We start from the raw sequence: 144,179 nt of genomic DNA on the forward strand, positions 1-144,179 counted from the left end.
GAGCAACTGGGCTTGTATTCACTGGAATTTAGAAGGGTGAGAGGGGATCTTATAGAAACATATAAAATTATTAAGGGATTGGACACGCTAGATGCAGGAAACATGTTGCCGATGTTGGGGGAGTCCAGAACCAGGGGCCACAGTTTAAGAATAAGGGGTAGGCCATTTAGAACTGAGATGAGGAAAAACGTTTTCACACAGAGTTGTGAATTTGTGGAATTCTCTGCCTCAGAAGGCAGTGGAGGCTAATTCACTGGATGCATTCAAAAGAGAGTTAGATAGAGCTCTTAGGGCTAGCGGAATCAAGGAGTATGGGGAGAAGGCAGGAACAGGGTACTGATTGTGGATGATCAGCCATGATCACAATGAATGGCGGTTCTGGCTCGAAGGGCCGAATGGCCAACTCCTGCACCTATTGATATTTATTTTAGTTGTTTATCTTTTTAAATATTTTACCTTGTATGTATCGTTAGCTTTTAGAAATGTTTGAATGGTGCACTGACTGGCTGACATTTTACAATTTCGTTGTACATGGTTCATGTTACAATGACAATAAAGAAACTATTCTATTGTCCATGTATCTATGTATCTAATTAATCTACAATCCTGCATGTCTTTGGAGTGTGGGCGGATTTTACTAATCATGGAGAATGTACAAACTCCATACAGACAGCACCCGTGGTCAGGGTTGAACCCAGGTCTCTGGCTGCGAGAGACAGCATGTAAGGCACTTGCGGAAGGACGGTACACATTCACTCAGCACTCTGAGAAGTTGGTCTTTGCTGAGACCCACTCCTAAAGCCATGACTGAGATTCGATCTTCTCAAGCAGGGAACGAGACGCGGTTACTGGTATCCTGGCCACTCTTTGAATCCTTTGCTTGAAATTGCACTTTAAAGTGCACCAGTTTCCATCAGTGTCACCGTTATTGCATCTGCTCAACTCAGTTGGAGAATATTAGCTCAATTCTGCTCATAGTTCTCGTGGCCGCACCGCTGATAAACTGCCCAGGCCACCACTAGACTGTTCTGTTTACATTTTATTTACATTTAACAGTTTATTGCTAGTGAGCAAGCAAGAAACTGTAGCAAAATCCAATTTCACAGCAATGCTTCAGCACATTTGAAGTGTTATCGTCAGCCGTATTAATTCAAGCAATAACAAACTGATTTTCTGTATCTTTTACTGCCTAATGCATCAGTTTGAAAAACACTTTTTTGCCCCTTTTTACCAATCATGGTTACCGCTGCAAGACACAAACAAGAAGAAACTGACTGCATTAATGGCGTAATTGCCAGACCTGATTTAACTGATAGGCTGTTAATCTATACCACATTTAAGTTCCTATCACTCCAGATTTAAAAACTATTACCGTCCCTTTTCCGCTTTACTTTTCAAGTTCTCTCACCTTCATTATGTTACTAGTTTTTAGTTCTGATGGTTGACAAAGTTTTTCACTGTACCTGGGTACATGTGACCATCAACTAAACCAAACTCAGAGCTTATCCAGTAATTTATCTCCCACCCGAGCTCCATGCTGCCTGCAAGTTCTAGTCACCTGCAGCGGCACGGAACGGTGGAGCAGCGGTGGAGGACGCCTGCAGCTTCGCTTGGCCAGGCCGACCCGGCAACGTCGCCAGGACAACGGGCTTTTATGGCCAGTTGCACATAAGCATCATGCACTTTGAAAATGGTGCCAACACCTGGCGACTCTTGTATATGGTCTCAGTGGATTATTTCTATACCATTTGTACTTAATCTAGGATTGTGTTTATGTATAGTAATACCTTGCTGAACTGCATGCAAAAAAAAAGGTATTTCACTGCACCTTGGGTGTGTAGGATAATGCTAGTGTATGGGTCGACCCGGACTCAGTGGGCCGAAGGCACTGTTTCTGTGCTGTATCTCTAAAGTCTAAAGTAAAGCAAAGGAAAGGTCAGGCAGTATCTGTGGAGGAATTGGCAGATGGATGAACGAAGTAGGTGGGTCCGTTAGTCACCAAAACGAATAAACATGAAGGTAGATAAAAATGCTGGAGAAACTCAGCGGGTGAGGCAGCATCTATGGTGCGAAGGAAAAGGTGACGTTTTGGGTCGAGACCCTTCTTCAGACCCTTCTGCAGTTCCTTCTTAAACATTAAAAACGAATAAACATGATTGGTTGATTGATTGAAAGATACAGCATGGAAACAGGTCTTTCGACCCAGTGATCCACACCAACCATCGATCGCCCGCCCGTTCATGCTAGTTCTTTTTCATCCACTCCCTATGTATTTGGGGTAATTTCACAGAGGCCATTGACCTACAAGGTCGCATGTTTTCGAAATGTGGGAGGAAACCGGAGCACCTGGAGAAAACCCACGAGGCCATGGGGAGATTTTACATTAGACTTTAGACTTTCGGGATCCAGCGTGGAAACGGGCCCTTTGGCGACCAGCGATCACACCATACACTAGCACTATCCTACACACTAGAGACAATTTTACTAACTTACTGAACTAACTAACTTAACTAACCTCTCATGCTGTGAAGCAGCAGCTGTGCCACTCAGCCACCATTTCTCTGGGTTATGTCCAGTCTTTATACTTCGTACTTTGTAACTTTGTGAAGTTTATAGTACTCGTTGTAGAATGTACGTTCCAGACACATCCTGATGTTAATGTCATAGTCATAGAGTCATACAGCCTAGAAACAGGCCCATCAGACCAACTTGCCCACACCAACCAACATGTCTCATTTACACTCGTCTCACCTGCCTGCTTTTGGCCCATATCCCTCTAAACTTATCCTTTCCATGTAACTGTCTAAATGTTTTTTAAATGACGTGATAGGACCTGACTCAACTTCCTCGTCAAACAGCTCGTTCCATACACCCACCACCCTTTGTGTAAAAATGTTACTCTTCAGGTTCCTATTAAATCTTTACCACCTCACCTTAAACCTATGCCTTCTGGTTCTCGAATCTGGGCAGATGACCATGTATTAAACCCGACCTATTCTTGTCATGATTTTGTACACCACGATAAGGTCACCCCTCATTCTCCTGCGCTCCAAGGAATAAAATCCTAGTCTGCTCAACCTCCCCCTATAACCTTCCCAGGATCTTCTTTGCCATGTTTGAAATTTTATTTCTCAGAGCATTGTAGGAATTATAGAGCTATTGTTTTCTAACTTTGGAAGATTTCCAACATTTTGTGTTGCATTTATCATTGACAGCAACATACATATAAAGAAACATACTGTGTCAATTAGGAGCAGGAGAAAGTCACTTGGGCCCTCAAACTTGATTCACTGTTGAATAATATCACAGTTGCTGTTTCATCGCCTCAGCTCCATCTTTATCCCCGTTGCTTATCATGAATCTGTTTATCTCTGTCTTAAAGCTATTCAACAACTTTGCTTTCACTTGCCTTTTGATGGAGGGGATTGCAAAGACTATTGACCCTCTGAGACAACAAATTTTGATTCTATGTGCAAGATCACATTGGCGCAGCAGTAGAGTTGCTGCCTTACAGCGCCAGAGACTTGAGTTCGATCCTGCCTACGGGTGCTGTCTGTACAGAGCTTGTACGGTCTCCCCATGACCACGAGGGTTTTCTCTGGGTGCTCCAGTTCCCTACCACATTCCAAAAACGTACAGGTTTGTGGGATGATTGGATTCGGTAAAGATTATAAATTGTCCCTAGCGTGTAGGATAGTGCTGGTGTGCGGGGATCGCTGGTCGATGGGCCGAATGGCCTGTTTCCGCACTGTGCGTGTCTAAATTCTAAACTACACTAGACATTAATGGGCGGCCAGAGGCGCAGCTGGTGGTGCTGATGGGAGAGAGGAGAAGAGGGAGTGACCAGGGTGCGTTATGCTAGCGGCCTTGCTGAGGCAGCATGATCTTGCTTTTCTTTGGCTTAGAGTATGATAGTGGTCTCCCTGAAGTAGGTGGGTCCGTTAGAAAGTAGAGAGAGACTGAAAGATGTCGTCTCCAGCCTTCGTTCATCCATCTGCCAATTAAACCCCCTCTCATCTGTACCTGCCTATCACATGATAGGCTTAGCCCCACCACCAACTAACTCTCTTACACAGCTTCCCTCACCTCTCACAACAAAATAAAGAAGGGTCGCGATCTGAAAAATCACCTATCCATGTTCTCTAGCGATGCTGCCCGATCCACTGAGTTACTCAAGTACTCAAGTACTATGCAAGGCTCCAGCATCTGCAGTTCCTCATGTCTCCATTGATAGAGACATGTAATTCACGTGCGGTAACCTTTAATCTTTCGTGCTGCCAGATGTAATTTCAGACCGACATTTTGAATCAATCCAAACAGTTTGCTTTCTTTCAAAAACAATTCTACGCAGCAATCATCGAAACAAACTATCATGCACCTCAACATGGCTTGCAGGAATGAGAGTTAGATTTTTTACTTTCGGGCAGACCTGATTGCTTATTGATTATTATAGTCATCCATCCCATTTCACCATTGATTTGGACTGCTCTAATGTGGCTTGTTTTAGGTTTATTCCCAATTGCCTCCAGGGCAGTCCTCTAGGGTTATGTGTAGGAGATTCTAGACATTAGAGATATAGCACAGAAACAGGCCCTGCGGCCCACCGAGTCCACGCAAACCAGCGATCACCCCGTGCACTCACACTATCCTACACACTGGGGACAATTTTGCAACTTGCCGAAGCTAATTAACCTACAAGCTAATACGTCTTTGGAGTGTGGGATGAAACCGGATCACCCGGAGAAAACCTACATGGTCACAGGGAGAATGTACAAATTCCGTACAGCCAGCACCCGTAGTCAGGATCGAACCCGGGTCATAGAGTGATACAGTGTGGAGACAGGCCCTTCGGCTTAACCTGCCCACAACGGCCAACATGTCCCAGATACACTAGGCCCACCTGCATGTGTTTAGTCCATATCCCTCCAAACCTGTCCTATCCATGTAACTGTCTAACTGTTTCTTAAATGTTGGGATTGTCCCTGCCTCAACTACCTCCTCTGGCAGCTTGTTCCATACACCCACCACCCTTTGTGTGAAAAAGGTGCCCCTCAAATTCCTATTAAATCTTTTCCCCTTGACCTTAAACCTATGTCCTGTGGTCCTCAGTTCCCCTACCCCAAGAGACTCTACCCCAATCTATTCCTCTCATCATTTTATACAACTCCATAAGATCACCCCTCATCCTCCTGCACTCCAAGTAATAGAGTCCCAACCTACTCAACTTCTCTCTGTAGCTCAGACCCTCTAGCCCTGGCAACATCCTTGTAAATCTTCTTTGTCCGCTCTCCAGCTTGACACCATATTTCCTTTTGCATGGTGCCCAGAACTGAACACAATACTTGAAATGCGGCCTCACCAATGTCTTATACTTTTGCAACATAACATCCCAACTACAATATTCAATTTTCTGACTGACGGCCAATGTGTTAAACACCTTTTTGACCACCCGGCCTACCTGTGACTCCACATTCAAGGAACCATGCACCTGCACGCTTAGATCCCTCTGCTCTACAACACTCCCCATGTGTGGGTCCTCCTGCCCATGTTAGACTTCCCAAAATGCAACACCTCACATTTCTCTGCACACCTCACGAGTCTCTGGTGTTGTGAAGCAGCAACGCTACCTGTGCTGCCCATCTTAAAGTAAATCTCTATCTTGAAATAAAATCAAAATTCATACGTATTGTATCCTGCTTGTTCCTGACTATAATTTATTTTTGCATTGGAGTGGAAAGATGTGTTCAAAGGGATAGCAATAGTTTTATCAAGCAAGTACATTAATACATTTAGCAAAATACAAAGTGCTGGAGGAACTCAGCGAGTCAGGTGGCATTTCTGGAGGGAATGGGCAGGCGACATTTCTTGCCAAAGCTAATTAGACAAGCTCAAAGAGATGCACTGCGTTGTGGGTTCTGTGCAAATAAATCAAATATAATACAACTGAGTCAGAAGAAGGCTTTCTACCCCAAATGCTGTATTTTTATTCCCCCCACAGTTGCTACCTGACCCGCTGAGTTTAGTTTTGTATTAGTTTAGTTTAGAGATACAGTACCGAAACAGGCCCTTCGGCCCACCGTGTCCGTCCGACCACAGACTGTGCATCTACCCGATCTATGTCTCTCATGATTTTATACACCTCTATAAGATCACTCCTCATCCTCCTGTGCTCCAAGGAATAAAGCCTCAGCCTGCTCAACCTTTCCCTATAGCTCTGGCCCTGGAGTTCTGAACTTGTTCTTTAAAACAAAGGGAATAAGGATGCTCACAGAACAAAGCCAGATGAGGCAGATAAAACAATGTCACAGCCCATAGTCTTTTCCAACGAACACAATGAGGGTCAGTTGTTCCATTAAATAGAATGGCGCCTATTCATTTTGAGAATAGCATTGGTCTTTAATCCCACATTGCAATATGGGGAGGAGAGCTGGCTTGCTTCATTGATAAACTAATGACTCTTCACTGACAAGGGGGAAAGTTAATGTCACAGCTTTCACTCCGAATGAAGTTAGCTGGAATGAAAGCTAATGACATAAACAGGTAAAATTCAGCCTGCAAAACCTCGCAAGCACTATTCGTGTGCAGGAAACAACTGCAGATGTTGGTTTATGCCGAAGACAAACACAAAGTGCTGGAGTAACTCATCGAGTCAGCCAGCATCTCTAGAGAAAAGCGATGGGTGACATTTCGGGTTGGGACCCTTCCTCAGTCTGATATCGGTATGAAGCAGCATCTGCAGTTCCTTTCTACACATAAAGACAGGATTTAGATTGCCAGACTTGAGGGCCTGAGCTACAGGAAAATTGGGTAGGCTGGGACTTTATTCCTTGGAGCGCAGGAGGCTGATCATATAGAGGTGTGTAGAATCATGAGGGGGGTTAGATTGAATGAATGCAGAGTCTTTTGCCAAGTCTGAAGAAGAGTTCCAACCCGAAACATCACCCATCTTTTTTTCTCCAGAGATGCTGCCTGACCCGTTGAGTTGCTCCAGCACTTTGTGTCTATCTTAAGCAGGATTCATTGTCATTTTGTACTTTGAATTTCTGCACCAATCTATCATTGTCTGCGTCAGTTCTTCAAGAGACCTATAATTTTTGAGATACAGCGTGGAAACAGGCCCTCAGCCCACCGAGCCTGTGTCCACCATCAATCTCCCGTTCACGCTGGTTCTATGTTATCCCACTTTCTCATGCACTCCCTACACACTAGGGAGCAATTTTACAGAGGGCCGATTAACCTACAAACCCGCACATCTTTGGGATGTGGGAGGGAAACCGGAGCACCTGGAGAAAACCCACATGGTCACAGGGAGAAAGTGCAGACTCCACACAGTCAGCACCTTAGGTCAGGATCGAACCCGGATCTCTGGCGCTGTGAGGTAGCGGCTCTACCAGCTGCGCCACCCTGTCGTCCTTGATATTGAGATTAAACACAGTGGAATTTGCATTGATGATGAATTTTTTAAAGTTCTGAACTAAGCTTTAGCTGATGTTTACAAAGAGCTTCATTTCACTGTTTCAACATGTATGTAATTATGTATGAAAAGATCATCTCATCTCAAGTCAAGTCAAGTCAAGTTTATTTGTCACATACACATACGAGATGTGCAGTGAAATGAAAGTGGCAATGCTCGCGGACTTTGTGCAAAAAGACAAACAACCAAACAACCAAACAAACTATAAACACAATCATAACACACATATTCTTTTACATAATAAATAATGGAAGGAAAAACGTTCAGTAGAGTTAGCCCCTGGTGAGATAGGCGTTTACAGTCCGAATGGCCTCTGGGAAGAAACTCCTTCTCAACCTCTCCGTTCTCACCGCATGGCAACGGAGGCGTTTGCCTGACCGTAGCAGCTGGAACAGTCCGTTGCAGGGGTGGAAGGGGTCTCTCATGATATTGTTGGCTCTGGAGTTGCACCTCCTGATGTATAGTTCCTGCAGGGGGGCAAGTGAAGTTCCCATAGTGCGTTCGGCCGAACGCACTACTCTCTGCAGAGCCTTCTTGTCCTTGGCAGAGCAATTCCCAAACCAGATGGTAATGTTCCCGGACAAGATGCTTTCCACCGCCGCTGCGTAGAAGCACTGGAGGATCCTCGGAGACACTCTGAATTTCCTCAATTGCCTGAGGTGGTAAAGGCGCTGCCTTGCCTTACTCACGAGTGCTGAGGCGTGTGATGCCCATGTCATATCCTCGGAGATGTGGACTCCCAGATATTTAAAACAGTTCACCCTATCCACAGGATCCCCATTTATCCTCAATGGAGTGTACGTCCTCGGATGATGTGCCCTCCTAAAGTCCATGATCAGCTCCTTCGTTTTTTTGATGTTCAAGAGGAGGCTGTTATCCTGGCACCAGAGTGCTAGATCAGCCACCTCCTCCCGGTAGGCCTTCTCGTCGTTGTCTGAGATCAGGCCCACCACCACAGTGTCATCAGCAAACTTAATTAATGAGTTGGAGCTGAACCTAGCCACACAGTCATGTGTGTGTACAGGGAGTACAATAGGGGGCTGAGGACGCAACCCTGGGGCGATCCTGTGCTCAGGGTGAGGGACTTCGATGTATTTCCTCCCATCTTGACTACCTGGGGCCTGGCGGTGAGAAAGTCCAGGACCCAGGCACACAGGGAGGTGTTGAGCCCCAATTCCATTAGCTTCCCGGCCAGTCTGGTGGGGACTATCGTGTTGAAGGCTGAACTGTAGTCTATGAACAGCATCCTCACGCAGCATCTTTGATCACAAGAATGTCCTGTTTTGAAGGATCGCCTCTTCCTTATGTATAATTAGGCCTGGATCACGCAGGTTCCAGTCAGTAATTACAGGCGGCACAGTGGCGCAGCAGGTAGAGCTGCTGCCTCACAGCGCTAGAGACCCGAGTTCGATCCTGACCTCGGATGTTGGCTGTGTGGAGTTTGCACATTCTGACTGCCCCATTACAGGAAGAATGTGCAAACTTCTGTGAGGGTGCAGAGGATGTTTACCAGAAAGATGCCTGGACTAGAGGGTATTAGCTACAAGGTGATAGACACAAAATGCTGGAGTCACTCAGCGGGTCAGACAGCATCTCTGGAGAAAAAGAATGGGTGATCTTTCGGGTCGGTCCCCTTCTTCAGACTGAAAGTGGAGGTGGGGGGGGGGGGGGGTGGGAGGCAAGCTACAAGAAGACATTGGAGACTTGGATTATTTTCAACTAGAACGTTGGAAGTTGATGGAAGTCCTGATAGAAACATATAAAATTATGAGAAGCATATATATGGTTGACGGTCAGAACCTTTTTCCCAGGATGGAAATGTCAGATATTAGAGGGCGTACGTTTAGGATGAGAGGGGGAAAGTTTAAAGGAGATGTGCGGGACAGGTTTACACTGAAGGTGGTGAGTGCCTGGAACCCGCTGCCAGTAGTGGTAGTGAGCGGTTAGTGATGTTTAGAGACTTTTAGACAGGTGCATGGATATGCAGGCAATAGAAACATAGAAAATCAGTGCAGAAGTAGGCCATTCGGCCCTTCGAGTCATTCAATATGATCATGGCTGATCATCCAGAATCAGTACCCAGTTCCTGCTTTCTCCCCATATCCCTTGATTCCGTAAGCCCTAAGAGCTATATCCAACTCTCTCTTGAATACAGAGAGATGAGATTACTGTGACATGAGATTAGTGTAACTTTGCATCATGTTCAGCACAGACATTGCGGGCCGAAGGGCCTGTTCCTGTGCTGTAGTTCAATGCTCCTTGTAGGTCGTACGTATTATTTCAAACATAATCATAATTCTCTTTACTTTCAATTTAGGGACTTTTTTGCATCTTTGTTGATTTTCTTTTTTAATATAAGTGAAGATCACTTTTCCCCATTACACCCTTTCTTGAATTAATTTATGTGCACTGTTCAAAGATTGTTATTTTATTTAATTAATTCCTTAGGCACTTATATCATTACCGAGTTTATTTAATTACTGTCTCATTGCCAATTTCCTTAACCGCTTATGTGGGGCTTGCTTTTTAATCGATTGTCTTAAACAATGCCTCTGTTTATTTAATTTATTCTACCTGATACTCTCTTACCCTTGTCTCAAGTCATGATGCTTATATTTATGTCATTAATTTATTGTTGCAGTCCACTTATAAGACAAAAAGGCAACAAACCTAATCTTATTCAAATAATTACCATTCACGGTCATTTAAAATCTTCCTTCAGGCCAAACGCCTGTGTTTATATTTAATTAATTTCAACCGAAGTTCAATGGCTTCCACTCTGACGAAACAAGATAGAAACTTAAGTTACTATAACTTAATTCACCAATTCAGTAAATTTCCACTATCTATAAACATGCAGTCAGTTGAATTTCTGAATTTCTGAATTTCTTTAGTCAGAGGGTGGTGAATCTGTGGAATTCATTGTCACAGACGGCTGTGGAGGCCAAGTCATTGGGTACTTTTAAGACAGAGATTGACAGGTTCTTGATTAGTACAGATGTTAGGGGTTATGGGGTGAAGGCAGGAGAATGGGGTTGAGAGGGAGAGATAGATCAGCCATGATTGAATGACATGGTAGACTTTTGATGGGCCGAATGGCCTAATTCTGCTCCTAGAACTTATGAACATGAACTTTGTGCAATTCCATACCAAGGTTTTAAACTAGATCCCATTGTTGTGGAGAGGAGATTTGTGCAGAGTTTGTAAGTTCACCCTGTGACTGCGTGGGCTTTCTCCGGGTGTGCCAGTGTCCTCTCTCAACCCAAAGACGTGCAGGTTTGTTGGTCAATCGCCGTTCTGTAAAATTGGCCCTAGTGTAATTAGGAGCAGACGAGGGCATTCGATCCAATTTGTGATCCCAGCTACAAAGACAGATGTATACAGCAATTCGTTCTTCCCCCGCACAATTAAAGCATGGAATAATCTCCACCCAACTATAGTTACCCAACCAGATGCAACTAAATTTAAAGTAGCTCTTTCTTCCCAATAACCCTTTCTGGCTTAAGCCCTCCCTTCACCACCTCGTTTAAATTCCATTTGGAATATTTTGGAGGACCAAGAAACCAAGAACCAAGAAACCAAGTGTAGAGGGAGCGGATGAGAAAGTGCAATAACAATAACAGTGTTTAAAAAAACATTAGAACAGATACATGGATAAGAAAGGTTTAGAGAGGTATGGGCCAAAGACAGGAAAATGGAACTAACTTCGATGCAGTATTTTGGTTAGCATGGACGAGTTAGACTGAAGGGCCTGCTTCCATGCTGTATGGCTCTATGACTCTAACGGAACTAGTGTGACACAAAATGCTGCGGTAACTCAGCGGGTCAGGCAGCATCTCAGGAGAAGAGGAATAGGTGATATCTCGGTTCAATATTCTTCATCAGTCTGACTTACTCAAGCATTTTGTGTCTATCTTCAGTGTAAAGCAGCATCTGCTGTTCCTGCTTACACATAGAACAAGTGTGAATGAGTGATGGACGGTCGGCAGGGACTTGGTGCCAAAGGGCCTGTTTCCACGCTGTATCTCAACACGAAACTAAACTAAAAGTACTGGGGTAACTCAGCGGGTCAGGCAGCATCTGCGGAAGGAAATGGACAAACGAATTTACAGGTCGGGACCCCTCTTCAGACTTCAGTCAATATTTGGGGCAGATTTAGGAAAAGGCATTGAAAACTGGATTCCGATCACAGATCTTTATCCAAACGGTTAAAGGTAATCTAAAAATAACATTAAACAAAATCCTAAACCAGGCATCTGACATCACAGACAGCGATCAATACAGTGACAGAATCACACAGCAACCATGGAAACATTCATCAAGCATGGGTTTGTGACATCACATGAACTGATAGAATAATCAGAAATATGTTTTCCCACTAATATTCATTTTGACTCTAAGCTGGCGATAATGTCAATTATATATCAGTTTTCCACAAAACAATCATGAATGCAGTTCCTACTTTGGATCAGGTAAAGCAGATTGATCATTTTGAGACCTGAATCTTCATGTGATGTGTTCTTATGTATTTTGAATTCTAATGGAGAAAAGTTGTTTTTATTTCATAGAAATTTTAATCTTGTCTCTGGTGTTGGTTAACATATTTTGACAGTATGCTTTGCTATCTGAGTTACGTGGAGTACAGGTCCACCACCGAACTGATGGTCTGGGCCTCCTTTAAACTGGATAGGACCCCCGACCCCTGGAAGTCCCCCCAAAATTGTGGAGCCTAGGTCGGGTGAGGAAGCCGATCTCGACCTCATCGGGACTTTTGCAGCCAATCGGCAGCTCAAATTAGTCCCCTGTGGAGCTCTGGCCCAGGCAGATCCGTTCCCATCAAAGCTCCTCTAGTATCTTTGGTTCCCATAGCCGACCTGCAGCCAACGTTGTGAGCTGGTATCTCGGCCCCCCGAGGCTGTGACCTCTGTTGTTCCGGCAAAATGGATAATCCAGAAGGCTCTGGAACCAAGGGTGCCGGAAAACCGGTAGTGGGCCTGTAGATGTTGGCATATCCACCATGTTTTACTCGATAACAATTAGATAGGGATCTGTTTGGAGTATTGTGTGCAGTTCTGGTCACCCCATTACAGGAAGGAGATCTTGGAGATAGTGTATATGAGGTATACCAGAATGCTGCCTGGATTAGAACGGTTTAGCTACAAGAAGATGTTGGACAAAACGTAATCTCTGGAACACTGAAGGTTTAGGGGAGACCTGATAAAAGTATGTACAATTATGAGAGAAACGGATAGGTTAGAACCTTTTTCCTGAGCAGAAATATCAAAGACTAGAGGATATAGCTTTAAGGCGAGAGGTGGAAATTTAAAAGACAATTTGACCAAGTGGGAGCCATTGGTTGCGGGGGGGGGGGGCCCTGTGGCATCACACACACACACTAACCACCCACCACACACACATGGAGAGGGGGGGGGGAAGAGAGAGGGGGGAGGAGAGATTAAGGGGGAAGAGAGATAAGGGGATAGAGAGAGGGGAGAGAGAGGGGGGAGGGGGGGGAGAAGAGGGGAGAGAGAAGGGGGGAGGGGGGAGAGAGAGAGGGGGGAGAGAGGGGGGGAGAGAGGGGGGGAGAGGAGGGGGGGAGGGGGGGGGAGAGGGGGGGGAGAGAGGGGGGGGGGAGAGAGAGGGTGGGGGGGGGAGAGAGGGGGGAGAGAGGGGGGAGAGAGGTGGGGGGGGAGAGAGGGGGGGAGGAGAGGGGGGGGGAGAGGAGGGGGAGGGAGAGGAGGGGGGAGAGGGGGGAGGGAGAGGGGGGGGAGAGGAGGAGGGGGAGAGGAGGAGGGGAGAGAGGAGGGGGGAGGGGGGGGGGGAGAGGGGGGGGAGAGGAGGAGGAGGGGGAGAGGAGGAGGGAGGAGAGGAGGAGGTGGGAGAGGAGGTGGGGGAGAGGAGGAGGGGAGCAGGTCGGGCAGCGAGTGGCCGTCGGGCAGCGAGCGGCGGCCGGGTGACATCACTCGCAGCGCGTGGAACACAGGGTGCATAGCCATTGTGACGTCATCACGTCATCAGCCAAAGCCAGCCGGTTTTATTTTTTACGTTATTTCAGATTTTTGAACATTTTGATAAATAACTCGAGAAATAAGGCATGAAAATTTTCAGATAAGGCAATTCTGGACTCCACGGGATAAATCTCTATCGAAAAATGTAACATTTTTACCGTGACCGCGTCGTTTTTTCGAGAAGATGTGAACACACACACACACACACACACACACACACACACACACACACACACACACACACACACACACACACACACACACACACACACACACACACACACACAAATACAAAAATAAATAAACATCCACGATCAGAGATTTTTAGTCATATAAGGATAAGGATGTGCGGGGCAAGCTTTTTTTACACAGATGTATGTGTTTGAAAGTGCTGCCAAGGATGGTGGCAGATAGAATGGGGTGTTTAAAGGGCTTTTTATTTAAGCACATGCATATGCAGGGAATAGAGAGATATGGATCATGTACAGGCAGACAAGATTAGTTTATTTTGGCATCATGTTTGGCACAGACATTGTGGGCCGGGAGGCCTGTTTCTGTTCTATGTTTTTTCATGTAAGGTCATGGCGTTACTATAACTGTTAGGTCACACCAACTGGGGCGGCACAGGTAGAGCTGCTGCCTCACAGCATCAGAGAACCGGGTTCGATCCTGACCTCGGGTGCTGTCTGTGTGGAGTTTGCATATTCTCCCTTTGACCACATGGGTTTCCTCCCACATCACAAAGACGTGTGGGTTTGTAGGTTAGTTGGCCACCTTAAATTGCTCCTAGTGTATAGAGAATGGACGAGAATGCTGGATAAAATAGAACTAGTGCGAACAGGTGGTCGGCGTGGACTCGTGGGTCGAAGGGCCTGTTTCTATGCTGTATCGCTAAAATAATTTAAACACTCAAAACCTCCAAGTTCTGCATTTCCCCCGGTGTGTGGGTGAGTAATAGAATTTGGTGATATTGTTGTGAATATGCGTTTAATATAAGATTAGTGTAAAAGGGTGGTTGATATTTGGTACAGACTCGGTGGGCAGAAGGGCCTGTTTCATCCAGGCTGTTTCTCTCAATGACTCTTTGGTAAGATAGTACATCTGCTGAAGTTTTACACCTGTGGACTGGCAGCTGAACAATTAGATATTGTAACTATTTGTTTGTTAACATTCAAGAACCAAGTGTACCGTATGTAACTAATTTTGAAGCATTTGAAAAAGCTATTGGTGTACGGCAAGCCAATTTATAAGGGCTGGAACCTTGAGCAAAACACAAAGTGCTGGAGGAACAGATCAGTCAGGAAGCATCTGTGGAGGGAATGGTCGCTTCTCGGCCTTTTGGCTAAGATCAAGTGTAGTATCTGTTCTTATCAGTCAGTAAAAGAGCTATATAAAGAGCATCTGTTCTTATTAGAACAGGGAAAGAGATCTGTTCTTATTAGAACAGTCCTGGCGGTCCTTTAAGGACAGGAGCTGCAGATTACGACTTAAAAAATCGTAGCAATGGCAGCTGCAATGGGAACCAGAGGACAGGGTATCCGCAATACCCTCAGGATTAGTGTCAAGGATCTCAGTGAGGGGATGCCCTTCAGTCGAGACACCTTTGTAAAGAAGGTATTGCTGGAGACCTGCAAGTTCGAGCCCAGGGATATCTACTGCCTCCAGGACTTCCCGGGTAACGGTTATTTTGACGTTACATTTGTGCTTCCGACAGGATGGCAAAAACTGCTAAAGGATTTCAAGGAGAAGGGGAATGAAGCTCCGCTGTCGTTGCTGAAGGTGCAGCCACTCTTCACCCTCCCAAACCAAAAGGAAAGGACGATCACGGTCCATATGTTTAACCCACATGTGCCCGTAGTGGATGTCCTCACCTTCCTTGCTCGCTATGTCGACGGAGCAGTGAACAGCGTGGACGTGAAGGATCTGCATGGGATTTGGACGAGCAAGCGGCAGGTCAAGGTAAAACTGAGGGTGGACAAGGAAGGAACTCTCCTCCACCCTCCATCAGTTTTCGCAATTGGAGGAAACCGAGGATATTTAATTTACGTGGGGCAGCCCAGAGTTTGCAGAAAATGTAATAAGCCTGGACATGTGATGGCCCAATGCAATGCAGTGGTCTGCAAAAACTGCAAAACGGAGGGCCACGAGACAAAGGACTGTCAAGCCAGCAAGAACTGTAACCTGTGTGGGGAGGGAGGCCACCTTTACAGGGCCTGCCCAAAAAGAGCATGCACATATGCACAGGCAACAAGAGGGGCGGCTTCCAGCACCCCCAGGGTAGGTGAGACACCCACTACCACTGCCAAGTCCCCAGCAGAAAGGGGAAACAGGGATGAGGACAGCCCAACCACCTCAGCCACCTCAACCACCTCGAGCCCCCAAGTGCCAGGAGAACTCCAGCACCAAGCCCAGGAGGGAGAGTCGATGGAGGAGGGGGGAGAGCAAATTTGGACTACTGTAAAATCCAAAAAACACCAGAAAGGTCAGCACACGGAGCAGAGGCCAGAAAGGGATGGCAAGCCCAAAAAAACCACCAAAAAACGGTCTCTCTCCCTGACAGAAGGGAGAAACCTCTCCTCGTCGGAGGATGAGGCGAACGGGAAACCCCACAAGAAAAAAATCGGGGCGGAAAGGAGAAGGTGCAGGACGATTGTACACCTGCACCAGGAGACCGAGAGCAGTGCAGCGGTCGAGGGGCTCCAGCCCCAGGACATCGGGAGCAGTGCAGCGATCGAGGGGCTCCGGCCCCAGGACAACGGGAGTAGTGCAGCGGTCGAGGGGCTCCGGCCCCAGGACAACGGGAGCAGTGCAGCGATCGAGGAGCTCCAGCCCCAGGGCATCGGGAGCAGTGCAGCGGTCGAGGGGCTCCAGCCCCAGGGCATCGGGAGCAGTGCAGTGGCCATTGGGCCCCAGCTCCGGGCAACCGGGAGCTTTGTAGCGGCCGATGGGCCCCAGCTCCGGGCAACCGGGAGTATCGTAGAGGCCGATGGGCCCCAGCTCCGGGCAACCGGGAGCAGTGCAGCGGCCATTGGGCCTCAGCTCCGAGTTTCCGGGAGCAGTAAGCCTGTCACTGAGCCCCAGCCACGAGAGACGGGGGAAGCGGCGCACCCAGAAGGGGGTAAAACGAGCAGCCCCCCCCCAACGACACCTCGGGTTACCACAGGGGAAACCCAACCCGTTGAGGAGGCCGGGTATCTGAGCCCAGGAAAGGTGAGGCAATTCACCGAAGCGGTGGGCATGAGGGAGCAGGAAAACGGACTCTAAAGGACAATGGAGCTCAAACTAGCATCCTTAAACGTGCGCAGTGTGAAGAGCACTGCGCGATGTGTTAATGCCTTGCAGTACCTGGCCAAGGTCAAGGCAGATGTGACTTTTCTACAGGAGTGCGGGTTGCCACACCTCCGCTGTTATCGGAGGTGGTCGCGATGGTGGCCCCACGGACTGTCTGTGTGGTCGGGGGGCAATGATTGTCGTGCTTCTGGCCTGGGGATCTTGCTGCGGGGAGGGAACTTCGCCATCACTGAGGTCAGGGAGGTGGTTGCGGGGCGTCTCCTCGTGGTGGATGTAATGTACCGTGGTTCTCCGCTCCGGCTGATTAATGTGTATGCCCCACCCGTGCGGAGCGAGCGGCAGGCCGTTCTCCAGCAGCTCCCAGTGCTGTTGGCCACGTCCCGGCAGCTCGTTCTGGCCGGTGACTTCAACTGCATCATTGATGCGGCTGGACGATCCGGCAGTGCCGACAACAGACTGGACAGCACGTCCAAGTTCCTGATGGAAACGGTAAAAGACGCAAAGCTGCACGACGCCTTCAGCGACCCTGCAGGCGGGTCCCAGCCGCGGTTCACCTGGTCGAGATCGGACGGTTTGGCCCGATCCCGGATAGACTTCGTCTTCACCACGAAGGCCGTCACGGTGAGACACACCGACCTCACGCCGGTGTTCTTCTCTGACCACTGCCTCCTTCAGGCTTCCTGTCACCTACAGGAGGACCGGAAGGCAGGCAGAGGGACGTGGAAGTTAAATGTGAAGCTGTTGACCCCGGAGAACGTGGAGGAGCTAAAGAGGGACTACGCACGTTGGAGAACGGTGAGGCCCCTCTTTGACTCCCCGACACTCTGGTGGGAAGCAACCAAGGAGAACATTAAGAGGTTCTTCATAGCCAAAGGGGTTCAGAGAGCAAGACAGAGTCAGAGGGAATTGTGCCAACTCCAGACAGAATTGCAACAACTGCTCCTTCTGCAGTCGAGGGGGGTGGATGTGAGGGAGGAACTTAGAGAGGTGAAGGACCGGCAAGCTCGGCTCTTTACCTCTGAATCCTCCAAGATCATCTTCCGATCCAGGGTCCGCCATGTGGAGCAGGATGAGACGTGCTCACGTTTCTTCTTCCATAAGGTTCACAGGGGGAGCTCTGTGATCAACAGCCTTAGGGAGGAGGACGGCTCGGTAGCATCCTCGCAGACAGACATGATGAGGGTCTGCAAATCCTTTTACTCGGAATTGTATGACCAAAAGGCCACAGACAGCACCGCCTCCCAGAACTTCCTGTTCTCTATCACGGAGGTCTTGGAGGACAGCAAGCAGGAGAGTCTGGACCAACCACTGACCCTAGAGGAGCTGACTGGCTCCATCCGATCCTTTGACTCGAGTAAAACTCCCGGAAGCGATGGCTTACCGGCCGAGTTGTATTCGGCTCTGTGGGACTGGGTGGGCCCGGACCTGCTGGAAGTGTACAACGACATGCTTCTAGCCGGCAGCATGTCAGACTCCATGAGGAAGGGCAGCATCACCCTAATCTACAAGCAGAAGGGGGAGATGAAAGATATAAAGAATTGGAGACCCATAACATTGTTGAATGTAGACTACAAGATCCTGTCTAAGGCCATCGCCAACCGGGTCAAGTCTGCTCTGGGACGGGTGATCCACCCGGACCAAACCTGTGCTGTACCTGGCAGGAAAATCTCAGACAGCCTAGCGCTGCTGAGAGATACCATCGCCTACGTGCAGGACAGACGGGTGGATGCCTGCCTAGTCAGCTTGGACCAGGAGAAGGCCTTCGACAGGATATCGCACACGTACATGAGGGACGTGCTCTCCAAAATGGGTTTTGGGGAGGGAATCCGAAATTGGATCAAACTGCTCTACACCGACATCCGTAGTGCAGTCCAAATCAATGGGTGGGAATCAGACAGTTTCCCTGTAAGGTCTGGAGTCAGGCAGGGTTGCCCTCTCTCTCCTGTCTTGTTTGTCTGCTGTATTGAACCTTTTGCCGAGTCCATCAGGAAGGATGCGAGCATAAGAGGAGTGACATTGCCAGGCAGTGGGGGCATTCAGGTCAAGACCTCCCTGTACATGGACGATGTCGCCGTCTTCTGCTCGGATCCAAGGTCGGTCCGCAGATTGATCAGCATCTGTGACCAGTTTGAGTCGGCCACGGGAGCCAGGGTGAACCGCAGGAAGAGCGAGGCCATGCTCTTTGGCAACTGGCCCGACCGATCTTCCATCCCCTTCACCATCAAGCCTGACTTCTTGAAGGTGCTGGGAATCTGGTTCGGGGGGGCTGAGTCGAGTAACAAGAATTGGCTGGAGCGGATAGCCAGGGTGGGGAGGAAGCTGGAGCTGTGGAAGCAACGCTCCCTCTCCATAACCGGGAAAAATTTGGTCATCAGGTGTGAGGTGCTCTCGGGTCTGCTGTACTTGGCACAGGTGTGGCCTGTCCCTCCCTCCTATGCCACGGGGATCACCCGGGCCGTCTTCCAGTTCATCTGGGGGTCGAGGATGGACCGGGTACGACGGGTCACCATGTACAAGTCGGCAGACAACGGGGGCAAAAGCGTGCCCAACGTCGCCCTCATCCTGATGGCCACCTTTGTGTGTGGCTGCATCAGGCGGAGTGTAGAGCCAAGGCACGTGGGCACTAAGTGCCACTACCTGCTGAGGTTCTACCTGTCCCCGGTGTTGCGAAGGATGGGCCTGGCGCAGATGCCACGCAATGTACCAGTCAGCTGGACATTGCCGCCCCATCTGACGTCTGTTGACAGGTTCTTCCGGACCAACACCTTTGACCACAAGTCCATCGGGCAGTGGTCAGCACGTAATGTCCTGCAGGCACTGCAGGGAAAGGACTCGATGGATCCGGTGGCGTGGTTCCCAGAGCAGACTGCCCAGCTTGTCTGGCAAAATGCCTCATCGCCAGAACTGACCAACAAGCACCAAGACCTGGCTTGGCTGGCGGTGAGGGGAGCCCTCTCAGTTAGATCCTTCCTGCACCGTCGGAACCTCACTACCAGCGCACGCTGCCCCCGGGACGGTTGCTATGGAGAGGAGACGGTTGCCCACCTCTTTGCAGAGTGTGGATTTGCAAAACGAGTCTGGAGAGGTATGAAAGGGTCCCTGGAACGATTTATCCCGAACAGCTCCGTCACAGAGGACTCTGTGATTTACGGACTGTTCCCAGGGACACATTCAGAGACTGACATCGAGTGCTGCTGGAGGGTCATCAACTCGGTGAAAGACGCTCTTTGGTCTGCCCGAGCGTTGCTCACCACCCAGCAGAGCGAGATGTCCGTCAGGGAATGTTGCCGACTGGCCCACTGCAGACTGCAGGAGTACGTGCTAAGGGACTCGCTGAAGCTTGGTGCAGCCAACGCCAAGGCTCGGTGGGGGAGGGCCACAGTCTAGGGTCCTTCCGCTGCTGGACATGGGGGGCACAGTATGGTGGAGACGCCCCTCAAATTAAATTAAATTAAGGGAAGGTATCCCACACCAGAGGGCCACATGAGTGGCACGGGTGGGGGACATTTTTTGTGGAACTTGAAATGTCAGATGGAAATTTTCGCACTTTGTACACATTGTATATATTTATTACTTGAACAGGGGCCACAGAGTGGCACTGGTGGGGGACTGTTTGGTGAAATTTGACAAATGTAAAAAAATTGTACTGGAAAAAGTTTGTATAGTCTCCGAAAATGTCGGATGAAATTTGTTTTGAATGGTTCAGAAATTGTATATATTTACCAATTGAATAAAGTATATTTTGAAATAAAAAAAAAAAAAAATAAAAAAATCTGTGGAGGGAATGGACAGACAACGTTTCGGGTCAGGACCCTTCTTCAGACTGGAAGCTCTGTCATGCACTCTCGTTTCCAGCTTCCACCCCTCGTGTTATAATCAGTCTGGTTCCTGACCCAAGCGTTATCTGTCCATTTCCACATTCCCACATTTCCTTCCGTGCTGTGTCTTTTAAGTCTAAAGTCTAAAGGTTTGTAGGTAGACTGGCTTCTGTAAATTGTAAATTCTCCCTAGTACGTAGGATAGTGTTAGCTAGGTGATTATTGGTCAGCAGGGACTGGGTGGGCTGAAGGGCCTCTTTCCATGCTGTAGTTCTAAACTAAACACACCAAAGCTCCTTGTTCTGCTCGGAAACACCGGCATTTACCAACTAAACCAGGTGGAAAATTTGCTCAGCTGATCACCAAATTACAAAGCAAAAACACGTCTACAGATTGCACAGCCTTGCACTGTGAAATTTATTAACGAGTGCAGGTCAGATTAACCTGAGACATGCTCATTGATTTCACTTTATAAAGCTCTGCGACAGAATTTACTTTTCATGTGACCTAATTGAGTTGATTAAATGTTTCAATTAATACTTTAATACCTCTAGTGCTTTAATTTTTAAACACATTTTAATAATTCAAATTTTCTCAATTGTTTTATTAATTTTTAACAGTTTTGGAGTGTTATTTCTATGTCAAATGCAGCTTTAGTCATAGAGTTATACAGCGTGGAAACAGGCCTTTCAGCCCAACGTCCACGCCGACCAACATGTCCCATCTATACTAAACCCACCTGCCTGCGTTTGGCCCACATCCCTCTAAACTTGTCCTATCCATGTACCTGTCCAAATGCTTCTTAATCAATGGTATCTGCCTCAACTACCTCATCTGGCAGCTTGTTCCACATACTTACCATCCTTTGTGTAAAAAAGGTTGCCCCTCAGGTTCCTATTAAATCTTTCCCCCCTCACCTAAAACCTATATCCTCTGGTTCACGATTCCTGTTGTGTTTGACGGATAATAACTCAATATCGACTCATGTTGTACCGTGTCAGTAAGTGGGTTTATTCAAGCCAAGATGGCTGCCTGCCTGATTATAGGGGCAAGCCCTCATGTGGTGACTGTAAGGACAGTCTTACATAGATACAACATATTTTCCCCTCCTTGTAAATGAAGGTGATCATTTAAGTCCAGTTATCAAATCAAATAAAAGTCCATATGAAATCAGTCCAAAGTCCTTTCAAATTTCATGTCCTCTATTAGTAAACGGAAGTCCAAAAAATAACTGCTCAGTGAATACAACGGCTTATTATTCACAGCTGAAAATCTTGCAGATACTGAGGTCTCCTCTTCTGTCGCTGAGAGCGTGGAGAGGGATTTGGCTGCTCTGCTGTATGCTGACCGCAATCGCTGTCTTGACTGGATATCGGGAAAGGAAAAGCATCCGGTTCGTTTTCTTCCTGTCTCTGTCTGCTTGTGATAAGTCGCCTCGCTATCCATCTGGTGTCATCTTGGAGGAGGTACGCATTCTCCGTTTTATCTGGATCGGCTTTGAGAGTGCGAGCTTATGCTGCCTGTTTGGGCAGCTGGTTCGTACCCAGTCGCCAACCTTGAACCGCGACGCTCATACTCTGCGTTTGGCATCACAGTACATTTTCCCTTTCGCTTGTCTGTGTGCTATCATTTCCGCCCTCGCCTTTGTGTCTGGATTTGGGCGCGATAATGGTTGAAGAGCATTCAGTTTCGTTCGCAGGTTTCACACTATCATCAGCCCTGCTGGCGTTTTCCCAGTCAGTGTGTGCGGTGTGGATCTGTATGATCGGAGGAGGATATGGATTGACTGTTCGAATGTTTCCTCTCCGACATGTTCGCTTTTACGCTTTCTTTGATCACTCGATTGAATCGTTCAACCCCGCCGTTCGATTGGGGGTTGTATCGTGACGTCCGCTGATGTTGAATGTCGTAGGTCGCGAGGATGGTAGAGAACTGTTCAGATATGAACTGTGGGCTGTTGTCTGTCGTTATGACCTCCGGCAGTCCCACTTGGTGAGCAGCTTTTCGAGAATCGCGATGATCGAGCTTGTCGTGACTGAAGAAGTAGTAGCGATCTCAGGCCACTTGCTGTGGAGATCATGTACTTCTTCGTGCAGCTTGCACCTCTCCGAAGATGTCGAAGATGCAAGTACTTCCATGGTTTGTCCAGCCATGGGATTAGCTGAAGAGGGGCAGGACGTGGTTTTGTTGACTTCTCGCTAATTGTGCATGTTTCACAAATGTTGCCGAAATCTTCTACGCGACGATCTATTGCTGGCCACCACACTGCCTTGTGACACCGTTGTTTCATCTTAACAACGCCCGGGTATCCTTCGTGTGCCAATTGTAACACGCGGTGTTGCAGTGATTTGGGTATAACCATTCGAGTTCCGCGTGTGACACATGTATCGTCAAACACTGCCAGTTCGCGGCGTACCCGGTGGTACGGAACCAAGTCGTCTGCTATCTCCTTGGGCCAGTCCGTCTTAAGATACTGGCAGACGGTTGCAATGTGCCGTCAGCTGTCGACTCTGCTTTCAGGTCTTCCCGCGTTACTAGATTCGCGGTCCCGTTCGAAATCACCACGAGAACGTAGTCGTCGATGCCGCTTGAAGCGACGCTATCGCGTGTGCGTGCGGATGCCACCGTTGGGACTCGACTGAGCATGTCTGTGATGCGATTGCGTGAACCTGCGAGGTATTCGACTTCGAAGTTGTACTGATGAAGACGATCGGACCATCTGTAGATCCGGAGCGGTCAATGTCGTGAGCAGTGTCCAGTAACGTAGTTAGCGCTTGGTGATCCGTACGGAGAGTGAATAGTCTCCCGTATAGGCATACGTGCCAGTGTAGATGCATCACACGCGTAGATGCACGCTAATGCTTCGTGTTCCCCGGTGGAGTACTTGCGTTCAGTTGCAGTAAAGGGACGGGACGCGAATGTGATCGGTCGTTCGCTTCCATCGATACCCTGCGAGAACACTACTCCGAGCGCGATACTGGAAGCGTTTGTTGTGACGTACGTTTCAGCACTTGTGTCGAAGTGCGCGAGAACAGGCGGAGATGCTATTTTGTCTTTCAGCGTGTTGAACACAATGTCCTGCTCACTTGTCCATTCCCACTGTGTGTCTTTCCGTAGCAGCTTCTGTCGCGGTTCTGCGATCTGCGCGTAATGCGGCACAAACTTGCGGTAGATGTTGGTGGTGCCCAGAAATGAAGCTAACTATTTCGTGTTAGTTGGGGTGGGAAGAGCGTTGATGGCTTGGACATTGTCCTGAGTAGGCTCAACTCCAGTCGCTGTCACTCTGTACCGGAGAAAATCGATCTCGGATGCTGCAAATGTGCACTTTGCTGCGTTGAGCGTCAAGTTGTGTTGCGAGAGACGAGCTAACACTGCATCCGGTCGTCGATCGTGTTCCTCCTTGTCCCTGCCATGGACCACGACATCGTTGATGAGGTTGAGTGTTCCGTCAATGTCTGGCAGAACCGACGCCACGAGTTTTTGAGATGCGATAGGCTCTGAGCACAGTCCATACGGCATCCTACGGTACTGAAATACTCCTTCATGTGTGATAAATGCTGTCAAATGGTAGCTTCGGAGCATGTCCAGTTTTGTGAACACTGTTGAACCGTGGAACGACGCAGCTAGCTCTTGTATTGTTGGCAGAGGATATTTGTCCGGAATGATGGCTTTGTTGACCGATTTGAGATCGATGCAAAGTCTGAGTTCACCGTTCTTACATCGCTATCGATTCGATATCCAAGGGGATGAATCGATGCGTTCAATGATACCATCATTTTCGAGTCGCTTCAGTTCAGTTGAGACTTCCGAGCGAATGGAAAATGGTAGACGCCGTAGGCGTTGTGAAACAGGCGGGACTGATGTGTCTACACTAGGTGCGTGGCAGTACCCTTTAACTACCCCAAAACCCAAGAAAAGGGAAGGATACTCATGCCCATAGTCCGCGTCGCTGATCACATTGATGTTCGTGCCGGTTGAGTCCCGAAGCTTGAAACCTAATCGATCTGAAAACAGCCACCATAGTGCCGGTGCCGAAAAAGTCCAAAATCACCAACCTCAACGACTACCGCCCGGTTGCCCTGACTCCAATCCCTATGAAGTGCTTCGAAAGGCTGGTCCTCTCCCACATCAAATCCAGCATCCCTGCCTCACTGGACTCCCATCAATTTGCATACAGGGCAAATAGATCGACAGAGGATGCCATCTCTCTGGCCCTTCACACTGTCCTGACTCACCTGGACAGACAGGGCACGTATGTGAGGATGCTCTTCATTGACTATAGCTCTGCATTCAATACGGTCATCCCCACCAAGCTCACCACCAAACTCCACCAGCTAGGCCTCAGCTCGCCAATATGCGATTGGATCCTGAACTTTCTGACGGAGCGACCGCAGGCAGTGAGACTGGGCCCGCACCTGTCCTCCACTATCACCCTGAGCACCGGCACACCACAGGGCTGTGTACTAAGCCCCATGCTCTACTCCCTCTTCACTCACGACTGTGTCCCTGCATTCGACACCAACACCATCGTGAAGTTTGCAGACGACACAACAGTGATTGGGCTGATCACCGACGGTGATGAAACAAACTACAGAGCGGAGGTGCAGAACCTGGCGGACTGGTGCGCCAATAACAACTTGGCACTAAACACCTCCAAGACCAAGGAGCTGATTATTGACTTCAGGAGGTCCCATACTGGAGAACACGCCCCAATCTCCATTTACGGGGAAAGTGTGGAGAGAGTGTCCAGCTTTAAGTTTCTGGGCACTCACATTTCAGAAGACCTCACATGGTCCACAAACACCGCTGCGCTGGTCAAGAAGGCACAGCAACGACTGTTCATCCTGAGGACATTAAAAAAGACTGGTCTGCCCCAACAGCTGCTGACAACATTCTACCGCTGCACCACAGAGAGCATATTAACGTATGGCATCTCTGTGTGGTATCTCAGCTGCACGGAGACGGAGAGGAGAGCTCTTCAGCGCGTCGTCAACAGAGCGCAGCGGATCATCGGGATAGAGCTACCAGCCTTGGAGGGCATCTACCACACGCGGTGCCTCAGGAAGGCCCTCAGCATCCATAAGGACTCATCACACCCCTGTCACGGTCTGTTTCAACTACTTCCCTCCGGCAGACGTTACAAGGCCTTCTACGCCCGAACCTCCAGACTCAGGAACAGTTTTATCCCAAGAGCTATAGCGGCTCTGAACCGGCCCTAATGAGTGCCCCCCCACCCACTCCCTTTGGACAGTCTCCCTCAGATGGTCACGTCAATCAATTCAGCTTGCTTATTTATGTATTGTATTTATTTACCTTTCTTGTACATCAGTGGAGCTGCACACTAAATCTCGTTGCACTGACGTGCAATGACAATAAAATATATTATTATTATTATTATTATTATTATTGTTATTATCAAACAAATTGACTCCCATCAGACTCTTTCCTTCTGCGACGTAGAATGTGAAGCTATCGAGCTTAACTCCTTTGTAGCAGACAGGAACTGTCACTAGCCCTCCCGTGGGTACGGTTGAACCATCATAAATGTGAAGAGTGTCCCTCGGGGGAGCAAGTGGGTAGTCTGAAAAGTAGGTTTTGTAGAGGTCGACGCTCAAAATTGAAACCTTCGCCCCCACATCTATGAGAAGCGATACCGAGGTCCCAGCGATCTCAACCCTGCAGTCTTTGAAAGCACCTGTTGACCGAACATCCTGGTCAGCCCTGTCCTTCATGGAGTATACGTTGTGTACACCCGGAGATTCATCGTCTACATGGCAGACAGATGACGCTTTCTTCTTCGACGACCGGCAGACTTTCGCGAAGTGATTCAGCTTTGAACACGTGTTGCACCGTCTACCGTAAGCTGGACATCCCTTAGGAGCGTGTGTCCAGCCATCAATTCGGACACTGCTTGGTTGAGTGATTGTTTTTTGACTGTTTCTGAATGCCCTGCACTGGTGCTGTGTTCTTCTGATGAGATGAATGACCAGATGCTCCCTCAGTGCTTGCCATTGAATGTTGTTTGAGCACCTTGGCATCATGCATCGCACTTTCAATTTGCACGGCTAATTCTTGTGCCATTTTGAGTTTGAGATCATCATCCTCCATTAGAAGGAGCTCTCTGATCCGCAGGATAGAAGTCTTTTCTATCAGCTGGTCTCTCACCAACTCATCAGTCAGTTCCCCAAAATTGCACTTTGCAGCTAGTTCTATCAATGAAGAAACAAATTGCTTCACTGGTTCGCCATGTCCCTGTGAACGTTGACGAAAACGGTATCTCTCTATCATCACACTTGTCTTTGGGCCAAAATATTTGCCAAGTGCAGTAACAGCATTACTGTACTTACTCGTTGCAGCACTGCCCAACTGCGCTGTTCCTCCGTTCCGAGGCAATGCAGCAGGATCGCTCGGCGGCGAGCGTCCGATATGGCCTTGCTATCCAGGCCACTTGCGATCAAGCATGTGGTGAAACTTTCGAACCATCGTGTCCATGGTACAGGAGGCTCTCCTGGACTTTCCAAGCATGGAGATGGGGCAGCGAGAGTTAAACTCGCCATCCTTGTCGCCAGATGTTGTGTTTGACGGATAATAACTCAATATCGACTCTTGTTGGTTCTACCGTGTCAGTAAGTGGGTTTATTCAAGCCAAGATGGCTGCCTGCCTGATTCCGAGAAAAACATAGATATAGGGGCAGAGCCCCCTTGTGGTGACTGTAAGGACAGTCTTACATAGATACAAACATTCCCCTACTCGGGGTAAGAGACTCTATGCATTTACCCTATCTATTCCTCTCATGATTTTATACGCCTCTATAAGATCACCCCCTCATCCTCCAGCGTTCCAATGAAGAGTCCTAGCCTGCTCAATCTCTCCCAATAACTTAGGCCCTCAGGTCCTGACAACATTCTCGTAAACCTTTTCCCACCATTTCCAGCTAAACAGCATCTTTCCTATGATATACACAAAATGCTGGAGTGACTCAGTGGGTCAGGCAGCATCTCTGGAGAAAAGAATAGGTTTTGGCAGTCGCAAGAACGACAACTGAGTTTTCAAACGAATTTTATTCACAAAATCACTTCTCAGTTCACAGGCCCTCACGACACGTCTGGCCACATCGGTGGTCAGCACTGAACTAACACGCGAAAGCAAAACCGCGCGAAAACAAGCAGCCCCTCCCGAGTCACGTGACCACGGCTTCCGAACGCCGGGTTCGATACCTGCGTGCGCCAGCAGGCGCCGCTTCATGGTGACATTTAGGTGACAATAGGAGACTATTAACACAGAGAGTGGTGGGTACCTGGAACATGCTGCCAAGGGTAGTGGTGGAGGCAGATACAATAGTGGCGTTTAAGAGGCTTTTAAATAGGCACATGGAAGTGCAGGGAATAGAGTGATATGGATCATGCAACAAAATGGGATCACCTTAACTTGTGGCATCATGTTTAGCACAAACATTATGGGCAGAAAGGCCTATTCCTGTGCTGTACTGTTCTCTGTAGAATCAAAGAACGGCAGGTGCTGGTTTACGAAAAAGGACACAAAATGCCGGAGTAACTGATTAGGTCAGGCAGCATCTCTGGAGAATATGGATAGGTGACGTTTCGAGTCGGGTCGGGTTTTGGTCTGAAGATGCATCTCGGTCGGAAACATCACCTATCCATGATCTCCAGAGATGCTGCCTGACCCGCTGAGTTACTCCAGCATTTTTTGTCCTGTGCTGTCCTATGTTCTATGTTCTGTGTGCTAAAATGCATTTGAAATGCCAGAGTACAAGCTCCAGTTGTACAGGGGTTCTGATGAAGAAAGAAGAAAGGATATTAACCACTTTCCCAATCTGTATATCATTAGGTGTAAATATAATTGATCAGGTTCCATTGTATCCATTATATCTATTGCCTGTTAATACTTGTGTCGGAAGGAACTGCAGATGCTGGTGTAAAGCGAAGATAGACACAAAATCCTGGAGTAACTGGAGGCAGCATCTCTGGAGAGAAGGAATGGCCCTTCAGAAGAAGAATCTCGACCCAAAACGTCACCTATTCCAGCAGCTCTACCAGGCTCTATCCAAAGACACAAAGTGCAGAGTAATTCACCAGGTCAGGCAGCATCTCTGATGTTTTGGGTCAGGACTCTTCTTAAGACTTTCAAGCTGAGTTACTCCACTACTTTGTATCTTTTTATGCAAAACTAGCATCTGCACTTCCTATTTTTCCCAGAGAGGCTGTATGAACCGTCCAATTACTCCAGCACTTTGGGTCTTTTTATGTAAACCAGAATCTGCAGTTCCTTATTTCCCCAGAGATATTGCTGACCCGTTGAGTTACTCCAACTCCTTGTGCCTCCGTCTGTTGTGTAGAGCATATTAATAAATATAAAAGTATAGTAGCATCTTTAGTTTAGTTTGTCAGGTGTACCGAGGTACTGTGAAAATGATTTTCTTTTGGTTGCGTGCTATCTTGTCAGCGAAAACACTATACATGATTACAATAAAGCCGCCCACAGTGTACAGGTCACTCCTCTCCTGTCCCATCAGGCAAGAGGTACAGAAGTGTGAATATGCACATCTCCTGATTCAGGGACAGTTTCTTCCCAGATGTCATCAGGCAACTGAATCGTCCTCTCACCTGCTAGAGAGCGGTCCTGACCTCCCATCTACCTCATTGGAGGCCCTCGGACTATCCATAACTGGATTTTACTGGACTATATCTTGCAGTAAACGTTATTCCCTTTATCCTGTATCTGCACACTGTGGATGATTCGATTGTAATCACGTATCTTTCTGCGGACTGGATAGCACGCAACAAAAAAATGTTTTTCACTGTACCTCGGTACACGTGACATTAAATTAAAGATGCTCTTTAGTTCTACTATACTTTTATAATTATTCCAACGTTTTTAAACTTCTGTACCTCTTGCCTAATTGGGAGAGGGAAGAGCTGAACACTGTGGACGGCTTGATTGTAATCAAGGTCGAAGGGGGCGCTGCATTGGCAGCAGCCTGTCGGCAGCGTGTCCGTTTTTTTTCAACTTTTTAAATTTTTTTAGTATGTTTAAAAGTCTGTTTTTAATGTTTCTTTGTGTGTTAAGTGTGGGGGGTGGTGTGGGGGGGTAAGGGGGAAACCGTTTCGGCCGCCTCTTCCATGGAGAGGCGACTTTTTCAGGTCGCCTCCCCCGTGGCCTAACAGCAAGGATCGGCGCGGACTTTCCCGGAGACGCGCCTGGAGCTTCAGCGGCGGGCGCAGCGTGGACTCTCGGCGCGGAGTGGGTGAGACCTCGCTGGAGGGGAGCGCTCCGTTACGCTGGCCCGCGGCAGCCGGCAGCCGGCAGTCTGAAGCCGCAGTCTGCAGAACTCCAGCTGGTGCGGCGTCTACAGCCCGGGATCCCTCGTGGAGGACCCGGGGGGAAGAAGAAGCTTCCACCGCCGGCCCGCGGCCGTCTTCCACCGCGGGTGCGGCATGGACTTACCATCTCCCCTGGAGGGGAGCTTCGACCGCCGGCCCTGCAGACTGCGGTGCTTCCGGCTGCAGCACGGCAGGTACTTTAAAACTTTGACCACCGGCCTGCGGCCTGCGGCCTACACCAGCCTGAAGCCGCGGTCTCTGGTTGGGAAGAGCCGATCCTGGACTCACCTTGACTTTGACTTTGTCCCTTACCATCTGGATGCCCGCAGCAACGGCTGTGGAGGGTGGTGGTCCCGACCACGGGGGGAAATGGATGAGGACTGGCCAAGCTCTGTGCCTTCCACCACAGTGATGAATGCTGTGGTGGATGTTTGTGTAACATTTTTATTGTAGTTGTGTTCTTTATTACTGTACCGCTGCTGGCAACCCAAATTCCACCGACCTTGGTTGTGTGGCAATTAAATTATATCTATCTATCACGTCTTGTCTTTCTGCTGACGAGATCATGCAACTAAATAGCTTTTAGTCACTGTACCTTGGTACACATGACAATAAACCACACTAAACTAAAGATAGACACAAAATGCTGGAGTGACTCAGCGGGACAGTCAGCATCATTAGAAAGGTTGAGACCAGAAACGTCACCCATTCCTTCTCTCCAGAGATGCTGCCTGTCCCGCTGAGTTACTCCAGCAATTTTGTGTCTATCTTCAGTGTAAACCAGCATCTGCAGTTCCTTTCTAAACTGAACTAAGGGTGCTGCAGTTAGTTTCTCCAGCACTGTGTGTCTATAATTGTAATATTCAGCATAGTAATAATTATAAAACTATAGTCAAACTTGGGCAATTCGAAGCTGTAAACAATGATTTGGCAGTTAAGAGGAGTGCACTTTAGGATGAATCATTGGGGAAGGACAGGATTAAGAATGGTTTGATCTTCGCTGCTGGAAGTGATTGGTGTTACAAGCACAAAAGCCAAGCCCACTTCGACTGCAGCGTTGAATCCCGTTGGGCTGCAAGAACTGTCAATCTCTTAGGGCACCACCATCTCACACGCAAGCAAGAACCAGGAAAGTGAGTGGGAGCTGCCTTGCGGGAGAGGAGCTGGGGGTGGATGCAAACCCTTGTTTTTCTTTTTAAATTGCAAAGTGTGGACGGGGAGGAGGGGGATCGATGCGGTGAGTGGGAATTAAGAGAGAGAGAGAGAGAGAGAGAGAGAGAGAGAGAGAGAGAGAGAGAGGGAGAGGGAGAGGGAGAGGGAGAGAGGGAGAGACAGACAGGCATTGCAGTGCAGAAGGAAGGGGATGCAATGACAACCTGCGTCCCTGGCGCGGCGGCTGGGCTGACATCTATCAGCAGGTAAGTCCATCCATTCCCCTCCCTCCCTCCCTCCCTCATCCAACCTGCTACCTGCCGGTGCATTGCTCCCCCCTGCAGTGGTCATTATGGCCCCGGCGCGCCTTCCTCTGCAGACGCAGAAGTCATCTACCACTTCCTCTTCCATGTCCTGGCCAGCTTGGGTTGCAACATTTCCCTGGATCGGAATCCACCCATAGTCCTTGGTCTGACATGGACCCTATTAGGGTGCAGGCAACCCAAATAGGGTCCACGACCACTAAGGTACATGGGACCTGCTCATAGAGTCATGCAGCATCGAAACAGGCCCTTCGACCCAACTTGCCCACACCGACCAACATGTCCCATCCACACCAGTCCCACCTGCCCACGTTTGGCCATAGCCCTCTAAACCTATCCTATCCATATACCTGTGCAAATGTTTCCTAAACGTTGTGATACTGCCTCAACTGCCTCCTCCGGCAGTTTGTTCCATACACCCACCACCCTTTGTGTGAAAATGTTACCCTACAGGTTCTTATTAAGGGAGGCATGGTGGTGCAATGGTACAGTTGCTGCCTTACAGCGCCAGAGACCCACGTTCAATCATGACCATGGATGCTCTCTGTATGGAGTTTGTACGTTCTCCCTGTGACCACATAGGTTTTCTCTGCGTGCTCTTTCCTCCCACACGCCAAAGACGTACATGTTTGTAGGTTAATTGGCTTTTGTAAATTGTCCCTAATTTGTAGGATAATGTCAGTGTACGGGGTGATCGCTGGTCGACTGACTCGATGGGTCGAAGGGCCTGTTTCCACGCTGTATCTCTAAAGTCTAAATCTTTCCCCCCTCACCTTAAACCTCTGTCCTCTGGTTTTCAATTCCCGTACTCTGGGCAAGATACTCTGTACGTATACCCGTTCTAGTTCTCTCACGTCCTGGGCAGCTTGGGTTTCAATGTTCCCTGGATAGGGATCCACCCTCACCCCTTGGTCTGAGTTGGACCCTGTTTGGGTGCAGTCAACCCACACTGATTCCACAACCACTCAGAGGGTGGTGGGTACATGGAACCAACTGCCAATGGAGGTAATACAAATGAACAATGGATACTACTTTATTCCAAAGGTAGTTCTGGAGTAACTCAGCGAGTCGGGCAGCTTCTCTGGAGAAAAAGGATGTTTGACTCCAGAGTTCTCCAGAGATGCTGCCTGACTCGCTGGGTTTACCTCAGCACTTTGTGTCTATCTTTGTCAAAGGGGAGTAGTTGAGTCAGGGACCTTAGCAGCTTTTCAATGACATTATACTGGTGCATGGATAGGACAGGTTTAGAGGGATGTGGGCCTAACACAGGCAGATGGGACTCGTGTACATGGGGCATCTTCATTGGTATGGGCAAGTTTGGCTGAAGGGGCCTGTTTCTATGCTGTGTCACTGCGATTCTAGAGGGTGGCACAGTGGCACAGCTGATAGAGTTGCTGCCTTACAGGGCGGATAATGGATAGGGTGAATGCCCAGACACTTTTACCCAATGTAGGGGAATCAAGAACCAGAGGACACAGGTTCATGGTTAGAGAGGATTGATTTAAGAGGAAGCTGAGGTGCGGTGGGTGTATGGAGTGAGCTGCCAGAGCAGGTAGTTGAGGCAGGTACTATAGCAGTATTTAAAAGACACGGACGGGTACTTGGGAATTTTCTTGACCGAGGAGCAGAATTAGGCCATTCGGCCCATCAGGATACTCTGCCATTTTTGATTATGGCTTATCTAGAGGGATATGGGCCAAATGTGGGCAGGTGGAGGCCGGTTTTCTCTGGATGCTTTCAAGAGAGAGCTAGATAGGGCTCTTTAAGATAGTGGAATCAGGGGATATGGGGAAGGCAGGAACTGGGTACCGATTGGGGATGATCAGCCTTGCTGGGGTGGGAGATTGCAACCTTCACGTGGCCCGCCCAGTTTCGACGAATGCAATCAATCTGGCGTGCACAATCAAGTAAGATCAAATGGAACAAGTTGTCCTACAACTTTAGGCTGTGCATGCCATACGCAAGAAGAAGAAGATCAGCCATGATCACATTGAATGGCAGTGCTGGCTCGAAGGGCCGAATGGCCTACTCCTGCACCTATTATCTATTAATTGGCTTCTGTAAATTGCCCCTAGTTTGTAGGGAGTGCATGAGAGAGTGGGATAACAGAACTAGTGTGAAGTGGTGATCATTGGCCAGCGTGGACTAGGAGGGCTGTTGTTTCCATGCTGTATCTCTAAACTAAGTGTAAATGGGTATCTTTGTTGGTATGGGCTAGATGGGCCGAAGGGCCTGTTTGCGTGCTGTATGACTTGATGACTATGTCAATAACTCTGTGACCACATCTGGTATGGTGCAAAGAGGTCGGTGTCACCGGGAGGATTATGAACAGAGACACTGAGCAGGTGTGGAAGGAGAGGTGGCATTGCAGATTAGAGATCTCACTGGGGAATGTTAGAGAGAAGCACGAGTGGGTGAATGGAGAGAACGAGAGTCCTGCAGAACAGAGGAAAGCTAGAGAGAAAAGCCCAGCGGGTCAGGCAGCTTCTCTGGAGAACATGGGTCAAAGGTTCAAAGGTTCAAAGGTTGATGTTTCGGTCGGTGATGTTTCGGGTGGGTCCTTTTTCAGGCTGATTATAACTCCTGTGTTTTTCTTCAAGGATTCTTCAGATCCCGGTGAAAAACTGATGGGGGTTTGATGTGGAAGATGGGATCAACACCATTGCAAAACTACCCGAGGAATCTACTGGGCTGTTAACCTCAATTCTGAAGTAAGACTTAATCTACAACCTTCTACTTTACCAAAGTCATGATTTAAAACCAATAAAGGAATTTCAAATGGAGAAGGAAATTAGCTCCATGTGGCGACTCTCAAATGCTCCAGAAGTCTTATCACCGTGAAGTTCTTTGAGATGTAGCTTTGTATTCATGTTCATATCATAGCAGCAGAAGTAGGCCATTCAGCCCACTGAGTTTACTCCACCATTCAATCATGGCTGATTGAAGGATGTTGCCAGCACTCAAGGGCCTGAGCTATAGGGAGAGGTTGAGCAGGATAGGACTCTATTCCTTGGAGCACAGGAGGATGAAGGGTGATGTTATAGAGGTGTACAATATAATGAGAGGAATAGATCGGGTAAACGCACAACGTATTTTGCCCAGAGTATGCGAATCGAGAACCAGAGGACATAGATTTAAGCTGATGGGAGAAAGATTTAATAGGAATCTGAAGTAAACTTTTTTACGCAAAGAGTGATGAGTGTATGGATGAGTTTCCAGAGGAGGTAGTTGAAACGGGGATTATTGCACCATTTCACCAGGTACATGGATAGGACAGGTTTCGAGGGATATGGGCCAAACATAGGCAGGTGGGACATGTTGGTTGGCGTGGGCAGATTTGGCTGAGGGGTCTGTTTTTCCCATTGTATGATCTACCTTTCCGTCTCAACCCAATTCTCCTGCCTTGTCCCCATAACTCTTAACACCCTTCAAGTACCAATCAAGTATTTGTCAATCTCCACCTTAGAAATACCCATATTTTCATTTCATTTAGCCTTATGACGTAGAAAACAGCCAGTTTTCAGATCCGTAGAACTAGTGTGAACAGGTGATCAATGGTTCTTGCCTACACAGGCTCACAGAGACATTTGACTCTCAGTACATTTCACCATGACCCAACCCACTGCCATTTCCATCAGTTTTCCCCACATTCTACCTATGGGGGTGGGGGGGCAATTCACAGTGGCCAATAAGCCTACACCACCCACATGTCTTTGAGATGCGCGGGGAAATGGAAACAACTAGAAGGAACCAACGCAGACACAGGCACAACGTACAAACTCTGCACGGACAGCACCTGAAGTCAAGATTGAATCCATGTTGTTGGGGCTGTGAACCAGCAACTCTAAGTTGCATCAATGGTTTAATGGTGCTTTATCCTCACGTGTGCACTGTGCACTGAAATTCCTTTTGCATAGCGCACACATGCACGAGTCGCCATATTCTGGCACCATTTACAAAAAGTCCAAAGTCCTGTCTACACGCTCGATGTACTAGAACAGCTCATAAGAAACATGGAAAATAGGTGCAGGAGAAGGCCATTCGGCCCTGTGAGCCAGCACCACCATTCAATATGATCATAGCTGATCCTCCAAAATCAGTACCCCGTTCCTTTAGCCCTAAGAGCTAAATCTAACTCTCTTTTGAAAACATTGGCCGCCACTGCCTTCTGTGGCAGAGAATTCCACAGATTCATAACTCTCTGGGTGAAGACATTTTTCCTCATCTCAGTTCTAAATGTCCTACCCCTATTCTTAAACTGTGACCCCTGATTCTGGACTCCCCTAACATCGGGAACATTTTCCCTATATCTAGCCTGTCCAATCCCTTAAGAATTGTATATGTTTCTATAAGATCCCCTCTCATTCTAAACCAAGTCGACCCATTCTTTCAGAATATGTCAGTCCCACCATTCTGGGAATTAACCTGGTGAACCTACGCTGTACTCCCTCACTAACAAGAATGTCCTTCCTCAAATTAGGAGACCAAAACTGCACACAATACTCCTGGTGTAGTCTCACCAGGGCTCTGTACAACTGCAGTATGACCTCCTTGATCCTATACTCAAATCCTCTTGCTACGAAGGCCAACATGCCTTTAGCTTTCTTCACTGCCTGCTGTATCTGCATGCTTACTTTCAGTGACTGATATACAAAGGCACCCGGGTCTCGTTGCACCTCCCCTTTTCCTAATCTGACACCATTCAGATAATAATCTTCCGCCTTGTCCTTAACACCAAAGTGGATAACCTTGCATTTATTTACATTATACTGCATCTGCCATGCATCTGCCCACTCACCCAACCTATACAAGTCACCCTGCAGCCTCATAGCATCCTCATCGCAGCTCACACTGCCACCCAGCTTTGTGTCATCTGCAAACTTGGAGATGTTACATTTAATTCCCTCGTCTAAATCGGTAATATATATTGTAAACAACTGGGGTCCCAGCACTGAGCCTTGCGGCACCCCACTCGTCACTGCCTGCCATTCTGAAAAGGACCAGTTAATTCCTACTCTTTGCTTCCTGTCTGCCAACCAGTTCTCTATCCATGTCAGTACCCTAACCGCAATACCATGTGCTCTAATTCTGCACACTAATCTCTTGTGTGGAACCTTGTCAAAGGCTTTTTGAAAGTTCAGATACACCACATCCACTGGCTCTCCCTCATCCATTATACTTGTTACATCCTCAAAGTTTTCCAACTTTTCAGGCTCCTGAATGTAAGTGCTGTGATCATCTACTATACCGAAAGGCAATACCAAAGAAATACACGTGAATGTCTGACCGGTAGACTTTAGAGATACAGCGTGGAAACAGGCCCTTCGGCCCACCGAGTCCGCGTCGACCAGCGATCACCCCGTACACTTAACACTATCCTACACAGTGGGGGCAATTTTACAATTTACAAAGCCAATTAGCCTACAAAGCTGCACATCTTTGGTGTATGGGATGAAATCGGAGCACCCGGAGAAAACGTACATAGTCACGGTGAGAGCGTACAAACTCCGTGCAGACAGCACCCATAGTCAGGATCGAACCCGGGTCTCTGGCGGTGTGAGGCAGCAACTCTACTGGAGCGCCACAGTGCTGCCCTGTTGAGTTACTCCAGCACTTTGTGTCTATCTTTCGTATAAACCAGCGTCTGCAGTTCCTTGTTATTGCAGACTTGTTCATGGCCTCACGCCCACTATGTGGTGAGAACCAGTAGCCTCGGTGAACTCGAGAGAGAGAGCACTCTACAATTAGTTACGGCAATCTGCCAGAAAGAACAGCCTGAAGGGTGTTCCCGAGCGGATTATGTCACTGAGTGAGGTTTGTTACGCACTGAACATGTTCAGCCATATGAGCCTTTGGGAGGGTGTGGAGCTCAGTTTTAGTTTTAGAGATACAGTGCGGAGGAAACAGGCCCTTCGGCCCACAGAGTCCGCACTGACCAGCGATCCCTGCACACTAACACTATTCTACACACATTAAGGACAATTTACACTTGCACTTACACCAAGCCAATGAACCTACATACCAGTACGTCTTTGGAGTATGCGAGGAAACCGAAGATCTCGGAGACAACCCAAGCAGGTCACGGGGAGAATGTAAAATTCCCTACAGACAGCACCCATGGTCTGGATCGTACCAGGGTCTCCGCCGTTGTAAGACAGCAACTCTGCCGCTGCGCCACTGTTCTGCCCATTATAATATCAGATTTCTGCACTCCGTATCTTCCCCTTCGCTCTACCTATTATACTTATGGATATGTGAAAAGAAAGAGATTAGTTAAAACAAATGTAGGTCCCTTGCAGTCAGAAACAGGTGAGTTGATCATGGGGAACAAGGATATGGCGGACCAATTGAATAACTACTTTGGTTCCGTCTTCACTAAGGAAGACATAAATAATCTGCCGGAAATAGCAGAGGACCGCGGGTCAAAGGAGTTGGAGGAATTGAGTGAAATCCAGGTTAGCCGGGAAGTGGTGTTGGGTAAATTAAATGGATTAAAGGCCGATAAATCCCCAGGGCCAGATAGGCTGCATCCCAGAGTACTTAAGGAAGTAGCTCCAGAAATAGTAGATGCATTAGTAATAATCTTTCAAAACTCTTTAGATTCTGGAGTAGTTCCTGAGGATTGGCGGGTAGCAAACGTAACCCCACTTTTTAAGAAGGGAGGGAGAGAGAAAACGGGGAATTACAGACCAGTTAGTCTAACATCGGTAGTGGGGAAACTGCTAGAGTCAGTTATTAAAGATGGGATAGCAGCACATTTGGAAAGTGGTGAAATCATTGGACAAAGTCAGCATGGATTTACAAAAGGTAAATCATGTCTGACGAATCTTATAGAATTTTTCGAGGATGTAACTAGTAGCGTGGATAGGGGAGAACCAGTCGATGTGGTGTATCTGGACTTCCAGAAGGCTTTCGACAAGGTCCCACATAAGAGATTAGTTTACAAACTTAAAGCACACGGCATTGGGGGTTCAGTATTGATGTGGATAGAGAACTGGCTGGCAAACAGGAAGCAAAAAGTAGGAGTAAACGGGTCCTTTTCACAATGGCAGGCAGTGACTAGTGGGGTACCGCAAGGCTCAGTGCTGGGACCCCAGCTATTTACAATATATATTAATGATCTGGATGAGGGAATTGAAGGCAATATCTCCAAGTTTGCGGATGACACTAAGCTGGGGGGCAGTGTTAGCTGTGAGGAGGATGCTAGGAGACTGCAAGGTGACTTGGATAGGCTGGGTGAGTGGGCAAATGTTTGGCAGATGCAGTATAATGTGGATAAATGTGAGGTTATCCATTTTGGTGGCAAAAACAGGAAAGCAGACTATTATCTAAATGGTGGCCGACTAGGAAAAGGGGAGATGCAGCGAGACCTGGGTGTCATGGTACACCAGTCATTGAAAGTGGGCATGCAGGTGCAGCAGGCAGTGAAGAAAGCGAATGGTATGTTAGCTTTCATAGCAAAAGGATTTGAGTATAGGAGCAGGGAGGTTGTACTGCAGTTGTACAGGGTCTTGGTGAGACCACACCTGGAGTATTGCGTACAGTTTTGGTCTCCAAATCTGAGGAAGGACATTATTGCCATAGAGGGAGTGCAGAGAAGGTTCACCAGACTGATTCCTGGGATGTCAGGACTGTCTTATGAAGAAAGACTGGATAGACTTGGTTTATACCCTCTAGAATTTAGGAGATTGAGAGGGGATCTTATAGAAACTTACAAAATTCTTAAGGGGTTGGACAGGCTAGATGCAGGAAGATTGCTCCCGATGTTGGGGAAGTCCAGGACAAGGGGTCACAGCTTAAGGATAAGGGGGAAATCCTTTAAAACCGAGATGAGAAGAACTTTTTTCACACAGAGAGTGGTGAATCTCTGGAACTCCCTGCCACAGAGGGTAGTCGAGGCCAGTTCATTGGCTATATTTAAGAGGGAGTTAAATGTGGCCCTTGTGGCTAAGGGAATCAGAGAGTGGAGAGAAGGCAGGTACGGGATACTGAGTTGGATGATCAGCCATGATCATATTGAATGGCGGTGCAGGCTCGAAGGGCCGAATGGCCTACTCCTGCACCTGATTTCTATGTATCTATGTTTCTATACTTGAATGTGGCTTGATTGTACACTGTGGACGGCTTGATTGTAATCAGGTACATCCTTTGACTGGATAGCATGCAAAGAAAAGATTTTTACTGTACCTCGGTACACGTAACAATAAACTAAACTAAACTAAAAGTGCTACAGAGGTTGGTTTTGGAACTATGGGCGGTACAGTGGCGCAGCTAGAAGGACTACTGCCTCACAGCACCAGGGACCCATGTTTGATCCTGACCTTGAGTGCTGTCTGTGTGGAATTTGCACGTTTTTCCTGTGGCCGCGTGGGTGCTCTGGTCTCCACACACATCCCAATGACGTGTGGCTTTGTAGGTTAATTGACGTCTGTAACAAAAATTGGCCATAGAGTGTAAGGAGTGAGAAAGTGGGATAACGTAGAACTAGTGTGAACAGGTGATCAATGGATGGTGTGGACTGAGTGTGTAGAAGGGCCTGTTTCCCTGCTGTACCTCGAAACTAAAATCTAAACTCAATCACTACTTCTCATTACTGTGAGGCACACAAATTGAACCAGTGATTTAAAAACATTAAACATAGAACATAGACCAGCACAGCACCAAATCAAGCCCATAATGTCCATGTCAAACATGATGCCAACTTAAACTAATCTCTTCTGACTGAACGGGATCCATATCCCTCCATTCCCTGCATATCCATACGCCTGCTAAAATCTTAAAACACCACTATCGTATCTATCTCCCCCACCACCCCTGGCAATGAGTTCCAGGCACCCAAACACCCTATGTGTAAAAATAATCTTGCCCCGCACATCCCCTTTAAACTTTACCTTTCTCACCTTAAAGTTATGGCCTCCAGTCTTGGACATTTCCACCATGGGGCAAAAAGTTCTGACTGTCTACCCTATCTATGCCTCCCATAATTTTATAATCTTCCACCTTCTGTCTTCCTAAAGAAAATACATTCTGCACTGTGTGAGCTCCAGCGTTGAATTGTCTACTTTGGTTCCAACAATTAATTATCATCTTGCAGCTTTTTCATGCTTACACCTATCTGCCTTTTCAATTCTGTTCCTCGCATTTCTCCGTACTGCTCCCGCAGAAAGGAGGAATGTGAACATTTCTGCATGCCATTTGGGATTCTATCCTGGTACATTATTTAAGAGGCTTCTAGATGGGCATATGGATATGTCATAAGTGATAGGAGTAGAATTAGGCCATTCGGCCAATCAAGTCCACTCCGCCATTCAATCATGGCTGATCTATCTTCCCCTCTTAACCCCATTCTCTTGCCTTCTCCCCGAAACCTCTGACACCTGTGCTAATCAAATATGCAGGGAGTGGAGGGACATGGATCATGTACAAGCAGAGGAGATTTAGTTTAACTTGGCACCATGTTCACCACAGACATTGTGGTCCGAAGGGCCCGTTCCTGCGCTGTACTGTTCCATGTAAGTGAGAACAAGGAATAAATAAGCTCTTGTGAGTGAGACACAAGGAACTGCAGGTGCTTGTTTACAAAATAGGCACAAAGTGCTGGACAAACTTAACGGGTCAGGCACCATCTCTGGAGAAATATAATAGGTTTTGGGTCGATACCCTGAAGAAGGTGTTTGTACGTTCTCCCTGTGACTGCGTAGGTTTTCTCCAGGTGCTCCGGTTTCCTCCCACATTCCAAATACTTGAAGGTTAAATGGCTTCTGCAAATTGTCCCTAAAGCTGTAGGATAGAACTATTGTACGGCTGATCAATGGTTGGCATGGACTCGGTGGGCTGAAGGTCCTGTTTCCATGCTGTATCTCTAAACTAAACTAAACATATTATCTATCTTTTCTTAGAGATACAGCGCGGAAACAGGCCCTTCAGCCCACCGAGTCCGCGCCGCCCCGCGATCCCTGTACACTGGCACTGTCCTACACGCTAGGGACAATTTACAATGTTTACTGAAGCCAATTAGCCTACAGAACTCTACGTCTTTGGAGTGTGGGAAGAAACCGGTGCATCTGGGGGAAGCCCACGTGGTCACAGGATGAATGTACAAACTCCGTACAGACAGTTCCCGTAGTCCGGATCGAACTCGGGTCTCTGGCGCTATAAGGCAGCAGTTCTACCGCTGCGCCATCGTGCAGCTCTATGTGTACTGTGTTTACAGGCTTGTTTTTCTGCTGCCAATAAGGATTTAATTGTTCCGTTGTCGGTACACATGACAATTAAACACTCTTGACTTTGAGTAGTCTATTTTCCCTTGAACAATTGGTCGGTGTGGACTTGTTATCCCAAGGGGCCTGTTTCCACGCTGTATCCCTAAACGAAATGAAACTAAATATTGTGGTGGATGGGGCAAAATAGAGATATCGGGAAAACTGAGGGAGCCTGTAATATTTCCCCTGTTAGATACAAAATTCTGGAGTAACTCAGCGGGTCAGGCAGCACCTCTAGAGAAAAAGGATGGGTGACGTTTCGGATTGGAACCCGTCTCAGATTCAGATTCAGATTCAATTTTAATTGCCATTGTCAGTGTACAGTACAGAGACAACGAAATGCATTGGGGTTCTTCACTAACCAGTGGAAGAAGGGGGTGGAAACATACTCTGATTTTAAGCTTCGAGCCAGCTGGAAATGAATCACTGTGTCGTGGGGAAGGATTACAGGGGAATTGAACTATATTTCATGTTGTAGGAGCAGAATTAAGCCCATCAAGTCTACTCCCCCATTCGATCATGGTTGATCTATCTTTCCTTCTCAACCCCATTCTCGTGCCTTCTCCATAACCCCTGACACCCTTGCTAATCAAATCTAAACCAATCAACATGGATTACTCAAGCACACATTTTTGTTGAACCATTTTACAGGATAATTTGGAAAGATATCAAGATGGCTTGATATCTAGGTCAGAGGGAAGGTCCCCACCCGAAACGTCACCTTTCCTTTTTCTCCAGGGATGCTGCCTGACCCACTGAGTTACTCTAGCACCTTGGGTCTATCTTTGGTATAAACCAACATCTGGAGTTCTACACATCTACACATAGCTCCTTAATGGGAGGTCATGTTGCAGTTGTATAAGACATTGGTGAGGCCGCATTTAGAATATTGTGTTCAGTTCTGGGCACCATGTTATAGGAAAGATATTGTCAAGCTTGAAAGGGTTCAGAGAAGATTTACGAGGATGTTGTCGGGACTAGAGGGTCTGAGCTATAGGGAGAGGTTGAGTAGGATGAGTCTCTATTCCTTGGAGCGCAGTAGGATGAGGGGTGATCTTATAGAGATGTATTAAATCATGAGAGGAATAGATCGGGTAGTCTCTTGCCCAGAGTCTCTTGCCCAGAGTAGGTGAATCGAGGACCAGAGGACATAGGTTCAAGGTGAAGGGGAAAAGATTTAATAAGAATCTGAGGGGTAACCTTTTCACACAAAGGGTGGTGGGTGTATGGAACAAGCTGCCAGAAGAGTTAGTTGAGGCTGGGACTATCCCAATGTTTAAGAAAGTTAGGCAGGTACATGGAGAGGACAAGTTTAGAAGGATATGGACCAAACGCAGGCAGGTGGGACTAGTGTAGTTGGGACATTTTGGCCGTTGTGGGCAAGTTGGGCTGAAGGGCCTGCTTCCACACTGTATCACTCTATGACTCTAATTGCTGGGGGTGAGGAGAGGAGGGAGGGGGGTTAGGTGGTAGCAACAGGGCTTGTGTAGAAGACTAAATCAGGGGACAGAGTATCAATTAATCTACACCAGTCAAAAACACCTTGTGATCAGTCAATCTCTGCTGAGATATCTAAAAATCAAAGCTGTATATTCCAAGGGTTCGAGGCAAGGGTGGGGAAGAAATTTGTCCTAAAAAAATATTATATGTCATGTATAAATATTTCATTTTTAATTCTAAAATCACTAACCAGTGGACTGAGTGGGAAAACGATGTGAAATCTGTAATAAAATATGAATCTTTAAGCAAGGTCATATTCCATGAACAAATTAAATATGCTTTGAGCTTAAAGTCAGTGGCATCTTTGTGCAGTTTTACTGTTATCTTGAGGATGATTTGAAGCCATCGTTTTTACCTTCGTTGGCTTCAATATCATCCTCCTTATTCCCTTTATCCTGTGGAGGTAAGAACTGCAGATGCTGGTTTAGACTGAAGAACGGTCTCGACCCGAACGTCACCCATTCCTTCTCTCCAGGGATGCTGCCTGTCCCGCTGAATTACTCCAGCTTTTTGTGTCTATCTTCCCTTTATCCTGTACCTGCACACTGTGGACGGCTTGATTGTAACCATGTATTGTCTTTCTCCTGACTGGTTAGCACGCAGCAAAAGCTTTTCACTCGATCCACGAGACAATAAACTAAACTCAAACTAGCATGCAGTCCAGGATTGCAGCTAAAAATCACATACGTGGATCCGACCATGTTAGCCAGAACTCATTTGTGTTTAGTTTTCTTTTATTGCATCAGTTTGCATTACAGATATCACTTCAGTGCAAAACGATTTTGATCTGACATCTCCAAAAAGCTGAGTGGGGCTCCCTGGAGGAACCTTGCTTGACTTGAGTCAACTGTCAGCTTGGATCTGTTCTGCAGACACGTCAAGGCTTTGAATTGGGCTTGCACTGAGAGTTTAGTGTTAACACGCAAATCGTTCTGGCTTTTCACCTCTCAAGCTTGTCGAGTGTGAATGCTTGGTCAGTGTCGGCGTGTGGGGAAGCTTCTCCTCTTTGTTCATCATGGGTATGGAGAAAGAGTAGTTGTGTAACAGGATTACTTCCAGCACCGGTGCTTACCAGCATCTGTGTCTCTGTGTGTGTGTGTGTGTGTGTCTCTGCGTGTCTCTCTCTGTGTCTCTCTGCGTGTGTCTCTGCGTGTGTCTCTGTGTGTGTCTGTCTCTCTGCGCATGTAGCTCTGTGTGTGTGTCTGTCTCTCTGTGTGTCTCTCTGCATGTGTCTCTGTGTGTGTGTGTGTGTCTCTGTGTGTCTCTCTCTGTGTGTCTCCCTGTGTGTCTCAGTGTCTGTCTCTTCGGTTTAATATCAGGGTCAACTGCTATTCTTACACTTTTGTACTTAAGTATGATTGGGCGTGTATAGTAAGGTTTTACTGAACTGTAGGCAAAAATAATTTCACAGTTGCGAGGTACATGTAACAATGAAGCATTCCCTGCATGTCCATACCCCGTGCGTCTCCTGTAAACTTTGCCCCTCTCACTTTAAAGGAATCACCTCTCCACCAATTCCAATACACACACTCACACTCACACTCACACACACACATACACATACACTCACATACACACTCACACACACTGGCTCACATCCCATATATATGACAGTAAACGTTCTTGAATCTACTCACACAGCTGAGCGCGGCCTCTCCACTTTGGGGCTTCCGCAGTCAGCGGCACTTCCGCAATCAGCGTGACCTCTGCACTTACCGGAAATGACGCAATCAGCGCGACCTCTGCGCTCGCCGGAAATGACGCAATCAGCGCGACCTGTCCACTAAGCGCAAGTCACGAAATGAGCGGGACTTTTGGACTAAACACAGTCGGACCTAATAAAGCATTTATTCCTTCCAAACACAGTTGGACCTGATAAAGCATTTATTCCTTCCAAACACAGTCGGACCTAATAAAGTATTGCAGTTTCAAGCACAGGCAGGGCAGCAGGCCAAACAACTCATGGCATTGTCATTAAGGGCTAACAAATCATTTATTGCAAGTACATTGCAGACTCACAGTTCAGTTGATTCACAGCTTAGAATGACCGCCGTGGCCTCTCCCTCGTGATCTTGCTGAGTGACTGACTCGCGTCCAGGCATCCGGGGTTTTGTAGTCCTGCCCCCCCCCCCCTCCCCGGAAGGGGCGTTACCTTCACCTCGGTGATTGACAGGCGAGAGGACCAATCAGCTGATCTCAAGGTTTTTTAAACACTCATAACTTTTTTATTTTTCATCAATGGGAAAACTCCTCGGGGCTGGATCAGCAGAGGAGGACTTTGAGTAAGATGGCCAAAAATCACAGCGATACAGGGTAGCGTTTTTTCTAAAATCAATAGACAGCGCAGCAGGAAGTGGTCAAGATGAGACTTTTAATTATATAGATATTCAGGTCTCTCAGCCTCTAGAGTCACAGTCATTCATCACGGAAGCAGGCCCTTTGACACCATTTGTCTCCATGCCGACCAAGATTGCCTGGGTTTGGCCCTTCTCCCTCTAAACATTTCCTATCTATGTATATGTCCAAATGTTTTACAATTCTTTTCGTTTAGTTTAGAGATACAACATGGAAACGACCTTCAGCCAACTGAGTGAGCACTGACCAGTGATCACCCCATACACTAGTTATATCATACACACTCGGGGGCAATTTACAGAAGCCAATTAACCTAAAAACCTGCATATCTTTGGAGTGTGGGAGGAAACCGGAGCTCCCAGGGGAAACCCACGCAGTCACGGGAAGAACGTGCAAATTCCGTACAGACAGCAGCCATAGTCAGGACTGAACATGGGTCTCTGGCGTTGTAAGGCAGCAGCTGTGCCACCGTGCCGCCTCATATGATGTCATTATTCCTGTCCCAACTGAGTATGGTTTCCTTGCTTTGTTAAATGGTTACTCACAATGATTGCTCGATTCAAATGAGTAATTTCTAAGAATCCTATTGCACCATAGGTGGGTGCCTGGAACATGCTGCCAGGGGTGGGAGTGGAAGTGGAAGCAGTCACAACAGTGGCATATAAGAAGTTTTTGGATAGGCACTTAGATATGGAGAGGAATGGAGAGATATGCAGGCAGAGGAGATTAGTTTTACGACACAGACAATGTGGGCTGAAGGACCTGTTCCTGTGTGGTACTGTTCTATGTTCTATGTTCTATGTAAAGCAAGCCATCCCTGATCCCAAAAATCTGCCTAAGAAGAAGAGTATTTAAAAAAAAATTGGGGGTTTCTCTGGGTGCTCTGGTTTCCTCCCACATACGTACAGGTTTGTAGGTAATTGGCTTTGATAAAATTGTCCCGTGTGTGTAGGATAGCGTTACTGTGCGGGGTGATTGCCGGTCTGCGTGGACTTGGTGGGCTGAAGGTCCTGTTTCTGCACTGTTTCTCTAAAATCTAAATTTATTTTCAGTTACATTAATAACATTGCATTAGTTTAAAATTCTTAAACAAGGCATATTTTTAAAGCAATCAAAAATAAATAATTGCATTCAATTAATCTGCCTGATTGCACTGATTCAAAGAAGATGGTTTGTGGTCATGCAAATGAATTTATAAACGGAGTTGTAAACTCATTTTGGAAAATGAGAGCAACTGTCAAAGATAATTTAGAAACAGAGAAAAATAGGTTCAGGAGTACGCCACTCGGCTCTTCGAGCCAGCACCACCATTCAATATGATCATGGCTGATCATCTAAAATCAGTACCCCGTTCCTGCTTTTTCCCCATATCCCTTGAATCCTTTAGCCCTAAGAATTAAATCTAACTCTCTCTTGAAAGTTTCTGCCCAAAGTTTGGATTGCCCTCAAAATGGAAGTTCTACCTTGTTCATTATTTGAATCATTCTTTGTTCTTGTAAAATGTTGATGACTAGAGCTCACAGCTATAAATGAGAGGGACAATTTTCTTACAGGGGGGAGGGGGGGGGGGGGGGGGGGGGGGGGGGGGGGGGGGGGGGGTTGAAGCCTGGAACATGCTGCCAGGGTTGGTGGTGGAGGCAGATACCACAATGGTGTTTAAAAGGCTTTTAGATAGACCCATGCATACTCAAGGGATGGAGGGATATGGATCATGTGCATGCTCAAAAAATTAGTTTATCTTGGCATCATGTTCGGCACAGACATTGTGCACTGTTCCTGTCCTGTTCTATGTTCCAAAAGGAACAAAGTTATGTTTTCTCAATTTGTTTGCATCTTCAGCAATTCTTCTGCATGACAATCCATAATTGCATTGGATAGGTCCACCACTGATTTTCTGGCAATTGGTAGTCTGGCACCTCCTTTAATCCGGACAATATTACAAGAGCACACTTGAAGCCCCCCCCCCCCCCCCCCCCCCCCCCCCCACCGCCATGATGTCCCCCTCGAAAATGTGGCACCTATGCCGGGTGAGGCGGCCGATCTCAACTAAATATCTGCAGCCTCCTTATGCTCTGGTATTTTATTTAATTCACATGTTTAATTGATAGTGTTTTATTATTTGTTTTATGTGTTATTCCTAACTGTCACTGTATGTCATGTCACTTGCGGGCGGAGCACCAAGGCGAATTCCTTGTATGTGAATACTTGGCCAATAAACGTATTGATTCATTCATCTGGACTACTATGCCGATCTGCGGGTCGAATTTGGCCCCTGCAGCCGGGGCTCTGGAACTCTGGCCTGGCCGGAGCCAGCAGATCCGTTCCCATAGTCGCCTAGGCGGATCATTCCAGTACCTTAATATGTTGCAGGAGGTGGAGATGGGAGGGTTTGCATTGATTGAATCAAACTCAACTAGGATTTCTGTTCTTTCTTGACCGGTTACTTCAGCTGAAAACATGAAGCAGAAGAAGATGACTACCTTAGATCTCAGAGCTGGTTGCCTCTGGGGGAATATGTCAATGCATTTACTCTGTGTAAACAATAATGCACTGAGAGTTTGTGTCCATTTGCGTGCATGCAAACAGCAATTGGTATTTTTCCTCCCTTTGCAAAATGAGTTTTGCTGCACTTGTTTCACTTAAAGTTAATTGAGACGTTTCCCTTGTGAGTTAAATGCACAAAACTTACCAATGATTATCGCCTGACGTTTATTTGCGTGAAATTTTAGGTTTAGTTCAATAAACAACCAATTATGCACACTGATTTCTTTAATTATGGAATTCCCAGATGATCTTAATCACCAGGCAAATTAAAATTCTTGCGTAATTTAAAACACGATTATCATTGATTCACTGTATTATTGCCTTTCTCAACACTTTTCCATAGTCCGACTGTTATAATTTCATTTATAATGATACCAATTCGCCACTGAGGCTATCTTTTTAATCAGTGAAGAATGTAAGAAATCAGTAAAGTCTAGAATATTTATATCGTTGTACATAAAATTATGTACATAGAATGATGAGGGAAATTTCTATTTAACAGCGTAGGTTATGTTTAAAGAGCTCATCCTTTTATGGTGCACCTAACATGTTCACTCTTTTTTTACACGAGGGATAATACAATATTAATCGCTTCAAAGTATTCTAAATATATTTCACATAGATAACAACGTATCAGAGACCATGTATGCCATAATTTGAATTAAGCTGTTGTATAAGTGAAGTAAAGAGTTAGTCACTAAATGGAAAGGGTCTTCATAAGTCCATAACTTCTCGGAGCGGAATTAGACCATTCAGCCCATCGAGTCTACTCCGCCATTCAATCATGGCTGCTCTATTTCCCTCTCAACCCCATTCTCCTGCCTTCTCCCCATAACTAATCAGGAATCTGTCAAATCTCTTAAAGCTTGTCATAACAGCTGGTTAGGTTAAATACTTATTGAAATGAAAGTTATGTTTAACAGATCTGCTTACTGTTCCTACTGTTGTTGTGAAAGTTATGTCTATAGAACAGCCATGCTTTTCACTCAGAAGGTGGTGGGTAAATGAAATGAGTTGCCAGGGGAGATAGACACAAAATGCTGGAGTAACTCAGCGGGTCAGTTGAGGCAGGTACTATAACAGCAGTTAAATGACATTTGGACAGGTACATGGACAGGCAAGGTTTAGAAGGAGATGGGCCAAACATGGGCAAATGGGACTCGCTTAGTTGGGGCATCTTGGATGAGTTGGGCCGAAGAGCCTTTTTCCATGCTGTATGACTCTTTGACTAATTTATTGAATCTGTTGAAAGCAATGCCTTTGCTACTAGGATGATCACCAGCTACATTTATATCACAACTTTAATATAGGAACTACTCTACAGCAGCGCAGCGGCTGAGCTACTGCCTCACAGAGCTAGAGACACATGTCCACACCGACCATCAATCACCCGTTCACACAAGTTCTATGTTATCTCAATTTCACATTCACTCCATACACACTAGGGGTAATTTACAGAGGCTAATTAACCTTCAAACTCGCACTTCTTTGGGGATGTGGGAGGAAAGCGGAGTACCCGGAGGAAACCCACGCGGTCACAGGGGGAACGTGCAAACTCCACACAGACAGCACCCGAGGTCAGGATCAAACCCTACCGCTGCGCCACTGTGCCGCCATTTTAGGGACAAGCTTGAGGAATTTAATTTCTAATGAATGGAGTAGGAGCAGTTTGTTTTGCTTCTTGGAGATGAGGAATTGCTCTAGTCAGGGTTGTGAATCTGTGGAATTCCTTGCCACAGATGACTGGAGACCAATTCAATTAATATTTTTAAGGATGAGATTGACATATTCTTGATTAGTAAGTAGTCAGGGGTTATGAGGAGAAGGCAGGAGAATGGGGTTGAGAGGGAAAGATAGATCAGCCATGATTGAATGTTGGAGTAGACTTGATGGGCCGAATGGCCTAATTCATGAAACATGAATTGGAGAGTGCTTTATTGTTATTTTAGTCTTTTTATATTTTGCATTCGGCTATGTAAATTATGATGGATACGACAATTAATTATATTTTAATCTTATTACACTTCAAGAATCTATGGTTAGTAAAGGTATTTTAAGCATGATATAGAAGTGCATTAAACATACATAGTGCCCTAGTCCTTAAAATGCAACTTTACAAATATCACAAGTCAATGTAATTGTATAAATATACAGTGCCCTCCATAATGTTTGGGACAAAGACCCATCATTTATTTATTTGCCTCTGTTCTCCATAATTTGAGATTTGTAATAGAAAAAAATCACATGTGGTTAAAGTGCACATTGTCAGATTTTAATAAAGGCCATTTTTATATATTTTGGTTTCACCATGTAGAAATTACAGCTGTGTTTATACATAGTTCCCCAAATTTCAGGGCACCATAATGTTTGGGACACAGCAATGTCATGTAACTGAAAGTAGTCATGTTTAGTATTGTGTTGCATATCCTTTGCATGCAATGACTCCTTGAAGTCTGAGATTCATGGACATCACCAGTTGCTGGGTTTCATCTCTGGTGATGCTCTGCCAGGCCTCTATTGCAGCCATCTTTAGTTTATCCATTAAATCTTTCTCTTTTCACCTTAAACCTATGTACTCTGGTTCTTGATTCCCCTACTCTGGCTAAAAGACTGCATTTACCCCATCCCCCTCGTGATTCTTTACACCTCAATAACATCACCCCACATCCTCTTGCACGCCAGTCCTAACCTGATCAACCTCTCCCAGGGAAGGGTTTCGGCCCGAAACGTCACCTATTTCCTTCGCTCCATAGATGCTGCTGCACCCGCTGAGTTTCTCCAGCATTTTTGTATAACCTCTCCCAATAGTTCAAGCCCTCGAATCCTGGCAACTTACTTGTAAATCTTCTCTGTACTTTGCAGAAATGTTTCTCATTAAATATATCCAATGACTTGGCTTCCACAGCCATCTGTGGCAATGGCCTCTGGTACTAGATGCGACTTCCAAATTAACGTTCCTACTCCCTACTACCGATGCGACTTGCAAATTAACGTTCTGGGAATCTTGCACCAGCGCTCCAAAGTCCCTTTGACTCCACACTTTGCTACTTTGTCTTCATCTGCCACTTCTGTAACAAAAATATTGTCCGTAAAAGAGTTTGAGCTAAACTTGTGATTTTGTATTTCAGAAAACACGATGGCATTTCAAAAGATTGTTGGAGGAGCATTTCTTCTCGGGGGTAGTACGCTGACAACAGTTTTAGGTCTTTCTCAGATAATAGACTACAGGGCAAAGAAGGTAAGCTTTATTTCATACTTCAGTGAAAAAATATAAGCATGTAAAAAACATGTATTCAGTTTTGCTCACCGTGCTTTAGGAAGGATGTCGTTAAGCTGGAAAGAGTGCTGAGGAGATTTACAAGGATGTTGCCAAGGCTCAAGGGCGTGGGTGGATAGACACAAAATGCTGGAGTAACTCAGCAGGACAGGCAGGATCTCTGGAGAGAAGGAATGGGTGACGTTTCAGGTCGAGACCCTTCTTCAGACTGATTCGACTATAGGGAGGGGTTGAGCAGACAAAGACTTTATGCCCTGGAGCACAGGAGGATGAGGGGTGACCTTATGGAGGTGTACAAAATCATGAGGGGAATACATAGGGTGAATGCAGAATCTTTTACCCAGAGTAAAGGAATCAAGAACCAGAGGACATCGGTTTAAGGTGAGAGGGGAAAGATTTAATTGGAACCTGAGGGGCAACTTTTTTCATACAGAGGGTGGTGGGTTTATGGAAAGAGCTGCCAGAGAGAGTAGTTGAGACAGGTACTATAACAGTATTTAAAAGACGTTTCGACAGGTACATGGACAGGTAAGGTTTAGATTGATATGGGACAAACACGGGCAGGTGGGCCTAGCATAGATGGGGCATCTTGGTCGGCATGGGCAAGTTGGGCTGAAGGGCCTGTTTCCGTTCTGTGTTACTCTGAAAATTGATGAGGCCAGCTTTTCCTGTGTCTGATTCTGCCACTTGGGCAGTGTGAGGCCTGGTATGTTTTCACGTTGCTTCTTGTCCAAGTATGATTACGCAGCTTGAGCAGCTTATTTATAATAGAGAGCCTCCGGGACTGATCCAGGCAGTGCAAGCTTGTTGCGAGTCAGGGCCAGGGCCAGTACAGGCAGGATTGAGTTGAGATGTATGCATGGAATGTTTGTGAGGAAATATACATGAGTAGGTGGGACGGTGGCGCAGAGGTAGAGTTTACAACGCCAAAGACCTGGGTTCGATCCTGACTATGGGTGCTGCATGTATGGAGTTTGTACATTCTCTCTGTGACCATGTGGGTTTTCTCCGGATGCTCTGGTTTCCTCCCACATTCCAAAGACGTACAGGTTTGTTGGTTAATTGGCTTTGTTTAGAAGGATGAGGGGAGATCTCATTGAAAACTAGTGGATATGAAAGGCTAAGATAGAATGGATTAGGAGAGGATATTTCCAATAGTGGGAGAGAGCAGGATTGGAGGGTACAGCCTCATAATGAAAGGACGTAGTTTTAGAAAGGAGATCGAAAGGAATTCCCTTAGTTAGAGGTTGGTGAATCTGTGGAATTTATTGCCACAGACAGCGGTGTGGGGGTAAGGCAATGGGTATTTAAAAATGGAGATTATTAGGTTCTCGATTAGTAAGGGTGTCAAAGGTTATGGGGTGAAGGCAGGAGACTGGGGTTGAGAAGGAAAGATAGGTCAGCCTCGATTGAATGGCGGAGTAGAGTAGATGGGCCGAATGGTCTAATTCTGCTCCTATGACATGAGATGGTGAAAATGTGATCACATCAAACCACTTATTATGGCAACTGGTGAATTATTCAAGTCAAGAGAGTCAAGAATCAAGAGGAGAAAAAAGGAACTGCAGATGCCAGATTACAAAAAAGGACACAAAGTGCTGGCTTTGTCCCACCTCCACCTGTCTTTTCCAACTTTCTCCCTCACTACTACAATCAGTCCCGATCCTAAATGTGGAAACAAAGAACTGCAGATGCTGGTTTACAATAAATAAAAGGACACAAAGTGCTGGAGTAACACAGCGGGTCAGGCAGCATCTAGAGAACATGGATAGGTGATATTTTGTTCAGACTTGAGAAAGGTGTCGAACTGAAACGTCGCCTATCCATGTTCTCCAGAGATGCTGCCTGACCCGCTGAGTTACTCCAGCGCTTTGCGTCTAAGAATCAAGAGAGTTTAATTGTCATGTGTTCCGACAAACAGAAAAATGACATTCTTCTTTGCAGCAGCATAACCAGTCTATAAACAAAATACACATAAATAACATATAATAAACAAAAATTCAATAGATTAATAACCCTTAAATACTAGTGCAAAAGATGCCCAAAATCCTCAGTGCAACCAAAGACAGTTTATATTTGTAGCTGAGGTTAGACTCGAGAGAGAGCTAGATAGCTTTCAAAGATAGTGGAGTCAGGGTGAAAGGGCAGGAATGGAGTACTGAATGTAGATGATCAGCCATGATCACAGTGAATGGCGGGGCTGGCTCGAATGGCCTACTCCTGCACCTATTGTCTATTGTCTATTGTTAGTGTGGAGTGTTCAATAGCCTGATGGTTGTTGGGAAGAAGATATTCTTGAACCTGGAGGTCACGGTTCTCAGGCTCCTGTACTTTCTTACGCATGGTAGGAGTGAAATGAGAGCGTGGACAGGGTGGCATGGGTCCTTGATGATGCTGGCTGCCTTTTTGAGGCAATGTCTCGTACATCTCTTCGATGGTAGAGAGGTCAGTACACATGATGGACCAGTGGTGTCCACCACTCTCTGAAATCTCCTTTGTTTCCAGGATGCTTTGGTTTATAACAATTGGGATGATCAGTAGCTGAGGCTTCATAAAGAATTCATTGCCACAGGCGCTGTGGAGGCCAAGTCATTGGGTATTTTTACAGCGGAGATTGATAGGTTCTTGATTAATAAGGGCATCAAAGGTTATGGGGAGAAGACAGGAGAATGGGGTTGAGACGGAAAATATATCAGTCATGATTGAATGGTGGAGCTGATTCGATGGGCCGAATGGCCAAATTCTGCTCCTGTGTTGTATGATCTTATAGTCTTACAGTGTTGAAAATTGGAAAAAGGCCAGAGAAGAACAGAATGGCGTGAATTGCAAGTAGGTTAATATAAAGAAAAGGCCTCACATTAGTGAGTATTTACCACTCATCAGCAGTTAATTAAAACTCAGATCACCATTACCAGCTGTACAAACTAATCACAGCAAACAATAAATATTTGAACAGCTCCTCTCTCAATCTCGGATTCTTCTCATTCCCTTCTTTCGCCCACTCAGCAATTAATTTGAACCTTTGTTGAAAATTACCCCAAATCAAATTTACCCATAATCAAATGTTTTTAAGAGATAGAGCATGAAGCAGACCCCTCAGTCCACAGTCCACGCTGATAATACTAATGTAGGGAGGCGCGGTAGAGCTCGCCAGAGACCAGGGTTCGATTCTGACAAACGGGCTGTCTAAATGGAGTTTGTACGGGTTCTCCCTGTGGATTTTCCCTGAGTGCTCCGGTTTCCTCCCACACTCCAAAGGCGTACAGATTTGAAGGCTAATAGCATTCAGTAAAATTTTCCTTATGGGGAGGATAGTATTAGTATACAGGGTGATCGCTGGTCCGCACAGACTCAATGGGTCGAAGGGCCTGTTTCCGCGATGTATCACCGGTCCAAAGACCTTCGACCACATTAGTTCAATGTTATCCCACTCTATCAACCAAACCCTACTCACAAGGGACAATTTATAGAGGCCAATTGATCTACAAACCCGCACGTCTTTGGGATGTGGGCAGAAACCGGAGCACCCAGAGAAAACCCACGCGGTCACACCTATTTTCTCCAGCAGTTCTGCCAGACCCTCTGAGTTACTCCAGCATTTTCTATCTATCTTTGCATATAGACCAGCATCTTCAGTTCCTTCTGATACATTTTTTCTAGAATGGAACTTGACATCTTGTCAGAACCTGTGGGCGTTGCATAGAGCAGCTGCTTACAACAGCGGAGACCTTGGTTCGATCCTGACTACGGGTGCTGTTTGTATGGAGTTTGTATGTTCTCCCCTTGACCAGGTGGGTTTTCTCTGGATGCTCCGGTTTCCTCCCATACTCCAAAGACGTGTAGGTTTGTAGGTTTAATTGGATTCTTTAAATTGTAAATTGTTCCTAGTGTGTAGGATGATGCTAGTGTACAGGGTGATCACTGGTCGGTGCGGACCTGGTGTGTTGAAGGGCCTGTTTCCACGCTGGAACTCTAAACTACACTAATTATTCCTCAATCTTCTGATTATAGGCCCAGTATCTGGGCCCCAGCTGACACTTATTGTCTTCATGAGACCCAAGAGTGAATGAAGTGGGAACAGTGCCAGAAACAACAGGTTAAGTATAGAGCAAAGCTTCCTCTCCACTGTTGCATTACACACTCCCATGGCAGAGGCAAGCAGAAGGGTTGCTCGATCACGGTACACCTGTGCTCAAACAGAGTGCAAGGTTGCTGCAGAGAAGCAGACGTAATCCTCAAAGATTCAGGATATTCATGTGTGGTGGAAATAATTTACAATAATTGGTGTGCGTGCAAAAGATCACAGGCAGCCAACAATGGGCCATTATGGACTCCACCCTTCCTGAGGCCATCTGTTGCCGGACTTGATTTGTTCTGGCCTTTTCTTGACGCCTGTTTATCCCCCCCACCCCCCACTCCCCCTAGCTCAAGGGTTCCCAACCTGGGGCAAACTTATCCCCGGGGGTAAATTTCGCCTACCCAGGGGGTGAATTTGTTGTTTCTGGATTTGTACATATTTTTTCTCATTGACTGACTGTGTTTGGTTCTGGATCTGTTCATCATTAGTTGTTCATAAATAAGTGAAATAACATTGTTATGTGCTATTAAAGATGCCAGGGGTAAACGGGATGAAAATGGTTGGGAACCCCTGCCCTAGTAGTCCTACCAGTTCTACTGTTCGCATCCTTGTATCCCTCTCGTTAGCACATCTTCCCCAGCCAACAATGGACCAGTATGTACTTCACAAGGTCACCTGTTGCTGGCCCTGTTTTATTGTTGCCTTTTCTCACCAACCCTGATCTTTCAGTCTGAAGAAGGGTTCTGACCCGAAACGTCACCGATTCGTTTTCTCCAAAGATGCTGCCTGCCTCGCTAAGTTACTGCAACATTTTGGGTCTGTCTTCAGTATAAACCAATAAACCAGCATCTGCGGTGCCTCCAAACACAAAAGATTACAGTGTCCTACTTAAAATTCTGAAATGCAGACAAACATGTTCTGCAGGGGTTATTATCTTGATTATTCTTTTCAAACTTAATAGGTTTCAAATTGGCACATGAACTGACTTTAGACATTAGAGATACAATGTGGAAACAGGCCCTTCAGCTCAGCCACGCCGACCAGCGATCATTCCATACACTAGCACTATCCTACGCACTAGGGACAACTTACAGTTTTACCAAAGGCAATTAACGTACAAACATGCACGTCTTTGGATCCGGAGCACACGGAGAAAACCCACGCAGTCACAGATGGAGCGTACAAACTCTGTACAGACAGCACCCACAGTCAGGATCGAGCCCGGGTCTCTGGCGCTGTGAGGCAGCAACTCTACCGCTGCGCCACTGTGCCGCATTTTATTGTTTCATTGAACTTCCACATGTCAATAAATATACACGAAAGCCAACCCCTTATTTAGTCAATTCATACTTTGAAAGCTTGTACACAACTGTATGATTATTATCAAATCATCAGAGGTTGCTGTGCAGAAGTGCACTTTGTATTGTTAATTACATTTTTTAAAGTATTGAAGGTTTTAATAAATGAATATGATCTGAAAATAACTCCAGTGAGAAAATGAATGAAATCGCCGTCTCTAAGTAATTTGCATGAAGTCCAGCATGAGACTAAAACAGTGATTACAGTGAAACTTGGACGTTAATTGTCTGGTCTTGAAAAATGCACTTTTGTTTGGTAGTAGATGATAATTAATGGGTCTCGTTTGCTGTTAAGCTCCAAATTGCAAATGTCTTGATACTGTATGTTCAAGAATTTGCAAGTCTAATCATGTTCCTGTAGGGGTAAAATTGATATAATCATTCCTTATGAGTTTGTATATAAATTTGAATAAAACATTTAGTCTTCATTAAACTTCTCTACCTCCCCTTGGAGTGAGAAATTGTGTTAGAAATTAACCAAAGTGAACCCATCAATATTTCTTTTCAACTCTTTTATTTTCAACAATTTGTAACAATAAATATGTGAAAAAGATTCACAAGCCTCCTGCAGGAAACACAAATGATTCTGGAATTTTCATTTCGCCTACTTTAAAAAAAAAAAAATGTAAGCAAAAAATTGTGGCAATAATGGAACTTATTGTAATGTAAGGCATCTTTGGTCTGTTGGGCTGAAGGGCCTGTTTCCATGCTGGATGACTATTACTGTCGAAAGGAAAGATCTGATAACTGAAAGTTGGCAGTGTTTACCTTTAATTACATGTGCAGTGGACTTGGTTATGTGGTGAATGCTGACAGGGGGAAAAATGTCTAAAGAGCAGAGGGTGGTGGGTATAGGGAACGAGTTGCCAGAGGAGGTGGTTGAGGCAGATGGTCTAATAACATTTAAAAGGCACTTGGACGGGTACATGAAAACGTTTAGAGGGATACTAGACTAGACCAAGTGCAGACCCGTTGAGTCTGCTCCCCCAATGCACCTTTTCCCTACCCCTAGCCCCTACGGGAGGCGCTGTCATCCAACTCCCAAATGTAAGATTCCAGCACTCCCCTTGCCTCCCTCAGCAGTGATCTTTAAAACAAATTCCAATTGCACTTGCCCTGCGTGTTGCAATAGCAAATCGCCCTCCCCCTGCTAGAAAATCCATTGTGACATCATCAGTTGAAGCTGCCATTGTGACGTCAACAGTTGAAGCTGGTTGGTTTGAAATTCAAGGTAATTAATCAGTAATGATGAGAAATAAAGCATAAAATGTTCAATGAAAGTGATCTCTGCCTCGAGGGGAAAAATGTGAATCAGAATATGTAAAAATCTTGTGAAAGTTGGCATTTTTAAAGCTTTCATCGCGAATAACGTGTCAAATATAGGATGAAATCTTCATTGAGGCTTGTCTCTGCTAGCTGAGCCATTGTGACATCATCAGTTGAAACTCGTGGTTTTAATTTCAAAGTCTTTTGGCTTAATCAGTAATGAGTCGAGAATAAGTCGAGAAATAAAGCATGAAATGTTCAGATAAGGTGCTCCCAGCTTCGACGGGAAAAATGTCAATATGTAAAAATGTTATTGTTACCGTGTAGCTTTTTCACGAAGATGTAAAGAACCACATATACACACACATATACACACTAACAAGATAAAAGTTTTAATAAATACTAGACCAAGTGGGAGCCGTTGTGTCCCATCCACTCGACGTGCAGTTGCGGGGGGGAGGTGGCCTGCGGCATCACATGCACACTAACGACCCCCCCACACACACGCACACACACACTAACCACCCCTTTTGATATTATATTAATATTATTAATTCGCTCCTTTTACCCCATCCCCGCCCTATCCACACGCATAGCCCCCAGCTCGCAGGCGCGCCTAGAGAGGGTGAGGGAGAGGGGTTAAATGGGGTAAATCTCTACCGGAATAAGTAAAAATGTTACAGTTGAATGTTACAGGTGGAAATGTCCCACACTGGAGGGCTATATGGTGAGAGGGGGAAATTATAGAAACCTGGGTTTGATCCTGACTACAAGTGATGTCTGTGCGGAGTTTGTATGTTCTCCTGTGACCAGATGGGTTTTCTCCTGGTGCTCCGGTTTCCTCCCACATTCCAAACACGTGCTTGTTTGTAGGTTAATTGGCTTTGGTAAATTGTCCCTAGCGTGTCGGATAGAACAAGTGTACAGGGGGTGATCATGTTCGGCGCGAAGTCGGTTTGCCAAAGGGCCAGTTTCCACACTGTATCTAAACTAAACAGTTTGCAACATCCACCATCCCACTCCCCAAACTGACGTCCCACAATGACCAGTTACTGCTGCAGGAGACTTCATTGGTGCTTGGGAGGATGACTAAATGGCATCTCGGATTCAAGAACAAAAGCAAAATACTGCCGGTAGAATCATACGTGGAAACAAGTCCTTTGTCCCAACTCCTCCATGTCGACCAAGGTGCCCCATCTAAACTAGTCCCATTTGTCTGCGTTTTGTCCCATTTCCCTCTAAAACATTTCCTATCCATGTACCTGTCCAAGTGTCTTTTGAATGTTATTATAGTACCTGCTTTGACTACCTCTTCTGGCAGCTCGTTCCATATACCCACCCACCCACCCTCTCAGTGAAGTATCAAAGGTGACTAGACAATGATAGTTTTAAGAACACTACCAAATTCAACACTAATTAATATGTATAGCTGCTGAGAATGTCCGAAGAATTTTTCCACAGTTCTTGTTTTATACATATTTTTTTTTTCTGAATAAAATTCATTTTTGGGGGAAAAAAACATTCTCTGAGTGAAAGGCCGACTGGAGCTTATGCTGTGACTGCCTGTAGATCAGGCTCATGGTAATCGCTTCAGAAATTTGCCTTGATTGCAGTAAATGAAACAAAATTTCAGAAATAAGATCGAACGCATCAAAACGTACGCACATTTATCAGAGGTGACTGAGGAAAAATTCCTAGCACAAAGAGTCTTTGGATATTACTGAATATTGAACATAAGACTGTATTTTAGTTAATGAAGTCTGAAGAAGGGTCACCCATTCCTTCTATCCAGAGATGCTGCCTGTCCCGCTGTGTTACTCCAGCATTTTATGTCTAACTTTTAGTTAATGAACTTGTTTCGAAACTGGTGGGAGATTATTGTCATAAAATGTCAGGCACTTTTGATGTGTGGTCTCACTATTATTAATTGGACACGTGGAAAACTGTGTGTTTGAAGTCTTGTTTCATTGTCCTGCCATTTGAATTGCCCAGGTCCGCCTTTCCTATGTAGAAGCATCGGGAGTGTTGAACAGGGAATATCCGGAGAATGAACTCCCGCCCAGAGAAACTCAGCTGTTCACCCTGCAGACCACTAAGGAATTCGATGTCCTTATTGTTGGGGGAGGGGCAACTGGATGTGGCTGCGCTCTCGATGCTGTTACTAGGGGTAAGTAGCGGCTAATTTTCAAAAGTATTCAAGACATGCGTTTCAATGTCGCTCTTTTGTAAACACAGGAAACTGCAGATGTTGGAAACTGGACTAAAAAAACTGCAGATGTTGGAATCATGATAGGCGGCAGAGTGGCAGAGCGGTAGAGTTGTTGCCTTACAGCGCCAGAGATCTGGGTTCGATCCTGACCACGGGTGCTGTCTGTGCGGAGTTTGTACGTTCTCCCTGTGACCGTGTGGGTTTTCTCCAGGTGCTCTGTTTTCCTCCCACACACCAGGCGTGCAGGTTTGTAGGTTAATTGGCTTTGGTAAAGATTATAAATTGACCCTAGTGTGTAGGATAGTGTTAGTGTACAGGGATCGCTGGTCGGCGTGGACTTTCTGGACCGAAAGGCCTGTTTCTGCGTTGTATCTCTAAACTAAACTAAAACTAAGTTAAAGAAACTGCAGATGTTGGAACCTTGACTCAAGGAACTGCAGATGTTGGAATCTTAATACAGGAAACTGTTTCAGGTCTCCCAGCTACAGAAAGGATGTCATTAAGTTGGAAAGGGTGCAGAAGAAATTCATTAGGATGTCACGGGCTTGTACGCTTGAGTTATAAGGAGAGGTTGGATAGGCTGGGACTGTAATTATGCTCCTGAAGCTTACCCCGTTAGTCCAGTTCAGTAAAATACTGTCAAGCACTGGATCAACTAAATTCTTTATTCTCACTCACAAACAAATTTCAGCCTCGTGCGAATAGACACCTCCAGACAGTCAACACAGTCCCAAGTGCATCTCCAGAAGATCAACCTCAATCCACGTGGTGTCTTAGGGTTTTTGGTACAGTAGATATTCATACTCTGTTGCAAAATGCTGTATCAACCTATCACTTGCCGGGCTTTGCCCCGCCCCCCCACAGCCATCTGTCCCCGCCTACTATGATCAGTCAGAAGAAGGATCCCGACCCAAAACGTCACCTATCCATGTTCACACAGATGCTGCCTGACCCGCTGAGTTACTCCAGCACTTTGTATTTTTTCGATTGGGCTCCGCTCATAATACTTAGAGCATGGACTGGACTTTCAAAATGGCGCCAAAACATGGCTCTTCTTGCATTGGGGGACTGTTTCTGTACAATTTGCTAATTGGGGATTGTGCTTAGGTATACCACTACTTTACTACATCATATCTAAGGAAAGAATTTCATTGTCCGTATAGATATGTGACTATAAAAGCACCATTAATGATTTAAAACGATAAATTTCTTTGTTCTGCGTCTTTATGAAAACTTCCAGCCTGCTGAAAGATATTCGAAAGATGTACCTTCACATAGTTGCTCTCCCAACCCCCATCCCTCCACCTTCCTCACTTTAACACCATCAATTTCCCGCGGTGTCGCACGGCAGAGGACATCCCGAGATGCTGTGGCTGCAGTGCCCGCTCGGAGGACCCGGAGGCTCGGCAGATCACGGTACCGTGAGGGAGACATCAGACGAGAGGAGCAAGGGCCGGTAGGAGGGTGATCCGGGGTAATGCTGCACGATTGGCTGCAGGAGGCTCCCCGGGACACAAAGATGGCCGGGCCAGGAGGGGGACGTTGGTTAGCGGGCTGATCCGGTCGAAGCCGACGGAGGAAGGCCCTGCAGGAACCTGGGCTTTCCTGGATCAGGAACTGCTCCAGTAGACCGAGTGCGCGGACAGAATTTTGAAAATAGAAACATAGAAAAATAGGTGCAAGAGTAGGCCATTGGGCCCTTCGAGCCAGCACCGCCATTCAATATGATCATGGCTGATCATCTAAAATCAGTACCCTGTTCCTGCTTTTTCCCCACATCCTTTGATTCCTTTAGCCCAAGAGCAAAATCTAGCTCTCTCTTGAAAACATCCAGTGAAGAAGCCAGTTCGGTATTCCGAAAAACACAAGGAATCATGGGATTTGGCAAAGGTCATTTGAGAATCAAAAAAGGGAACGGGGTGCCTGGTAGCGGGGAAGAGCGGGGTGTAACAGCGAGAGAGAGGGGGTAGATGCGAATGGGAGACTGGGAGAGACGGTGAGAGGTGGGGGAAGAGAGGTTTCAGTCAGACAGACGACCACTGGTAAAGCCATGGCTCGTTGCTTCCAGGAGAGTCAAGAAAATGTCCTCAATCGAGAGAATGCAACTTCAGAACCCCCTCGTCTCGACCGTGCTGGAGATTTCCGCGGGCGCAAGGAACAAATGACCTAAAGTTTGCGTTGAGTGAACTGAGTGTTCTTACCGTCATCGTCGTTCACCGGCGTTTTGTGAGAGTGGTTGGATCCTGGGATCGAGGAGTCAGCACCCGACAGGTGAGCGGCCCGCGGTAGACGGTGCCTTTCCGCTCGCTGCTAGATGAACTGACACCTCTACTCCCTGGGTCGGGCGCTGTCTCCTCGACCCCGCTGCTCAGCGGCGGCCGACTAGGATTCCAGAGCATCGCCGGTGCCTCACATCAGCTCCTGATCCCCCACCGCCTGTCCGGATAATGTGACTGACGTTGGTTGAGCTGAAGCTGGGATTCAACAACTCTCACAAAACGCCCGTGTACGACGAGGACGTTAAGAAGACATAGTTAACGCAAACTTTAGGTCATTTGTTCCTTGAGCACGTGGAAATCCCCGCTCCCATCCATCCCAACCACGGCACAAAAGTCTAATGTGTAGGAAGTCGTAAGGAGGGTCTTCTATCCAGAGGTCCGCGGACAGGTGCGACGGCCCAGGCCCACAGATAGCGCGGCGGGGAGGCGCGGCCCCAGATCGACCCTGCTTGTGCGGCGACGGGACGGGCGGGGTTGAGCTGGAGTTTGCTGCTTCCTCTGGCCAATTTGCATGCCTTTTCCTTGGGTTTAACACTCCTTGATTTCACTCGTTAAATAACCACGGTTGAGCCACCTTCCCCGTTTTATTTTTTCGCTAGACAGGGATGAACAATTTTTGGAGTTCATCCATGCGGTCTTTAAATCTTTGCCATTGCATCTCCACTCTCAACCCTTTAAGTATAATTTGCCAGTCTATCCCAGCCAATTCCCGTCTCATACCTTCAAAGTCTCCTTTCTTTAAATTCAGGACCCTAGTCTCTGAATTAACCTTTCCCACTCTAACCTCTCACTTTCCATCCTAATGCAGAATTCCATCATATTATGGTCACTGTTGCCCAAGGGGCTCTACACAACAAGATCGCTAAGTAATCCTTCCTCATTAAACAATACCCAGTCTACAATGGGCTGGCCTCTAGTCGGTTCCATATTGGTTTAAAAAACCATTCCGTATACATCCCAGGAAATCCTCCTTCTCAGCGCTGCTACCAATTTGGTTGGCCCATTCTATATGCAGATTAAAGTCACCCGTGATAACTGGCACCAAAACATGGCGGCGCCCGGTTTGTGTAAATATGCGAAAATAATGTCACTGTGCAGTTGCACATGTGACTATAAAGCACCATTGAACCATTAAAATTGGTAATTGAGCCAATTTTAGAGTTCATATTCATTACAGACCTGTTGGCTAATGGCTTTGAGGCTATTAGTGAACAGTATCACAACTTTTGCAAATGAATGCCTTTTCCTTCCACTACTCTTTGAACTGGAAAGCTTCCCAACTGGAGAATGTTGCCACCTGCCGTGTGCTAATGAATATTTAATTGAACCACCAAACGCCCTAAATTTGCTTAGTATGCAAAACTACTGCTTTAGTTCACGTTGAAATTGATTAAACCCAAACCACCAGAAAACAAAATTCTTCTGAGTTTTATATTTATTTAAGGCTGCAATGAGCGGATTTTTCTTTGGAAGAAAGGGTTTTGAGCAGTCAGAAACACATGCACAAAATTACATTAGTCGCTGTTTTCCCCCTAGTAGTTCTGCAATGTATTGTCCATGTTGTGTTCACTGTTTTTAAGCCGATAACGCTTGCTATTCATAAAGTCACGGAACCAGACCCTTCAGCCCATCTCGTCCAAGATGCTGCATCTAGGCTACATAGTGTGGAAACAGTCCCTTTGGCCCAACTTGTCCACTACGACCAACATGCCCCATCTAAACTAGTCCCACTTGCCCGCTTTTGGCCCATAACCCTCTAAGTCTATCCTATCCATGTACCTGTCCAAATATCTCTTAAACGTTGTGATAGTACCTGCCTCAACTACCTCCTCCAGCAATTCTTTCCACATATACATCACACTTTGTGTAAAAAAATTACCCCGCAATTAAGAATTGTTTCTCATTAACAACAAGGGATCAGGTCGGTGTCGGGATGTGTGGTGTCAGAGTAAGCATGGAGTTCATATCAAACAAGCAATTAGTTTCAAAAGACACAAAGTGCTGGAGTAACTCAGTAGGTCAGGCAACATCTCTGGAGGACATGGATATGTGATTTTTCGGGTCAGGACCCTTCTTCTTATTAAACAATTAAGGTTGTATCTTGTATCCACCTATCACTTGCCAGGTTTTATCCCGCCTCCACATCTCTTCCAGCTTTCTCCCCACACCCACTACAATCAATCTGAAGAAGCATTCCGACCCAAAACGTCGTCTGTCCATCTCCCTCCACAGATGCTGCCTGACCCGCTGAGTTCCTCCAGCACTTTGTGCTTTGCTCAAGGTTCCAGCATCTGCAGTTCCTTGTGTTTCAGACAGGGTAAGAGTCTCTGGTTGGTGAACCGTGCAGTGTACTGCCATGGTGTGGGAGAAAGAATGGAGCACGTTTTGAGGTTTTCACGAAATTCCTTGTGCTAGCGGCTGGAAGGACGGACCGGCGATCCGCGGCCCGTAGATGACAGATGCCCCGCCCCCCCACAGCCATCTGTCCCCGCCTACTATGATCAGTCAGAAGAAGGATCCCGACCCAAAACGTCACCTATCCATGTTCACACAGATGCTGCCTGACCCGCTGAGTTACTCCAGCACTTTGTATTTTTTCGATTGGGCTCCGCTCATAATACTTAGAGCATGGACTGGACTTTCAAAATGGCGCCAAAACATGGCTCTTCTTGCATTGGGGGACTGTTTCTGTACAATTTGCTAATTGGGGATTGTGCTTAGGTATACCACTACTTTACTACATCATATCTAAGGAAAGAATTTCATTGTCCGTATAGATATGTGACTATAAAAGCACCATTAATGATTTAAAACGATAAATTTCTTTGTTCTGCGTCTTTATGAAAACTTCCAGCCTGCTGAAAGATATTCGAAAGATGTACCTTCACATAGTTGCTCTCCCAACCCCCATCCCTCCACCTTCCTCACTTTAACACCATCAATTTCCCGCGGTGTCGCACGGCAGAGGACATCCCGAGATGCTGTGGCTGCAGTGCCCGCTCGGAGGACCCGGAGGCTCGGCAGATCACGGTACCGTGAGGGAGACATCAGACGAGAGGAGCAAGGGCCGGTAGGAGGGTGATCCGGGGTAATGCTGCACGATTGGCTGCAGGAGGCTCCCCGGGACACAAAGATGGCCGGGCCAGGAGGGGGACGTTGGTTAGCGGGCTGATCCGGTCGAAGCCGACGGAGGAAGGCCCTGCAGGAACCTGGGCTTTCCTGGATCAGGAACTGCTCCAGTAGACCGAGTGCGCGGACAGAATTTTGAAAATAGAAACATAGAAAAATAGGTGCAAGAGTAGGCCATTGGGCCCTTCGAGCCAGCACCGCCATTCAATATGATCATGGCTGATCATCTAAAATCAGTACCCTGTTCCTGCTTTTTCCCCACATCCTTTGATTCCTTTAGCCCAAGAGCAAAATCTAGCTCTCTCTTGAAAACATCCAGTGAAGAAGCCAGTTCGGTATTCCGAAAAACACAAGGAATCATGGGATTTGGCAAAGGTCATTTGAGAATCAAAAAAGGGAACGGGGTGCCTGGTAGCGGGGAAGAGCGGGGTGTAACAGCGAGAGAGAGGGGGTAGATGCGAATGGGAGACTGGGAGAGACGGTGAGAGGTGGGGGAAGAGAGGTTTCAGTCAGACAGACGACCACTGGTAAAGCCATGGCTCGTTGCTTCCAGGAGAGTCAAGAAAATGTCCTCAATCGAGAGAATGCAACTTCAGAACCCCCTCGTCTCGACCGTGCTGGAGATTTCCGCGGGCGCAAGGAACAAATGACCTAAAGTTTGCGTTGAGTGAACTGAGTGTTCTTACCGTCATCGTCGTTCACCGGCGTTTTGTGAGAGTGGTTGGATCCTGGGATCGAGGAGTCAGCACCCGACAGGTGAGCGGCCCGCGGTAGACGGTGCCTTTCCGCTCGCTGCTAGATGAACTGACACCTCTACTCCCTGGGTCGGGCGCTGTCTCCTCGACCCCGCTGCTCAGCGGCGGCCGACTAGGATTCCAGAGCATCGCCGGTGCCTCACATCAGCTCCTGATCCCCCACCGCCTGTCCGGATAATGTGACTGACGTTGGTTGAGCTGAAGCTGGGATTCAACAACTCTCACAAAACGCCCGTGTACGACGAGGACGTTAAGAAGACATAGTTAACGCAAACTTTAGGTCATTTGTTCCTTGAGCACGTGGAAATCCCCGCTCCCATCCATCCCAACCACGGCACACAAGTCTAATGTGTAGGAAGTCGTAAGGAGGGTCTTCTATCCAGAGGTCCGCGGACAGGTGCGACGGCCCAGGCCCACAGGTAGCGCGGCGGGGAGACGTGGCCCCAGATCGACTGTGCTTGTGCGGCGACTGGACGGGCGGGGTTGAGCTGGAGTTTGCTGCTTCCTCTGGCCAATTTGCATGCCTTTTCCTTGGGTTTAACACTCCTTGATTTCCCTCGTTAAATAACCACGGTTGAGCCACCTTCCCCGTTTTATTTTTTCGCTAGACAGGGATGAACAATTTTTGGAGTTCATCCATGCGGTCTTTAAATCTTTGCCATTGCATCTCCACTGTCAACCCTTTAAGTATAATTTGCCAGTCTATCCCAGCCAATTCCCGTCTCATACCTTCAAAGTCTCCTTTCTTTAAATTCAGGACCCTAGTCTCTGAATTAACCTTTCCCACTCTAACCTCTCACTTTCCATCCTAATGCAGAATTGCATCATATTATGGTCACTGTTGCCCAAGGGGCTCTACACAACAAGATCGCTAAGTAATCCTTCCTCATTAAACAATACCCAGTCTACAATGGGCTGGCCTCTAGTCGGTTCCATATTGGTTTAAAAAACCATTCCGTATACATCCCAGGAAATCCCCCTCCTCAGCGCTGCTACTAATTTGGTTGGCCCATTCTATATGCAGATTAAAGTCACCCGTGATAACTGGCACCAAAACATGGCGGCGCCCGGTTTGTGTAAATATGCGAAAATAATGTCACTGTGCAGTTGCACATGTGACTATAAAGCACCATTGAACCATTAAAATTGGTAATTGAGCCAATTTTAGAGTTCATATTCATTACAGACCTGTTGGCTAATGGCTTTGAGGCTATTAGTGAACAGTATCACAACTTTTGCAAATGAATGCCTTTTCCTTCCACTACTCTTTGAACTGGAAAGCTTCCCAACTGGAGAATGTTGCCACCTGCCGTGTGCTAATGAATATTTAATTGAACCACCAAACGCCCTAAATTTGCTTAGTATGCAAAACTACTGCTTTAGTTCACGTTGAAATTGATTAAACCCAAACCACCAGAAAACAAAATTCTTCTGAGTTTTATATTTATTTAAGGCTGCAATGAGCGGATTTTTCTTTGGAAGAAAGGGTTTTGAGCAGTCAGAAACACATGCACAAAATTACATTAGTTGCTGTTTTCCCCCTAGTAGTTCTGCAATGTATTGTCCATGTTGTGTTCACTGTTTTTAAGCCAATAACGCTTGCTATTCATAGAGTCACGGAACCAGACCCTTCAGCCCATCTCGTCCAAGATGCTGAATCTAGGCTACATAGTGTGGAAACAGTCCCTTTGGCCCAACTTGTCCACTACGACCAACATGCCCCATCTAAACTAGTCCCACTTGCCCACTTTTGGCCCATAACCCTCTAAGTCTATCCTATCCATGCACCTGTCCAAATATCTCTTAAACGTTGTGATAGTACCTGCCTCAACTACCTCCTCCAGCAATTCTTTCCACATACACATCACACTTTGTGTAAAAAAATTACCCCGCAATTAAGAATTGTTTCTCATTAACAACAAGGGATCAGGTCGGTGTCGGGATGTGTGGTGTCAGAGTAAGCATGGAGTTCTAATCAAACAAGCAATTAGCTTCAAAAGACACAAAGTGCTGGAGTAACTCAGTAGGTCAGGCAACATCTCTGGAGGACATGGATATGTGATTTTTCGGGTCAGGACCCTTCTTCTTATTAAACAATTAAGGTTGTATCTTGTATCCACCTATCACTTGCCAGATTTTATCCCGCCTCCACATCTCTTCCAGCTTTCTCCCCACACCCACTACAATCAATCTGAAGAAGCATTCCGACCCAAAACCTCGTCTGTCCATCTCCCTCCACAGATGCTGCCTGACCCGCTGAGTTCCTCCAGCACTTTGTGCTTTGCTCAAGGTTCCAGCATCTGCAGTTCCTTGTGTTTCAGACAGGGTAAGAGTCTCTGGTTGGTGAACCGTGCAGTGTACTGCCATGGTGTGGGAGAAAGAATGGAGCACGTTTTGAGGTTTTCACGAAATTCCTTGTGCTAGCGGCTGGAAGGACGGACCGGCGATCCGCGGCCCGTAGAGGGAGCCGCCGAGCCCAGCTCCTGCTCGTCCCCCGAGGACCAGAGAGGGGGATGGAGGTAGCCTGAGGCTCGCCTGGATCGGGCATCGATACAGTAGACCAAGCACACAGACCAGACTGGACTTTGAAAATAGCGTCAAAACCTGGCGACTGTTGCATGCAGTGGACTATCTCTATGCACTTTGTACTAATCACAGTATGGCAATACTTTACTGAACTGTATGCAAAAAAAAATCACTGTATATCTGTACATTGGATAATAAAGAATCATTGAACCATTAGTTTGGCTCAATGTAATCACCCCATTAACATCTCCTTCATTGGAGACCCTCGGACTATCTTTAATTGGACTTTACTGGACATTATCTTGCATTAAATGTTATTCATTTTATCATGCATCTGTGCACTGGATGGCTGGATTGTAATCATGTAGAGTTGTTCCGCTGACTGGTTAGCGCGCAACAAAAGCTTTTCACTGTACCTCTGTGCACGTGACAATAATCTACATTAAACTGAACTAAACATCTTTATTTCTGAGCTTATGGTGCCAGTAAGGATTGGTTATTTTGTGAGTGAACAGTGACTATTTTCATGTGTTGGAAAATCCAATGAATCCTGAGCCTTGGAGAAAATACGTCGTTATTTTAAATGATTCTGTTAAGTATTGTACAAATGAGAGCAAGTTACAGAGGATTCTTCTTCGTCTGTGTAGGTCTCAAAACTGCACTGATTGAGAGAGAGGACTTCTCTTCTGGAACCAGCAGCAAAAGCACAAAACTTATCCATGGGGGAGTGCGATACCTACAGAAAGCATTCACAAATTTAGATTATGAACAGGTATTTAATAACAACAAATTAAGCGTGTTTTACGTACTGCGGTAATTTGTGGGAAATGGAACTGATGTGCTACAATGCTGAGAGCTATATTTTGCACTCTGTATCTTCTATGATTTAATTCAATCACACTTTATTGTCACATGGACCCAGGTACAGTGAGATGCTTTGTTTTTGCATATGACCCAGTAAAATCAGATCTCACCTGGGCAGTACACAGGAGTAGTTACAAAGTTACAAAAAGTTCACCGAACAGTTTTATGTTCTGCTTGCAACGGCGAACCAGGCAGCAGACAGCCCCCCGCCGTGTCCCTACTTCTTTCTCGGCAGCCCCCGCCCAGTAGCTTTCGGCAGCACAGGACCCCCTACACTCTTGACGGTCCAACTCACTCTCAACCCTTTCCTCTACCTATTCTACTTGAGTTTGTCTTGATTTTATTTATGTACTGACACTCCCCGACTTGCATAGTAGGCGACTTACATAAGTAATTCTTTAAGCCCACTGCTTTATTCCGACGTGCTATTTCTGTTGCATGCGATCGTTTCCGCAAGCCAGTCAGCTGTTCTCGTAGATGCTCTCCCCATGGTCTCCGCGCGGAGCTCCCCCCGTGATCTCCATGTTGGAGACCCCCCGTGGTCTCTGCGTCGGATAGTAAATTTACGCGTGTGTAGTAGCACTTCATTTCCGACTTGCGTAACATCGTACTTATGCAAGGGTCCTTGGGACGTAACTCTTGCGTAACTCCTACAGGGTGTATCTGTATAGTATCATCTGATCTGCTTGGATAGCATGCAAAATATCGCTTTTCATTGTACCTCGGTATACTTAACAATAATAAACCCAAATCTAAGCCTTCTATTTCTTGCTTATTAACAGGAGATGAATATTCATTATCTTTGCTGATAAGCAACTAATTGGACTTTTCAATTAAGTTTAAATGGGGCGGCTCAGTGACACAGCAGTAGAGTTGCGGCCTTACAGTGCTCAATGCTAACTATGGGTGTTGTCTGTGTGGAGTTTGTACGTTCTCCCCGTGACCGCGTGGGTTTTCTCCGGGTGCTCTGGATTCCTCCCACACTCCAAAGACATACAGGTTTGTAGGTTAATTGGCTTCGGTAAAATTGTAATTTGTGCCTAGTGTGTAGGAGAGTGTTAGTGTGCAGGGATCACTGGTCGGCGCGGACTCGGTGGGCGGAAGGGCCTGTTTCTTCGCTGTATCTCTAAAACTAAACTAAAGAGCCAAAATGATTATATTCCTAGTATTTGTAACATCCGGCTATTTTCTTGTTACAGTATAAACTGGTGAAGGAGGCATTACGAGAACGTGCCAACATGCTTCAAATTGCCCCGCACATTGCAAAAGAATTGCCTATAATGCTTCCACTTTACAAGTAAGCTTTCCTTAATATCGTAGAGTTTTGCTTCTTGTTTGCTGTTGAAACTTTACGTTAATTGTGAAATTCTGCGAGGAAATTCATCTTGGTTTTTTTTGACAACTAAGATTAAGCTTGCTAATTGGTGGACAGAATTTATTTCCTGTCAATGTATTAATCAAACGTACAACATGTTTTCATTGTGTAAAGGGCAGTCTACAATGATAGTACAATTGTTCTGCTAACAGCTTTTGAGTTAGTTACATTGCAATCAATGATCAGCTGGGCAAGTGGGCTGAAGAATGACAAATGGAGTTTAATTTGTTTAAGTGCGAGGTGTTGCCTTTTGGGAGGTAAAACGAGGGCAGGACCTTCACAGTGAACAGGAGGGCCCTGGGGAGTGTTGTAGAACAGAGGGATCTAGGAGTGCAGCTGTATAGTACCCTGAAAAGTGACATTGCAGGTGGATAGGGTGAGGAAGAAGGCTATTTGGCATGCTGGTCTTCATCAGTCATGGAATTGAGTAGAGAAGGTGGGTCTATCCATTCCTTCCACGGATACTGCCTGACCCGCTGAGTTACTCCAGCATTTTGTGTCTACTTTTTTTTTTTTTTCCAACCGTTTTCTTCATTTGTAATTGATGAAACTTAACATTTAGCTTGGCTACATTGAGTCACAGATGGTGAGGTACGTTTCAGCTGTACAAGACATTGGTGAGGCCGCATTTGGAGTTTAGTGTTCAATTTTGGTCACCCTACTATAGAAAAGCTGCCATTAAGCTGGAAAGAGTGCAGATATTAGTTCGGAGGATGTTGCCAGCACTCGAAGGATTGAGCTATAGGGTGAGAGTGGGCAGGCGAGGACTTTCTTCCTTGGAGCGCAGGAGGCTGAGGGGCGACCTTATAGAGGTGTATAAAATCACACGAGGAATAGATAGGGTGAATGCACATAGTCTTTTACCCAGGGTCGAGGAATCAAGAACCAGAGAACACAGGTTTAAGGTGAGAGAGGAAAGATTTAATAGGAGCCTGAGGGACATCTTTTCTCTTTGATGGTGGTGGATATATGGAATGAGCTGCCAGAAGAGGTAGTTGTGGCAGGTGCTATATTAACATTTAAAACACATTCGGACAAGTGCATGTGAGGTAAAAAGCGATGTCAGGATGGAACCCAGGTCCCTGGCACGGTGAGGCAGCGGCACTGCCAGCGGTGCCACTGTGCCACGTCTCTCTCTCATCTATACATAACTAAAACTCTGACCTTGTGCTCTTCTGGTTTGTGCGGTTTTTCTATTTGCGCAAAAACGGTACGCGATAGCGTGACGATTTTTCGCCAGGTTACTCACCGTTCCGATCGGTGGTATGTTGTAAAAGTTATCGAGGTTTAAAAATCTTAAAAAACGCGCGTGTGCGCAGACTCCTTCAGTCAGCGCCACGCAGATTGGTCTCTTCTCCTGTCAGTCAATGCCACGGCCGGGATGGCGACGCCCCTTCCTGCCCTGCCATGGCCTCTCCCGCCTCACTCACTGACTCCTCTCCCCTCCTCACAGTAACTTGTCTATCGTCTCGCCCACAACCGGCGGCAGCCGCGGAGGGGGGTTCAGTGGAGGCCCTGGTCCCGTCTCAGATTCACAGATCAGTTGATTCACAGCTTAGAATTAGAGTCGTGGCCTCCCTCTCAAGCAATCTTGCAGAGTGACTGAGTCATTTCCAGGCATCCGGGGTTTTATAGTCCCTCCCCGGAAGGGGCGTTACCATCATCACGGTGATTGACAGGTGAGAGATTCTCAAGGTTTTTTAAACACTCATAACTTTTTTTATTTTTCATCGATGTGAAAAATCCTTGGGGCCTGCTCAGCGGAGGAGGAGTGTGAGTAAGATGGGCAAAAATCATAGCAATATATGGTAGTGTTTTTTCTAAAATCAATATACAGCACAGATAGAAAGTGGTCAAGATGAGACTTTTAATTATATGGATGTTCATAGTTAATAAGGAGGACTAGGCAGGAATATCAAAATGATCACCTGCAGCTGAGAAACAAAAAGATGATTTGTGCATGAAGAAGCCATGACCAAAGCAAAGATACTAGAGCAGAGACAGAAGCCGGTTACGGAAATGGTGCTGAAGATTACCCATGACCCTACTACGACTTTTTTGTCAAGTAGACTGTCTTGCTCCGCTATAGGATCTTTGGTTTCCAGTCTCCATGAGATGGAGAGTGTGGAGGAAAGTGGCGCTGTAAGGGCAGCTGTAAATGTCTTCCAGCTCATTGGAACTTTTCCCAATTCCATAATGAGTGTCTAAGAACTTGGCCCTCATCAGACCTGGCGTCTCTCCGCCATAAACGGAGTTCCCCTCCTGGACGCTCAACTCGTAGACCCACCCGCTCCTTCCTGAAGCGGATATCAAACGGCTGTAATCCGCTGGCGGGACTGTGGCGGAACGCGAACTCCCAGTCAAAGTAGCGAACGTGGTTGTTTACATCGTGGTATCTTGGTCCACGTGGCTCGAACTGGAGGGGGCCGTAGGTTTGAAACTTCTGGCGAGGCCTCAGCGAGGCGTAGTTGTGATCCGAATCCGTCCTTTGGATCTCTCTCGCTCTCTCACTCCCTCTCTCTCACCTTCTCGCCTCGGCATTCCCGGAATCATTTGGCATTTTGCGGAGATGGCTGCATCTGCAGTTCCTTCCTGTTGGGGGGTGGGGGGGATGGGGGGAACCCTGGCCCGTGGCGGCTCCTGGTCCGTTCCCTCCACGAGTGCCGCCTGGCTCGCTGAGTTCCTCCAGCACTCTGTGTTTTTTGTTTGGCTCTGGAGTTGAAGGTGGACACGGGAGGGGCTGGGGTGGCTCAGCGGGACGGGCGGAAGCTCTGGGGAGTGGGTGGCGTTTCGGGTCGAGACCCTTCTGCAGACAATCGCAAGTACTCTCACCGACGAGAGTTCAGTTCAGTCTGAAGAAGGGTCTTCTCTCCAATCGCTGCCTGTCCCGCTGAGTTACTCCAGCTTTATGTCTAACTTCAATTTCAAGAGTTAAATAAAAAACACAGTGTGCTGGAGGAACTCAGCGGGCTCGGCAGCATCTGTGGACTGTAGATAGCATCCCACCCGGCTGCCGCCACTCCTTCACCGTGGCGCCAGTGGCGACCTGCAGCTGACTGACAGCGGACGCAGTCAAGCAGCGGGGCGATGGTGCAGGATGGTCCCACCGACGCCCCTACCTGACTGACACGAGAGGAGGCCAATCTGCATGGCGGCGACGACAGGAAAGGAGACCAATCTGCGCATGCGCCATTTTAAAGATTTTCAAACCTTAATAACTTTTACAATATACCATCGATCGGAACAAAACCTGTTGCACCTGCGCACAGGAGAATGGTGAGTAAGGTGGCGAAAAATCGTAGCGCTATAGTGTACCCTTTTTGCGCAAGTAAATATAAACGCGCATACCGGAAGAGCACAAGATCAGAGTTTTAGTTATGTATAGATAGATGTTGTTAAGCTGGATAGAGTGCAGAGAAGATTTATGAGGATGTTACCAAGACTCATGGGCCTGAGCTATAGGGAGAGGTTGAGCAGGCTGGGGCTTTATTGCTTGGTGCGCAGGAGGATGAGGGGTGATCTCATTGAGGTGTATAAGATCATCAGGGGAAAAGCTAGGGTGAATGCACAGAGACTATTACCCAGAGTGGGGGAATCAAGAACCAGAGGACAAAGGTTTAAGGTGAGAGGGGAAAGATTTAATAGGAACGTGAGGGGTAACCTTTTCACAGAGATGGTGGTGGGTTTATGGAACGAGCTGCCGGAGGAGGTAGCTAAGGCAGGATTGATAACAATATTTACAAGACATTTGGACAGGTAAATGGATAGGAAAGGTTTTAACGGATATGGGCCAAACATGGGCAGGTGGGACTAGCCTAGTTGGGGCACCTTGGTCAACTTGGGCAGGTTGGCCCATAGGGCCTGTTTCTGTGCTCTATGACTCCATGACTCAAATTCACTGTACATTTAGGTGGAATCATAGAACAATACAACATGGAAACAGGTCCTTTGGCCCAACTTGCCCATGCCGACCAACATGTCCATCTACAATAGTCCCACCTGCAACTGTTTGGCCCTTGTCCCTCTAAACATATCCTATCCATGTACCTATCCAAATGTTTTTTAAACATTTTTGATGGTACCTACCTCAACTACCTCCTCTGGCAACTCGTTCCAGACACCATCACTTTTTCTGTAAACAAAAACATTGCCCCCCGGGTTTCTATTAAATCTTTCCCCCCTCACCTTAAGGCTATGTCTTCTGCTTCTTAAATTCACCTACTCAGGGTGAAAGACTGTGCATTCACCCAATCTATTCTCCTCATGATTTTGTACACCTCTATCAGATCACCTCTCAGTCTGCTGCGCTCCAAGGAATTAGCGTCCTAGCCTCTCCAACCTCTCCCTATAGCTCTATAGACAACAGACAATAGGTGCAAGAGTAGGCCATTAGGCCCTTTGAGCCAGCACCGCCATTCAATTTGTTCATGGCTGATCAGCCACAATCAGTACCCTGTTCCTGTCCCCCACATATCCCCTGACTCCGCTATCTTTAAGAGCTCTATCTAACTCTCTCTTGAAAGCATCCAGAGAACCAGCCTCCACCGCCTTCTGAGGCAGAGAATTCCACACTCACAACTCTGAGTGAAAAAGTTTTTTCTCATCTCCGTTCTAAATGGCTTACCCCTTATTCTTAAACTGTGACCCCTGGTTTTGGGCTCCCCCAACATCGGGAACATGTTTCCTGCCTCTAGCGTGTCCGCACCATGAATAATCTTATATGTTTCAATAAGGTGTCCTCTCATCCTACTAAATTCCAGAGTATACAAGCCCAGCCGCTCCATTCTATCAACATATGATAGTCCCGCCATCCTGGGAATTAACCTGGTGAATCTACGCTGCACTCGCTCACTAGCAAGAATGTCCTTCCTCAAATTTGGAGACCAAAACTGCACACAATATTCCAGGTGTGGTCTCACTAGGGCCCTGTACAACTGCAGCTCCTATACTCAACTCCTCTTGTTATGAAGGCCAACATGTCATTAGCTTTCTTCACTGCCTGCTGTACCTGCATGCTTACTTTCAGTGACTGATGAACAAGGACCCCCAGATCCCGTTGTACTTACCCCTTTCCCAATTTGACACCATTCAGATAATAATCTGCCTTCCTGTTTTTGCCACCAAAGTGGATAAACTCATATTTATCCACATTAAACTGCATCTGCCATGCATCTGCCCACTCACCCAACCTGTCCAAGTCACCCTGCATCCTCATAACATCCACTTCACAGTTCACACTGCCCCAGCTTAGTGTCATCTGCAAATTTGCTAATGTTACTTTTAATCCCTTCATCTAGATCATTAATATATATTGTAAATAGCTGCGGTCCCAGCACCAAGTCTTGCGGTACCCTACTTGTCACTGCCTGCCATTCTGAAAGGGACCTGTTAATCCCTACTCTTTGTTTCCTGTCTGCCAACCAATTTTCTATCCATGTCAGCACCCTACCCCCAATACCATGTGCTCTAATTTTGCCCACTAATCTCCTATGTGGGACCTTATCAAATGCTTTCTGAAAGTCTAGGTACACCACATCCATTGGCTCTCCCTTGTCCATTTTCCTAGGTACATCCGTAAAAAATTCCAGAAGATTAGTCAAGCATGATTTCCCCTTCGTAAATCCATGCTGACTCGGACCGATCTTGTTACTGCTACCCAAATGTGCTGCTATTTCATCTTTTATAATTGACTCCAGCATCTTCCCCACCACTGATGTCAGGCTAACTGGTCACAACCTCGTAGACCTTCTCTGCACCCTTTCCAGCTTGACAACATCTGTCCTACAACATTCATTTATGTTTATTCGTGAGGCTTATCACACTATCTTTTTTTACTTAAATAGGTGGTGGCAATTGCCTTATTTCTGGGCTGGAATAAAGATATATGACTTTATGGCTGGAAGTCTTTGTTTGAAACACAGTTACTTCCTCACCAAGTCAAGAGCGGTGGAACTCTTCCCTATGCTGAAGAAAGAAAAGCTTATCGGAGCCCTTGTGTACTACGATGGTAACTGCTTTACATTAATTACTTCTTCTAAAGGGTTGGGAATATATGTCAAAGGGGAATCGGAATTAATGGAGAAAAAGGATGGGTGATTTTTTGGGTTTGAACCCTTCTTCAGACTGGGGGGGCGGGGGGGGGGGGGGGTTAGGAAAAGGCCAAAGCAGGGCTGGTAACAGATGGCCAAGGAAGGGTGGAGCCCATGATGGTTTATTGTTGGCTGAGAAAGAGGTGATATCTAAAGGATGCAGTGGAACTAAAGTCGACTCGGGTGGGGGGGGGGGGGGGGGGGGGGGGGGGGAATGCTGGGGTTACTTGAAATTAGTGATTTCACCGTTCATACCACTGGGTTGTAAAATATGAGGGGCTGTTCCTCCAATTTGTGCCTGGCCTCACTCTGAGAGTGGAGGTGGCCCAGGTAAAGGAAGGCCAGTATGGGAATGGGAAGGGCAGTTCAAATGAATGGCAACTGGGTGATCATGTAGGTTTAGGCAGACAGAGCGGAGGTGTTCAGCGAAACGATCGCCCAGTCTACGCTTGGTCTCACTGACGTTTAGGAGTCCACATCGAGAACAGCGGATACAGTAACTGAGGTTGGAGGAGGTGCAAGGGAACCTCTGCCTCACCTGAAAGGACTGTCAGGGGCCCTGGGTGGAGTCAAGGGAGGAGGTAGTATAGGAACAGGTGTTGCATCTCCTGCCGTTACAGGGGAGAGTCCCTGGTTTGGGTGGGAAGGGGTGAGTGAACGAGGGAGTTATGGAGGGAACCATAAATAGGTGGAGATGGGAAGATGTGACTGGTGCTGAGATCCCCTAGGAAGTCATGATACCGGAACGTTCCGCCTAGGCCGCCCGCAAAATTGTCCCTGGAAGTCGGCGACTGGAACGGATCTGCCGGCTTCGCTCAGGTCGGACTTCCAGAGTCCCGGCCGCAGGGGGCAAATTCGACCCACCGATCGGCTGCGAAAGTCCCGATGAGGTTGAGATCGGCCGCCTCACCCAGCCTAGACGCCACATTTACGGGGGGACATCCGGGGGCGACATAAAGTATAAAGTATCCTAAGTATAAAGTATCCTTTATTGTCATTCAAACTTGTTAGTTTGAACGAAATTACGTACCTTGCAGTCATGACAGAGAATAGAATAACAGAACACACAATGAACACAGTTTAACATCCACCACAATGAGTCTACCAGGCAACTCCTCACTGTGATGGAAGGCAAAAGTCTTAAAGTCCTTGTCTCTTCTTTCCTTGTTCTCCCTCTGCGTTGAGATGATCCAGGCTTTCGATGTTGGGCCTCCCGCCGGGTGATGGTAAGTCCCGCGGCCGAATCCGAGCTCCGCGAACGGGCCGGTTCAAGCTGCCACCCTCTAGACCAGCGGACGAAGCGGTTGTAGCGGGAGCTCCGGAGAATCGGTCACCAACCTGGGACCTGCGAGCTCCCAATATTGTCCTCCACTGGGCCCGCGGCCGAAGCCTGCGAGGCTCCGAAGTCGGGCCGCCACCACAGCCCCGAAGTCGGCCAGCTTCGCGATGGTGAGTCCTGGCTCTGCCTCCGGAGCCTTGAGGTCGGTCCCAGTTGGAGGCTGCCAGCTCCGCGATTAGGCCTCAGCGCAGACGGAGACGGAGATACGACAAAGAAAAGGTCGCATCCCCCCGAAGGAAGAGACTAAAAACAGTTTCCCCCGCCCCCCCCACACATACACAACTAAAAATAAACTAAAACATACGTCCAACAAGACAAAAGAAAACAAAAAAAAAAGAAAAAGACAGACGGACTGCAGGCGAGAGCCGCAGCTGCTGGGGCAGTGCCGGCACTTCCGGATTTCAAGTGCGATCTCTTAATTTTGTCCGGATTAAAGGAGGTGCCGGACTACCAGTTGCCAGAAAATCGGTGGTGGACCTGTACAGCGTGGATACAGGCCCTTCTGAGTCCAGCCTACCATCGATCACCCTATTCACACTAGTTATCCCCACTTTCTCATCTGCACCCTAAACTCAAGGGATCTCCTGGTTGCTAACCATTTTAACTCTCCATTCCCACACTGACCTCTCTCCATTGCCAGAGTGAGTCCACATGTAAACTGGAGGAACGGCAGCTTACAACCCAATGGTATGAACATTGAACTCTCCAGATTTAGGTAATTAACATCATAACATTTTAGTCATTTGAGATACAGCGCGGAAACAGGCCCTTTGGCCCACCGAGTCTGCGCCGACCAGCGCAGTACATTAGCACTATCCTACACACTAGGGACAATTTACAATTTTACTGAAGCCAATTAACCTACAAACGCGCACATCTTTGGAATGTGGGTGGAATCCGGAGCACCCGGAGAAAACCCATGCGGTCACAGGGAGAACATACAAACTCCACACATACAGGCGGCACCCAAGGTCAGGATCGAACCAGGATCTCTGGCGCTGCAAGGAAGCAGCTCTACCAGCTGCGCCACTGTGCTGTCTTAACTGAAAATTCGGAATAGCAGCCAATACATTCGAGGGCCAGATTCTAGTGCCGGAATCTCCTTCACTGCAGGGAGACGAGCTCTATGTTGGCATAAGGAAAGCAAACCATATGTTAGTTGTTAGCCTGGGTGTATACAACATGTCCCATTTAGTCAAGGTTTCCTTTGTAGCCACAAGCTCACGACTTTATTTCTTAGGGGTAGTTGTCAGAGTTCATTTAGCATTTGTTGATATCCTCATTCTCTTGGAAGGGAAAAGGCAACATATTTTCTCATGGGATGTGACTGAAATGTGAGCAGTAATCTGTCAGATTCACTCAAGCGGCCGAAGGAATATCCGAGACGACACTTTATTCCAAAGCCACGGCAAGATTTCTCGGTATTCGGATGCGCTTTTCTCGGTAGATCAGTTGTTTTACGAGCCGCAAGATGTGGGGGCTCGGCAATCGCACAAGTCAGTCGTCTTGTGTTTGTCAGGATGAATATTCGCCCCCCCCATTGGGAAATGTTTACTGGAGCCTTCAGTCGTCTTGTGGCAAACAGAACAGGAGGAGTCTGCCTTCCACTACAGTTCACTAGGCCAGGGGAGCTAAAGCCACAAGCTCGCAGATGATAACTGCCTCTTCCGCTGTACCTGCAACAATTTAATTGGACAAGTCAGCCCAGTCAAGCATTGCGGGCTCATGACTGGGAGACATGAAATTCATTGTCATTATTGTCTCTGTCATTTTAGATCGTTTTATTCCTGTGCAGAATTCTCTTCACTTCAATGCACTTTCTTCCTTGAGGAAATGGGGATTATCCTCAGTCAGAGTGGGGGCAGGACACTGAACTATACTTACCTCAGGGAGCTGCAGATTAAATTGGCTTTGCTCACTGGCTTGATGGTAGATCGTGCATGCGTATGTATGTGTGTATGTGTATGCGTGTGTTTGCATGCCTGTGTGCATGCGTTGTGTATACATTCTGTGTGTGTGTGTACTCGTGCGTGTGTGTATGTGTATGCGTGTGTTTGCACGCCTGTGTGCATGTGTTGTGCGTGTATGCTCAGTGTGTGTACTCGCGTGTGTGTATGTGTATGCGTGCGTTTGCATGCCTGTGTGCATGTGTTGTGCGTGTATGCTCAGTGTGTGTGTACTCGTGCGTGTGTATGTGTATGCGTGCGTTTGCACGCCTGTGTGCATGTGTTGTGCGTGTATGCTCAGTGTGTGTACTCGCGTGTGTGTGTATGTGTATGCGTGCGTTTGCACGCCTGTGTGCATGTGTTGTGCGTGTATGCTCAGTGTGTGTACTCGCGTGTGTGTCGCCACGCTATGTGTTTTACTAGAGTTGTGCGTGAGGAATCTTTTAAATATCTTCAGTTTTATTTATTTAACAAGATTACTTTTTGAATCGTATGAGCAGAGGTTAGCGATTTTTTGAATTTTCAACAAAAGGGTAGAGTGTGGTTTTCGAGGGTTATAACGTGAATTGGATAGCAGTGTAAAATAAGGGACAAAAATAGTTGTGATTGTAGTTTGAAGTTGTTTATAGTTTGGGTTTACTACTGTCACGTGTACTGAGTGTACTTAGGGCAGCATGGTGGCGCAGCGATAGAGTTGCTGCCTTACAGCGACAGAGACCTGGGTTCGATCCTGACTCAGGGTGCTGTCTGTCCGGAGCTTGTACGTTCTCCCCGTGACTTGCGTGGGTTTTCTCCGGGTGCTCTGGTTTCCTCCCACACTCCAAAGACGTGTAGGTTTGTAAGTTATTTGGCTTTTGAAATTTGAAAATTGTCTTGATACTGTTAGTGTACGGGGTGATCGCTCATTGGCGTTGACTTGATGGGATGAAGGGCCTGTTTTCGCACTGTATCTCTAAAGTCTAATAGGTACAGTGAAAAGCTTTATTTTGCATGCTATCCAATCAAACGAGATATTTCTGGGTTTAGGTTTATTATTGTCATGTCTACTGAGATACAGTAAAAACCTTTGGTTTGCATGCTGTCCAAACAGATCAGATAAATATAATCAAGCCAAACTCAAGTAAAATTGATAGTGAAGGAGAAGATACAGAGAGCAGAATATAATTCTCAATATTGTAGTGCAATAGTTCCAGAGACAAAGTCCAGTGTCCGCAATTAGATAACGGAGGGTGGCACAGTGGCGCAGCTGGTAGAGCCGCTGCCTCACAGCACCAGAGACCCGTGTTCGATCCTCACCTCAGGTGCTGCCAGTGTGGAGATTGCACCTTCTCCCTGTGACCATGTGGGTTTCCTCCAGGTGTTCCAGTTGTTCCCACACTCCAAAGACATGGATTTATAAGTTAATTGGACTCTGCTATAAATTGTCGTTGGTGCCTAGGGAGTGGATGAAAATGTGGCAGAACGTAGAACTAGGTGAAATGGTGATCGAACGTCGATGTGGACTCGGTGGGCCGAAGGGCCTGTATCCACGCTGTATTTCTTAGTACTTAGTACCATGGAGAATCAGAATGCTTCCTAGCTTGTGGAAGGACCGTTCAGAAGCCTGATAACAGAGGAGATACAGATTAACCTTGTAATTTTGGCGTCAAAGATTAAAGTGATTGTAACTATTTCATTGCATTTATGGAACAAATGTTTAAGAAGATTTAACAATGTGTACAAGGTATCTGTTGTCTTTAATCAATTTCACATCCATTTTTGTATCTTTTCCATAAAGGACTGTGGATATTAAAAGATTGGTTGAAAACCTGCCACAAATGACTTCTGTTTAACATAAAGGCACAGTCTTTCTAAATATGTATACGCTAACATTGCTGTTAGCTTGTGGTAGCATTAACCTTATTGCCAGCTCCTAGCCATGAGTGATTATGAATTCAGGGCACACAGAGTCAGTGCCCCTGCAATGCAGACCAATTTTGCTCATAGCACAACATTCATGATTTTAACTTCAGTCGCATTAATAAATAGAAGAAGACCCTCAAGACACAGACATTAAATATGATAAACCATCTCGACTGTCTGTTCTCTTTGTGTCAGGGATTTTTTTTTAAATATAGTAATGAATCTTTTAATGGTGTACATAAGAATCACTTACTCATGAAATCGGGCTTTGTTCATTTGTCCCCTTTTGATAACCTTTGCATTAAAAATTGAAGAACGTTGACCTGGATCACTGGAATACTAGAGAGATCTGAAGGTATTTTCCTTCCAGAACAGCGGAAAGGACCCAGCTTGGGAGGGGACGGGGCGGCAAGAACAAAGAGGGACCCAGCATTGACGGGTGGGGGGAGGGGCGCTGAGAACAAAGAGGGACCCAGCATTGACGGGCGGGGGGGGTGGGTGGAGGGGGTGGGCGGGGGGAGGGGGGGTGGGTGGGGGGGGTGGGCGGGGGGAGGGGGGGTGGATGGCGGGGGTGGGCGGGGGGTGGGTGGGGGGGCGCTGAGAACAAAGAGGGGCCCAGCATTGACGGGTGGGTGGAGGGGGTGGGGGGAGGGGCGCTGAGAACAAAGGGACAATCAGGACTGTAATTAATACTTTTTGTAACTTGTCGGCGCCCTTTCCGTGGCGACTCTTTGCAAAATAAAGAATTTCCCTGTACCTATACATACATGTGTACATGTGACAAGAAAGTAACATTCACTCATTTATATGTGAGTGACAAAGCAAGATTGCTTCTTTATGGAAATCCTTTCATATCCTATGACATAGGGGATATTAATTAACACTTTAAATTGGGGCTGTGTGTGGAAATTAGTTCTTAGAATTATTGTAGTTACAAAGAACAGCAGAGGCTGGTCAATACACAAAACTGCTGGAATCAATTGCAGTCCGAAGAAGGGTCTCGCCCTCTAATGTCACCTATCCATGTTCTCCAGAGATGCTGCCTGATCCGCTGAGTTACTCCAGTACTCTGTGTCCTTTTGTGCATTAACCAGCAATTGCAGTTGTTTGTTTCTGCTACATACAAGTATACATAGATCATGACTGATCTATTTCTTCCTCCTAACCCCATTCTCCTGCCTCCTCCCCATAACCCTTGACACTCGCACTAGTCAAGAATCTATCTATCTCTGCCTTAAAAATATCCATTGACTTGGCCTCCACAACCGTCTGTGGCAATGAATTCCACAGATTCACCACCCTCTGACGATAAAGAAATTCCTCCTCATCTCTTTCCTAAAGGAATATCCTTTAATTCTGAGGCTATGATCTCTGGTCCTAGACTCTCCCACTAGTGGAGCATTCTCTCCACATCCACTCTATCCAAGCCTTTCACTATTGAGTAAGTTTCAATGAGGTGCCCCCTCATCCATCTAAACTCCAGCGAGTTTGCTCCTATAACATCTGAACAAAACGCTGGAGTAACAGCGGGTCAGGCAGCATCTCTGGCGAAAAGAACAGGCAAACCTGTCTAAATGTTTGTTAAACGTTGTGATTAGTAACTTTAATTTAAGACTTTAGAGATACAGCGAGTATCTTAGAATGATTGTGTCCTTAGAATTATTATCCTAAGTCTGGGCTGAGAATGAGATAGATGCAATCTGACAGGGACAGATGTGACAGATCTGTTCTGACACACTTCTGTAGCACAAGTCAGTGGCTTGAGGTGACTCATGCTCTCCCTGGCAATCTGTCCACTTGCTGCAGGGCAACACGATGATGCGCGGATGAACCTTGCGATCGCTCTCACTGCTGCCAGGTATGGGGCTGCCATGGCCAATTATGTCGAGGCGGTGAAACTCCTGAAGAGCACGGATCCGGAGACTAACAAACAATATATATGTGGCGCTGAGTGCAAGGACGTCCAGACAGGTAGGCAGATCCATCACCTTAAGCAACATTAACTGTTTCAGTGCATAGGACGTAAATGCAGACAATATGTGCAGGGAGGAACTGCAGATGTGGATTTCCACCTGATCGGGTTAACATATGATCAGCGTTTGACGCCACTGTGCCTATACTCGCTGGAGTTTAGAAGAATGACGGGATACCTCATTGAAACTTACCGAACAATGAAAGGCCTGGATAGAGTGGATGTGGAGAGGATGTTTCCACTAGTGGGAGAGTCCAGGACCAGAAGCCATAGCCTCAGAATAAATGGATGTACCTTTGGAAAGATGGGGAGGAATTTCTTTAGTGAGAGGATGGTGAATCTGAGGAATTCATTGCCACAGACAGCTGTGGAGGCCAAGTCAATGGATATTTATAAGGTGGAAATTGACAGATTCGTGATTAGCATGGGTATTAGAGATTACGGGGAGAAGGCAGGAGAATGGAGTTTGGAGAGAAAGATAGATCACCCATGATTGGATGGCGGAGTAGATTTGATGGGCCGAATCGCTTAATTTTGCTCCCAGAACGTATGAACACGGAAGATAGACACAAAAAGCTGGAGTAACTCAGCAGGTCAGGCAGGATCTCTGGAGAAAAGGAATAGGGGATAATTCGGGTTGAGATCCTTCGTCAGACTAAGTCAGGGAGTGGGAAACTAGAGATATGAAAAGGTATCATGAACAAATGAATGAAAATCAAAACCACCAACGATGATACTGGTTCATACCAAAGATAGACACAATGAATGACTGAAGTTGTAGGAACAAGGACCTGCTTTTGCAAACATAACGGACACAAAGTTGGAATAACTCAATGGGTCAGGCAGCATCTTTGGAGAAAAGGATGGGTGACTTTTCGGGTTGGGTCGGCCTGAAGAAGGGTCCGGACCCAAAACGTCAACTATCCATTTTCTCCAAGGATGCTGCCTGACCCACGGAGTTACTCCATCACTTTGCATCCAGCCTTGGTAAAGTCCATTCAGGGGGTCTGTAGAAGGGTCCTGACCAGAAACATCTTCCATCTTTTTTCTCCAGAGATGTTGCCTAACCTGCTAAGTTACTTCAGCACTTTGTATCTATCTTCGTTAATTGTTTCAGGACCAGTTCCTGCAATGTTTTTTTTATATATGATCAACCCATCCAGCAATGTTGGGGGTAATAAAAAAGCTTTGATTTAAATGGGTGGGTTATTCCACAGTTCCACAGTGGCGCAGCGGTAGAATTGCTGCCTTACAATGTCACAAAATTTTGAGATTTTAAAAATCAAGTCTGCAATTTATCCCATCAGATAAAGCATAACAAGAAGTTTAATTTGACACCTAATTCACTTTCATATCTTCAGTATTAAAAATGTTATGGCCATTTCCATACTCTGAAATGAGCATCTTGTTCCCTATTGCTTTTCCATTGACTTAACTCAAAAGCTGTGATCGAGGACAGTCAAAAGCCCAAAACGTTCTTAACAATTAAGAGAACTGAATGAAATTTTCAGTTATTATTGATTGAAGCATTCTGAAACAAATATGAAACAATCTTACTTGGATGACCTGAAATTAAAGCATATAATTAGTTAGTTACCTAATTGTAGCTAATTACAAAATTCAATTACTAGATCTAAACATCTATCCATTTCTTAAGAAAAGGTTAACATTTTTAAATAGCCTAAGTGTCCAAATAACATTCACACAAGAATTCACAATATAACATGATTTTTAAATCTCATTGTCATGAATTTATAGGCCAAATGGAAGGAATTTAGTGTTTAATTCCCGTAAATTAATGGCCATTTTAATCATCTTGCGAGTGGGATTTTGTGGAACGCGATCGTTTGGAACGTTGCGGTTTGCAGTGAATTTAAACCCCATATCAGCAGGAAAAACACTGCCAGTTCGTATGGGGCCTAAATCACCTTTTCACAACGTAAAATTTGGATTAAAGTAATCCTAAGAAGCAAGTTTTTATGTAAAATAAACGGCTTACCTTTATTTGTCCCGTACGGGAGATCCGTCCCGTTGACGGTGTTAGATGTCTATTTTTATTTTACTCCTGCGATTAAATTATCCAGCGATGTTTTTAAAAAACTTCATACAACGGATGTCGGAGCGATTTCTCTGCAGCAGCTGAACAGCCTGAGAAAGATCGACTCCGACAGGCAGGAGAAAACGGCATTTTAATCCCGCCCCCCTCTCAAAGGCGCCAAAGTCGCGCACACGGCCAGTGGCAGAACTGCAGTGCCGCTGAAGGTAAGTTTTGTAACGTACTTACTTACAGCGCCAGAAACCCGAGTTCGATCCTGACTGCGGGCGCTGTCTGTATGGAGTTTGTACGTTCTCCCGGTGACCATGTGGGTTTTCTCCAGGTGCTCTGGTTTCCTCCCACGCTCCAAAGACATTCAGGTTTGTAGGTTAGTCGGCTTCTGTGAAATTGTCCGCAGTGTGTAGGATTGAACTAGGTATCGAGTCATACAGCGTGGAAACAGGCCCTTCAGCCCAACTTGCCCACACTGACCAACATGCCCACACTGACCAACATGCCTCATCTACACTGGTTGAACCTGCTGTATTTGGCCCATAATCCCTCTGAAACCTATCCTATTCATGTGCCTGTCCAAATGTATTTTAAACATTGTGATTGTACAATGGGCAGTGTGATAGTACAAAGGGTGATGGGTGCACGGAACAAGCTGCCAGAGGAGGTAGTTGAGGCAGGGACTATTTAAGAAACAGTTAGACAGGTACATTGATAGGACAGGTTTGGAGGGATATAGACCATACGCAGGCAGGTGGGACTAGTGTAGCTGGGACATGTTAGCCGGTGTGGGAAAGTTGGGCTGAAGGGCCTGGTTCCACGCTGTATCTATGACTCTATGACTAACGGGTCTTCACATTTTGTTATATACTGTATGACAACTAAACACTCTTCAATTACTTTTGCTCATTTGAATCTTACTCCAGATTTAGGGCATCTGATCAGTCTTGTTTTTTTTTTGCAGGAGAATTATTTGAGGTGAAGGCCAAGTGTGTTATCAATGCCACAGGACCGTTCACGGATACATTACGCCAAATGGATAACATAGGAGTCAAGAACATCTGTGAACCCAGTGCTGGTGTCCATGTTGTCTTGCCTGGCTATTATAGGTAATAAAATACCGCAAAAGATAAAACCTCACTTGAAAATTACATGTTGACTGGACTTACTCAATGCGAGAGTTTTCATTTGAAAGGTAATCCTTGTACATTAGGCAGCAAATCATTTAGGTCATTCAACAATCTGCCTCTTGCCATCTAGATTGTTTGTTGTTGTTTAGTTTTGAGATGCAGCGCGGAAACAAGCCCTTCAGCCCACTGAGTGCGAACCAGCCATCTCCATACACTAACACTATCCTAGACCGGGACAATTTACAATTTATACCGAATACAATTAAGCTACAAACCTGCACGTCTTTGGAATGTGGGAGGAAACCTGAGCACCAGGAAAAAACCCACTCAGTCTCAGGTAGAAAGTACAAACTCCGTACAGACAACACCGGTGGTCAGGATCGAACCCGGGTCTCTGGTGCTGTAAGGCAGCAACTCTACCACTGCGCCACTGTGCCGTTGTATTTGTGAATGAAGAGGTGCAATTGTAAATTGTCTAATAACGAATAACATTGGACAGCGAATGTTATGAAGGGTGAGGGTCAACCTCCGGCAAATGGGGACACAAAGAACTGTAGTTGCTGGTATGCAAAAAAAAAGACACAAAGTGCTGGAGTGCTGGTGATTAGTAAGGGTGTCAAAGGTTATGGGGGGAAGTCAGGAGAATGGGGTTGAGAGGAAAGAATAAACCAGCCATCATTGAATGGCGGAGCAGACTTGATGGGCTGAATGGCCTAATTCTGCTCCAATGTCTTATGGTCTTATGAGTACTTCATTGCATTTACTTATTGTGGGCAAATTGGTCGAGCTTAGATGGGGCATCACGGACGAGCTGGGCTGAAGGGCCTGTTTCCATGCTGTATGACTATGAATTGTCGCCTATATGTTGATGCAGAGGCAGGAAACTTATTACTGCTCTAATGTTGTGAAAGGTTGATCTTAAACAGGTATTTTACAAATTCACTATATTTAAGCTAATTAGTTAAGCCAATAACAACAATTAAAAAACATTTGGACAGGTACATGGATGGGAAAGGTTGAGGGATATGGGGCAAATGCGGGCTGGTGAAGGAGAGGTGCATCTTGGGGTGAAGATGGGTGATGGGCTATGATTAGTGAACATGGGGTGCGGTGCCTCGGTCGGTGTGGGCAAGTTAAACTTTGGCCAAAGAGCCTGTTTCCACGCTGTATGACTCTAATGTGTGACATGGTGGCAGAGTTGCTGCTCTGTAGCGCCAGAGACCCGGCCGGGTGCGATCCTGACTAAGGGTGTTGTCTGTACGGTGTTTGTACGTTCTCCCTGTGACCCCGTGAGTTTTCTACAGGTGCTCCAGTTTATTTTTTCCACTCGCATCCCATCGACATGAGAGTTTGTAGGTTAATTGGCGTCTGTAAATTACCCCCAATGTGTAGGATAGAAGTAGTGTATGGGTGATTGATGGTCGGCGCGGATTCAGTGGGATGTTTCCACGCTGTTTGTCTGAACTAAACTAAAAACTGAAACAAATAGAAAGTCTTGTTGCACTAGCGTGAATCATTGGTTTGGAATAAATTGTATATTGAACATAACCCCTGCTTTTATCCTTAAAGCCCTGAAGCAATGGGTCTGTTGGATCCAACAACAAGCGATGGCAGAGTTATATTTTTCTTGCCGTGGGAGGGAATGGTGATCGCAGGGACCACTGACAGACCGACGGAGGTCACAGCTAAACCCATTCCGCATGAGGAAGAGATTAACTTCATTCTCAATGAAATACGCAACTACCTGAGCCCTGACGTCGAGGGTAATGTGTGATCTTTACTTAAAGCTAACCAAGGGTGGCACAGTGGCGTAGCTGGTAGAGCTGCTGCCTCACAGCGCCAGGGACCGGGGTTTGATCCTGACTTTGGGTGCTGTCTGTCTGTGGAGTTTGTACTTTCTCCCTGTGCAGGTTTGTAGGTTAATGGACGTCTGTAAATTGCCTAGGATAGGACTAGTGTACTGGGGATTGTGGTCGGTGAGGACTCGATGGGCCGAATGGCCTATTTCCACATTGTATCTCTAAACTAAACTAAGCTACAAGCAAATGCTTTAGGTGGAAGTGAGATCGAAGAAGGGTCCCAGCCCGAAACGTTATCTAACGTTGTCTTCTCCAGTGATGCTGTCTGATCCACTGAGTTACTCCAGCACTTTGTGTTTTACTAATGATGGAAGTGTTGCATTGTATAAACCTCTCCACACTGTCAATAGTGTTTAAACCAGTCATTAACAATATTTATAAATGTGCTCATATTATTTAAATATGATATGCCAGCCATATCAATCTGTGACAGACCCATATTATCCTGCAACCATTTATGCCAGCTATTTCCACTTCCAGAGACTTGGACACATTCCAGCAGTTTAATTATTGTGTGACAGGAGCTATTTCTGGTAGCATGCTTTATAAATACAGTTCAGTACTCTCATAATATGATAAATGCCTCATTTTAGCTAGATGGACCAGTATGGCAACACAGTAGTGTTTGAAATGTAGTCCAAGTTTCTCTAATATAATTCTGCAGTGTTTATTTTGAATAGGACCCCAAAAGCATAAATCAGTGTGTTATAACTGCGGGTTGAATGATCTATAGTCTCTTTTTGTTTGACGACTTCATAGAAGGTGGAATGATATGGATAGATTTAATTAAAAATTTATCTGTAACGTCTGCAGTTAACGTTCTGCTTCCCGAGTGTACGAGCTAAAATTTGTTGCTCAATCTTGTGGTGTAATGGGGCAAACGTGAAATTTGGGTTGTCCCTTGACTTCAGACACAAACATCTAATCAACGGATCACACAGATTGCGCGCTGACAAGAGTGGAAAGTGAATGATGCTTAAATCAGATGAGTGCTTTCAAAACAGGAATATCTGAGCACATTTTGGTTTAGTTTGGAGGTACAGCACAGTCATAGTCATACAGTGTGGAAACAGGCCCTTCGGTCCAACATGCCCCAGCTACACTAGTCCCATCTGCCTGCATTTGCCCCTGTCCATCCAGATCTCTTCTTTACAGTTGTGTACAAAAGTTACCCCTCAGCGTGACACGATGGCAGAGTGGTAGAGTTGCTGCCTTTACAGCGCCAGAGACATGGGTTCGATCCTGACTACGGGTGCTGTCTGTATGGAGTTTGTATGTACTCCCTGTGACCACATGGCTTTTCTCTGGGTGTTCCTGGTTTCCTCCCACACTCCAAAGATGTACAAGTTTGTAGGTTAATTGGCTTCGGTAAAGTTGTGAATTGTCCCTAAAGTGTGTGTAGGATAGTGTTAGTGTATGGGGATTGCTGGTCGACGCGGACTCGGTAGGCCAAAGGGCCGTTTATCTAAACACGGTACCTCTAAACAAAACAAAACTAAACTCGGGATCCTAATAAATCTTTTCCTAAACCTGAGAATTGTATTTTGCACTATATATATCCCTTTGCACTTGAATTTGGCTTGATTATATTTATGTATCGTATTATCTTTAGACTTTAGATACAGCATGGAAACAGTCCGTTGCGTAAACCTTACTGCAGCAAATGTGTCAATGTGGCCGACTAATAAGTAATTCCATGTGGAATTAATCTACTTATCACATTATCTCGTAACAAAGCATTGTTTGTGTCTGTCACACTGTATATCTTTTAAAAATTTCACGTCAAATTAACTTCACCGTAATGTGATGTGTTGCATTATCCGGAAGGGAACGTATTGCAAGTATGTTCATATCTTCGTCCTTGAATTATGAATGAAATGAATATAAATGTACATTTCCCTACTAATGTACTGACACATCTTACCAATCTCTAACTTAGTAAATGTCTCTTGCGTGATCTTTTCCATTCAACATTGTAGTTTAGTTAACATGGAATTAGTTGTCCCTTCTGTGGTTTAAAATATACTGCTGTCAGAAACTTGGTTAGATCCCATTGCTTTCCTAGCGATAACAGGTTATAATTCACACAAGCTTTTTAACAATATCCTGCTGATTGTCAATACGATGACCTTGTTTGTTTAAAACTGATCACGCGTCCCTTTTTTTCAAGTAACTATCTTATCTCTGAATTCCCATCTCGAATCATCCTTTCATCCAAGGTATCTTTTGCTGCAACTTTGCATCTTCTCCCATTTCTGCTGTTTAAATTCGACTTGCCCCTCTTATCAAGGCTGCACCACTTCAAGTCTATTTGAAGGAGTTCACAATAGTTTGTGCTTCTGCAACCTATGTGTTACGGGAGAGAAAAAGTTAAGAGACATCCCCTTCGCTGCTATTTCTAATATTGCCCTGGTTTTCATTTCTATCTATCTCAATATGAAAAGGCGGAACAATAACACAGCCGGCAGAGCTGCTGCCTCACAGCGCCAGAGACCCGGGTTCGATCCTGACCTCGAGTGCTGTCTGTACCGAATTTGCATGTTCTCCCTGTGACCGTGTGGGGTTCTACGGGTGTTCCGGTTTCCTCCCACATCCCAAAGACCTGCAGGTTTGTAGGTTAATTGGCTTCTGTATATTGTCCCTAGTGTGTGGAGAGTGGATGAGAAAGTGGGGGTGACATAGTATATGGGGTGAATGCTGGTCAGCTTCTTAACATTATCCTGCTTCCATGCTGTATCTCTAATCTAATCTAATCTGCAGTCAGACATTCCTGTTTCGATGCCTAACATAGGCATCTGATTGTCTATCAGATAATCTGATTTGAGTTTCATTCACTTTCCACTCAATCGAATGATAATTACTTCTACACGGTTCCTCGTTTTCTCTCCCTCTTTTAGCCTTTAGAGATCCAGGCCCTTCGGCCCACCGAGTCCATGCCAACCAGCACCCACCCATACACTAGTTACCTTCCACTAGCTCTGGAGGCAATTTTACAGAAGCCAATTAACCTACAAATCTGCAAGTCTTTGGAATGTGGGAGGAAACCGGAGCACCCAAAGAAAACCCACATGGTCACGGGGAGAACGTATAAACGCTGTACAGACAGCACCTGTAGTCAGGATCGAACCTAGATCTACCACGGCGTTCATAAATTCATACGCTATCGGAGCAGAATTAAGCCATTCGGCCCTTCAAGTCTATTCCGCCATTCAATAAAGGCTGATCTATCTTTCCCTCTGAACCCTATTCTACTGCCTCCTCTCCGTATCCCTTGACATCCGCACTAACCCGCTGCATGGCAGCAACTCTACCACTGCGCAATTACCGGATGGCGCCAGCAATGGCTGCCTCGCCAACAGTCTGTCCTTTCTTCTGTTTTTGTTATTTTAAGCAGGTGTTAAAGAGTATGTTTTAGTGTTCATTGGTTTGTTTTATGTTAGGGGTGGGGAGGGGGCTGGGGGAAACGTTTTCAATCTCTTACCTCGACGGGGATGCAAATTTTTTCCGTATTGTATCTCCGTCTCCACTGTGGCCTAACATCGTGGAGTGGCGCGGCCTTTCCTGGAAACCGACCTGACGCTTCAACCGTGGGTGCGGCGCGGACTTACCATCGTGGAGCTTGCGATCCCTTTGCCGGTGATTGACTGTGGAGAGCTCCAACCACGGGCCTGTGGACTTTAACATTGTGGAGTCTGCGGGCCCTGGTTAGAGACCGATTCTGGAGCTCCAAGCCATGGAGAGTTTCAACCGCCCCGACACAGGAATTTCGATCACCCCGATGCGAGGGCTTCGGATCGCCGGCTGAGGGAGCTTTGATCTCCCCGACTGAGGATGGTTCAACAGCCCCGACCGTGGGAGAATGAAGAGGGAGAAGATTGGACTTTATTACCTTCCATCACAGTGAGGAATGTGGGGAGCCCCACTGTGGTGGATGTTTATGTTAACTTTTATTTTATGTGGCTGGGTGTCATGCTGCTTTTCACTTAGTATGGCTGTATGGTAACTCAAATTTCACTGTACCTTAATTGGTACATGTGACAATAAACTGACCTTGAAACCTTGTATGGTAGCAACTCTAACGCTGCGCAATTATGCCCCCCGCTTTTGTTGCAATCAAGCTAATGTTTTTCGATTTTCTTTAGTTACTTTAACCTAATATTTTGCAGTTACAATAACGTGAAAAGTAATTGGAAATCCAGTATTTTAGATGCTTTGATTTGTTGTTATTTACGGCTCATTGGACGTTTTGAGCTGGAATATACGATGGCACCTCACACCTATTGCATGTTATGTGTGTTCCAAAGAATTCATCCAACCCAGCAGAAAAAAAGGGTCACTGATGTGCATGAAGCAAATGTGTTTATAAATCAGAATTTTTTTAAAAAGCTCAAGTTAACTTTTGAAAAAACGTATGACAGTTCTCTTGTAGCTTTATGGAAGTATCGACCAATTTTTAGGAGTGGTTTTATCCAGTTGATTAGCTGTTGTCAGCTCAAGTCAGGGTTTATAATTTGATTTGGAATGCAGAAGTAGTTTAGTTAAAGCCAACTATACTTTGATGCGTATTTTATTTTCCAGTCTGAACAGTTTTGCATAATCATTCGTATGTTCTATTTTCCATTAAGAATATTGTTGCAGACTAATTTATTTCACATGTTTGTTTTGCTTCTGAATCTGCATTTCCATTTCCCGACTCTTATTGAAGTAGCTTTGAAACACAATTATGTCTCAAAAACCAGTACCTACTGAACTGCCATCACAGACTGCCCTATTAAAACCTGGGGCTCTGGTTAATTTACTCAAACATTCTAAATGTTTAAATTTTGATGGCATTATAAAATATGCGGTGGACTTTTTCATTTTTTTTTTTGTATTAAAGAATATCCAGGGCAATTCTAATGCTTAATCCTTCAGCTTTCCTTTGACATCCCAGTGTTATTTTTTTTATTCACATTTTTTTGGTCACACTCTCCAGGATACATCTGTTTGTGTCCTTATTCCATTGTACACCGAGTGAGTAGATTTAGAATGTACAAATTCATGTTCTATACTGCTGTATTTTACGGCCAATTTCCCTTCTATTCATTGATGCAGCCTCATTTACACAAGCTGTAGAGAGTCAGAGTCATACAGTGTGGAAACAGGCCCATCAGCCCAACTTGCCCACATCGACCAACATGTCCCATCTACACTAGTCCCACCTGCCTGCGTTTGTCCCATATCTCTGTAAACCTGTCCTATCCATGTACCTGTCTAAATGTTTCTTAAACGTTGCGATACTACCTGCCTCAACTACCTCCCCTGGCGGCTCGTTCCATACACCTACCATCGTTTGTGTGAACAATTTGCCCTTCAGCGTTCTATTAAATCTTTCCCCTTCACCTTAAAACTATGTCCTCTGGTTCCCAATTTTCTCTACTTTGGGTTAGAGATTATGTGTTTACACAATCTATTCCTCTCATTATTGTGTACACCTCTATAAGATCACCCATTACTCTCCGGCGCTCCAAGGAATACAATCCCAGCCTGCCTACCCTGATGAATAAAGTCTCTCCGGAGAGCTAATAATGAGAAAAACTCATTTTATGTGGTTCATTTTCAAATAAACTGTTTGGGTAGAATGTAGAAACAAGAAAAAGCAGATGCTGGCTTATGCCAAAGATAGACACAAAGCGCTGGAATAACTCAGCGGGTCAGGCAGCATCTCTGGGGAAAAAAAGGATGGGTGACATTTCAGGTCGGGACCATTCTTCAGGTAGAAGATTGGTAGAGTCTGTAAATGTGGGCAAATGGGACTAGTTTAGATGAGACATCTTGGTCGGCATGTACGAGTTGGGCTGAAGGACCTGTTTCCATACTGTATGACTTTATCATATTTCTGACTTTTTGCCATTATGGATTGATGGAATGATAGTGTGGAAAAAGGCCATTCAGCCCAGCCAGTCCACGCCGGCCATCGATCACCCGTTCTCACTAGATTTCTTTGGGTGCTCCGGTTTCCTCCCACACCAAAAAGTCATACAGGATTGTCAGTTGATTGGCTTGGTAAAATTGTAAATTGTTCCTAGTGCATGTGGGATAGCATTAGTGTGCGGGGATCGCAGGTCGGTGCGGACTTGGTGGGCCGAAGGGCCTATTTCCGTGCTGTACATATGAAGTAAATGGCTGGGGTGTGGGTATATAGAGAGGAGAAGGGGGTCAAAATCACAGATGAACTTGGAATACTCTGTTGGGAGAACGATGGTCGACAGCTTGCGTTAAGAATACAGTGGGTGATGGAAATGGAAGATAATTTCACGCCAAATGCACAATCTCGTAGCAGCTGCAAATTGTGTTTGCTTCCGAAATTCATTTCCATGGATTTCTGGTGGAAATGAATTTTGGAAACCAAATACCACACAAAGTCACTGCGAATATAGTTGCCCAGAACAGATTTCTGTCCCATAATGACTTTGGTTTTCTAGTGTTTCATTTATATTGCCAAATGTATTTAATTCAGTTTCACAACTTCTGAGCTCTTATAATCTGGCCTCGTAACTACTTGCCCAGATGGTCGGGACGATGGTGCCAGCGGTCTGTTGTTGCATCCTAAAATTATGTTGTAGCTTCTTAATGGTCATCGTCTTCACAGCAAGACTAGTGTGGACTGGTGAGTATGTGCACAGGTGCCTAGGTAGTGGAAGATGATGTACACACTAGATTAGACACTAGTGTAGACACTAGTGTATATGTGGTGTAGATTAGTGTAGGCCAGGGGTTGGCAACCTACGGCCCCCGGGCCGAATGTGGCCCGTAACCCAAAATCATCCGGCCCGCAGGCATATTCTTTTTTTCCGGAACCGTCCGGCCCGCAGACTTCCTTCATCTCCAGTACCTCCCGGAATGGAGGCCGCGGTGACGCAAGGAGGCCTGCGCTGGTGACCACAATGGCGGAGCCGCCGAGCACTGCCGAGCGCCGAGTTCTGGCTGTACTGCATCCTGCGCAAAGCTGCCGGCACGGCCGCGCACCTTCTGTGTCTGGGCTTCACTGTCGGGATTGGGATTGTCAATAGGCCGGGGACGAGTGAGTATGTGTATTTGAGCCACCGCCTTCAGGACAGAGCCAAGGCAATGGTCCGTAGGTATGCCATGTTCATGAGCGCCCGTAACTAGGGGCCAGTGCTCCAGGTAGCCTCCTCAAAGGGGCGGGAACTATGTGAACACGTGATTTGATGCCTGCCATCCGGGGAGGGATCCATGTGTACACGTGCTAGATGTGGCCCGCCATCCGCTCACATACATGTGTTCTGGCCCCTATACAGAACAAGGTTGCCGACCCCTGGTGTAGACATTAATGTAAATGCTAGTGTAGACACTAGTGTGGATGTTAGTATAAACATCAGTTTAGATATTAGTGTAGATAATAGAGTGAATGTTAGTGTAGATAATAGTGTGAACGTTAGTGTAAACATCGATATAAATGCCAGTGTAGACAATAATGTGGACGTTAGTGTAAATATCCGTGTAGGCATTAGTGTAAACTCTAGCGTGGACTCTAATGTAGACACTAGTGTGGACATTGTAGATATTAGTGTAAACAGTAATGTAGACACGTGTAGATATTAACGCAGACACCAGTGTAAACATTACTGTCTACGTGCGGGTACTAATGTAGACGTAAGTGTGGACACTCGTGCAGACACTAGTGTAGACATGGGACCGGGAGTGTGTAGACCGCTGCCTAACACGTAGACGTTAGACCTGCTCTCTCACCTTCTTAGATCGTGTCACCTGTAAATTAGTTTTATTTCCGATTCTGCTCATCTGGCCTGGATTGGGGCTTTAAACCAGGGACTGTGGGGTTGTTGAATTGCTTGCATTGGGTCAGCAGAGAGATCGGGGAAAGGGTCAAAAGTCAAGCGGAAATCCAGGACAATTTATTTTTGAAAAAGATGAGTTGTGATTTTTATCAGGATGCACAGGGAACAGAGAGGCAAGGTGATCGGAAGAGAAAAGACATGCATGCCCAACACCACATTCACAAGAGCGGCAAATCTACAGTTATGTTGTATGTACGTGGCATCCAATAAATAACATGACCCTGCCCTGCATTAGGAATATTTTTACCTCCGAGATCAAACAATTTCGATCACGGATCAGCACAGGAACAGAGGAAATTATTTTCACTTTACATCATGTTCGACACAGACATGTCCCACAATGAACATGCTGAACATGATGCCAAGTTAACCTAATCTCCTCTGCCTGCATATGATCCATATCCCTCTATTCCCTGCATCTCCATGTGCTTGTCTAAAACGCTCTCAATGCCACGTAATTCATTTACTTCGGTAATAATTATAAATTGTCAGTGTGCAGGGATCGCTGGTTGGTGCAGACTCGATGGGGTGAAGGGCCTCTTTCTGCACTGCATCTCTAAACTATACTAAACTAAATGTCATTGCTGCACTATCTTGATAGCTGACACTATGGAGCTACATCCTGAATAATGGAAGGCATAGATAGAGTGGGTGTGGAAAGGATGTTTCCACTGGTGGGAGAGTCTAGGACCAGAGGTCATGGGCTCAGAATTAAAGGGCACTCTTTTAGAAAGGAGGTGAGCAGGAACGTCTTTAATCTGTGGAACTCATTGCCACGGAGGGCTGTGGAGGCCAAGTCAGTGGGTATTTTTAAGGCAGAGATAGACAAATTCTTGATTAGAACGGGTGTCAAGAGTTATGGGGAGAAGGCAGGAATAATGGGATTAGGAGGCAGAGATCAGGCTGATTGAATGGTGGAGAGGACTCTGTGGGCAGAATGACATAATTCTACTCCAACAACTTGTGAATTTGTGAGATGTTAACGTAACCTTTGCTCTGCACAGTAAGAAGAGGAGATGTGCTTGCAGCCTGGAGTGGTATCCGTCCGCTGGTATCTGATCCCAACTCGAAGGACACCCAGTCAATCTCCCGCAACCATGTTGTAACAGTAACGGACAGCGGACTGGTGACAATTGCTGGTACGTGATTTGTCAGTAAATATAGTTTGTTTGAACCCACTTTCATTACTGAACTGCACAGTCAAATACTTCATAGCCAATTGATCTTTTTTAAAATTCATTTAAATTTTATTTGAGTTTGTTCTGTCTATTTATTGCATTGAAATACACTTTTCATTTCTCTTGTGTAGAAAGAAACTGCAGATATCGAAGATAGACACAAAGTGTTGGTGTAACTCAGTAGATCAGGCAACACCTCTGGAGAAAAAGGATGGGTGACGTTTTGGGTCCCATCCCTTTTTCTCCAGAGATGCTGCCTGACCCGCTGAGTTACTCCAACACTTTGTACCTATTGTTTCATTTGTCTTATTTTTTAGACTGAGTATATTGAAAGCCTCAGGCAACAGGAATGGTCTTCATAATCCAGGAGAAATGCAAAATGCTTTTTGTATGAAGTAATTCTTCAGAGTTAGTATTTATTCATATTTCTTCTTTTGATCTGTGAAGATCTCTGATGTAAAATGCAATTCTTAAAAAGTAAAATTGAAGAAAAATGTTGAACAAATGTGTTCATAAATTGAACAAACTGCACGGTGGCGAGGTGGTGTAGGGACCAGAGACCCGAGTTCGATCCTGGCTACGGGTGCTGTCGGTACGGTGTTTGTACGTTCTCCCCATCATTGCTCCGGGTCCTCTGATTACCTCCCACATCCCAAAGACGTGCAGGTTTGTAAGTTAATTGTTCCTGCGTCTGGTGGTGCTGATGGCTGAGTCTAGTGGTGCGCGCTATCAAGCTTCTGTACCGTCTGCCGGACAGGAGCGTGGAGAGGAAAGAATGGCAGGGGTGGGACAAGTTCTTGGTTCTCTAGGCTTGTATTTGATTTTAGTTTAGTTTAGTTTATTCTCACGTGTACCGAGGTACAGTGAAAAGATTTTTGGAGTGTACTATCCAGTCAGCAGAAAGACTTACAATCAAGCCGTCCACAGGGTACAGATTAGGATTAATGCAATAACGTTTAATGAGAGGGTCTCAAATGAGGTAGATGGTAGGTCAGGACGGCCCTCTAGTTGGTGAGAGGACGGTTGTTGCCTGATATCCAATGGGGATGTACTGCGTGGCTGCAAAAAGGCTCCTGTGATGCACTGCGGAACTGAACGACCTGTGTGGGGCCGAGGAGAATGACGAGGGACTCGGCACGGGGGCAGCCTCCGAGACCTATACGATATGAAACGATAGACCTTACAGCGAATGCAGCGCCGGAGACCCGGGTTCGATCCTGACAACGGGTGCTGTCTGTACGGAGTTTGTACGTTCTCCCCGTGAACTGCATGGGTTTGCTCCGAGATCTTCGGATTCCTCCCACACTCCAAAGACGTACAGGTGTGTAGGTTCATTGGCATGGTAAATGTAGAAATTGTCCCTAGTGGATGTAGGATAGCGTAAATGTGCGGGGAGCGCTGGTCGGCACGGACCCGGTGGGCCGAAAGGGCCTGTTTCCACGCTGTATATCTGAACTAAACTAAACTAAACTTTATTTATCCCAGGAGGGAAATTAATCTGCCAACACTCATAAAACACAAGATACATGAAAATTAAAGTGACGAGTGGAAAAGGGCTGGGGATGTTGAAAGATTGGAGAGGTAGGGGAGGGGGGAGAGGGAGGGGAGTCTCAGTCTACCCCAAGACAGAAGGCAGCTTGATAGCCACAGGGAAGAAGGATCTCCTGTGGCGTTCTGTACAGCTTCTTGGTGGAACCAGTCTGTGCTGAAGGTACTCCTCAGGTTGGCCATTGTGGCAACGAAGAGGGACCCGGCGTGGAGAGGCCACCTGTGGCCATGTGCGGTGGCAGGCCAGGCTCACTACTGTGAGGAAATAAGCCCGTACTAAGATCTTTTGAATCTTTGTCAGCACCAGAAACAAGGCGACTCTTTGTGTACTGCCTAGGAGAAGTCTGCATGATTTTACCGGGTTGTATGCAAAGACAAATAATTTCACCGTACCTAGGTACATGTGACAATAAAGTATCATTGATGTATAGGAAGGAACTGCAGATGCTGGAATAATGCCTGTCCTGCTGAGTTACTCCAGCATTCTGTGTCTCTCTTCAAAGTATCATTGATAACATTGATAACTGTCCCTGAATCTGGAGGTGTGCGTTTTCACACTTTTGTACCTCTTGTCTTATGGGAGAGGGGCGAAGATTGTGACCGTGGGTGAGACTGGTCCTCGGTTATGCTGAATGATTGAATGAATGAATACGTTTATTGGCCAAGTATACACATACAAGGAATTTGCCTTGGTGCTCCGCCCGCAAGTGACAACATGACATACAGTGACGGTTAGGAATGACACATAAAACAATACACATTAATAATAAAACATTATTGATTAAATAAATGTGAATTTAATAAAATACCCGAGCAAAAGGAGGCTGCAGATTTGTGGTTATTGAGTAGAGCTACTACTTGTGGAAAAAAGCTGTTTTTATGTCTGGCTACGGCAGCTTTGACAGTCCAGAGTCGCCTTCCAGAGTTTGTGGCCAGGGCGAGAGGAGTCAGAGATGATCTTACCCGCTCACTTCCTGGCCCTTGCAGTGTACAGTTCGTCAATGGAGGGAAGGTTGCAGCCAATAACCTTCTCGTGCTGTGGGGTTGTGGGCGGGGTGTTGTAGGGGTAGGGGGGTGTGTGTGCGGTGGGGTTGTGGGCGGATGGGTGTGTGGGTGGGGAGAGGGGTGTGTGTGGGCGGGGGGTTGTGGGGGAGGGGAGGTGTAGGCGGGGGTGGGTTGTGGGGGAAGAGGGTGAGTGGGCAGGGGGGGAGAGATCTTGGAGAAATGACAAGGGAAGAGTCATGGGGGAGAAGGGGGTATCATGGGGAGGGGGGCAGGAGCCAGCGAGGGGGACCAGAGGGGAAGGGGCTGGAACTGGCGGTGCGATGGGGACTCACAGTGGTCGCTGGTCGTTCTCCTCCGCCGGGATCAGAGACTCCACTTTCCATTTGGCGACATCTTCGACTCATCACTGGGCGCACTGGGCTGGGCCAGGCTGGGCCGCTTCCGGTCCCTCCGAAAATTGTGTCCGGTTCGAGACCACCATCCATCCAGAGCGTCCCTCAGCTCCAGTACAGATGCGATGATGCAGGAAGGGGTAGACCGTCCCGCGGAGTGACAGGAGAAGAGACTAATCCACGCGCCGCTGATTGGCAGGAGAGGAGATCGATCTGCGCACGCGCGGTTTTTAAGATTTTTAAACCTTGCTAACTTTTACATTTTGCCACCGATCGGAACGAAAATTGGTGCACTCGGAGCACAGGAAAACGGTGAGTGAGCGCTATCGCGTCCCGTTTTTGCGCAAATAGAAAAACCATGCAAACCGGAAGATAACAAGATCAGAGTACGTATAGATGATGGAGAAGTGATGTTGTGCAGCACGGAGGGGGTGGGTAGTGGACGTGGCCGCAATCTTTTTCAGTCAGGCTGCAATTGGGTGTTAAGTGGTGAATGGAGAGGGGTGGGTGGGAAAAGTCTTTTCGGATTGGAGTTTTGCTTTAAGTAGGTGTGGTGGTGATTGGGGAGGAGTGGGTGTAGAAGGGTCCAGTCTGGGGTCAGGCTGTGAGTGGGTGTGAAGTGTTGGTTGGGGTGGGAAAGGGTCCAGTCTTTTCAGACCGCAGTCTTGCTTTACGTAGGTGTGAAGTGGTGATTGGGGAGGAGTGGGTGTAGAAGGGTCCAGTCTTTGCAGACTGGGGTCTGGCTGAGTTGGTTGGGATGGGGAGGAGGGTGTACCAGGGTTACGTTTCTGCTTGTCAAACTTGCAGTAGAAGGTTAAGGTGGTGGCCTTTGTTGCTGCAATGCGACTGTGTTAACCTGTACCGTGTATCTTGCAGGTGGCAAATGGACCACGTACCGTGTGATGGCTGAGGATGCAATCGACAGTGCTATCAAGACCTGTAACCTGACAGCTAAACATCCATGCAAGACCATTGGGCTTCTACTGGATGGTACCCATAATTGGTCTCCCACTATGCATATCAGACTGGTGCAGTACTACGGTCTGAGCACAGAGGTAAGCGATCCCCAACTTCGCATCCAAGTTCCAATCATCCAGTCACCACACACTCCACTCTGATGAACGTGAAAAAAACACAACCATTTATAAAAGAAAAACAGACACAAGGAACTACTGATAATTAAATCAATAGACAATACTGTAGGTGCGGGAGTAGGCCATTCGCCCCTTCGAGCCAGCTCCGCCATTTAATGTGATCATGGCTGATCATCCACAATCAGTACTCCGTTCCTGCCTTCTCAGCATATCCCCTGACTCCGCTATCTTTAAGAGCTCTATCTAGCTCTCTCCTGAAAGCATCCAGAGAATTGGCTCACACTGCCTTCTGAGGCAGAGAATTCCACAGATTCACAACTCTCTGGGTGAAAAAGTATTTTCCCTCTCCCTCTGTCTCTCCCTCTGTCTCTCCCTCTGTCTCTCCCTCTGTCTCTCCCTCTGTCTCCCCCTCTGTCTCTCCCTCTCCCTCTCCCTCTCCCTCTCCCTCTCCCTCTGTCTCTCTCTGTCTCCCTCTGTCTCTCTCTGTCTCTCCCTGTCTCTGTCTCTGTCTCTCTCTCCCTCTCCTCAGCGGGACGGGCAGCATCTCTGGAGAGAAGGAATGGGTGACGTTTCGTGTCGAGACCCCTCTTCAACATTATGCGTTGCCAGTGCATAAAATTCACACCTGCGTACATCCACGTATGTGTGAGTAAGTGTGAATCGGCGTGAGTTAGCGCCAGCGTGGAGGCCCGAGAGACGGGAAGTGTCCGCGCTGCTCTGCCTCTGGTCTTTATTCCCAGTGAGTAGAATTCTTCCATCTTCCGTGGACCCCCAGCTGAACCCTGCTCCAAAATAAATTCCAAATGTGAAACCTGAAACGATGCAACTTGATACAAATCCACATTAAAAACTTGAGGGAGTCCGCAAGCAACGACCAGCTCACTTATCTTCGACGAAAGACACTTTAAAAAATAATGAATATATACGCCCCACTCTTTCTGACCTGTTGATGTATAAATCTCAACATTATTTTGTAAACTGGACATTAGTTGTTTGGTCTCATTATCAGGGGTATTACCAAATTAACTCAAAAACGCGATGAAACACTAGCCATTAACTGACGGAAGCCTGCTTTAATAAATAATCATATGAAATGTACTGCCGATATGCATCCAATATTCATATACCTGAAATAAACGGGTTTCCTGAAGAAACGGTCCCGGAGCACCCGATTGTGTATTCGGACAGTAATTTATCACAAGACTCAAATTGTAAAGTACCCAGACATTCAGCTACAACTCACAAGTACTCTTGTGTGGGAAGGACCTGCAGATGCTGGTTTACACCAAAGATAGACACCAAATGCTAGAGTAACTCAGTGGGACAGGCAGCATCTCTGGATAGAAGGAATGGGTGACGTTTCGGGTAGAGACCCTTCTTCAGACAATCACAAGTACTCTCACCGACGAGAATTCAGTTCAGTCTGAAGAAGGGTCTCGACCTGAAACGTCACTCATTCCTTCTCTCCAGAATCGCTGTCTGTCCCGCTGAGTTACTCCAGCAATTTGTGTTTATTCACAAGTACTCTTTGTATCTTTGTGGAATATAGACCCCCGTGGAGGCATTGTATGGAATTATATAACAGGTTTGGACTGATGGTGGGATGGGAGAGGTGTAGTGTCTGCTGTCCATATGCTTTCAGTAGGAGCAGTCGATTTACTGCCATTGTTTATGTATCTCCTGTAACCTGTTTCAGTTCAGATGCTACCAAAACATAAATTCTACATAAATTGTACAAGACAGTGAAAAGAAAAATACTGCAATTAAATCAAAACATTACATCAAACAGCCCAAAGTCCGGTGCAACCCGTTCCACCTTAATCCCTCTGCCCGTGTTGATATTGAACCAAATTCTCCTCTGAGCCTTCGCTCCTCCTAATAGACATTCTCCAGCATTGCATCCAAAGTTCCAGGTCGCAGGGCTCGGGTCGAGACCCTTCTTCAGACCGAAGAAGGGGCTCGATCCGAAACATCACCCATTCCTTCTCTCCAGAGATGCCGCCTGTCCCGTTGAGTTTCTCCAGCAATTTGCATCTACCTTCGGTGTAAATCAGCATCTGCAGTTCCTTCCTACATTGGTCTAGTAAATCTTGTCCGCGCTCTCTGCTGTGCTTTCCACTGTATAGTGCAGTGCCCCATATCCCAGCCTTAATGAAACCAATGTTTTAACGAAGTTCAACACAACGTCCTTGCCTTTGTACCCAGCACCTTCAGTTACAAACCCGTGCAAATGGTTGGCATTCTTGATACTGCATATTTTACACAGTGCATATAGTGCATAGTGGAGTATCTTGCTCCGCTCTATGATCTTTGGCCAGTGCTCCGGGTGGCGTCCTCGAAGGGGCTTGATCTATGTGACACGTGATTTGTTGCCTGCCATCCGGGGCGGGATGGGGGCGGGATCAATATATACACATGATAGATGTGGCCCGCCATCCGCTCACAGACATGCGTCCTGGCCCCTATGCAGAACAAGGTTGCCGACCCCTGATCTAAATCATTAATGTATATTGTAAATAGCTGCGGGTCCCAGCACCGAGCTTGCGGTACCCCACTAGTCACTGCCTGCCATTCTGAAAGGGACCCGTTAATCCCTACTCCTTGTTTCCTGTCTGCCAACCAATTTTCTATCCATGTCAGTACCCTGCCCCCAATACCATGTGTTCTAATTTTGCCCACTAATCTCCTATGTGGGACCTTATCAAATGCTTTCTGAAAGTCCAGGTGGAGATTGACAGATTCCTGATCAGTAAAGGTGTCGAGTGTTACGTGGAGAAGGCAGGAGAATGAGGTTGAGAGGGAAAGATAGATCAGCCATGATTGATGGGCTGAATGACCTAATTCTGCTCCTATGACTTATGAACTTATGAATTCACTGCAATTTCTTGCAGTCTTGGATGGAGCTTTTCCCAAACCATGGCCATTGTATGTGGGTGAATGATGGAACCCAGGGCCTGTTTCCACGCTGTATCACTAAACTAAACCTGTTTTTAACTCTGTACTTGCTCTTTAGGTTGCACGGCATCTTGCTCATGCATATGGTGGCAGAGCGTTTGAGGTGGCGAAGTTAGCAAAAGTGACTGGAAGGAAGTGTCCTTTGGTTGGCAAGCGTTTGGTGGCTGATTTTCCATACATTGAAGCCGAGGTAGGAAACAGTATTATTGTTACTGCTCTAATGTTGTGAAAGGTTGATCTTAAATAGCTCTTTCACAAATTCACACTACAGGACCACCACCGATTTTCCGGCACATCATTTAATCCGGACAAAATTACGAGACCGCACTTGAAATTCCTCCTGGAAATCCCCCCTAAAATGTGGTGCCTAGGCCGAATGAGGCGGCCGATCTCGACCTCATTGGATCCTCCGCGGCCGATCAGTGGGACAAAATTACCCCCTGCGGCCGGAGCTCTGGAACTACGGTAAATCCATTCCCGTAGCCGACTTCCGGGGCTGAATTTGCAGACCGGTATCTAGACGGGCCGTTCCGGTACCATTGGACTCCGAGCGGAGGCCGTGACCTCTGTTGGTCCGGAAAATGGATAATCCAGAAAGGCTCTGGAACCAAAGCTGCCAGAAAATTGGTTGTGGACCTTGAGTTAAGCTAATTAGTTCCAGTAACAACAATATTAAAATGTCATTTGGACAGGTACATGGATAGGAAGGGTTTAGTGGGATATGGGCCAAATGTGGGCAGGTGGGACTGGTGTAGATGGGGCTTGTTGGTCGCAATGGACAAGTTGTGCCAAGGAGCCAGTTTTGGTGCTGTATGACTCTATGACTCGATTACTCTACAATAGGTTGAGCAAAGGGGAAGATACAAAGTGCAGAATATAGTTTTCAGCATTGTAGTGCATCAGTTCTCGAGACAAAGTCCAATGTCCTCAATGAGGTAGAGGTGAATCCAATGATATTCTGACTAACGTTCATTTAGTTAAAAGTAATTTAAAAATACAGCATAGACACTAGGTGTTGAGGAGGTTTACCAGAATGTTGCCCGGATTAGGGGGTTTTACCTGGAAGGAGAGGTTGGACAGACTTGGATTGTTTTCACTGGAACGCCGGTGGTTGAGGGGGAGACCTGATAGAATATATAAAATGATGAAAAGCTTAGTTAGGGTAGACAGTCTCAACTGTCCACCCTATTTCCTGGATGGGAATATCAAATGCTAGAGGGCATAGCTTTAAGGTGAGAGGTGAAAAGATCAAAGAAGTTACTTTTAATGCAGAGAGTGGCGGGGCTTGGAATGCATTGCCTGGGGCACTGGTGGAGGCAGATCAGATACGGCAGTGACGTTTAAGAAATTTCTAGGTAGGCACATGGATGTGCAGGGAATGGAGGGATAAGGATCACATGCAGGATTAGCTAATCTCAGCATCATGTTAGCAGAGACATTATGGGCCGAAGGGCCCGTGCCTGCATTGTTCTGTTTTCTAAGGGGAATGGATAAAGTGAATGGATATGGGTTATACGATGGCAGAGAGGAGTTGGTCTTGGCATCATGCTTGGCGCGGACATTGTGGGCCGAAGGGCCTGCTCCTGTGCTACACTCTTCTATGTTCTGTGCACAGGTGATCTACGCCTTGAAGGAGTACGCGTGCACGGCGATCGACATCCTAGCCCGTCGCACGAGGCTCTCCTACCTTAACGTCCAGGCTGCCGAAGACGCGCTTCCACGCATCGTGGAAATAATGGCCGCAGAATTAAACTGGAGCGAGAAGCGGATTAAGGTGCCTTACATTAGCTCCAGCGCCATACACTAGCTCTATCCTACACAATTTTACAGAAGCCAATTAACCTACAAATCTGCAAGTCTTTGGAATGTGGGAGGAAACCAGAGTACCCAAAGAAAACCCACGTTGTCACAGGGAGAATGTGTAAACTCACCTGTAGTCAGGATCAAACCTGGATCTCGCACGCTGTTCATATGTTTTAGGAGCAGAATTAGGCCATTCGGCCCATTAAGTCTTCTCTGCCATTCAATCATGGCTGATCTATCTTTCCCTCTCAACCCCATTCACTGCCTTCTCCCCATAACCCCTGACACCCACACTAATCAGGAATCTGTCAATGTCTGCCCTACAAATATCCATTGACTTGGCCTCCACAGCCGACTGTGGCAATGAATTCCAATGAATAAAACGCTGATAATTCTTTTTGACACCCCGTGCGATTTTTTGCTACACGTTCCTTCATTATTTACTTCAAGCTGAACATAATAGATGCATCTGCACACACGAAACATCTGTCCTTCTTACTGCTCTCCACGCAGAAGCCTCTTTTATTGAATGAATAATGCATTTGAAATTAAATGAGGTAGCTTATATCAATACACTTTTAATAATTGTTTTCATTTTATTCAAAATGTGTCTAATCCTTTGTATCAGATGATCTAAATAAGATATCGGTGGAAAATCCACTACTTAGAAATTTTACCGGCTCCATTTTTTCTTTGAGGTAAATTAATTTTATCTGTGCATTTTGCAAATTTGTTTTTTTTACAGGATATTTGCTTTTTTCAAATTGTCTAGTTGTTAAGATATTTGAAGGTGTAATTCATAACAAGGAATTGTAGATACTTTTACTTTAGAGATACAGCGTGGAAACAGGCCTTTCAGACCACCGAGTCCACGCTGACCAGCGAAGCACCCCGTACCCTAGCACTATCCTACACACTAGCGACAATTAACAATTTTACAGATGTCAATTAACCTACAAACCTACACGTCTTTGGTGTGGGAGGAAACCGGAGCACCCGGAGAAAATCCGGTCACATGGAGAACGTGCGTAAACCACATAGACAGCACCCGTGGTCAGGATCGATCCCGGGTCTCTGGCGCTGTGAAGCAGCAACTCTACCGCTGTGCCACTGTGCTGCCCTAATAGCTTGGATCCGTACTTATAAATTTTAACAGCTACTTTCTGTTCTGTGGGGTAAATTTATTATATTTATGCGTTTTGAAAATTTTCGATTTTGACACGAAATTTGTGTTTTTTTTGGCAAATTTAGCTGTTATTAAGATATTTTTATGTGAGATTCAGACCAAAGAACTGCAGATATCTCGGTGAATTAATATCTACCTGCAGTTTCATTGTCTTAGGTTATGTTCACGGCTCATCAAATATATGTTCTTATTTAAGTGCATCCCGTTTATTATCTCCACCACTTTTTAAGCAGCTTCTCCGCTTTTATAACTGTTAGCTTCTCATTAAATTGCTGAAAGGAGGCTGAACAGATGCTTGACTTATGCAGTCGAGATTGCTTTGATTAGAATTTTTAATAACAAGGTAATAATGTAACTTTCCTGGCATAATTTATATTAATAATTATTGCATATTTTAATTTGTAATTCTGTGAGCCTAATTGCTGCTGCATATTTTCAGGATGAACTAAAGGCTGCTCAGGAATTTCTGTACTCTGAAATGGGCTACAAGGTTCGATCTGATCAATTAAGAAACACGGAAATAAATTTGTCTCCTTTGGATGTCGATAGGTAACTTCTGCTTTTCCTCCTTGCAACAGTTAAGTCCTTTTTACCAGAAGATACAGTGACTTTACTTTTTAGACTTTAGAGATACAGCGCAGAAATAGGCCCTTCGGCCCACCGGGTGCGTGCCGACCAGAGATCACCCCGTACACTAGCACTATCTGACACACTAGGATCAATTTACAATTTTACCAAACCCAATTAAACTACAAACCTGTACGTCTTTGGAGTGAAACTGGAGCACCCGAAGAAAACCCACGCGGTCACAGGGAGAACGTTCAAACTCCATACGGACAGCACCCTTAGTCAGGATTGAACCCGCGTCTCTAGCGCTGTAAGGCAGCAACTCTACCGCTGCGCCACTGAACACAGTGGTGGCACAGTGAAGCAGCAGTTCAAGTTGCTGTCTCAGAGGGCCAGAGACATGGGTTTGAACTTGACCTCAGGTGCTGTGTGTAAATGTCTTTTGTATGTTCTCCCTGTGACCACGTGGGTTTCCTCCAGGTGTACCGGTTTCCTCACACTTCCCAAAGCGGGTTTGTAGGTTTATTGGCCTCTGTAAAGTTGCCCCTTCTGGGCAGGGACTGGATGAGAAAGTGGGATAACATAGAACTATGTGAACGGGTGATCGATGGTCGGCATGTACTCAGTGGGTCAAAGGGCCTGTTTCTGTGCTGTATTTATCAATCGATTTTTCAGCCCTACCCCAGAAATCCAGCTGGCATTTAAGTGCAAATTTGGAGCATTCTGCATGGCAGGATGTACCATCTTTGAAAGGTGTTGTTACACTGAAACTTTGTCTGCCTCTCGTTTGGAGGGGAAAGATCCTTTAGCACTGATTTAGGTTTATTATTGTCACGTGTACCGATTTACAGTGAAGGGCTTTGTCTTGAATGCTACCAATCAGATCAGATAGTACCATACACAAATACAATGAAGCCGAACTCTAGTACCATCGGTAGAGCAAAGGGGAAGACCCAGAGTCCAGAATGTGGTTCTAAGCATTGTAGTGCATCAGTTCCAGAGACAAAGGCCAGTGTTCATAATGAAATGGGTTCGAGACAGCACCCTAGCCCTTGCTTAAAAATGCAAATTTTCAGTATTGATATAAACTAGTATGTATATTTTTACAGGTATAAGAAAAGGTTCCAAATGTTTGACGACAACGACAAAGGTTTTATCACTATTGTTGATGTCCAACGAGTGTTAGAGGTAAAATAATTGTTTTAAAAGTTCAAAAATGTTCAAGACCTGTGAATTTTGTTATCTATTTTAGTTAAAAAGAACATAAAACATTACAGCACAGGAACAGGACTTTTGGCCCACAATGTCCATGCGGAACATGATGCCAAGATAAACTCATCTGAACTCCATGCGCATGATCCACATCCCTCCATATCCATTTAAAAGCCTCGTAACCACTATCGCTTCTGCTTCCACCACCTCTGTGTAGGAAAACAAACTTGCCCCGCACATCTTTAAAATTTGCCCCTCTCACTTTGGTCTTTCACTAGTCTTTGATATTTCCATCCTGGGAAAAAAGTTCTGACTGTCAACACTACACTAACTCACGTAATTTTATATACATCTTATCAGGTCTCCCTCCTCTCAACAACTGATCCAGAGAAAACAATCCAAGTCTTTCCAATCTCTCCTAACAACTAATATCCCCTAATTGCAGCATTGTTGTAAAATCTAAATATTAACCAAAAGCTCTACCCATGGTGTTATAGAATCTCATGATGGAAACACTTAATACAGACCATCATACAACCAGGCTACCATAGAACCATATATCCACCATAAACTCAACCATAGAACAAAATACTAACTCAGGTTGAATAAGTTTAAGAGGAGAGGGGAAAGATTTAATGCAAACCTGAGGGGCAATATTTTCACCCAGAAGTACAAGATTGTTGAGGATGTTGCCAGAGCTCAAGGGCCTGAGCAATAGGGAGTGGTTGGGCAGGCTAGAACTTCATTCTTTGGTGTGCAGGTGTGTGACGGGTGACCTTTTAGAGGTGTACAAAATCATGAGAGGAATAGATCGGGTAAATGCACAGTCTTTTGCCCAGAGTAGGGGAATCGAGAAGCAGAGGACATAGGTTTACGGTGAGGGGGGGGAAAGATTTAATAGGAACCAGAGGGGTAACTTATTTACATAAGTGTGGTGGGTGTATGGAACGAGCTGCCAGAGGAGGTACAGTATTTGATGTAGGTACTATTGCAACGTTTAAGAAACATTTGAACAAGTACATGGATAAGAAAGGTTTAGAGGGATATGGGCCAAACGGGGGCAAGTGAGACTAGTGTAGATGGGGCATCTTAGTCAGCATGGGCAAGTTGGGCCAATGGGCCTGTTTCCATGGTGTTCTATAACATAGGAAATAACTGTTTTATTAAAGCTGTTTAGAAGGATGAGGGGGCACCTCATTGAAACTTACTGAATAGTGAAAAGCCTGGATAGTGTGGATGTGGAGATGATTTTACCACTAGTGGGAGAACCTAGAACCAGAGGGCACAGCCTCAGAATAAAAGGGCGTACCTTTGGAAAGATGGAATCTGTGGAGGCCAAGTCATTGGGCATTTTAAAGTGGAGACTGACAGATTATTGACGCCTGTCCCACATATGCAATTTTATCGGCGAGTTGCCGCGACCGCGGGGTGATGCCTGTATGGTCGTGAGTAGTCGCCCAAAGAATCGTACCTTTTTCTGGTCACCGCTGGATTTTCAACATTTTGAAGATTTTTGATGACCTGCTGCGACTATGACGGGTGCTGGCAAGTCGACGAAAAAATTGCGTAAGTGGGACAGGCCCTTAAGGGTGTCAAATGTTACGTGGAGAAGGCAGGAGAATGGAGTTGAGAGGGAAAGATAGATCAGCCATGATTGAATGGTGGAGAAGACTCGATGGGCCTAATGGTCAGATTCTGCTCCTAGAACTTGTGAACTCTTGTTGTGCAGCATATTTGATTTGGTGTAATATGACAACTGAAAAATTCAGCATGTTTATTTTTTTATTTTTCTTCTAGAGTATTGGGTATCAGGTGGATGAGAAAACCCTGCATGAAATGTTAACTGAGGTTGACATAAACAAAAACGGACAGGTAGAACTCATTGAATTCTTGCAGGTGAGTATCTGTCCTATCAGTTAAAATCTTTTAAAGAAAGTGATGCTACAACTTGATAATACCAGCACTAACCTACACACCAGGGACAATTTACAATTTGACCAAAGCCAATTAACCTACAACCATGTACGTCTTTGAAGTGCGGGAGGAAATTGGAGCCCATGTGATCACAGGGAGAACGTACAAACTCCGTGCAGACAGCATCCGAGGTCAAGTTCGAAGCCGGGTCTCTGGCGCCGTGAGGCAGCAGCTACACTTTGCTGCCCAAAAGTCTTTTAAAGAAAGTGATGCTATAACTTGATAATAATTCAAATTGTTTAGATCAATCGGTACAATTACTTCTCTGAACGCAGAGGTGGCACAGCGTTAGAGTTGCTGCCTTACAGCGCCAGAGATCCGGGTTCGATCATGACTATGGGTGCTTGTCTGTACGGAGTTTGTACGTTCTCTCCGTGACCTGCGTGGGTTTTCTCCGGGTGCTCCCGTTCCCTCCCACACTCCAAAGTCCTGCAGGTTTGTAGGCTAATTGGATTGGTATAATTGTAAATTGTCCCCAGTGTGTGTAGGATAGTGTTTAAGTGTGCGAGAATCGCTGGACAGCGCGGACTCAATAGGCCAAAGGGCCTGTTTCTGCGCTGTATCTCTAAAGTAAACTGAACTAAACGTTCACCCTTTGACATTCATTTAGTTTGCTCGTAAGATAAAAATGAGGCTGACGATCTGTTTATTTTACTTGGTCTGCCTGATTGTTCGAGTTTATTTTCCCTCAGAAAGCAGAGTTTGTTTTCATAGTTCTTGTCCCGGATAGGTATTTCAAATATCTGCGAGGTCTTTCCTCTACATTGACAGTGATGAATGTGGTACATGAGATAAATTAATGCTGGGGATTTTGGTCAATGTCGGTCTTTTCTTCGCTGTGTCAAGTTAAACAAACAAGATCAAGGCAAAGGAAATGGTAATTCTCGCTCCCGAGATGAACTGCAGATAACTGTTAGAAGATTGCAGGAATTCTTTCTTTTGCACCTTGTCTGCCATGGTGATGTTTTTAAACATATTTATTTGAATGTAATGACTTTAGACTTTAGAGATACAGTGCGGAAACAGGCACTTCGGTCTACCGATTCCACACCGACCAGCGATCACCTCGTACATTAACACTATTCTACACACCAGGGACAATTTACAATTTTACCAAAGCCAATTAACCTACAAACCTGTACGTCTTTGGAGTGGGAGGACCACGTGGGTTTTCTCCGTGTGCTCCGGTTTCTCCCACACTCCAAAGACGTGCGACTTTGGAGGTTAATTGGCTTCTGTAAAATTGTCCCCAGTAACTTTGGGGATAAAATAGTCGGGAATGAATATCTATTTGTAACATCGGAGAGAATTTAAGTTAAAGAGGATCCTCCACCTCCATGGCAAAACAGAGAGAGAAGGGTTAGGTTTATTGTTGACATGTGTATGGATCGAATGTAATCGTGTATTGTCTTTCCTCTGACTGGTTAGCACGCAACAAAAGCTTAACACTGTACCTTGGCACATGTGGCAATAAACTAAACTCAACTCAATGCGTACCGAGATACAGTGGGAAGTTTTGTTTTGCGTGCTATCCAGTCTGAAGGGCCTGTTTCCACGTTGTATCTTTGAAAGTCTAAAGTAAGAATTTCACTGTTTCGTCATTGGTACACATGACAATTAAACACTTGACTCTTGACCACTGAACTCCTTAAAAAATGTTTCTCTTTCTCCACTGCTACTTCCAGTTGATGAGTGCGATCCAGAATGGCTCGGTGTCTGGAAGCAGGTTGGCCATTTTGATGAAGACGGCCGAAGAGAATTTGTGCCGACAAAACCCAATTCCCGTGTCCCGCAGCGGAGGAGGCTTGTGAGTCTTGTTCTCCAAATGGACCATCGACCGTGTGGGAGGCTATAAATGTCTGCTGTGGTTACCGCTGCTGCTAAGCCTGGCGTAGCAAGACATTCTTCCTTCATCATTGGAGATATCCTCCTGGTGCTCCTGCTCAATGCATCAAACCCTGTCGCAAAGTCTTTCCTTCCACCATTGTGCTTCATAAATCCAGTATATTATTTCAAATATCTTTATATGCAGTGTACATTTTGATAAACTCAAGCCATTGTAAAAAAAAAAGTTTGTATTTTAATACGGGATTAGTTTTTCCTTACTTGCGAATACTGTCTGTTTGTGCTTGCTAAAAAGTAACTGGTGAAAGTAACTGGTATTTAATTAACATTTTTGTTTCAAAATGATAAGCAGATACCATTAATTTTATGTGGACGGAGTTGTGATGTGGGGTATTTTTATTGTCTGTTCCAATGATCACGTGTTTACTAAATCTGATAACTCAGTGGGTTCAAAATAATTCATATTGCAATCAAACTTTGCGAGAGTGAGGTTTTCCCTCATTCCATAATGTTTTTTTACATAACTATCAAATGTTTTTCTATAAAGCCTGTTCCATACGGAACCATATAACTATATGCCTGCTTGTTTTCATTGACGTCTCCTTCTGTAAGACGTGTGTGGCTCATTAATGGATGCTAATATATTTGGACGAAACCGGGTCTAAGTTTAGAAACACAGCATGGAAACAGGCCCTTCGGCCCACCGAGTCCACGCCGACCATCGATCATTTGAGTTCTATATTATCCCACATTCCCATCCACTAGGCGCAGTTTACAGAGGGCCAATTAACCTTCAAACCCACACGTCTTTGGGATTTGGGAGGAAACGGGAGCACCCGGAGGAAACACACCCGGTCACGGGGAGAACGACCTGTACAGACAGCACCCGTAGTCAGGATTGAACCCGCGTCTCCGGCACTGTAAGGCAGCAACTCTACCGCTGCGCCACTGTGCAGCCCCAAAATCTTTCCCCTCTCACCTTTAACCTATGTCCTCTGGTTCTTGGTTTCCCCAACTCTAGGTAAAAGACTGTGCATTTATCCCATCTATTCCCTTCATGATCTTATGCACCTCTGTAAATTCATCCTGCATCCTCCTGTGCTCCGTGGAATACGGTCCTAGCGTATCCATATAGCTCAGGCCCTCCAGTCCTGGCAACATCCTCATAAATGCTCCAATTAAAATAGAGGATGTAGGAAATACTCAAGGGGTCAGCAAAGAGCAGTAGCGGGAGAATACGGGCCTATATTTCAAGTTGATGACTTTTGATCTGAATTATCTCCAGCTAATCTATGGATTGGCTGGCGCCTCACGGTGATATTTTTCAGGCAACCCAGTGAATTGTTTAATCAATTAATCTCCAAAATCGTGAAGTGACGTTCTATTATTGCAGGCCTGATCATTTCATTGAATGGGATTTTTTGTAGTTATACGTATGTACTGAAGGGACCATAAACTGTGAACTACTATCAGTGAGCTAGGAACATGTTAGCGGTACAGATAGTTCAGAGATGTGGCAATGAAGCAGTAACTGAAGAAATCACACAGACCACACTTTCCAACATCGAATCCAGCAACGATTTGATCATATAGAAGTGTACACAATCAGGAGAGGGTTTTGTACCATTGTTTTGGGCACCATTTTGTAGGAAAGATGTCATCAAACTGGAAAGGGTGCAGAGAAGATTTACGAGGATGTTGCCAGGACTCGAGGACCTGAGCTATAGGGAGAGGTTGAGCAGGCTAGGATTCTATTCTTTGGAGCGCAGGAGGATGAGGTTTAGAGGGGTATGGGCCAAATGCCGGAAGGTGGGACTAGTGTAGATGGGACATGTTGGTCTGTGTGGACAATTTAGTCCAATTATCCTCTTTCTACGCTCTATGACTCTATTCTTCACACTGCCTCGGAAAAGCAGCCAACATAATCAAGGACTTATCCCACCCTGGTCATTCCTCCTCCCCACTCCAGAAGAGATAGAAGCTTGAAAGCACGCACCACCAGGCTCAGGAACAGCTTCTTCCCCTCTGTAACCAGGTTTCTGAACAGTACTTCCATGAGCTAGGGTACAGTCCGATTCACCTCTACCCCATTGAGGACATTGGACTTTGTCTAATTGTGCGCTACAAGGCTGAGAATTATATTCTGCACTCTATCTTCCCCTTTGCTCTACCTATTGTTTGATTTAATGTACTTATGCATGGTACATCTAATCTGTTTGCATAGCTGCAAAAGAAAGCTCTCCACTTTCGCACAGTCTCTCGCCCAAAGTAGAGGAATCAAGAACCAGAGGACATAGAACTGATTCGCTACAGTGCTGAGAAGGATATTCCTTCTATTGTACCTGAGATTGAACTGATTGTATCTCTGTATGATATATCTTACTGTTTGGATAGCATGCAAATCAAAGCGTTTCACTGTACCTCGGTGGTACACGTGACCTCATTAATAAACCTAAATCTAGATTCCATGGCGCTTAGTGCTAATGCTACAATTGAAGCAGATGAATTTCATGTCTGGACTATTTGATTGCCAGCGCTCTAGTAAGAGAAGTTTCACACAACGAGAAGGCTTGAAGGAGCCTGAGAGCATGTTGTTTGATTGGCCTTGGCAAACAAACTAATCATCAGGTCTGTAGCAGCTGTAGGATGTCAGGGTGACTTAGCGAGAGGGGACAATGTTCCTAGATGACTAGGTGTTCATGGTTGAGATCTTGGGACTATCTTTGGACATGGACTTCACTTCTGATGGCGTCAGCGTCTCATTTCTTTTTTAGAGATCTTTTTTGACGGCCATCGATCACCCGTTCACAATAGTTCTACGTTTGTCCCCACTCTACACACTAGTCAATTTACAGAGGGCCAATTTACCTACAAACCCGCGCATCTTGGAGACGTGCGAGGAGACCAGACCACCTGGAGGAAACCCACGCAGTCACGGAGAAAGTACTAACTCGACACACGAGATCAGGATCAAAGCCAGGTCTCTGGCGCAGTGAGGCAGCAGTTCTATTTCAAGCATTTGTATTGCAGCTCTACCAATACAATTCTACCAGCTGCGCCACTGTGACACCCAGTCAATACTGACATTTCTGTCCACCTCAATGCAATGATTTCCACTCTGACCTCAGCTTTCCGCACAAGATCTCTGGTATAATGGGTGCATGCTATGAAGACGTAAGGTCTTGAAAGTAAGACCTTGTGGTGAAATAAATGTCTACCTTCCATGTTAAGGGGGGAAAAAACGAACATTGGGTGCATTTGATTTGTTGAACCACAGTGTGCATTGAATTGTTTTATAAGCTGTCTGATAGGCTTGTCAGACAGAGAGTGTACTGTAATTTATACAATATCAGGTAGTAACTGCAAATTGAACAAATACAACTAAACTTTAAAAAAATCAAGAGTTACCAGAATTAAATATGTCACGGAAGTTAAAAGACTCGTGTCTGTAACTCAAGGTGGTAAGAAGCTCTTAATGCTGTGTTACTTTTTTCTCTCTCTCGGTGTACATGCATTTCTGTGTCACCTTACATGCCTATAGAAATCCACACAATTTGCCTTTTTAATCTTCAAATTGAATTTCAGCAAGGTATTAAAGAAGCTTGATTTAGTTTAGTTTAGAGATATAGCGCGGAAACAGGCCCTTCGGCCCACCGAGTCCATGCCGACCATCGATCACCCCGTACACTAGCACCATCCCACACACTAGGATATCCTACACACAATTTAACTTGTGACTGAATTTTTCAACGTGTTCTTCAGATTATACTGAACTACCGCAGATAATAAATCATAATATTAACAGGTGGAAGGAATACACTACAAGTAGTTTAATGTTGAAACAAGGAACTGCAGATACTGGTTTACTGAGGAAAGACACAAAATGGTGGAGTTACTCAGCGGGTCAGGCAGCATCCATGGAGAACATGGATAGACAATGTTTCAGTTTGGGACCCTTCTGCAGACTCATCAATCTGAAGAAGGATCCTGGCTCTAAGATCATGGATAAGTGAGATGAGCCTTAAGAAGGGTCCCAAACTGAAACATCACCCAGAAATAAAATGTTTGCTGATGCTGGTTTATACCAAACAAATACACAAAGTGCTGGAGTAACTCAGTGGGTCCAGCAGCATCTCTGGGGGAAAAGGATAGGTGACATTTCGGGTCAGGACCTTTTTTCTTAAGACTCTGAAAAGGGTCCCGGCCCGAAACGTCACCAGAGATGTTGCCTGACCTGCTGAGTCACTCCAGCATTTTGGGTGTATCTTTGAAACATCACCTATCAATTTTCTCCAGGAATGTTGCCTGCACCTTGTGTCTTTTCTTGGTTTAATGTTACATTGCTTGAAAAGTAAACTCAAAGCAATAACAAACATTTACAGTATAATTGTGATCAAAAATTAAGCATGAAAAATCTTCTTAGGGAAATTGAGGTAAATTGTACATTGAAGATATCAGTCTTGTCAAACACAGCGTAAACACAAAGGATTAAAAAAAAATCTGTTGATTGCAAATTCTGCACAAAATATTGCAATGTGCTTAGATTATGCTCACATTTCTCTTTGCACAGGAATTAAACTTGTTCTGCAGAACTTCATGTGAATCATTTAAGAATTTTCCAGATTTTAGCAAAATAATAAATGCCTCTTGTGTATTTAATTTATGTATATAAAATAAATGTGTGTGCACTAGTTAACATGGAGAGGAGGAAGCAAATAGAACTTAGTTTTACAGTGGCAGTGTGGACCATTTACATTTTCTTTATGTTAAAAACACACTACGGTAGGATCTTTGAAAATCCTCAAGTGTTGTTCTTGCTAGCTAGAGTTAATCTACCCGAGATTAATATACCTCTTGGTTCTTAATGTGTTTAAGGCTCAGATTGGTTCGACCACAGCTTTCACGTTGATACATACTTAAAACAATCTTCATGGCTGTAAATCTTTACCAAGGGATCATGGGGAAAGTTTAATGGAGATGTGTGGGGCAAGTCATTTTACACAGAGAGTGGTGGGGGCCTGGGATGGTGGTGGAGGCAGATACGATAGTGGCGTTTAAGAGGCTTTTAGATAGGCACATGGAAGTGGAGGGAATAAAGGGATATGGAACATGTGCATGCAGATGGGATCAATTTAACTTGACGTCATGTTGGGCACAAATCTTGTGGGCTGAAGGACCTGCTGCTGTTCTATGTAAACCTGTGTTTAGCTATAAACATGTGCTGTACCTGTTTGGAATTATGTTCTATAAATCATCCAATATATGGCCAATCTTTGTTTTTCAATAATAACTGAAAATTGAAAAGAATAAATTTCATCCTGTACCTTTCATTTCCAAAACAAAATATGTTAATAGATAGAGATAAATTAGTTTGAAGGCCTTAATGATGCAGATCCACCATCGATTTTCCGGGCAACTGATGGTCTGGCATTTCTTTATCCAGACAAAATTATGAGAGAACACAGTAAACCCCCCCCCCCCCCCCCCCCCCCCCCCCCCACTCCAGAAGTCCCTCCCGAAAATGTGGCGCCTAGGCCGGGTGAGATGGCTGATCTCTACCTTATTTGGACTTTTGCGCCTGATTGATGAGTCGATTTTGATCCCTCTGGCCGGGGCTCTGGAACTTTGGCCCAGCCGGAGCTGGCAGATATATTCCCATAGCTGACTTCCGGCATTTTGCAGGCCAGTAACTTGGCCCTCCGGCGACCCAGGCAGACCGTTCCAGTGCGGTTGGACTTCTCTCGGAGGTCGTACTGTTGGTCCAGCAAAACGGATAATCCCGAAAGGCTCTGGAACCAAGGGTGCCAGAAAATTGGTGGTGGACTAGGACAATGTGTTCAAATTCATTTGTACTGAGGATAAACCAGCAAATTATAATCCTCTGCAGGATTTTAGATTCAACATCCGCATTAACTTGTTCTGAATAGCATAACTAATTTAATTTTTTGTGCTTCTGGCTAGCAAGATTCATGGAGTTGCATGTAATTTTGAGGTTATTTCCTAATGTGCCTCATTTTTAAATGGGAAAGATTTTGAGAGGGTGAGTCAATATATGTTCTGATGTGTCAAGCAGTAATTATAATTTTCTGTTTATTTCCAAAACTAATAAAAAAATATGTGTACCACCACAGAGTCTGTGTAATATTGCTATTAGGAATTGGATTTTCATTGAAATTATTCAATTTCATGTGATACACCCCACCATCTCCTACCTCCCCAGTCACCCTGCTCCTTTTCCCTATTCCACACGCTCATCTCCCATCCCCGTCCCATATTTCCCTTTCATTCCCACTCTTTCCCTTCCCTCCTGTCCCTCTCTACCTATATCCATCCCTCCTTTACATTTCAAGGTGGACAACCTGCATGTGGTTTGGAATGGATGTTACACATCTCTGTCATACAAGATGTATCTCTCTCCATTCCCCCCCCACATCCAACTAGTTTCACTGTCATCCTCCTTAGTTTCACTGTTCATACCCCCTTGTCATCACCTTTTCCACAGCAAACAATGGCCCATCGAGGGCTCCACCTTTCCTTGACGATCGGTGCTGGCTTTGATTTTTGCTCTTTTCATACCTTTGTTCTTTGTGCCTTTTCACACCTCTAGTTTCCCTCTCCCCTGACTCTCGGTCTGAAGAAGGATCTCGACCCAGAACGTCACCTGATCCTTCTCTCCGCGGATGCAGCCTGACCCGCTGAGTTACTCCAGCATTTTATGTCTTCTGTCGTACAAGATGTTGGTGAGTACTGTGTTCCGTTTGACCACCCTTCTATAGGAAGGATGCCATTATGCTGGAACAGAGCGCAGAGAAGATTTATGAAGAAGTTGCCTGGACTCGAGGGCCTCGACTCGGGAGAAGTTTGAAAACGCACAACTCCAGATTTGGAAACTCTTTCTTCCCGGCTGCTATAATGCAACTGAACCGTACTCTCACCAGCGAGAGCGCAGTCCTGATCTCCCATCTACCTCATTGGAGACCTTTAAACTATCTTTAATCAGACTTTAATATTAAATCTTTGTACTAAATGTTAGCTTAATTAAGTATTATTGTCACGTGTACCAAGGTACAGTGAAAAGCTTTTTTGTGCATGCTATCCAGTCAAAGAAAAGACTATACATGATTACAATCAAGCCATCCACAGTGCACAGATAAAGTACAACATTTAGTGAAAAGATATAACATTGTAGTCCGATTAAAGCTGCAAGTAAATATCTCATTGTTCCATTCACGGTACATATGACAATTAAACACTCTTGGCTGTTGGCATTCTCATCACGAGAACCAGCCTCGCAAAGGCCTGGCAAAAGGCAGCCTGTTTCATTCTGGACCAGAATGAACGTACCACCCTCCTCTCCCACCCCTCCTTGAAAAGCAAATGATGGTTCCTTTTGCTTCAGATCGGTGTGCAGCTGGGTCTGACCTCCAGCGAAACTCTGACTGTCCCACAACTCCTCGATCCCTGACGTCTCATCAATCCTGGCCGATAAAAGGGGCTCCATGTGCAGAGCTTCAGGTCCGTAGAATGACCTGCTGCTGATAACGGCGGATCAGGGGGCAGACTTCTCTTCATCTGAGGTTCATTCAAAGTTGCTTTTTTGAACCAAAATAATTCAAGCCTGTTCAGTTTATTTACTCCCAATGGGAAATGGTTGATGCTCTCAGAATCTCGTGGTTGGAAAGAGCAATTGAGAACTCAGCCATGACATGTTTATTGTGGTTTGGAAGATCGATGAGGCTCAATCTTGGTTTAATTTTTAGACTTTAGAGATACAGCGGAGAAACAGGCCCTTCAGCCCACTGAGTCCGTGTGGACCAGCGATTGTCCTACACACAAGGGAAAACTTTTACATGTTGATTAAACTTGCGAGATTGATTGATTGAACAGATTAATTGAAAGATACAGCATAGAGATAGGCCTTTCGGCCCACCACACCATCAATCACCCGTTCACACTAGTTCTATGTTATCCCACTTTCTCATCCACTCCCTACACACTACGGGGCAATTTACAGAGGGACAATTAACTAACGAACCCGCACGTCTTTGGGATGCGGGAGGGAAATGGGAGGACCTGGAGGAAACCCACGTGGTCACAGGGAAAATGTGCAAACCACACACACAGCACGTGAGGTCAGGATTGAACTGGGGTCTCTGGCGCTGTGAGACTTGTGATATTAATGTCTGAATGCCTTAAAGCAGGGATATAAAATTCTCTTGCCTGCTGTTTTAATTGAGAAATTAGAATGAATGTGCAGACACCTATTTTAATTATGAGACGAAGGATTTCATGTGATTGTATTAAATATTAATGCAGTAATCTCAGTGTAATTTCTAGATCTTCCTGTTTTCAGTTTTCAATGATTTGATGAGGCGGTGTTACGAAGTTAAATTTCGTTGAGTTTTGAGGTTTCATTGCTGACTCCCACAGGTGCCTTGAATGATGGATTATATTGGATTGCCGTGCTGAACTGAATGAGTAATTTGGTAAAGTCGTAATAAGCCAAAATAAATGATAAAACACAGACGGCCCAGGTTTTGGGGGTTATTTGTCCCTAGGTGAGGGGACGGTGGGTCCGTGGGTCAATGTGTCGGGGAAGTGGGTCTCGAAGGAGGCCCTGCAGCAGCTAAGGGGGGATCACATGGTTCGGGCGCCGCTGGAAGGCCCATGGAGGCCGGACGAGTGCGTGGATTGGACGCGGCCTGCAGCGGCACGGAGCGGCAGAGCAGCGGCAGAGGACACTGACAACATTGTCAAGCCAGAAACTCCGACCCAGTGCTGCTGCCATGACAGCAGGCCTTTGGAAGATAGAGTTGGAACATGGCAACTCTTAGACAATTTCCTCGGTGGAGTCTACTATTCTTACACCACAAGTGTTGCACTTTTATACTTATTTATGATGCTGCATATATACCGTATGATTTTACCGAACTGTAAGCAAAACAAATAATGTTACTGCACCATAAGACATAGGAGTAGGCAAAATGTGCAGGAAGGAACTGCAGATGCCGGTTTATACCAGAGATAGATACAAAGTGCTGGAGTAACTCAGCGGGTCAAGCAGTATCTCTGGAGAAAAGGAATAGGTGATGTTTAGGGTCGGAATCCTTCTTCAAACTTATCTTCGACATAGGAGCAGAATTAGGCCGTTCGGCCCATCGGGTCTGCTCCACCATTCGATCATGGATGATCTATTTTCCCCTCTCAACTCCAGTCTCCTGTCTTCTCCCTGTAACCTTTGACTAATAAAGAATCTATCAATCTCCGCTTTAAAAATACCCAACGACTTGGCCTCCACCGCCGTCTGTGTATTTAGGCGCATGTGACAATAACGCACCATTCAACCATCACTGAACCATTTGAACTGGGTTGAGAACAGGCCAGTTTCCTCACTTTAAGACACTGCATCTTTCTGTTTGCACACAGCAGTATTGGAGACCTAGTGGAAAGGCGGCTGGCAATTAAATGAGTGGTGACGTGGGGAGATGTGTTTGGGAGTGTATAGACATGGTCTTCAGGGAACGGCCTTAGAGGCCAATGAGGGGATCTGTTGAATGATTGAACTTATCTTTTCTGTCAGTCATGCACACAGACCGGACTTCCCATCAATAACTATCTACACTTCACGCTGCCTCAGAAGAGCAGCCAACATAATCAAAAACTTGTCCCACCCCAGTCATTCCTTCTCCCCGTTCCAGTGTCGCAGAAGCTTGAAAGCGCACACCATCAGACTCATGAACAGCTTCCTCCCCTCTGTTATAGGCTTCTGAATGGTCCTTCCATAAGCTAGGGCACTGTCCAATTCACCTCTACCCCATTGTGAACATTATATTTGTCTGTGGAATTAGCGGGCTACAACACTGAGAACTATATTTGGAATTCTGTATCTTCCCCTTCACTCTTCCCTTTCCCCTATTTTACTCATACGTCATAGGAGCAGATGTAGACCATTTGGCCCATCTAGTCCACTCTGCTATTCAATCGTACTTTAGTTTGGCCTGACTATATTTATGGATCGGATTGGATTGCATGCAAAACAAAGCCTTTTACTGTACCTCGGTACAGGTGACAATCATAAACCTAAGCCTAATGGACAAGGATCAGGTGAACGGGTCAGTGAATATATTTTGACCCACTTTGTTCTCGGTTATTGTTGGGTAACTGGCTAAATTTAAAACACGAGTGATGGGCATCAGTGTTGAAAGATTATTATTTGACACTGCATTTTTCACATTGTTGCATATATCCTAATGAGGTTCCAAAGGCCCTGTACTATACATGAATGCTGAGACAAAAGGTAATGACTACACTTGTAACCATTAATGAGAACTGCTTAAATGTTCACAAAACCAGATTTTATCTAATGGAGCATATCCAGCGAACTTAATGATAAAGCTATAATGAGAAGTATTTTTTTAATACTTCTTTTTTTTAAACGTTAAACCTTAAAAAATGATTTTTGAATTAATCAGAATATGAGACAGCCCAAATGTAAAGATGGCACAGTGGCACAGCGGTAGAGTTGCTGCCTTACAGCACCAGAGACCCAGGTTCGATCCTGACTACAGGTGCTGTCTGTAGGGAGTTTGTATGGACTCCCTGTGACCATGTGGGTTTTCTCCAGGTGCTCCAGTATCCTCATACACTCCAAAGGCATACAGGTTTGTAGGTTAATTGGATTTTGGAAATTGTAAATTGTCCCTAGTGTGTAGGATAGTGTTGGTGTATGGGGTGATCATTGGCTCGGGTGACTCGGTGGGCTGAAGGGCCTGTTTCCACACTGAAGATAGACATAAAAAGCTGGAGTAACTCAGCAGGTCAGACAGCATCTCGAGAGAGATGGAATAAGTGAGGTTTCGGGTCAAAACCCTTCTTCAGATTGTTTCCACGTTGTATCTCTAAACTAAACTGCCCTTTGCAATGATCAAATAATGGATATTTATTTTTGCAGTTTTTTGACCTAGGGCTGCTAAGCGATCTATCAGGAACCAGGGCTAAGATATCAGCCTGCTCCATAGCAGTCACTGAGTATGGCAGTTGCTTGCTGTGGATACTTGCATTGCTGTCCTCTGCTTTAGAGTCTCTTAGTTAACTCTTATTTGTGCATGGTCTCCTAGTGAATTATTTTGCTCAAGGGAACCTCTTTGTTTTCTGTGTCTGAAGAAGTTCTCGACCCAAATTGTCACCCATTCCTTCTCTCCAGGGATGCTGCCTGTCCTGCTGAGTTACTCCAGCTTTTTGTGTCTACCTCTTTTTTTTTCAACCCTTTTCTTCATTTGTAATTGATTAAACTTAACATTTAGCTTGGCTACATTGAGTCATAGAGTTATATTATCATACAGCGTGGAAACAGTCCCAACTTGCCCATGCTGACCAACAAACCCCATCTACACTAGTCCCACCTGCCTGCATTTGGCCCGTATACCTCTAAACCTTTCCTATTCATGTACCTGTCTAAATGTTTCTTAAATGTTACAATAGTACCTGCCTCAAATACCTCTTCAGGCAGCTCGTTCCATTCACCCACCACCCTTTGTGGAAAACAGTTACCCCTCAGGTTTCTATCAAATCTTTCCCCTTTCATCTGGTTCTCGATTACCCTACTCTGGGCACGAGACTCATTTATCTGATCTATTCCTCTCATTATTTTGTAAACATGGAACAAAATTAGAATCTGAGAGCCTGGTTTATTTTTACTTTTTTTTCTTCATCAACGAATCAGATTCGGAGATTCAAGAATGTTTAATTGTCATATGTAATGACAATGGAACAATGACACTCTTACTTGCAGCAGCTTAATAAGGCTGTAAACACTACACACATCGATAATATATAATAAGCAAAAAAATCAATAACTCCACAGGGCTTCACGGTGGCGCAGCGGTAGAGCCAAAGACGCAGGTTCGATCCTGACTATGGGTGCTGTCTGTATAGAGTTTGTACGTTCTCCTTTTGCTTGCGTGGGTTTTCTCCGGGTGCTCTGATTTCCTCCCACACTCCGAAGACCAACAGCTTTGTTGGTTAATTGGCTTTGGTAAAATTGTAAATAGTCCCCAGTGTGTAGGATAGTGTCGGTGCGGACTGATGGGCTGAAGGACCTGCTTCCATGGTGTATCACTAAAGTCTAAAGTAAAGTCTAAATGCTGGTGCATCGTCCGTAGTGGCACCAAAGACAGTTCCATCGGTTAGCGTTGTGAAAGTGATTTAAAATAATTACAAGAGTTGTTTTGATTTACAATATTTAAAATATTGAAAAATAATAAGCAAGTGCACCATCACAATTTGTGAAGTAAGACGGTGATTTGGCGTGTAAAATCCACAGCATTGCCTTATCCCTTTGTTTCCATTTCCGTTATAAAAAATAATGACTCGTTTTTTTTCCTTTGTGTCTGTAATGTTGGCTGTTTCACTTTAATGAAAGGTTCGCTGTGGAATCTGAACCTAACCCCAGCTGTCTAGAAGTGCTTTGGAAATGTTGGTAAATAAATGTGAACTGGATGCCAAACTAGAGCTGGTGTTCGTCAAATTCCACGGTGTGCTCCTTTCTCTTGCTGCCCCCTACTGTACTGACACTACATCTGCACAAACACACACCGCATATCCACAAAATCCTTTTCTTTCCCCCTCCTTTTTCAAAATGTTAAACCTACGATCAAAACCAGCGCAACCCCACAATTTGTATCCAATCGATTCAGATCTTCCTAAGCGGGTATAAATTGTCTTTTGAAAGGCGCGTCCCGAGTTTTAAAATCTTTATCAGTAGTCAGGGAACAAGGACAGAAAGTCTTTCTAATCTTGTTCAAAGAAAGCGTTTTAGCATCACGGCAAGCTCCTTCACCCGATGCAGAATAGAATTATTGGCCTGCCCCTTCATGAAACAATGCCCCGGCCTCCTCATCTGTCAACAATGTGCAATTTGCAAGATGGAAATAAAGCCCAGCTGCAGTTTAGGAACAGGTTCTGTGCGGTGGGTGTATACAAAATCCTCTAAAGAGGAATATCAGCAATTTTCACATGCTGCATGCTGACATCCATTGGTTTGGTTGAAAACTATCTCTATTGTCCAGTTTGATTGCCTGAATCAAACTGATTTACAGCAAATCCATCTGAGCTTTGATAAATCTATTACAGTTTCATTTCACTGATTTCATTAACTTGAGTAAAACTAGCCATGCTTTCTGCATAACTGTCTTTTAATGGTTTGCCCCTGTCACCTGCCTGAATATTAATCCCCCTGACTTATTGGTCCACAGAGGGAATGAGTAATGGGTATTTGAATGTGATCAGCACACTACAATGCAATTAAGGGAGCTGCACTGTTCTCTGCCTTTAATCCTGAACTAATTTGAATTGCAGTTTGATAGCAGTGTGAATCCTGCATAATTATGGAGGGTGCATATTAAACTGTGTGACAAACCGGAGAGGTTTTTACCCATCACGGGGAAAAAGGAGACATATGAAAGCAAGAGTCAGGTAGCCAGAAAATGGACAGAGTGAGGCTCAATTAATGAAAAGAGTTTGACAGATACTGGTGCAGAAAATCACACTTTCCACAAGAAAAAGGTTGACACAAATGTCTTATGTCAATTTATTTGCAGAAATATGTCATTTCTTTTTTAAAAAAATGAAGCATCACGTGTTACCTTGCTGCATGGAAACTGTGATTTATTTTTAAGTAAATTAATATTGTTGCAGTTTTCACACGTTATCGAGGATGTTTTGTTTTATCTTTTCATAGGATTGGTCTTTAAGTGGTATTAATCAGCTGCAGAAATAAGGACTGTCACGGATGCTTTAAATCGCCAACGAGGAATAGTGTTGCATCAAATATAAATATACCTGATTATGGTCGTGGTGTATTAAGAATTAAAAGTGTTAAACATATATTCATGATGCAGTTCTTCACTCTTGCTTTAGTTTGTTTTATTCAAAATTAAAAACTAAAATATATATATTGGATGCATTATCCAGACATTGCTCTCTAAATCTGAAAATACTTAAAAGGCATCATTAATTTTGGCTGCGTGTAATATTAATCTTTGTTTGCAATGCATTCTAACTGAAATTTGTCTTCAGATCGCAGAATATTACTCTTTTTAACAACACCAACCAATCTGCACTGTAATAATGTCTTCCTCTTTCAACTTAAATAACAAAATGCATCTCGATATAAACACGAGGATATTTAGGGGAACAGATTTTGAAATAAATATTCCTTGGAGCGCAGGAGGATGAGGGGAGATCTTATAGAGGTGTACAAAATCATGAGAGGAATAGATAGGTTAGATGCACAGAGCCTCCAGCCCAGAGTAGGGGAATCGAGAACCAAAGGGCATAGCTTTTTAGGTCAGGGGGGAAAGATTGAATGGGAATGAGAGGTGTGACAAAGGGAGGTGAGTGTATGGAACAAGCTGCCAGAGGAGGTCGTTGAGGCAGGAATTAACATTTAGACAGGCACATGGGTAGGATAGGTTTAGAGGGATATGGGCCAAAAGCAGGCTGGTGAGACTAGTGTAGATGGGGCATGTTGGTAGGCATGGGCAAGTTGGACTGAAGGGTCTGTCTCCACACTGTATGACTTTATGACTCTATGATTCCCGGTTCTGAGATAAAAAACAGAAAATACTAGAGTAACACTCAGCAGACCTGGCAGCATCTGTGGAGAGAATAAAATGGAATTAACATTCAAGTTCTTTCTTTCGAACTACATATTCTCTATTGAAGATGTATTTTCCAATATCAGGAAACTTTTCTAAATTAATTCCCATCCCTTCCCATGAAGCGGCAGTGTTGTTACAATGCACCTTCACATTGCCAAAGATTTAAAAAGACCGCATAACAAAAGAAATGTCATTGATATCTAGAATTCAATTTGTTTTAATAAATAAAGAGTTATCGGTGTAGTGGCAGTGAGTCAGCAGCTTTCTCTTATATGACGTGTAGAAAGGAACTGCAGATGCTGGTTTATACAGAAGATAGACACAAAGTGCTGGAATAACTCAGTGGGTCAGGCAGCATTTCAGGATGGGTGACGTTTCGGGTCAGGACCTTCCTTATCTACCTTTATCTATTATCTACATGCATAATCTATATTCCTCCATTCCCTGCACTTCATGTGCTATTCCAAAAGCCTATTAAATGCTACTATCTTATCTGCCTCCACCACCAACCCGGTTGGCAGCATAGTCTGAGGCAGGATTCTACCCAAAGTCACCCATCCTTTTGCTCCAGAGATGCTGCCAGACCGATAGAGTTACTCCAGCACTGTGTGTCGATCTTCTGTTGAATGATGTTGAGTTTTCGCTCAAAATACCTGATTCATCGGTCACTAATCTACTTGCCAGTTAGCTAGTTTATCAAACGTTCAATGGTTCAAAAGATATCTAACAAGACAAAAAAATACCAATGCAAATTTTGAAGTGGGTATGAACTGCCAGAGGGGGTAGTTGAGGCAGGTAATATAACCACATTTAATAGACATTTGGACAAGTGCATGGATAGGAAAACTTTAGAGGAAATGTGGACAAAAAGGGGACTAGCTTAGATGGGGCATACACAAAAGCAATTCAGCAGGCCAGGCAGCATCTTTGGAAAACATGGATAGGTGACGCTTTGGGTCAAGACCCTTCTTTAGATGGGGCATCTTGGTCAGCATGTGCGAGTTGGGCTGAAGGGCCTGTTTCCGTGCTGTATGACTCTATTACCTCATTAGAGATTAAGCTGCATGAATAAGCCATTCATCCACTCAAAATTGTTCCATCTTTCAATGAGCTAGTTTGTATCAGTATCATTCCACATCTCTTAATTATTTGAGAATGTAAGAATATCAGTTTTAGCTTTTATTTAAAGAAGTCAACATTTTTCATTACCTTATGTGTTCTGATATCACCACCCGATGGGTCTAGTCCTAAATGTTAGGTTTCCCCTTTGTGTTTTGAATCCCCCCATCGGAGGAAATAGTTTCTCTCAATCTACCCTATCAAATCCTTTAATAATCTTAAACACCTCAATTAGACTACCTCTTAATCTTCTGTACTCAAGGGAATACCAGACCATGCAACCTGTGCATATAATTGATCTCTTTTAGCCTGTTTCCTTCTGGCGAATCTGTGCTGTGTCCTGATGATAGTGTCGGTATTTATATTGCCATCCATCTGAAAGCGACATCAATATATTTTGCTGCGCCAATATGGACCAACTTTATATTTGGCACGAGCTAAAGACCGCATAATAATAGAAACGTCGTTGATATCTAGAATTTAAACCTTTTTATTTAAATATAAAGAGTTGTCAGTATAACCAACAGATAATTATATCTGCATTTCAGCTTTCTTTCACGTTTAATCAAAATAGGGATGAACCTTATGATTTTAACTAAAATCAATATGTACTAGTATGTAGGTGTGTACTAAAACCAATATGTACTAGTGTGTACATATGTACTAAAATTAATATGTACTAGTATGTGTAGGAAGGAATTGCAGATGCTGTTTTACACAAAGTGTTGGAGTAACTCAGCGGCTCAGGCAGCATCTCTGGAGAAAAAGGAATAGGTGATATTTCGGGTCTTCAGGGTCTGAAGAAGGGCTCTCATCCGAAATGTCACCTATCCATTTTTAAGTACTAGTATGTACATGTGTACTAAAATCAATATGCACCAGCATGTACATGAGTACAAAATCTGATATGTGGTAGTGTGTACATATGTAGTAACACCAATATGTACCAGTAGGTACTTGTGTACTAAAACCAATATGTAAACAAGGGTTCAAGAAGGAACTGCAGATGCCGGAAAATCAAAGGTAGACAAAAGTGCTGGAGAAATTCAGCGGGTGCAGCAGCACCTATGGAGCGAAGGAAATAGGCAACGTTTTGGGCCAAAACCCTTCTTCAGACTGATGGAGGGTGGGGGGGGGCGGCGGCGAGAAGAAAGGAAAAAGGAAGAGGAGGAGCCCGAGGGCTGAGAGAGAGCTGAGAAGGGGAGGAGACAGCAAGGGCTACAGGAAATTGGAGAATTCAATGTTTATGCCGCTAGGGTGCAGACTGCCCAAGCGGTATATGAGGTGTTGCTCCTCCAATTTCCGGTGGTGCTCACTCTGGCCATGGAGGAGGCCCAGGACAGAGAGGTTGGATTCAGAATGTGAGGGGGAGTTGAAGTGCTGAGCCACCGGGAGGTCAGGTTGGTTAAAGCGGACCGAGTGGAGGTGTTCGGCGAAACGATCGCCAAGCCTATGCCTATACTATCTATAGTAGGGGAGAGGAACCCCCGTTCCCTGAAGAATGAGGACATTTCCGATGCCCTGGTGTGGAACACCTCATCCTGGGTACAGATGCGGGGTAGACGGAGGAATTGGGAGTAGGGGATGGTAAACAAGGGTTCTTGAGTAGTTGAAGGTCCAGTTATTCCATTAGAAATACACAATTTGTCCCAATTGCAAAAATAAATCACGTGACAATATAATTCCTCAAAATATAACATTTTAAATATTTTTCTAGCAATATTAGCCTTGGCAACAATTTAAGATTTCATGTAAATTTTGTCCAGAAGTCTAATTAACAGGACTTGAAAGGGTAAAGAACCATGTTAATTATGGCTTACTCATTTCACTGTAACAAGTACTTTTACTAATCTGCTATTGTTTAAGAAAAAAAGCATTTGCAGGCTTTTTCATGATATAATTCCAGACTACATTGGTAGTATGTTGCTTCAGTTAAAGCTTGGCTGTTAGCTAAATTAAGCCATTGTGACTCGAAATCCTCCTTTAATAAGGTTCATGCTGTCTACAACTTCATCATTTTCTGCTGAATGATAATTACTTTATTCAATCATGTTCAAGGCTTTAGTGAAAGCTAGCAGTGATTGATTAACTTCAATTACCATGCTTACATTTGCATAGATAAAAACTGCTTTTCAATTTGTGAGTGGCACAGCGGCGGAAATGTAGCATTGATATTTGCATTTCAATGTGTACAGTGAAGAATAAAGGTGGAAGAGAGGTCTGATCTGAGCTAAACCCTTTCTGCTTCAGTGCCTCTGCTTTTTCCGTAAACACTCTTGTTATGATGTTGGTTTGTACAAGCTGCACTAAGGTAACTAACTGTGCCCCAGTTTACAGGATACAGACTCGCTTGACAGGTTTACTGTATGGATTAAGAGCGATCTTTATCCCGTCTTTTGTAAATACTGAAAGTTACACAGCGTGATATCAATAGTTAGCTCCAGTACCTTAACCCTTTACTCACACCAGAAAGCGTGAAGAGAAATACCCTGAATAATTCAGTGCACAACTCTGTGAATATTCCTGCTTTCAAAATGTGTGCAGTCTAATGCAAAAGAGATCCACTTTTTAGACTTTCTTAGAAAGATGCACTGCCAATAATCATAATAAATATATTTAACGGTGTGTAAATAATTTTGGATACTCCTTAATCAATTATAAAGAATGTTTACGAATGTCTAAGGTTGAACATTTTCACCAACATTCAAATAAATGCAGGCATATTTTGAATCATTTTGTTTTTCAGGCTGTATTAAATATCAGGGGTGGGTAATCAACAGTCTATATTGTGTGTAGACAATTGTTATAATATTTTAAATTCTTTAAAACAAATAGTTATCTTCAGTATTGCCAACAGATGCAAATGAAGTTACTAACCAGAATTTGCTTTCAATAAAATGGTATAAAAATGCTTTGTTGACTCTGGGTAATATTTTCAATTCTTTTAAGCAAAGAGTTATCTTCAGTTTTGGCAACAGATGCAAATGAAGTTGCTATGCAGAACTTGCTTGCAATAAAATGGTTTAAAAATGTTTTATTGGCCGTGGGTAATGTAGAGCGAAAAACTAAAATGCTTTACATTTTTGTGGAACAAGCAAAACTTCTGTACTGGTGATAAAGCAGAAAAGAAAATGTTTTATGAATGTCATGCAAATTGTCATTGCTGTTGACAGTGAAATGGAAGTGGGCAGAAATATTATTTAGCAGCATAAGCCTACAGTATTGCCTACATCCAGCTCCTGTTAATGCTACCATTGTGAAAGTTGCATTAGCAACAGTACTTAAGCGTTTGACTAAAGTCCCACTGATAACTCAAGAATAAAGGAAGAAATTCTGAAATTTAGGCCATAAATCTGGGTTGGCTTTAAAACTGCAGTTGTTGACCATATTTCTTGCAAACTAAGACATCTTAAGAGGCACTGCAGAGGTGCTGTGAATTATGTGCGTGACTTGATCAAGTTTGGTGGCCGAATGTTTGTTTATAAAATGCGATGAGGAATCAGATGGTTTAGATCAGATGGCTACCAGTGGATGTGACTTAGAACAACTTAAACATTTGCACCTGAAAAAAAAGTTACTGCTCTCTGATCAGCACTGGAAGTCATCTGCAATTTAAATACAATAAGAAGCGTATGAAAAACATGACTTGTTAGCAACAAATTAGCTACTTTATTTTTGTACAAATCCTACGTTGCAATAATTATGTTATTGGTTTTATTTCATAAATTGTTGTCAGATTTGTATTCTTTTATTAGGGAAAATTAGACATATTTTCAATTTAGCTTCCTTCCTTCCTTTCAATAACCCCTCAGTAAAATATCCTTTTCCACAAGATTGGCCCAAGACAAATGAATTTCCTCAGCAATTAATGGAAACTGTAAATAGCCAACAGGGTTAAATACTTTAAATTTATCCTGATTTTTTAGAGTCTTTATATACATCTTAAGTGGTTAATATACCAACACTGACAGAATGATTATAGAATTTAAAGATTTCAAGACTAATGTATCTTAATCACTACTAAATTGTTTATTCCAACAATTGTGATTGCAGCCAACATTCTAAAATTAAAGTTATTTTTTAATATTTAAAAAATATTAAACAAACTACATAAAGCACATACTCACATTATACAGCAAACCCTTTGTATGAAGAAATACCTAATTTACTCCGTATGCATAAAATACTTTATGATTTATATATAAGTACTAAATTAGGATAGAGGTGCAATTATTTTTCATGTTAAATCATCTTTTTTTCTAAAGCTTGATATTTAACATTTGCTTTGTCAAGTGAATGATTTCTGCTCCACTCTGTTCCTCTTAAAGACATTTCTGGAGAGAACGATATGTATGCTCTTGGTTCTCGCATCTTATACAATTCGTCTTGAATATAAGTTAAAATATATCCACAGGCACCTTTTGTGTACAACATTTTATCAGTCCATACTGTAATTAAATCAGAATAGGTTAGAGATCTTAATACATCCAAATTAAAACAAAAGGGATAGTTTTGATGGATGTACCTTTGTAGCAACTACAGGGAAGAAATTCTCATGTTTATTAAGATGTGATTCATCCTATATATGCACCTATATACCTAACAATCTATTTACTGTGCCATTTTACATTAAATAATAGACATCTGTTACTGCACATATTCAGTGTTTCTGTAGTGATTATATAGAAGTAAGCAGTAATTGTTGTGGAAACAGCATGTTTGCCTCATTTTGTTTCATTAATTACTGTTATGGTAATGACTTTAATCCCATTTTCATGTAGTGTGAACAACTTTTTTTTCTCCTCTCTGATCGCAAACCGCAAACATCCTTGCAGCGACTTGGAATCACTGAGCAGCAGCCATTGACTGATTTGTTGCACTTCCAAGATGAGGGAACATAACGGATTTGTGCGGCAGGACCAAGATGGTACAGTGTGAGACTAAAATCGCACAACTGGCAATAATTGACAGAAGAGTGGGGGGGGGGGGAGGGGGGGGAAATAGTTGCTTTTGTATGCTGCTGTTGGCTAACGTGTCTGCTGAGGAGGATTTTAACCTTTTCATACAGAAGTTGGATATGCTTGTGGGAACTGTCTATCTGCTTAGAAGCCACATGACAGTTAGTTTACAATAACTTGTCACTTTGACCTCCGAAGCTATTTCTTATCGTATGTATCAGGGTTCCTGTCAAAGGATAACACAATTAAATTTTTAAACATCTGCAGTTCAAAAACTGTAAATTCCCTAAGCTGTTTAGTGTCAGTCCACATTGACATCCAAAATATATTTTGGATTCACAATGTGCATAAGTCAAATACAAAATTAATAAGACTTAATATTGTAGAATCAACACATTTGGCTTTGAATTGTTCCGACCAACCTAATTGCATGCATTATTTATGTACAGTAATATTATAACAACACAATCTTGTCACCTAGGCTCAACATGTTAAAAGAACTGTTCTGAAAAAAACTTTTGGATCTCAAATTGGAGATGCATAACTGCTTTTTCAGTTGATCTTTAAGAAACATTTTCCCAAGATATAGTTTATTACACAAAATAAAACAAGCAAGGCTTTGCATTTAAATATTTTTTATACTGAAGAGGTATAAATGTTTAGAAGTTTATTTAGTCAAGAGTTAAAAGTGTTTAATTGTCGAATGTACTGACATCAGAACAATTAAATTCTTACTTGCAGCAGCACAACAGGCAAACACAACGCACACAGATAATATATAACAAACAGAAAAATCCAATCAATTAATGATGTCAACATTGATGCAAAGAAAATGTAGGAGATAGTAGAAGTGCCTATTTAACACACCTACAATTAACATTTCAATGTCCTTTTCTCTCTGATAGCAGATTTGGACATCTGTTTGCATTAAATACTATCCAGAAGCATAAGCTGGTTGTTATAAAATTAGACAATGCTGGAAATATGTGGCAGTGCAAAGAAGCCCTTTCAGGTCAAAGACTCTCCATTAGAATTGAAAAGATTTTCCAGTTCCGATGGAAGGTCTCTGACCTGATATGTTCACTGTTTCTCTTTCCACCAATGTTTGGTTTAGTTTAGAATTACAGTGTGGAAACATGCCCTTCGGCTCACCAAATCCACACCAACCATCGATCACCCATTCACACTAGTTCTATGTTATCCCACTTTCGCATCCACTCCCTACACACTAAGGGGCAATTTACAGAGGGACAATTAACTTACAATGTGGGATGAGGGAGGAAACCAGTGCACCCAGAGGAAACCCACGGGGTCACGGGGAGAACATGCAAACTCCACACATAGACAGCAACCAAGGTCAGGATTGAACCCTGGTCTCTGACACTGCGGCTTTACCAGCTGGACCACTGTGCTGCCCCTTTGTGATGCTACCTCATCTCCTGAGTGTTTCCTGCATGTTCTGTTTTTATTTCAGATCTCCAGCATCTGCAGTTATAATTTTTTTGTTTGATTTTCTGGTGATTGTCGTAACATCGACTGTTTGAGAGTTACAACCTGCTATAACAATGTTGTAACTGTTACTCCCACAAAACCAAGTGGAAGACTGTCTAACAATAGTGTTTTACAAGTTTTGGGGATGAAAAGACAGTTGAGGCAGTATAAATACACTTCGATAAGACATAACATGTGGCAAATCTATCACAAGGTTTGTGCACCATATCGAATTCTAATCTTCGGAGCTTGCAAGAGAAAGATTTTAGTTCTGATATTTATATACTGCTTCAACAGAAAATGAAGAGAATAAATTTGTAGATGAAAAAAAGATTCCCTTTAAATGAAATGATGCCATTAACATTAGGTCTCTGCTGCAGAATAATAAAATATAATTGTTCCGTCCTTTGATATTGTCGGCATGTTTATTACTTTACAATCTTGGTATTTTTATTAATAGCTTCATATCGAACTGCTCTTTTATTGAGAGGTAATTTTCGATGTAAATAATGTCAATTTAACAGAATATGTTGGGTATATATCTTTACCCTAAGAATAAAAATAGGTGCTTAAAAATAAACAGATTTTTAGCAGGATGACTAGATAGCAGAGATCTAATAAAGCCAATAATAGGATTGAGACAAAAATAAAAAGGTGAGATTAGTCCACATGACATTGCACAAAAAAGCGTGTGATTTATTTTTAAATGAGCGCATGAATCAACCATATTTAGAAAGGAAGTTCAATAATCATATTGTATTCCATGTTGGATTTAATTATTTAATAAATTGTAACTCACAAAAAAATGAAATTGATTATTGTCAAATAAATGAAAAATTAGAACCAAATTAAACCCTGCTGTGTGATCAGTGCCATTCAAAAGGCATAGATAGGGTAGGCAGTCAGAACCCTCTCCCCCCAGGATGGAAATAGCGAGTAGTGGCACAGTGGCACAGCGGTAGTGTTGTTGCCTCACAAGGCCATAGACCTGTGTTCGATCCTGATTACGGGTGCCGTCTGTACGGAGTTTGTATATTCTCCCTATGACCGCGTGGGTTTTCTCCAGGTGCTCTGGTTTCCTCCCACGCTCCACAAATGTACAGGTTTGTAGGTTAATTGGCTTCGGTCAAAATTGTAAATTGTCCCTAGTGTTCAGGATAGTGCCAGTGTAAGGGGTAATCGTTGGTCGACGTGGACTCGGTGGGCCGAAGGACCTGTTTCCGTTCTGTATCTCTAAAGTCTAAAGTATAAATACTGTAGGACAGAGCTTTAAGGTGAAAGAGGACTCAATGGAGATGTGAGATGTTTAATGAAGTGGTGCAGGACTTTTTTTACGCAGGAGGTGGTGAGTGCCTGGAACTCGCTGCCAGGCGTGGTGGTGGAGGCAGATACGATAGTGACATTTAATAGACGTTTGGATCGGTGCATGGATATCCAGGGAGTGGAGGGATATGGATTATGAGCAGGCAGATGAGAGTCGGTCTTGGCGTCATGTTCGGAAACCCATTGTGGGCCGAAGGGCCTGTTCCTGTGTACTGTTCTATGTTCTATGTACGAATAAACAGAATCCTTGCTGATGCAATTAATGGCTACCACAAAGAACTGAGGTTAACTTACCATTCAATTAAACCAGGTTATTTTATCTGTAGTTTGCATAGAACTTAGAACATAGAACATAGAACAGTACAGCACAAGAACAGACCTATCGGCCCACAATGTCGGTCCCAAAATTGATGCCAAGACTATCCAATATGGCTAACCCCTATCCCTCCATTCTCTGCATATCCATGTGCCTCGTCAAAAGCCTCTTAAGCAACACCATCATACCTTCCTCCACCACCAACCCTGCCAGCAGATTCCCAGCACTCATCACTTTCCGTACATCTCTTTGCACATCCAACATTGCCCACCTCAACTTAAAGCTTTACCTTTAGACTTTAGAGATAAAGTGTGGATACAGGCCCTTCAGCCAACCAAGTCTGTGTGACCAGTGATCACCCCATACGCCAGCATTATCCTACACACTGGGGACATTTTACAATTTAAAGCCAATTAACGTACAAACCTGTACATCTTTGGAGTGTGGGAGGAATTTGGAGCACCCGGAGAAAACCCACGCGGTTGCAGGGAGAACGTGCAAAGTCCGTACATACAGACCCGTAGTCAGGATCAAACTCGGGTACCTGGCGCTGTAAGGCAGCAACTCTACCGCTGCGCCACTGTGCTGCCCTCGAAAGAAATCGATGCTGGGGATTGAACCTGTGACCTCACACATACGAAGTGCTTTACTCAAGATTTCAACACCTGCAGTTCCTTGTGCCTCCAAATTATTTGTGTGTTACATTTTGCAATAATTTACTGAAACTTTACACAAATTATACTTTATGTCACAAAAAATTGGATGATTTGATCTTACATCTAATCTGTTCTTGGATTGCTGCCTACGTTTGGAGTGGATTGCATTGCACTTTGTAGGGGCAAAGGGTTTGTAGGTTAATTGCCTTCTGTAAAAAGGTTGTCCCTAGTGTGTAGGATGCGACACTGGGAAACGATAGAATTAGTGTGAACGGGTGATCGTTGGTTAGTGTGGATTCTGTATCCACACTGTACCTCTAAACTAAGCTGAACTAAATTACACTAAACTAAATTAAACTAAACTAACTCAGCAGGTCAGCCAGCATCTCTGGAGAACATGGATAGGTGGTGATTCAGGAAGGGAACCTTTAGTTTCTTTTAGAGATACAGCATGGAAAAAGGCCCTTCATTCCACCAACTCGATCATTGATCACCCGTTGACACTAGTTCAACGTTATTCCAATTTACAGTGGCCAATTAACCTACAAGCCCACACATCTTTGGAATGTGGGAGGATACACAGGGGGGAATGTGCAAACTCCATACAGACAGCACCTGAGGTCAGGGTCAAACCAAAGGAGTGCTGCACCACTGTGCTGCCCTTCTTCAGAATGAAGGGTGGGTTCCAACCCGAAACATCACCCATCCATGTTCTCCAGAGATGCTGTCTGATCCCGCACTTTGTGTCTGTTTTTGAATGGCACTCGACTGGCTCATTTTAGGTTGAGAGAGCTAAAACCTGGGACTGAATGCATTCTTCTGATCTTCTGCTAACTGAAATCAAGCGTGTGTCACAGATTTAAACATTAAAAGATTGAAGGTAATCCTGTTAACCTGGGTTTAACTTCCCTGGAGTATTTTACATATTCAGGCATAAAACTGAGCAGGTGGTGTTTGGTTTTACATGTATTTTCTGAGGTTTATCCTTTAAAAATAAATCAGAATTAACTGGCTTTCACTACACTTCATTTATTTGCCTTTACTTAAAAGATTCGATTTTGAATTCAATGCTTGAAAACTCTGATAAAAACTCACTTTGCCTTTGAGAATGCCCAACAGTGCTGCCTTATCAACATTAAACATCCACTTAATAATGGAGGTGTCTATCTAATTAAATTGTTGGAAACATTTAATAGGTATTCTTGAAATAAATATCAAAATTGATTTAGCAACTCATTAACCTTATTTATATTTACATTAAGGTGAACTAAATTCAATTGAATATTTTGTGTGGGAAGGAACTGCAGTTGCTGGTTTACCCCGAAGATAGACACAAAATGCTGAAGTAACTCAGCGGGACAGGCAGCATCGCTGGAGAAAAGGTACAGGTGACATTTCAGGTCGAGACCCTTCTTCAGATCTTGTCTATTCCTTTTCTCCAGAGATGCTGCCTGACCCTTTGATTTACTCCAGCATTTTGTATCTACCTTCAATTCAATATTCTGTTTGTTTGTTTGTTTATTATTGTCATGTGCACCAGTGTACAATGAAAAGCTTTTGTTTGAGCGCCATCCAGTAAAAAAAACTATACATGAATACAATCAAGCCGTCCACAGTGCAAAGAGAAAGGATAAAGTGTTTAACATTTAATGCAAAGATGTAACATTGAAGTCCGATTAAGCCCAATTAAAGATAGTCCAAAGGTCTTCAATGAGGTAGATGGGAGGTCAGGACCACACTCTAGCTGATGAGAGCACTGTTCAGTTGTCTGACAACAGCTGGTGAAAAAACTGTCCCTGAATCTGGAGTATGAATGTTGCAATAAACATTAGTTGACGACTTGTTCAATTTATATCACACGGCCCCAAAATATTATTGTCCATTGAAAATGACATACTCATAGAAAATCTACTGCGAATTATTATTTATTGTCTTCTGGATATTAGAAACTTTATTTTCCATCTTAGGCTTTAAGATGGTGGTGACCTTTCGTGGTCAATGTAGTGAAATCTAATGTGCAAATATTCACATAATGAAGGGCAGAAGTCTCAACATTGTGTTTACTTACAAGTGCTGAATTTAAATTGACTGTCTTTACAAAACATTTCTTTCTCCCCAGAAAATGAGGGATTCTGTCTCTCTGTGTCTGTGTGGTTTGAATAAAGTAATGTCAGAATGTCAATATTATTAGCTTGCCTTAAATTAAAGCCTATCTCACTGTAGGGACCTTTTCAACTACATGTAAAACCGCACTTTAAGTTTTAACATGTAAGGGTGGCACAGTGGCGCAGCCGGTACAGCTGCTGTCCCACAGTGCTGGAGATCCTGGTTCAATCCTCACCTTGGGTACTGTCTGTGTGGAGTTTGCACGTTCTCCCTGTGATGCTTGGGTTTCCTCCAGGTCTGCCTAGCCTATGCGATCTCCTGGTTGCCAACCATTTCAACTCCCCTTCACTCTCCCACACTGACCTTTTTGTCCTGGGCCTCCTCCATCGTCAGAGTGAAGGAACACTCGCAAATTGGAGGAACACACCTCATATTTCGCTGGGGTAGCTCACAACATGCGGTATGAACATTGAATTCTCTAAATATTAGGTAACTTCTACTTACGCTCCCCTCCCTCCTCCCTTCTTCCACCCTGGTCGTTTAACCACAGTTCTCCACATTGTATCCCTCTTGAGATCACACCTTCCCTAGCCAACAAGACAAGACACCACCTTGCCTGAGGTCATTTGTGGTGGCCTTGATTGGTCCTGGTCTTTTCTCACCTGCAGTTTTTCACTTCCTCTCCCCACCTCCTACTGCCTTTCAGTCTGAAGAAGGTTCCTGTCCAGAAACATCACCCATCCTTTTTCTCTAGTGATGCTGCCTGTCCCGCTGAGTTCCCCCAGCGCTCTCTGTTTATTTCATTTCATGGGTTAATTGGCCACTGTAAGTCGCAGAGTGGATGCTGCCAATGTATAGTAATTTGTGAATCGGACTACATCTTCCCCTTTGCTATTACCTATTATACTTGAATTTGACTTGTATTGTATTTATGTATAGTATATCTGATCGGTTTGGATAGCATGCAAAACAAAGCTTTTCACTGCACCTCAATACATGACAATAATAAACCTAAACTGAACTTTCTGTCTCTTCCTTGCCTCTGATCTAAATTAAATTGGTCCATAGTCCAAATAGTAGTTCTTATTATTTTACTCTCTCTCTCTTTGCCTAAAGTCACTTTAAAAATATTAATATAATTTTAAAATGTGATGATTTTTTTATTGCTTTAAGCAATGCATATATTCGACAGCAACTCCTTTTACCAATCTTCATCTAACACAGATGCTGAATATACTTACTCTTATTTAAAACTAGGGAATCTGTACAATCTCCTGTCAATCACCGCCATGAAGGCCATGTCCCTTCCGGTGGGAGGGGGAGGGACTATAAAACCCGGAAATGTGGGCGTGGCTCAGCCTGTCTGCAAGATGGCGTGGGAGAAGTCACGACTCTCTGTCTGAGCTGGGAAACTACAGAACACTGTGAGTATGCAATGTACTTGAATAAATGATTTGTTAGCCCTTAATGAAAATGAAATAAGTTGTTTGGCCTGCCCTGTGCTTGAAACTGCAATGGCAATGGAAATGAAGTGAAAATGCAATGAGCTGTTTGGCTTGAGCCTGCCATGTGCTTTGAACTGCAATGGCAATGGACATGAAGTGAAAATGCATTCAGCTGTTTGGCTTGAGCCTGCCCTGTGCTTGAAAGTGCAATGGCAATGGAAATGAAATGAAAATGCAATGAGCTATTCAACCTGCCCTGTGCTTGAAACTGCAATGCAATTGGAAATGAAATGAAATGAGTTGTTTGGGCTGCCTGAAACCACTAATTTTGGCCCACAAGGCCCCCATTAGCCAAGAAACCAGTCCCTTTTGCCAAAATGCCCGTGATAGCCCAGGAAGAGCATTTTGGCCCAAAAGGCCCGTGCCAGTCCAGGAAAAGTCCAGAAAAAGTGCCTTTCACTGAGATTTCACTGAGATTTTTTTTAGAGCCCCTTCGGCCCATCAGGCACATACTAGCCCAGGAGTCCTTTCGGCCCATCCGTAAGTATTGCTCCTGCAAGTATTAAACCTCACCCCAGTATTTTCACCCTCTCTTCATTTGCTCCCTGCGAGATCCAGGCCAGGATAGACTTTCCACCTTCATTGCTGTGATCTGCAGAAAAAGATGAAAAATGTCTAAAATTGAATCTCCACCCTCTCCCCCTTCTCTCTCACAGAGTCTCTCACCTGTTTTGGGCAGAATTTCTGCCAGTTTCTGAGCTGCCAACCCACCAGGCCTAAGTAACTGAGCTGCCAGCCCACCAGGCCTAAGTAACTGAGCTGCCAGCCCACCAGACCTGAGTGACTGAGCTGCCAGCCCAAGAATCCTTTCGGTCATCAATGTCCATACTAGCCTTCTGGAAACCAGTCCCTTTGGCCCACAACACCCATACTAGAGCTCCAGAAAGCCCCCCCCCCACCCCACTGGCCAGCAATATTGGAATTGGTGGAGAGGTGGAATATTGTGATGGGGGACCAGCCCTCTCGTGTGATGCTGGGACCCAACGAGTCACACTTAGTCTAGTAATATGTTATTTCTTTATATTAATTCAAAGTCAAAGTCAAAGTCAAAGATTATTTAATGGTCACATACACCTAGGTGTAGTGAAATGCTTCTTGCCAATGCAGCACATAAAGAAAGAATACAGACATAACATTAATAAGAGATTTAAACATAAAAAAACATCCCCCCACAATGGCTCCCACCATGAGGGAAGGCACAAAGTCCAGTCCCCAACCCCAGTTCACCCATAGTCGAGCCAATTGAGGCCTCCACAGTTGCCTCCATGGAGGCCCGATGTACCCGGCCGTTCTCGCCGGGTGATGTTGCTCCGGCGTCGGGAGAATCCTCACAGCGGCCTGGGACACCTGGAACGGCCGCTTCCGTACTGGAGGCCGCGGCTTCCGAAGCCAACAAGGCCGCGCCGGTTGGAGCTCCACTACTGGCGATCTCGTCGCGAGATCCCAGGCTCCCGGTGTAAAGTTCGGCGCCGCCGCCCGCAGCTGGCCGCTCCTCAGACCCGCAACTCCGCGATGTTGTTCCCGGCGGTCTCAGCTCCAGCGCGGCGACCCAGGCAAGGCATCGCCCGCTCCACGATAGCGCTCCAGCGCTGTGCCGCTGCCGAAGCCGAGGTTCTGGCGGTCCGCGACAGGAAACGCCGCTCCAGGCCCGCTGGTAGGCCGCGAGGACGGGTCGAAGCTGCAGCCCGGAGAAAAGCTGCCTCTCCGACCAGGTAGGGACCCTGAAAGGTAGTTTCCCCCTTCCCCCCCCCATCCCCCACACAAAAAAGTCTAGAACTCCAGAAACAAAAACACTTTAACTAACTAAAAATAAAAAAAAAGATGAAAAGACAGACAGCTGCTGGCTGGGCAGCCGCGCACAGGTCAGCGCCCCCTGTAAAGAAATGTTTTAGTGTCAACTATTGTTGCGATGTATTAAAGTTTCAACCATTTCTAATGTGTTATGCATAATGAATCAA

At 45.2% G+C, this 144,179-nt stretch overlaps 1 protein-coding gene and 1 non-coding gene across 2 annotated transcripts; both read left to right on the forward strand.

Annotated features, from left to right (window-relative positions):
• The first annotated feature begins 14,804 nt into the window (after positions 1-14,804).
• On the forward strand, positions 14,805-15,000 carry LOC116975696. Its single transcript, XR_004412700.1, has one exon. It is a non-coding gene; the product is annotated as a U2 spliceosomal RNA (small nuclear RNA).
• A 16,012-nt stretch (positions 15,001-31,012) lies between these two features.
• On the forward strand, positions 31,013-114,664 carry gpd2 (glycerol-3-phosphate dehydrogenase 2). The gene is made up of 18 exons (XM_033024070.1): positions 31,013-31,351; positions 34,009-34,119; positions 51,198-51,307; positions 60,041-60,215; positions 69,594-69,718; positions 71,010-71,107; positions 77,029-77,192; positions 84,268-84,432; positions 87,445-87,589; positions 89,180-89,373; positions 98,333-98,467; positions 102,328-102,506; positions 105,559-105,690; positions 107,116-107,274; positions 108,929-109,038; positions 110,166-110,244; positions 112,066-112,164; positions 113,928-114,664. Exons 3-18 carry the CDS (start codon positions 51,206-51,208, stop codon positions 114,051-114,053), a joined length of 2,187 nt encoding a protein of 728 aa, XP_032879961.1. The 5' UTR covers positions 31,013-31,351; positions 34,009-34,119; positions 51,198-51,205; the 3' UTR covers positions 114,054-114,664.
• The last annotated feature ends 29,515 nt before the right edge of the window (positions 114,665-144,179 follow it).

Source organism: Amblyraja radiata, chromosome 7 (assembly GCF_010909765.2).
Source record: "Amblyraja radiata isolate CabotCenter1 chromosome 7, sAmbRad1.1.pri, whole genome shotgun sequence".
Classification (NCBI taxonomy): Eukaryota; Metazoa; Chordata; class Chondrichthyes; order Rajiformes; family Rajidae; genus Amblyraja; species Amblyraja radiata.

Bases quoted from the DNA above. Each gene is read 5' to 3' on its own strand.
- gpd2 (XM_033024070.1), top strand. From the start codon at position 51,206: ATGGCATTTCAAAAGATTGTTGGAGGAGCATTTCTTCTCGGGGGTAGT. The intron at 77,193-84,267 runs GTAACTGCTTTA...CACTTGCTGCAG, and splicing joins AGCCCTTGTGTACTACGATG to GGCAACACGATGATGCGCGG. The intron at 105,691-107,115 runs GTAGGAAACAGT...TTCTGTGCACAG, and splicing joins TTCCATACATTGAAGCCGAG to GTGATCTACGCCTTGAAGGA.